The sequence below is a fragment of the Bufo bufo genome, chromosome 3 (assembly GCF_905171765.1).
Source record: "Bufo bufo chromosome 3, aBufBuf1.1, whole genome shotgun sequence".
Classification (NCBI taxonomy): domain Eukaryota; kingdom Metazoa; phylum Chordata; class Amphibia; order Anura; family Bufonidae; genus Bufo; species Bufo bufo.
Genome location: NC_053391.1, coordinates 310,784,639 through 310,913,422, shown reverse-complemented (window position 1 = coordinate 310,913,422; position 128,784 = coordinate 310,784,639). Strand labels below are relative to the sequence as shown.

At 45.0% G+C, this 128,784-nt stretch overlaps 3 protein-coding genes across 4 annotated transcripts; 2 read left to right on the top strand and 1 right to left on the bottom strand.

The window, feature by feature from the left end:
* The first annotated feature begins 37,947 nt into the window (after positions 1-37,947).
* KDF1 (keratinocyte differentiation factor 1) lies at positions 37,948-51,609 on the top strand. Of its 2 annotated transcripts, none has more exons than XM_040424260.1 (4): positions 37,948-38,254; positions 39,065-40,021; positions 41,728-41,805; positions 49,513-51,609. In XM_040424260.1, exons 2-4 carry the CDS (start codon positions 39,082-39,084, stop codon positions 49,593-49,595), a joined length of 1,101 nt encoding a protein of 366 aa, XP_040280194.1. In that variant the 5' UTR covers positions 37,948-38,254; positions 39,065-39,081; the 3' UTR covers positions 49,596-51,609. The 2 variants fall into 2 exon arrangements, with proteins under 2 accessions (XP_040280194.1, XP_040280195.1); XM_040424261.1 differs by having other exon boundaries at positions 37,949-38,254; positions 41,731-41,805.
* A 1,216-nt stretch (positions 51,610-52,825) lies between these two features.
* NUDC (nuclear distribution C, dynein complex regulator) lies at positions 52,826-74,344 on the bottom strand. Its single transcript, XM_040424259.1, has 9 exons — positions 74,175-74,344; positions 66,376-66,453; positions 66,092-66,292; positions 65,918-65,974; positions 63,405-63,533; positions 58,645-58,839; positions 57,165-57,248; positions 56,963-57,081; positions 52,826-52,957 (listed from the first exon to the last, which is right to left on the bottom strand). The coding sequence occupies exons 1-9, from the start codon at positions 74,256-74,258 to the stop codon at positions 52,906-52,908; spliced, it is 999 nt and encodes a 332-aa protein (XP_040280193.1). The 5' UTR covers positions 74,259-74,344; the 3' UTR covers positions 52,826-52,905.
* A 250-nt stretch (positions 74,345-74,594) lies between these two features.
* On the top strand, positions 74,595-82,463 carry GPATCH3 (G-patch domain containing 3). Its single transcript, XM_040424257.1, has 7 exons — positions 74,595-75,070; positions 77,241-77,659; positions 78,887-79,061; positions 79,317-79,495; positions 81,003-81,130; positions 81,284-81,646; positions 82,176-82,463. The coding sequence occupies exons 1-6, from the start codon at positions 74,662-74,664 to the stop codon at positions 81,453-81,455; spliced, it is 1,482 nt and encodes a 493-aa protein (XP_040280191.1). The 5' UTR covers positions 74,595-74,661; the 3' UTR covers positions 81,456-81,646; positions 82,176-82,463.
* Positions 82,464-128,784: the final 46,321 nt, after the last annotated feature.

Below are 128,784 nucleotides of genomic sequence, written 5' to 3'. Positions count from 1 at the left end.
ATCTGTCATCTTGTAAAGCAGTGTTCCTCAACGCCAGTCCTCAGGCCCCACCTGCCTGTCAAGATTTTAGAATATCCCACAGAATGATTACCTGAGGTAAGTAAGTCCTGATGCACTGACACTAATGATATCACCTGCTGAATACCAAGGAAATCCTTGATAACATGACCGGCAGGTAGGCCCTGAGAGCTGGGGTTGAGGAGCAGTGTTGTAAGGCATGCTTTAAAGTTGACATGTTGCCAGGTACTGCCAGCAATAGTGTCTGTTCTGTATCAGAAAAACAGAGCTCCGAACCCTATGAAAGTATATTATGAAATTAATCATCACAGAATTTTGGCCCGTTTAACATTTTCTTTTTAACTGTATTGCTTTAACCCCTTAAAGAGGTATTCCCATCTCAGACAATGGGGGCATATTGCTAGAATATGCCCCCCATTGTCTGATAGGTGCGGGTCCCACCTACAACGAGAATGGAGCGGGGAGAGCTGTGGCTGGAGGACTCCGGATTTCCCAGGGTCCGCCCACCACCAAGCGCTGCTCCCATAGAAGTGAATGGTAGCGCACCGCGCTCGCGCGGCCCCTGCTGTCATACATTTCTATGGGGCAGACTGAAATAGTCAAGCCAGCGCTCAGCTATTTTCGGCGGCCCCATACAAATGAATGGAGGGTGGCTGCACATGCGCAGTGCGCCCTCCGTTCATTCCCCGCTCCATTCTCATTGTAGGTGTGGGTCCCAGAGGTGGGACCCGCAGCTATCAGACAATGGGGGCATATCCTAGCGATATGCCCTAGGGTGTTTCATTTTTCCAAAGATGTGATTTTCATATGACTTTGCTTACGCCCTGAGTCTCAGTGATGTAAAAGATATGCCAAATTTCAAGAAGATTGGATAATATTTAGGGGTTGCACACACTGATCACTTTTATTACTACTCTCACTCCTGTACCTAGGAGGTTGGTCTAAAAACGACTTCAGTTTCAGGATCTCAGGGGCTTTGCATCAAGCAAGGTGGATGGCAAAGGCAATATATGCACTTAAAATTGTCCTCTTCACTAAACAGTTGAATATTCCTCAACGAGAATTGAAAGGAATGAAACAGGTTGCACATTTTGTCAGCCTCACATATGTTCGCTTTTTGCACGAGGCAATTGTAAGTCGATGGGCTCCAAAGAATGATTTGGATATGGTACAGCTTCTGAGCACTTACCCAGATGCAGACATCAAAAAAAGTGCTCTCACAGTTGCTAAGAGACACCTTTGGTATCTGTCAGAAACAAACGTAGGATTGGCTTTTTTGGACGAACGTACTACTCAGACTGTTAAGGAAAATATGACTAAAAATTTTGAAACCAAACCTGCAAAGAAATAGGAAAAGAAACGATTGTAGGGTAAAAACCTAGTTTTTGAAGGAAAAGACCTGAGCCATTTCGTTACTAATAAAACAAAGACGTTCTTTGAATTGTTTAGGATCCACGACGTGACAGAATACTGCAGTGATTCTCTAAGAAGCCATGTGAACGCTCTTAAGGTGGTCAATGATAACGCAGAAAGAGGAATTGCTCTGATAAAAAAAGTTTAATGAATCGGTCAGGGACGAACAACAAAAACAATTCTTGTTAAGGGTAGTCGAGCATCATAGAAAAGTCGTCACCAAGCTAACAAAAGAAGGGATTGCATCGTTCAAAGTTGATTAATATAACACGTTTTGCCTATTAATCTTAGTGTCTAGTTTTAATATTATTTTAAGTTTGTGATTTCTAGTTTTCCCAATAAAAGTAGGTAACCCCTTCCCGGCTGCCATACGGCTATATACAGTCTTGTGAAAAAATTAGGACACCCTTTGAAAGCATGTGGTTTTTTGTAACATTTTTAATAAATGGTTATTTCATCTCCGTTTCAACAATACAGAGAGATTAAAGTAATCCGACTAAACAAAGAAAACTGAAGAAAAGTCTTTTCAAGATCTTCTGTAAATGTCATTCTACAAAAATGCCTATTCTAACTGAGGAAAAAGATAGGACACCCTTGCCCCTAATAGCGAGTGTTACCTCCTTTGGCTGAAATAACTGCAGTGAGACGGTTCTTGTAGCCATCTACCAGTCTTCGACATCGGTCTGAGGAAATTTTACCCCACTCCTCAATGCAGAACTTTTTCAGCTGTGAGATGTTTGAGGGGTTTCTTGCACGTACAGCCTTTTCAAGTCACCCCACAGCATCTCAATGGGATTCAAATCTGGACTTTGACTTGGCCATTCCAGGACTCTCCATTTCTTCTTTTTCAGCCAATCTTTGGTTGATTTACTAGTATGTTTTGGGTCATTGTCATGTTGCATGGTCCAGTTCCGCTTCAGCTTTAATTTTCTAACTGATGGTCTCACATGTTCTTCAAGCACCTTCTGATACACAGTAGAATTCATCGTGGATTCTATGATGGTGAGCTGACCAGGTCCTGCTGCAGCAAAGCAGCCCCAAACCATGACACTTCCACCTCCATGCTTCACAGTTGGTATGAGGTTCTTTTCTTGGAATGCTGTGTTTGGTTTACGCCAAACATGTCCTCTGCTGTTGTGTCCAAATAATTCAATTTTTGACTCATCTGTCCAAAGAACATTATTCCAGAAGTCCTGGTCTTTGTCAACTTTATCGCTGGCAAATGTCAGTCTGGCCTCGATGTTTCTCTTGGAAAGCAAAGGTTTCCTCCTTGCACACCTCCCATGCAAGTTAAACTTGTACAGTCTCTTTCTGATTGTAGAGGCATGTACTTCTACATCAACAGTAGCCAGAGCCTGCTGTAGTTCTCGAGATGACACTTTAGGGTTTTTGGATACCTCTTTTAGCATCTTGCGGTCTGCTCTTGGGGTGAACTTGCTGGGGCGACCAGTCCTGGGCATGTTGGCAGTTGTTTTGAAAGCCCTCCACTTGTAGACTATCTTCCGGACAGTGGAATGGCTGATTTCAAAATCTTTTGAGATCTTTTTAAATCCCTTCCCAGACTCATAGGCTGCTACAATCTTTTTTCTGAAGTCCTCTGACAGCTCTTTTGCTCTCACCATGGTGCTCACTCTCACTTCAACAGTCAGGAGCACACCAAACTAAATGTCTGAGGTTTAAATAGGGCAAGCCTCATTCAACATGCAGAGTAACGATCTACTAATTATGTGCACCTGGTGTGATATACCTGTGTGAGATCTGAGCCAATTTAAGAGGGAATACATGTGAGGGTGTCCTATCTTTTTCCTCAGTTAGAATAGGCATTTTTGTAGAATGACATTTACAGAAGATCTTGAAAAGACTTTTCTTCAGTTTTCTTTGTTTAGTTGGATTACTTTAATCTCTCTGTATTGTTGAAACGGAGATGAAATAACCATTTATTAAAAATGTTACAAAAAACCACATGCTTTCAAAGGGTGTCCTAATTTTTTCACATGACTGTACGTGCTAGCTGCACATACCCCGTGCAGCTAGCACGTGTATAGATGTCATGGCAGCTCTTAATCCCAGCGCTGCAAAACGCTTGGATTAAAGCTTCTGCCCCTGCACTGCTGCTGTCACCGACAGCATACAGTCTAGTAATGCCGGCAAGGGACCAATCAGAGTGGTCCCTTGCCGGTAATTGATCCGATTGGTTAGTCTGTGCAGACTAACCAATTGGATCGCGGCAGTGTAAAAGTGCCTGTTTCAGGCTCTCATCTGCACTCTGCAGAGCAAAGCCGGAAATCAGGTAATGTGTCCTGGTGCCCCCCGATCTGTGCGCCTCCAACACCCGTCCCCCCTGTGAGCCCTGCCTCCGCCATCTGTCCCCGCCTGCCCCTGATGCGGCCCCCCCAGCCATGTATTCTTCCCCCAACTGTGCCCCTGATGCGTTCCCCCCCATCCATGCATCCTGCCCCCATCTGTGCCCCCTGCCCCCGATGCGGTCCCTCTGCTGTATTTGATGGCGGCAGCTCCGTTCCTGAGCGACCGCCATCAGCAGCGACACTCTTCTGTAACCCCTTAGATGCCGCGGCATCCATGGGGTTAATAGAGGGAGGGGGCTCCCTCTCTCAACCATCGAGGCTGCCGCGCTGTGATGGCAGTGTCCGATGGTTGCCATGGCAACCGGAAGCTTTGCAAAGGCGTCCGGTGTTGCCATCTACAGGAAATCTGATAGTATTATACTTTGCAATGCAAGATCTTCAAGATCCAAGTGAGACTTGATAAAAAAAAGTGAAAATAATAAAAGTAAAGTAAAAATAAATAAATAAAAATGTCAATTAAAAAAAATGTATTGCATTTTCCTATAAAAAATAAAATAAAAAAATACACATATTAGGTATCACCGTGTCCGTAACGACTGTTTCTATAAATATATCATATGATCGACCGCATCGATAAATACCCCAAAAAAATAATATTAAAACTGTAAAAAAAATAAATGCCTTTTTTGTCACCTTACATCACAAAAGGTGCAACACCAAGCGATCAAAAAGGTTTATGTCAAACAAAATGGTACCAATAAAACAGTCACCTCATCCCGCAAAAAATAAGACCCAACATAAGAAAATCGCTCAAAAAAAAAAAAAAAAAACTATAGCTCTCAGAACATGGAGACGCTAAAACATAATTTTTTTATTTCAAATCTGCTATTATTGTGTTAAAGCGAAATAAAATTAAAAAAAATAGAAGTGTACTTATTAGGTATCGCCACGTCCGTGCTCGATAAAATTATTACATGACCTAACCCCTCAGATGAACACCGTAAAAAAATAAAAATAAAAACAGTGCCAAAAAGGCCACAAAGAGTGCAACACCAAGCGATCAATAAGGCGTATGCCCCCAAAATAGTACTAATCAAACAGTCACCTCATCCCGCAGCAGACCTCTTCTAGTCTGTGCCCTGAGCTCTATGCAGCCCGGCTCAGGCAGCGCAATAATGATGACATACAGCTTCTGATAGACTACACGAACTAGGAATAAAGCCTATTAGATGAAACGGTGGGCCAGGAAGACATCACTCCCGTGCCCCGTTGCGGCATTCAACTGTATGGCTGTTCTGAGTACAGCGATGCAGTTGAATATGTAGAGTTGAGCGTTTGCACAATGGAAGTGCTCATTGCCCATGTCCCTTCAGCTGTCCCCCTCTTGCCCCTACACGGTGCTGGCTGAGGCCTGATTAAGTAGTAAAAAAAAAATATGTGTTAAACCAGAATGTTCATATTTAGATTCTTCAAAGTAGCTCCCTTTTGCTTTGATGACAGCTTTTGCACACTCACGGCATTCTCTAAATCACCTTAATAACGTAGTTGCTTGGAATGGTTTTCAATTAACTTATCATCAGTTTATCTGTGGACTTTCTTGTGTTCATAATGTGTGTGAGACCATCAGTTGTGTTGTGCAGTGGTAGGATTGGTACCATATAGTATTTAGTTCTGTTCTACTACTGTTCAAATCCACATTATGGCAGGAACCACTAAAATAAGTAGAGAAACAAGAGTCCATGAAGGTAGGTCAGTTAATCTGGAAAATGTCAAGAACTTTGAAGGTATTACCAAGTGCCGTTATGATCACCATCAAATGCTGTGATGAAACTGTCTCTCATGAGGACTGCCCCAGTAAAGGAAGACCAAAAGTTACCTCTGCTGCAGAGGGAACGTTCATTAGAGTTACCAACCTCAGAAACCACAAATTAACAGAACCTCAAATTACAGCCTACATAAATACTTTACAGAGAACAAGTACCAGACACCTCAGCATCAACTGTTCAGAGGAGACGAGCCGGGTGACACATAGCTGAACTAACAGTGGGCCCCCATGGTGTCACTGAGCATAGGTATGCTTGATATTTCTCTCCCTGTCTTATAGTTTGCCCAGGTAAAGGTCAGTCAGTGGGCCTTATTGGTTAATTCTGTTGTCTATTTGTTGCTGACGTTGAAGGCAGAAATGGAGGTATTTATTCCTCCACTTATGGTCCAGAAGCTCATCTGGTGTGGAGAAAAGCAAGCTACAAGACGTTGCATAAAGAGCTCCTGGTCAGCAGAATGGAAGCAGGGCAGTCGGAGCGGCATAAAAGAGCTGGGACAGTGGAAGAGGCAGGACCTCGGGAGCTATCTAGGCTGGAAGTGTCATGTGCAACTGACCCGGAAGTGAAGCATCAAGTTCAACGTTAGGTGCAGGAAGGAGTGATGCGTTCTTCCAAGAGGCCGAAGAGAAGCAAGGTTGCCTATTCACCACCAGCGGAGACTCATAGGAGGAGTGGAATACGACGTTCAACTCCTGGCTGGGCTGGCCAGCAGTTCTGGGTTCAGATGACCAAGAGACTTCTGATCCATGAGGTGACAGAGCAAGAGTTAGGTGAGACTTTCTGTGGGCTGAGCGCTGCATGACCTGCCACCTGCGATTATAATAGTAATGCTAATATACCTAATGCCCAGATGTTGAGTGGTTTAGCAGTTTTTAGACTGGTCATTCCTTCACAGTATGCCCTGCAGGCAGGAGTATGGTTTGATGTTGTTCTTTCTGGTCCTGTTGATCCTGCTGGTTCAGTGTGTCCGTTGTTGGCTAACACTATTATAGTAACTTAGACTTGCCTTAAGGAGGCCATCACGTGTGAGGTTTCTCCTTTAGGTTTTAATCCCACCAGAGCTATTAAAGAGAAGATTTGGTGTAAAGACTATGTGGATATTTTGTCCTTATTACCTTTAGCTAAAGAGTCATTTAAAACTGATAAAAAGGGTAATGATAAAAGGTGATGAGGACAGAGAAAGAGACACTCCTAAGACTTTTATTAATTTGTTGGTTATTTTGTATTTATGCCTCAGTTATTGGTTCTAAATATCCACAGGTTTGTTCTTGGTTGTTCCATCATATTGACTCATGGAGGCGTATAGGAATTTTGGTGGCCTCCCTTGGTTCCAATATGATGACATTTTTAGGCAAAAATGTAGGCAGTGAATGCATACACAAGTGGGGTGTGAAAGATGTGTTTGTGGGTGTTGCTGCATCAGAGATCTAGATTTTCTTTCAGGCAGTAGGTGCAGAATACTGACAGGAAAGGCCTGTGTTTTGCCTTTAATGAGTCTAATTTTAAGTTTCTGAATTGTTGCAGGTGTAGACATGAATGCTCATTTTGTTCAGGTCCCCACCCATGGTTTCATTGCTTTAAAAAAAAAGCCAATCAGAATCCACAGAAAGTTACTCTGAACATAGATATTCCAAAAAGCTCAGACTCCAGTGAAGCTGAAAGAATGATGTTGCATTCACTAGAGGTTTATCCAGATCGTCTGAAGACAGAATTAATTTAGGAAAGATGGTTAGATGGATAAGGGTGGATAGTGTAAAAATTGGCAAATAAGTGGCTGAAGGTTGTGTTCCTGGTCCGTTTAGTCCTCCCCCGCTCCTTCAGGACTACCGTTTTTCTTCTTTTGATTTGGTACCCAAGAAAGAGCCTAATAAGTATTGTCTTATTCACTATTTATCCTTTCCAAAAAATGCTTTATTGAATGACCAATTAGACAAGGATATTGTGTCAGTTGTTTATAGTTTGATGATGCAGTGTCTTTGTTGAATTCTTTTGGTAAAAATAGTTTGATAGCTATCAGACTCAGAGTAGGCAGGAACACACAGACAGTTAGCCGTAACTGGAACCCAGCCTACTTTCCCTGCCAACTTGCAGTATAAGCCCTATCTAGCAAGTCCGCAACTGGTCGATATCCCCTACTGTGCTAGGTGGAGGACTAACACACAAAGAAGAAACTACACAAAGACGAAGTGTCGTAAAGGACTGGGTCGGAACTGGGTGGACAATGCAGTACCAAATCAGACGACAGAGGGTAATCAGAATAGCCAAGCCGAAAGTCAGAACCAGACGGGAAACACAGTACTAAATCACAAGACAGAGAGTGGTCAAAGGCAAGCCAAGGTCAATCCAATAAGCAATCCGAACGCGCACAGAACAGAACTGGGAGCACAGCTTGGCCATGAAAACCTATTACTGGCAATAGTATCTTGTCAGGAAGGGGTTTGAATAGAGAACAGAGTCCCAGGATCAGAACCTGATACATCATGACTCAGCGCTCCATTAGTCAGAACACAGTACACATGAATAGAACAGCTGAGCAATCAACCCACTGCTAGTTTCCTCCAGCACACACACTCGCTGTGGGGAGAAACAGAGCATTGAACACTGTTGCTAAGGATGCTGTTGTCTCACCAGGAGGACTGTGTAGAGATAGAAATACACGGATTTAGACCTAATATCATGTTATCACTCAGTGATGTTTTTGTCCAATACCCTGTGTATTTTAAGACACGTAAAGTATAAATTACTCTTACCGGTAATTGGATTTTCCAATAACCTCCACAACGGCACTGACAGGAGAGTGTCCCCGCCCCCAGGACAGGAAACAACGTAGGAGCAACAATTCAAAAAGGCCTCCTCCCCCTTACCTCACCAGTCAGTAAGAGAGTACTCGAAGAAGATGCAAAAGAATATTGTATTAAATATCAAATTACATCATTTGACAATATAAGAAGCATAATACTTGCAGAAATCAATAAACATACATTTCAATTTGAGAGGGAAAAACTCAGTGCCGTTGTGGAGGTTATTGGAAAATCCAATTACCAGTAAGAGTAATTTATACTTTTCCCCGGCACCTCCACAACGGCACTGACAGGAGGATTAGTAGAGTAATCTACTAGGGCGGGATAACAGCGGCAAGAACTCTACACACAAAGAATAAGTCCAGATTCTTTTGGACATCTAGTTTATATTGATTGTAGAAAGTCATGGGACTCGCCCAGGTGGCCGCTTTACAAATCTGGTCTAAAGAGACCGAGGCTGATTCTGCCCAGGAGGATGAAACTGCCCTATTGGAGTGGGCTCTTATTCCTACAGGAGGTAAAAGGTCTTTCTTGATGTAAGCAGTGGAGATGACATCCTGAATCCACCTGGCTATGGTAGACTTGCTGGCGGCTTTTCCTTTATTGGCCCCCTGGTGTTGAAGGAAAAGTTGGTCCGATCGTCTAAACGCCTCCGTGGCTTTTAGATAGGCCAAGACAGATCTTCTTACATCCAGGTTACGAAATTTCTTCTCTTTTTCAGCGGAAGGATGTGGGCAAAAGGATGGCAGCGAGATTTCTTGACCAAAATGGAAGGAGGAGATCACTTTAGGAAGAAATGAGGGACAGTGCCTTAGAATTATACGATCGTCTAGAATAGACAAATAGGGCGTCTTACAGGAGAAGGCCTGTATCTCCCCAATTCTTCTGGCGGTGGTTATTGCCACTAAGAATACCATCTTGTAAGTTAATAGTTTTAGAGAGCTTTCCTCCACCGGTTCAAATGGAGGCTCCATTAATACCGAGAGGACTAGACTGAGATCCCAAGGTGGAACCATGGAACGAACAGTCGGAATCTTTCTGGTAGCCCCTCTTGATAAAGCGTTTAATAAGAGGGGAATCGGCCAGTCTTAAATCCAGAAAGGCACTGAGGGCAGATATCTGAACCTTTAGAGTGGTAGGACGAAGACCTTTGTTTAGACCTGCTTGCAGGAACTCTAGAAATTTGAGGGATGTCAGGATAAAGAGAATTTTTTGAAAAGGTCTGGAAGGCTTAGGTCCTTAGGTATATTTTCGAGGTAATTGGTTTGCGGCTCAGCATGAGAGTAGCAACCACTTCATCTGACAGACCTTTCTATTTTAGCGCTGACCGTTCAATTTCCAGGCCGTCAGGTTCAGTTGTTTTAAGTTTGGATGCCACATGGGACCCTGATGAAGAAGGTCCGTGTTCTGTGGTAATGTCCAGTAAATCCCCTCGGACAGTTTCAGCAGTAGAGGAAACCAAGCCCTCCTTGGCCAGTAAGGTGCGATGAGAATCACACAAGCTCGTTCTTCCTCTATTTTCATCAGCGTTCTCGGTATTAGGCTGAAGGGGGGGGGGGGAGGCATACAATAGAGTGCTCGGCCAAGGTTGGGCTAGGGCATCTAACCAAAGCGGCTGGCCCTGCCCGGAGAGGGAGCAAAACTTTTTGGTTTGTTTGTTTTCCCTTGTGGCGAATAAGTCTATTTCTGGACAGCCCCATTTTTCGCAGATCTTTTTGAATATTTGGGGATCTAAGGACCATTCTCCTTCTTTGACTGTTGTCCGGCTCAAAAAAATAAAAATAAAATCGGCCACGAGATTTTGATCTACTTTCACATGCCGAAAGGGACGATAGGTTTCTTTCTGCCCAGAAAAAAATGTTGCGAGCTACGGCTGCTAAAGAGCGACTCTTTGTCCCCCCTTGCCTGTTGAGGTAGGCGACCGCTGTAGTATTGTCGGACAATACTTTTACATGCTTTGAGCAAGAGGGCGTGTGAAGAGACGTAACGACCTTGAAGATGGCCATGAGCTCTTTTACATTTGACGAGGCATCTATCATATCTGGGCCCCATTCGCCCTGTATGTACCTTCCGTTCGCATGGCCTCCACATCCTGAACCAATGGTGTCTGTGGTAATTAGCATCACGTCCTTCTGTCTCCAATAGACCCCCGTGTCTAGGTGTTTCTGTGCTTGCCACCACCTTAAAGATGCTTTTACCGCACTCGGGAGGTAAACCTTCTCCAGGGCAGAGATCGTTCCATTCCATGAGGAAAGGAGAAAAGACTGGATTACCCGAGTATGGCTCGGAGCCCATCTGACGGATGGAATCGTAGAGATGAGAAGGCCCAGGATCATCATTATGTTCCTGAGGGTGGCCGTCCTTTGGGAGCAGAATTTGGAGACTTCCAGCATTATTTTCGCCTTCTTGTCTGCCGGTAAAAAGGACATCAGAAGATGAGAGTCCAGAAAAACCCAGAGAAAGATTTTCCTTCTTTCTGGGGACAGATCCGACTTCTTGAAGTTTATGATCCACCCTAGAGTGGTTAAGCAGTCTTGGACCCGGGAGAGATGGAGTTCGAACATCTCTTTGGAGCTTGCTGCTGCCCAAAAAATCGTCCAGGTAACGTATTATTAATATCTTTTGGAGATGTAGGTAAACCCGAACGAAAGCGCCTTGAATTGGAAATGGCGCAATTAGTCTCCTATAAAGACTGCGATTCTTAGATATTTTTGATGGGGTGGATATATTGGGACATGATAGTAAGCATCTTGTAAATCTAATGTAACCATCAGACAGTCTTGAGGAAGGAGGTTTATTGTTTATTTTATGGTTTCCATTTTAGTACCATAGTAACATAGTACATAAGACAATTGTCCATCCAGTTCGGCCTGTCATCCTGCACGTTGATCCAGAGAAAAAAAAAAAACTGAGGTAACAGCCAATTTTCCCCACTTTAGGGAAATAAAAAATTCCTTCCCGACTTCAATCAGTCAATCAGAATAACTCCCTGGATCAACAACCCCTCTCTAGTAGCTATAGCCTGTAATATTATTACGCTCCAGAAATGCCTTTATTGTACTCACCATCACCACCTCCTCAGGCAGAGAGTTCCATAGTCTCACTGCTCTTACCGTAAAGAATCCTCTTCTATGTTTGTGTACAAACCTTCTTTCCTCCAGACGCAGAGGATGTCCCCTTGTCACAGTCACAGTCCTGGGGATAAATAGATGATGGGATAGATCTCTGTACTGACCCCTGATATATTTATACATATTAATTAGATCTCCCCTCAGTCGTCTTTTTTCTAAAGTGAATACCCCTAATTTTGATAATCTTTCAGGGTACTGTAGTTGCCCCATTCCAGTTATTACTTTAGTTGCCCTCTGTAACGGACCGTTTCAGCAGACAAGGGGTTAAAATCCGTTCAGGCGATAAGCCCCTTTCTGAGAGACAGGCACAGCTACTGCAGAACACCAACTCCCGAACTGGATACAAAGTAGCACTCCAAACTGGAACCTCACGAATAGCTGCTAGCAGACGAACAGGAATCAGCTTACACCTCTGGCAATCGGTCTTCTAACAGCATACAGTGAATCCCCCCAATAACGAGACAAGGCTCAGTGTTGAGGGTCAAGCAGTGGTCTGACTGTACTTCACGTACAGCCTCTTTTATTCATAAACCACAAACATAGTACTGCCCACAGGGGTTTGAAATACAACCAATCAGTAATTTACAACACATACAATGTAACTACAGCAACCAATCATTCACGCCCCCAGAGGACCAGAATGAAGACTGTGACATAGGACAAATACAACATATCCCCACAATGCATCATGGTCTCCTCCTCTCGGTCCCGGAGACAACCTGAGGAGCAATCCAATTATCTCTGAGGACAAAGGGAGATCGCCAATACACATGTGAGGACAACAGAACAGACATCACCATTTAAACACACAATGGGACAATGGCACAATAGAAACACACCCAGCATTTTCCTCCCAAGCTGACAAGTTACACTTATTATAAATTGTTACAACTTTGTGAGTTTACATTGGCCATACATATAACTTACATCAATTTAAACAGTATAACTTGGGGACAAACCTATCCAAAATTCACCTGAATAGGTTCAGGGGGTTTAAAAGTTAGTATATGGCCCATAATCCAGGGGCAAGAGGCCAGCAGCCAGTCCTCTCCAAAACCCAGTGGCGAGGTTGGTTTCGCCACACATCTCCCCGCCCCAGGGAAGACTAACCAGATACCTGACCTCACGCCGGTCGGTACCTGAGTTAGTCTGGCAGCCCACCCACAACCAAATACTGGACCTGTTGACTTTAGTAGCCTGTCTCTGTCCAGTGAGTCCACCAAGGTTATGTTGGAAGCTGGTACTCCCGGTCTCTGTGTTGCTCCCGGGCTTGGAGTGGAGGTTGCTTTGTGGGCAGGGATCAGCGGTACTCTGCCCTGGTGCCAGCGCTACCACGGAAGAAGCCTGGTTGGAGCCTGGTTGTTGGAGGGGGAGACCGACTGTCCCTACCCCCTGTGCTGTAAGTGCAGAGACAACGGTCCCATCTGCACTGTTGTGGGGCTTACTGTCTCCCCCTGGTGCGTTAAGCTGCCGCTGGGGAGAGGGGGTAACGAGCTCCTCTTTCATACATACTTCCAGCCGCTGGGGAGGGCGACCGACCGTCTCCACTCCCAATACAGTGTCCTGCTGCTGGGGAAAGGAGACTGGGCTCTCTATTCCCTGCTGGACACTCTGCCGCTGGGGGACAGGACCGACTGTCTCTGCCCCCTGTAACTCCGCCTGCCGCTGGGGAATGGAGACTGGGCTCCCAATTCCCAAAAAATCATGCTGCTGCTGGGGGGCAGGAACAACTACCTCTGCCCCCTGTAACTCAGCCTGCCGCTGTGGAGGGAGGACGCTGCTCTCCTCTCCCTGCACTTCTCACTGCCGCTGGGGAATGGAGACTGGGCTCCCAATTCCCTGCAGGACCGGTGGAGAGACCTCGGTCCCATCTCTACCGGCCACCTGGGGTCCTTCCCAGTAACACTCTACAATATCTGCCCAGCTGAATGGGTCTGGATCTGGGTCTGTCACCTTACCGTCCTGCTGAGCCTTCTCAATGGAGTGGAAGAGATCTCGGTAGTCCTGCTCCAGTTCCCACTCCAGGGTTGCTAGGTGAGCCAGGTCTTGCTCTACCTCATGGGGGTCATCCCACTCATGCCTAGCCTCCCTCTCATAGAAAATGTCCTGAAGTCTGGACTGTGCAGGGCTCCCGAAGTCAGGCTCTGCAAAGGACTCCCATAACAAGCCAGGACCATAAAACTCCTCTCCTTCTGGCTTATCATGTTCGGCTGTCCAGGGTATATACTGTGCCATATACCACCAAAGCGCCTGGTAGGCATCCTCCAGCCATAGCTCCTGCCATACCCGGTGCTCTAGTTCCTTCACCCATTCCTCCAGGGGCTGCTCTCCCAGGAAGGGCATCCACAGGGCCACTTGCTTCTGCAACCGCTGCTCTTCACTGGGGAGACTCTCACCCCGCTGGTATTGTAGATTATCCAGGGCCTGGTACCAGATGCCTTTCCTTAATGCATCCCGGCCATCCAGGTCCTCCTCCTCGTATAACACTGCTGGTTCCATCCTGCTGCTGTCAGGGACGCTGTACTGGGACATGCGTTGTCCTTAAATTGTAGAATCCACAGAAATGGTGTCTCCTGTAGCAGTCCTTCTGGCTGTAGGAACGATCCCGCTGCTTGCCACCAATGTAACGGACCGTTTCAGCAGACAAGGGGTTAAAATCCGTTCAGGCGATAAGCCCCTTTCTGAGAGACAGGCACAGCTACTGCAAAACACCAACCCCCAAACTGGATACAAAGTAGCACTCCAAACTGGAACCTCACGAATAGCTGCTAGCAGATGAACAGGAATCAGCTTACACCTCTGGCAATCGGTCTTCTAACAGCATACAGTGAATCCCCCCAATAACGAGACAAGGCTCCGTGTTGAGGGTCAAGCAGTGGTCTGACTGTACTGCACGTACAGCCTCTTTTATTCATAAACCACAAACATAGTACTGCCCACAGGGGTTTGAAATACAACCAATCAGTAATTTACAACAGATACAATGTAACTACAGCAACCAATCATTCACACCTCCAGAGGACCAGAATGAAGACTGTGACATAGGACAAATACAACATATCCCCACAATGCATCATGGTCTCCTCCTCTCGGTCCCGGAGACAACCTGAGGAGCAATCCAATTATCTCTGAGGACAAAGGGAGATCGCCAATACACATGTGAGGACAACAGAACAGACATCACCATTTAAACACACAATGGGACAATGGCACAATAGAAAACACACCCAGCATTTTCCTCCCAAGCTGACAAGTTACACTTATTATAAATTGTTACAACTTTGTGCGTTTACATTGGCTATACATATAACTTACATCAATTTAAACAGTATAACTTGGGGACAAACCTATCCAAAATTCACTTGAATAGGTTCAGGGGTTTAAAAGTTAGTATATGGCCCATAATCCAGGGGCAAGAGGCCAGCAGCCAGTCCTCTCCAAAACCCAGTGGTGAGGTTGGTTTCGCCACACCCTCCTCTGGACCATCTCTAGCTCTGCTATGTCTGCCTTGTTTACAGGAGCCCAGAACTGTACACAGTACACCATGTGTGGTCTGACTGGCGATTTGTAAAGTGGTAGGACTATGTGCTTATCACGGGCATCTATGCCCCTTTTGATGCAACCTATTATCTTATTGGCCTTGGCAGCAGCTGCCTGACACTGGTTTTTGCAGCTTAGTTTGCGGTTTATTAAAATTACTAGATCCTTTTCCATGTCAGTGTTACCCAGTGTTTTACCATTTAGTATGTACGGGGGACTTGCATTATTCTTTCCCATGTGCATAACTTTACATTTGTCAGTGTTAAACCTCATCTGCCACTTATCTGCCCAAGCCTCCAATCTATCTAGATCCATCTGTAGTAGTATACTGTCCTCTTCGGTGTTAATTACTTTACACAGTTTAGTGTCATCTGCGAAAATTGATACTTTACTATGCAAGCCTTTTACAAGATCATTAATAAATATATTGAAGAGAATAGGGCCCAATACTGACCCCTGAGGTACCCCAAGTGACAGTGACCCAATCTGAGTGTGTAGCATTAATAACCACCCTCTGTTTTCTATCACTGAGCCAGTTACTTACCCACATGCAGACGTTTTCTCCCAGTCCGGGCATTCTCATTTTATATACTAACCTTTTATGTGGTGCAGTGTCAAATGCTTTGGAGAAGTCCAGATATACGACATCCATTGACTCGCCGCTGTCAAGTCTAGAACTTACCTCCTCATAGAAACTGATTAAATTAGTTTGGCATGACCGATCCCTCATGAAGCCATGCTGATATGGCGTTATTTGCTTATTTCCGTTGAGATGCTCTAAGATAGCATCTCTTAGAAAACCTTCAAACAGTTTACCCACAACAGATGTTAAACTTACCGGCCTATAGTTTCCAGGCTCTGTTGGACCCTTTTTGAATATTGGCACCACATTTGCTATGCGCCAATCCTGTGGGACATTCCCTGTCAGTATAGAGTCCGCAAATATCAGAAATAAGGGTCTGGCTATGACATTACTTAATTCCCTTAGGATACGGGGGTGTATGCCACACGGTCCTGGCGATTTGTCCATTTCAATCTTTTTAAGTCGCTGATGTACTTCTTCCTGGGTCAGACAGGACACTTTTAATGGGGAATTTATTTTTACATTCTGCATGTCATCTGACAGTTTATTTTCCTCAGTGAATACATTGGAGAAAAAAATATTTAACAGCTTTGCTTTCTCCTCGTCGCTCTCTGCGACTCCCCCCTCATTACTCTTTAAAGGGCCGACACCTTCAGATTTATGCTTTTCAACATTTATATAATTGAAGAACATTTTAGGGTTAGTTTTACTCTCGTTGGCAATTAATCTCTCAGTCTCTAGTTTGGCCGCTTTTATTAGTTTTTTTACATGTTCTATTGTTTTCCTTATAGTTTCTCAGTGCTTTCGTGCTACCCTACTGTTTTAGTGATTTATATGCTTTCTTTTTGTCATTTATTGCTTTCTTTACAGTTCTATTTATCCACATTGGTTTATTTTTGTTCCTTAACCTTTTATTCCCATACTGTATGCACCTCTCACAATGAGATTTTAGGATGCTTTTAAAGATATCCCATTTTGTGGCTGTATTTTTATTTTTGAGGACTTTGTCCCAGTTAGTTAGGTCTATGGCCTCTCTTAGTTGGCTAAATTTAGCTTTTTTCAAGTTTGGTATTTTTGTTCCTCCCTGTAGAAACGCTCTTTTGAATGATAATTGGAAGGTTATTACTTTATGGTCACTATTTCCCAGGTGTCCCGCAACCTGCACGTCTGTTCTGTCAGGCCTATTGATTAAGGCCTCATGCACATGACCGTATTTCCGTGTCCATTCTGTTTTTTTGAGGATTGGATGTGGACCCATTCATTTCAATGGGTCCGCAAAAAACGCGGACAGCACACCGTGTGCTGTCCGCATCAGTATGTCCGTTCCGTTGCTCCGCAAAAAAAAAATAGTGCATGTCCTATTTTTTTCTAGTTTGCGGACAAGGATAGGCATTATTACAATGGATCAGCAAAAAAAATGCCATACGGAACGTCATCCGTTTTCTTGGCGGATCCGCAATTTGCGGACCGCAAAACACATATGGTCGTGTGCATGAGGCCTAATACTAAGTCCAGTATGGCCATCCCTCTAGTCGGGTCCTGAACTAGTTGGGAGAGGTAATTTTCTTTGGTTATTGCCAAGAACCTGTTTCCTTTATGAGATATACAAGTTTCAGTTTCCAAGTCTATATCTGGCTAGTTTAAGTCCCCCATAATAACCACCTCATTATTATTTGCCGCCTTGTCCATCTCAATTAGTAGTAGATTTTCTGTGGACTCTGGTATATTAGGTGGTTTATAGTAAACTCCTATTAGTAATTTATTATTGTTTTTAGCTCCATGTATCTCTACCCGCAGTGACTCCACATGTTCATGTCCCTCACTTATATCTTCACTGAGTGTGGGCTTTAGACAAGACTTTACATAAAGGCAAACCCCTCCCCCTCTCCGGTTTTGACGATCCTTTCTAAACAGACTGTAACCTTGTACATTAACTGCCCAGTCATAGCCATTATCCAGCCATGTCAGTCATTCCCACTATGTCATAGTTCTCCTCACACATCACTAATTCCAGCTCCACAGTTTTATTAGTCAGGCTTCTGGCATTAGTATACATACATTTGAGAGCTTTATGTATATTTTTGTACCCTACACCTTTCCTTCTGAACTGTTCTAGTCCCTGCTTTCATTCCTCCCCCAGTCCCACTACCTTGCCCCTGGTCTCTATCTGCACTATCTTTCTCTCCTATAATGTAATTTCCCTCCAGTCCCTAGTTTAAACACTCCTCCAACCTTCTAGCCATCTTTCTCCCCAACACAGCTGCCCCTTCCCCATTGAGGTGCAGCCCGTCCCTACGATAGAGCCTGTAGCCGATAGAGAAGTCAGCCCAGTTCTCCAGGAACCCAAACCCCTCCTTCCTACTCCAGTTCTTGAGCCACTTGTTAATCTCCCGCTGCCTTTCTTGTGTTGCCCATGGTACAAGCAGTATTTCGGAAAACACTACCTTTGAGGTCCTTGCCCTAAGCTTTTGACCTAAATTCCTGAAATCATTTTTAAGGACTCTCCACCTACCTCTTTGTCATTGGTTCCAATATGGACGATGATCGCTGGATCTTCTCCAGCCCCTCCCAGTAATCTGTCAACCCATTTTGAATCTTTTGTAAACAATTGATCTGTTTAGGAATTTTAAGTTTATTATTAGTCGGAAGGACCCATTTGGCTTCGGCACTAGGAAGACCGGAGAATAGAACCCCTTCCCGTGAGGATCTTTTGGAACAGGAAGGAGTACTTCCTTTTCTATTAGGGAGGATATCTCTGACTCTAGACAAAGTTGTTTTCCCTTTGGGGAGAGTCTCTTGTTTATTATAAATCCATCTGGGGGAAGGGAGGTAAATTCAAGTTTTAGACCCTCCTTTAGAGTATTTAAAACCCACGGGGAGGTATAGATGTTTTCCCAGGCTGGAAAAAAAGCCCTCAATCTGCCCCCTACAGGACATCTGGTGTCATTGGGTGGAGCGAGAAGTACTCTTGGGGTTAAGTAGGAAACCCCTACCCCAACCTTTGGAAGGTTGCCATTTCCTGGAACCCTCTTTCTTTTTAGGATCTATTCTGGTCTTTCTTTGATTCTGAAAGGATCGCCTTTGATGGTAGTATTTATTTTCTAGAGGGAACCCCTTCTTTTTAGCAGATGCCTTCTCAAGGATATCGTCTAACCCTGAACCAAACAGTCTGTCTCCCTCACAGGGGATGGAACACAGTCAACTCTTAGAGCCTGCGTCTCCCGACCATGAGCGAAGTCAGACTGTCCTCCTAGCCGCATTGGAGAGTGCGGCAGACCTGGCTGAGAGTCTGACGAGGTCAGCCGAGGCATCTGCTAAAAAGAATTTCTTCTCTAGGGGTACCTGCTGCAATGTGTTCCTCTAACTGATCTAGCCAGACCAAGAGAGTTCTGGCTGTACAGGTAGAGGCAATGCTAGGACGTAACATTGCCGTATTTGTTTCCCAGGATTTTTTTTTTAACATGCTCTCTGATTTCTTATCCATGGGATTCCCTCAAAAGTCCCATGTCCTCAAACGGGATGGAAGATTTTTTCGAAATACTGGCAACTGGAGTGTCCACCTTAGGTGTTTTGTTCCATAAATTTGTTTCTGATTCTTCAAAAGGATATTTCCTTTTGAAGGAATTGGGGACCGTGGTCTTTTTTCAGGGTCTTTCCATTCTCTCGATATTAAAGCTTTAATATTATTATGGATCGGGAAGACCCTTCTACATTTTTCTCCCAGCCCCTGAAACATGTGATCCTGTATGGAGTGGACCTCTTTAACATCCTCAATATGAATGGTCGCACGGATAGATTTTAATAGAGACAGTCAGTCTCTTCTGGAAGAAATAGGGGTCTGCCAGAGCCGTCATCCGAAGAGGCTGATTCAGAGTCAAAAGCCATTTTAAAATCAACAGCGGAATTAACTTCCTCCTTTATAATTGCTCTCATAGACTCCAGGAGAGATGGCGATTCCTCAGACACTATCTTTTCTGTGCACTTTTGACCTAAATCTTTCTTGCTCTTTGAAGCTAAGGACTTTTTACAAATGGCGCATTTTCTGCGACCCACTTCGCTGGCTGGCTTGTGTGTCATGGTCTCAGTGACCTAAAAGGGAGACATAGGGGTAATAAGACCATGAGACACCATAATAAAACTAGGGCCACCACCTCACCAGATGTGAAAATAAGTACTCAATATAAAGGTGATTGTTCTAAAAACATCTGTGCACAAATAAAAAAATATAAATAATTCTCCCTTGGAGGAGGAGGCTTACCAGGCTATGGGCAGAGGCAGGATGACCAGGCTTCCTGGCGGTATCTTTTCCTGAGGCAGGCATGCTGAACGCCAGGTGAGCAAGAGCTGGATGGCCGGCTGCGGTCCCAAAACGCCGGCATCTCAGCTCCTCACCTTTAACCCGGAAGTGACACGCCCGAAATCTCACAAGATTCTCTTGCCTGGTGATCTTAAATCCCGTGCGATTTTCACATGCGCACGGGACTTGTGAAGCCCGGGGATGCCTGCCAGCAGGGCTTACTCCAGAGACGGGAAAGGGCCACCTCGGGGGACCCGTCTCCTGCACCAGCCCTCCCAACACGTGGGGAATAGATCCAGGCTGGGCGCAATAGATCTTCCTGGCACTGCAGGAGCGCTCCTATGACCTGAGGACAGGAAACAACGACTGGTGATGTAAGGGGGAGGAGGCCTTTTTGAATTGTTGCTCCTACGTTGTTTCCTGTCCTGGGGGCGGGGACACCCTCCTGTCAGTGCCATTGTGGAGGTGCCGGGGAAAATGCTGGTTTCTAATACTTAAAGGGAGTCTGTCATCACAGTTTCACCTTTTTAACCCTTACCATAGCTTTCTAGCAGCATTACAGTTGATAAAAACGTTACCTTTATAAGCAATCATGGACTTATAAAACTGGCAAAAATCATCTTAGTAGGATATGCAAATGAGGGCTCGCAAGTACCCAGGGGCGGTGTCAACCTCGTAGGTGCCCAGGCAGCTCTGCCTTATCGTCGCTTCCCCCCGCCCGCCCATCTTCTTACTACTTCTCTCGCCGAGATCACGCACCTGCGCGTTGAGTCCGTTGGCCGGCGCATGCGCACTGCGATGTCCATTCCTGGTACGGCATCACAGTAATTAATGCGCATGTGCCGGCTAACTGTGATGACAGACTCCCTTTAAAGGGGTTGTCCGGGTTCAGAGCTGAACCCAGACATATCCCCATTTTCACCCAGGCAGCCCCCATCACTTGAGCATAGGAGCATTTTATGTAAAACGGCTAGGGTAGCGCTAAGGCCCGCCCATCAGAGCCGGTGACTTCACCGAACACACTGCTGGGCGGAAGCCTCTGCCTGGCAGTGTGTTATTGTAAATAAAAGTGCCCTTGCCCTGCGCGATCCAGCGCAGGGCAAGGGAGAGCAGTTTTAATAAATGACCCCCTTAATTCTTCAGTGTTTATCTTTGAACATTTGGCTGAAAGCTAGTTATACTACAAGTAAGGATGCATTCACATGACCATCTGTATTTTGGGGTCCGCAAAAAATACAGATGGCGTCCTTGTTGCATCCATTTTTTATTTTGTGTTTCAATTGTAACAATGCCTATTCTTCTGCACAAAACAGACAAGAATAGAACATGTCCTATCTTTTTTGCAGGGCTGCGGAACAGACATATGGATGTGCATTTGAAATGAATGGGTCTGCATCCGATCCACATTTACGGTTGTATGAATGGGGATAAAGATTACAAAGTGGATGACTCTCTCACAGTGGGATCTCTTCTTCTTGTTGGTTCTGCATGCAGAAAGGGCAGGTGCCTCATATCCAGGTCATCTGTGGAGAGTAATCTGACACTAATAAGTAAGCAAATTCAACATCCTAAGGGCTCATGCACACAAACGTATTTTCTCTCTGCTTTTCATCTGCCGACACATTCTATGTTAGCAAATGCCAGAGACTTTTGTAAGTCTTTAGCAGACCCTCTAGGATTCTTCTTCACCTCATGGAGCAGTCTGTGCTGTGCTCTTGCAGTCATCTTTACAGAGAACGGCCACTCCTAGGGAGAGTAGCAGCAGTGCTGAACTTACTCCATTTATAGACAATTTGTCTTATCGTGGACTGATGAATAGTGGTGAGCGGGAGGTGCCATATTCGATTTCGCGATATTTCGCGAATATTCGATTGAATATTCGTATTATATATTCGTCGAAATCGAATATTCGTAATTATTTCATTTATCACGAATAATATGCGATTAAATTAATCATACGATTTATTTTTATTTTTTTTCTGTATAAGGCAAAGTTCCTATGACTATGGCTAGGCTAATATGTGTATTTTACGAATATTCTTAATATTGCTCTAACTTAGTCTTTTAGAATATTCGTAATATTCTAAAAGACGAAGTTAGAGCAATATTAAGAATATTCGTAAAATACACATATAGATTGTAATTTAGCTAATATACTGCTAAAGTAATTTTTTTGTAATAGTGTACATATTTTCCAAAACTGAAGTTCAGAAGAGGCAAAAAAAATTAGACAAAAAAAATAAAAAAATTATAGCACTATATTAGGGCTCTTTCAGACTTGCGTTGTTGGGTTCCGGCATAGGGTTCCGTCATCGGGGCTCCTAGCCGGAAGAATCCTGATCAGGATTATCCCCATGCATTCTGAATGGAGAGAAATCCGTTCAGGATGCATCAGGATGCCTTCAGTTCAGGACCGGAACGTTTTTTGGCCGGAGAAAATACCGCAGCATGCTCCGCTTTTTGCTCCGGCCAAAAATCCTGAACACTTGCCGCAAGGCCAGATCCGGAATTAATGCCCATTGAAAGGCATTAATCCGGATCCGGCCTTAAGCTAAACGTCGTTTCGGCGCATTACCGGATCCGACGTTTAGCTTTTTCTGAATGGTTACCATGGCTGCCAGGACGCTAAAGTCCTGTTTGCCATGGTAAAGTGTAGTGGGGAGCTGGGAAGCAGTATACTTACCGTCCGTGCGTCTCCCGGGGCGCTTCAGAGTGACGTCAGGGCGCCCTACGCGCATGGGTGACGTGTCGCATGGATCACGTCATCCATGCGCATGGGGCGCTCTGACGTCATTCTGGAGCACCCCGGGAGCCGCACGGACGGCAAGTATACTGCTCCCCCGCTCCCCACTACTACTATGGCAGCCAGGACTTTAATAACGTCCTGGGTGCCATAGTAACACTGAACGCATTTTGAAGACGGATCAGTCTTCAAATGCTTTCAGTTCACTTGCGTTGTTCCGGATCCGGCGTGCACCTCCGGCAAATGGAGTGCACGACGGATCCGGACAACGCAAGTGTGAAAGAGGCCTTAGCTAAATTACAATCTATGTGTATTTTATGAATATTCTTAATATTGCTCTAACTTCGTCTTTTAGAATATTCGTAATATTGGTCTAACTCCGTCTTTTAGAATATTACAAATATTCTAAAAGACGAAGTTAGAGCAATATTAAGAATATTCTAAAATACGAAGTTAGAGCAATAATATTCCACTTTGGCATACTGCTCCCCGACAAGCGTCCCCGTCACCATGGGAACGCCTGTGGGTTAGAATATACCATCGGATCTGAGGTTTTACGATCTCAGGGAAAACTCAAATCCGATGGTATTTTCTAACCCACAGGCGTTCCCATGGTGACGGGGACGCTTGTCGTGGTGTTTGTTGTAGGCTGAAGTTGATTAAATAACGATTTTGTCATGCGCTCGGGCACACATTAACCATTACGATTTTTCTGTTGTAATATTCGTGAACTCGAATATTATAACCGAGATTATTGGTTTCGATAAGAATAGGACGAATATTCTAAAATTGAATATACAGCAATATATTCTTTATTTTGAATATTCCGGTCCATCTGAAAGAGTGATTCCTTCCAGCTTCAATTCAGTTGCTTGTGGGCCAATGGCTCATTGACCCACAAGCAAGAAGCAGGGAGGAATCATATATTTTCAGATGAAAAAAAATAATAAATACGAATATTCGATTTCGCGAATAAATAGAACTATATTCTAAATATTCGTGAAATCTCGATATTCGAGATAAAAATTCGAATATTCGCACTCAACACTACTGATGAACAGCAAGGCTTTTGGAGATACTTTTATAACCCTTTCCAGCTTTATGCAAGTCAACAATTCTTAATCGTAGGTCTTCTGAGAGCTCTTTTGTGCAAAGCATCATTCACATAAGGCAATGCTTCTTGTGAAAAGCAAACCCAGAATTGGCGTGTGTTTTTTATAGGGCCGGGCAGCTGTAACCAACACCTCCAATCTCATCTCATTGATTGGAGTCCAGTTGGCTGACACCTCACTCCAATTAGCTCTTGGAGATTTCATTAGTCTAGGGGTTCACATACTTTTTCCACCTGCACTGTGAATGTTTACATGGTGTGTTCAATAAAAACATGGTAACATTTAATTATTTGTGTGTTATTAGTTTAAGCAGACTAATTGTCTATTGTTGTGACTTAGATGAAGATCAGATCACATTTTATGAACAATTTGTGCAGAAATCCATATCATTCCAAAGGGTTCACATACTTTTTCTTGCAACTGTAGCTGAGATGCTCTAGTAGCTACCTGTGGGTTTTCTCTGATGGGCTCCTTATCTCTGACCTTACAAACACTTATTATAACTCAGCCCTAGTAATTTAGAAATAAGAGTTATTAGATGACCAGCACAAAGTGAAAGTGAAAGTACCAGCCACACAGCTAGAGAAACTGTCAAAGGGTTTCTACCACCAGAAATACTGTTATGTAGCTGACTGACATTAGTGATGCGCTAATGTCAGCACTACATAACAGTATGTTTTTTACCTTTCTCCCTGCAGCCGTTCTGATAAAATAAGCACTTTTTAATATGCTAATGAGGGGCTACTTTAAAGCATCTAAAACATATTCTGGATTAACACTTTGTTTATTACTTAAAGGGAACCTGTCACCTGGATTTTGTGTATAGAGCTGAGCACATGGGTTGCTAGTGGGCCGCTAGCACATCTGCAATACCCAGTCCCCATAGCTCTGTGTGCTTTTATGGTGTAAAAAAAACTATTTGATACATATGCAAATTAACCTGAGATGAGTCAGAGCTTGAAAATATGACTCTTCTCTGGTCACACAAGTAAGATATGACTCTTTTATATTCATTTGCATAAAAGGCGGGAAGTACAAAAATGCATAATACTTATTGAATTCGTCTGCAAATTAAATTAAAAGTGTAATATATATGTTTAGGGTAACACAATGAACATTTAGAAACGCTCCGTGAGAGTAGCATAGTAGAGGTGACAGGTTCCCTTTAAAGGGGTTGTCTCATCTCAGAAATTGATGGCATATCACTAGGATATGCCACCAATGTCAGATAGAAGTGGGTCTCAGAGGTGGAAATCACACCTATTTCAGAACAGGCTCCAAAGTGAAGGAAAGCGCACCACAAAAGGGCAGGCAACCCTCCATTCACTTCTATGGGGGTTCTGAAAACAGCCGAGCGCTGGTTCAGTTATTTCTGGCAGTCCCATAAAGGTGAATAGAGAGATCTGGGAACGTGGGAACTATGACTAGTCAGTGGCTATGCAGAAAACGGAGATACACTGTGTGTTCTAACACTTTTCTATCAAATACAGCATTAACTTTTTCAGCAATTTGTGCTAGAGGAGCTGTTCTGTGGGATCAGACCAGATGAACTTTAGTAGCACTTTTGGCAGGTGCTGAGAACACCACACAACACCTGCCGTTTTGGACATGCTCTGACCCAGTGGGCTAGCCATCAAAATTTGGCCTTTGTCATAGTTGCTCATATCCTTATTTTTGTCCATTTCTCGTATTTACAACACATTAACTTCATGAACGGATTGTTCACTCGCTGCCTGGTATATCTCATCCTTTGGCAGATGCCACTGTCACAAGATAATAAAGGTTATTCACTTTACCCGGTGGTCTTAGGGTTATGGCTAACAGGTGTATATCTTCTGTAGTAATTCAAGATTCACCATCTCCTAAAACTTTTGTCTCCAGTATTAATTGTTTTTTTTCCTACCAGATCTCATTGCATTAGTAAGATCTACAGGAATTGATTTTCTCTAAAGCGCTTCAATATATGCATGTATAAGCATTTTTTTTTCTATTTTTAGTTTATAAATGGGGAGGTCACTTGGCTCTTACTCTTCCTGCTACAGTATTGAAGAGTGGTAATACAAAATGCAAATGATAGCAGCAATAAAGCATTATATTAGGAAATCAGGCAAAAGCATACATTGGATCTATTAAGATTACTGGACAAAAGGCCAGAGCTGTCTAACAGTCTAACATATATGGGGAGCTCCCAACTATCCCCCGATAGATAACGCTATGTCAGGGAGTGAAAGATGGGTGCATGGATTTCCCACAACCAATCCTTTTGTTCTCCCAAACAGTAAGCAGCTGCCAGAGGCTTATTCCTCTGTCCTCTTGAAAACACATACACGCTCAGCCGACTTGAGTGTATGAGGGAGTCAAGAGACAAAGTTCACATGGCCGAGAGCTATTGAAGGTATATGGGCACCCTTAAAGGTCTATTCAGAAGGTCTGTAGTGAAGCAGGGAACTGCTGGCACCTGTGCTGTAGACATCTCATCACCAACAGTGTCTAAGCATGGGGCAACAGTTCCCTGCTTCATTAGATAATGTAGAGGGCTGGAGGAACCCACCTATTCCCTGCCCAAGTGGCAGAGAGAGCAGTGGACAGATGACTGGATTCAGGAGTCGGAGGCGATAACACAATATATTAGTGAGAGATTACTGCACATTACAATACATATGAGGTGGTTGCTAGATGGAAGAAACCCCTTTAAGGCAAATGATGTACAAATTAATTAAGAAGAAACACTTGTGAATAGCAAAATAAAACTTTATTGGACAGAATACTGATTTCCAATGTGTGCAAATAATCTCTGTACATACATTCATACTACAGTTTTTTTTTAAGTTCATTGACATGGTCAGTAAATATATACGTCTCAAAATGTAGCAAATGTCTCAAAATGTAGCCAACTGACTTGGGATTGCTTAATGTAAAACGCAAGTGGTTTACTATGACCAAGCTGGTAATAACCCAATGCAAAAAGCACATGTGGTTTACAGTGTCCCATCCCACCGGCATGAATGGCTTAGGACAGAGATGCCCAACCTGAAACCTTCCAGCTGTTGCAAAACTACAACTCCCAGCATGTTCGGACAACCTACAACAGGGCATGGTGGGAGTTGTAGTTTTACAACAGCTGGAGGGCCGCAGGTTGGCCCTCACTGGTTTAGGATATATTCACAGGTGATAAATTTGTTGCAAAATTTTCTGTAACTGACTAATTCATATAAATGGGGTGTGCATACTTCCATGTGTGTGCCTACTGAAACTACCCCATTTTAAAGACTGGAACTGATTTTCAGTTCTAGAAATTTCTGCAACAAATCTTTCACTACACAATACACCTTTTATACATAGTACCCATAGAAGACAATGAAAATAACTTTGGTTTTCATGAAAAAGTGCACAGACAAACTTGGACCACGCACTCTGTATTACATGGTTGGGGGGGTCACAGTCACATATAAAGTAGAGAATATAATCCACAGCACTCCTGTGGGCTCAATGTGCCTGACGTTTCGGTAAGTTAGACCTTCCCTTCAGCGGACAGTGAGCTGGGCCATAAGAAAGAATGTGTGTCCCACATTGTTCTTTCTTATCGGTAACCTCACATTCAGCTGAAGAAGGTTTAACTGACAGAAACATCTAGCACATTGAGCCCCCTATACATACATACATACATACATTTTACACATTTATATATTGAGCCTGCTTTAAATAAATGAATCTAAGTTTTTGCAACACTTCAAGGGAGTGCTGTGCATTATCGTCTCTATTCATTGAAAAGTAGGCAGAAAAACCGCCCAAAGCAGATGTTCAGGAACCTGCATCTAATTATGCATCTCAGACTCCTCTTCTGATGTCTCCCAGAATTCTCTGAATGCCACCAGCAGACTGGTTTTGGTTAGGTAGCAGTATTATTAGTGGAGACCAACAGTTATTGGCAATAAACAGCAGTATAAAGCAATATATAATGGACATTTGGATTTATCTGATTTCAAAGAGGTTTAGGACAACTCGCGCGGTGGAAGCCACTGGAATAAAATGCAATGGTTTCTCTTATGGAGAATAACTAACACATTTTATAATGTGCTTTATACTAAATAAATGAGAAGAGCAGCACTGTCTCTTCTTCAGACACACTCATGGCTAAATGGGTTATGAAAGTAGGCCTTCACACATGAAAAGAAGCCATATCCTTCTTCTGGATGTAATGGCTTTTCCATATGCTATAATGATTGCTTTTACATCTGACAACTTTGAGACCCTGTTCCTACAGAAGTGATCAAATACTTTTTTATGTTGAATTAGCTAAAAAGATGAGTCCCCCCCTTTCCTTTCTGAAATGATCCTGTTTCCTCATTCAAACAGTGGTCCCCGAGGTTATCATACTAGATGAAGATGTTTTAGTTTTATGGACCTCAGCATACACATAATAATACATATTACAATACTCTCAACGAACAGCAAATGCATTTACAGGTTGTAGGCCAAGTTCACCCTTGTGCGTCTGCTGTACAGCTTCATTTTCTTAATAAGAACACGTCAGCCCCTTCACGTCTATTAAACTAACTACAGCACTGGATAGTGGACTAAAGCAGTAAGCATGCCTTTGTGTCCTAGATAGAGGTCCCACCTCTGGGAAAATAAAGTTTGATCCATAAAGTTTGATCCAGCATGCAAATTTGTTTGTAAGTGTCCAGTGGGCGGTCCCAAGCTCATGCACGCCTCACTCTGTCCTGACTGGCACCTCAATGACATATATTGCATCAGACTTAATTTTCTCAGCGATTGGACTTCTGCCCAGGGGCACATGGGTAAACTTACATTGCTGTTTTAGTGCACTACCCAGCGCTGGAATTAGTTTAATAGGCAGAAATGAGGTCAGGGTGCATAACCAGACACAGTATATGTATGATGGTGGTACTTAGCCTGATAAAAGCTGCCTTCCCATTAAAGGGGTTTTCCAAGTTATATTTATTGATGACCTATCCTCAGGATAGGTCATCAATATCAGATCGGCGGGGGTCCGACACCCGTCACCCCAGCCGATCAGCTGTGGGGACGGCTTGGGTGTAATTACACCTGCTCACCACTGCAGATGCAACGGCTAGAGGGTAAACAGTGAAGGGGAGGAAGCGCTGGCATGGCGCACAGCTTCTCTTCAAACAGCTGATCGGCTGGGGTGCCGGGTGTCAGACCCCCGCCGATCTGATATTGATGACCTATCCTGAGGATAGGTCATCAATAAATATAACTTGGACAACCCCTTTAAGCAAAGTAGTCCCTCACTTATCGAAGGTCCAAGCAATTAGACATGATTTTACATTCATGGCATATTCTAAGCAATATAGCATTTATTACTAGTAGTGCAGTAGTAATAGTACAGCTTAATTGATTTACCATGGCCAATGCAGATAGTCGAGTACAATGCCCCACGCCATAATGGAAAATAATTTATATTTGTGGCAATTTTTGTAATTTGCATGACAATAAAAAGTATTTTTGGGAGAGTTGAAGGTTTAGATGTCATTTAAGGATACATTCACCCCATATGTACAAAATGAAGAAACAACCTTAATTTAATTGTAGGGGAGGGATTTTCAGGTGAAATTTCTGCAACAAATCTGTGGAATTTGCCCTTACAATCTCCACCTGCAGAGTACACTTTCATCACGAAATGTAGGAATATTTTTATCCATATTATTTCAGGTCAAAGAATAAAAGTAAAAAAATCTGTCAGCAGATCTGCAGAGCAGTGGAGTACATTGGCGGAACATAGACACTTCTACTGGGCGGACAACTACAAGGATATGAAATTCTATGTAAATTATTATAGGATCACACCCTGCTTGTAGAAGGGAGAACTCCAATAATAACATTCTGATAAGGAACTAATACTCATGTCATTTCGTCTTCCAAACTAGAGGTTGTAAAGCCAAACACTGTCCATGTAAAGTTTTATTTATCAGGAACTGTTAGTGCTTAGCATATGAACACTTAAAGGCGTTGTGCAAGAATGAGGAGGTTTTTGGAACCCTTCACTGGCTGGACTTGTAAAGGAAAGGTTATTTACCTGGCTCCCAGGGCTGGCTCTCCACTCCTTCTCTCACCCTGGGCTGTTCCATGGGGCTCCATCACTGAAAACATCCAGCTTGACGTTGTCACAGCCAATCACTGGGTGCGGTGGAGACTGGATTCCCTTGCATGACCATTTGTCACAACGTAAGGAGAGCCGGTAACCGCTCTGGCCAGTGATTTGCTGCAAGAAATTTTAAACCGGATGTTTACATCGAGGAAGCCCAGCAGAGTAGTTCAGGCCAGTGCCAGGAAGCAGGTAAGTAAGCTTCCCTTTACAGGTCTGGCCAAGTAGGGGGGTCTGCCCAACCCCCACCCCATTCTTATATAATCTGTTTAATTAGAGATCTGCAAATTTTGAAAAATTTGATTTGAATGACTGTCACAAATCGCTTTCCACTGTATAGAGCTGGCGCAATGATGGGGAATGGCGATTACAACATCCCATTATTTAACCCCTCAGATGCCTCGTTCAACGCTGATTGCGGCATCTGTGACTCACATTCAGCTGCTCAGGGGTAAAAAAAAAATATAGATATATTGTGACACAGTGAGAGGTTTGGTCTGGGAAAACAGGTATTTTCCTCCCAGCATGTGCTGCTGGGCTGATTTACAGCCAGGTGAGGTCAAATACCGGACCGGATTTTAAGTGCCAGTCCGGGTTTTGGCAGCACCTTGCTGTCCTTAAATAGGCAGCTGGGCTCAGAAGCCAGGTCTCTGTGTTGGGATCTGGGAGCCTTGTGTCTGAATGAAGGCTTGCTACCTGTTTGGCGTGAAAACAGGTTAGTGCTGCTATGGTCAAGGACTCTGAGGCAGAATTGCAGCATGGTGTGAATTACCACCAACACCACAAGGTGACTTTTTGCTTGATTATGACCGCTTGTTTTGTCACTTGCCTTTGCAGACAGCAGGAGCAACCCCGAGCGTCCACGATGCTCGGAAAGCAGTCTGTGCTGCGATTCCTAAGATGACCCCTGCAGACGACATCGAAACCTACCTGGCGATGTACGAGAAAGTGGCCATCAGGGAAAAGCTACCCCGTGACCAGTGGGTTAAGGTCGTTGCTCCGTCCCTGGCATCCGATTTCCAGTGTGTGTATTTCGACTTACCGGACGACTACCAGAAAGTCAAGGGTGAGATTCTGGCAAGACTGGGGGTGAATATGTTGGTCCGGGCCCAGCGGGTGCATCAGTGGGGGTTCAACCCAGCTGAGCCTGCAAGACCCCAGTATTATAACTTACTTTACCTCTTGCAAAAATGGCTACAGCCTGACATGCATATGTTCTGGAGTGCTTTGCCATACCCTCTCCAGCATTGGATCGGTCAGGTGTCTCCTGCAATGCCCTTGAGATGGTGGAACGCTATGAAGCTACCAGGAATCTAAAAGGAGGGTTCTGTCGGGAGGGGGGTAGGCAAACCCCAGAAATCTCCACCCCAGGCCCGGAGATTTGAGCTGATAAAACCAGACCAGGATGTACCCACGGCAGACCTGGCTCCGATAGTCTGCTGGCAGTGTCAGGAGCCTAGCCATGTAAGGGCTGACTGTCCCCATCGGGTTGAGCCCATGGACACCAACTATGGCTACCGTCAGTCGTTATATGCAACAGGTACCCCAGAGTCTCTAGATCACTTGTGTCAGGTGGAAGTGGGAGACACTCCGGCGGAGGCTCTGCTGGACTCAGGGAGCCTGGTGACCATAGTAAGGGCTACCCTGGTGCGGTCCACTGGCCGGAAAGTCGGTGTGATGTGCATCCACGGAGACTTAAAAGACTACCCGACCACGCTGGTGTCTCTAACTACGGTGGCCGGTAGATGGACCCACATTGTGAACTCATAATAGGGAGAGACTTCCCGGCACTGTGGCCTGCTATGAGAGTGACTGATACCCATGAGATCGGGGTAACCCTAGCAGAGTGGCCCGGCTCGGGGGCACCAGAACCCTGGGAACCTGAGACCGAAGGGCCAGTGGTAGGGGTGACCGCCACTTCAGTGGAAGACAATCCTGCTAAGTGTGATGGTGGGAGATGTGGAGGACTTGCCGCGAGGTCCTGAATTGGCAGACCTCAATGTCTCCAGGGATAATTTTGGTACCACCCAATGTCGGGACCCAACCCTATCCCACGCCTGGGAAAATGTGTTAGTAGTATATGGTGAACCACAACAACCTGGGGCAGAGTCAGTGTTTCCCCGTTTTGTGGTTCATCAGGATATGTTGTATCGGGTAAACCAACCACGATGTGAGCCTATTGAACAGTTGGTGGTCCCTAAGGTTTATCGCAAGCTTGTGTTAGATCTAGCCCACCAACACGTTCTCAGGGGTCACCTGGGGCTGCAGAAAACTCAGGATCGTATTCTACAGCGGTTTTACTGGCCCAGAATATTCAAAGAAGTGGAAGAATTTTGTAAGTCTTGCCCAACCTGCCAGATAACTAGCCCCCAGCCACATATCCATAGTCCTCTAGTACCTCTCCCGATTATCGAAGTACCGTTTGACCGAATAGCTATGAACCTCACAGGCCCAGTACCGAAGTCCGCCAAAGGGCATCAACACATCTTAGTCATTCTAGACTACGCCACTCGGTACCCGGAGGCGGTGCCACTGCGACATACCTTGGGCAAACTCAGAGCTAAGGAGTTAAAGGAGATTTTTTCCTCGAGTAGGACTACCTAAAGAGGTTCTGAATGACCAAAGGACCCTTTCTATGTCCAAGCCTGGCTATGAGCTGAGCGCTGCGATTGGCCAGCACTACAGCATAGGAGAAAGAGACGCCGGCAGGTTCCCCTGGGTGGAGCCTAACTATGAACATACCGGAGGCTATAACCGGAGCGGCGCCCGGGGATAATAGTAAGTGCAGGGGGATCCCTGGGCGCCGCTCTACACGTCTGTATAGTCAGTTTAGATACTTTATTCTGGTGAAAGGTCCTCTTTAATTATATTAGATTGAAGGTGAGCAGGATCCGATGACCATAAAAACAAATTGCCCTCTGTACAAATACACCTTATTTCCCATATGTTCTAAATAAACTAGAACCCTTTGGTTTGATGGCAGACTTCCTATGTATGATTACAAGCGAATGAGTAACAATGTAAGATATCGCAATCAAGAATTCATTGAAAGCAAATCATTTTCATGCGATGGATAAACATTCAAAGTACATTTAATGGTTATATAACCCTGAAATGTGTGAGCATTCGCCTGATTCTGTCAGGTGGACAGTTAGATGGAACGATCAAAAAAGTGTGTAAACACTAAACCGAGCCCACGTGTACAAGGTATATAGATTTCACATCCTTCAGAAGTCCTTGCTCTTGAAAGTGCTTAATACAGTGTAGAAGAAAGCTCAGGAGCCTTGTAAATGCCTCTTTCTGCAGTCCATTCCATTAAGATCCATAATGTTCCGTTAGTCCTGTTAGCTACCAGACATGACTTTTGCATTACAAGTCTCTACATAACTTTGGCCATAGCAAAGGCAAAATTTGCAACTGCAAAATACATTCAGATTCACTGTGCCAGAGTAATGCTTCCACCGCATAAATATATCACTACTCAGACTACGACTGAATACTCACAACAGAATAGATAATTAATGTATTGTAATGGTTATCCTTGTATTAGAAAAAAAATTGAAATAAAACCGAATATATCATAAGTCATAGCAGCTAGGTAAAAAAGTAGATATATCTGACTCAGGTGCAATATATAGAATCTTAAATTCACTAAATATATATAGAGAGATCAATAAACCACTTTCCACATTTGTTTTTGCTTGCGTAGCTGCTAGGAAGTGTAGTTGCTAATATCATAGTTTTGAGTACTATGAAAAACCCTCTCATCTTTATATTTCCTGTTTAACTAACACTTTACATACATGAAATCTGATAAAGCAGCCACACGTAGTTTACCATTTTTGAATTGTCAACATCTATTGAAAGGATATCCCGGTTAAGCAAAGTTATTCGCTATCCACAGGATAACTATAAAGATCCATTCACTCATTCGTATTTCTCGGTCCGCACCCATTCTGCAATTTTGCGGAACGGGTGCGGACCCATTCATTTCAATGGGGCCACCAAAGATGTCCGTGTGCTGTCCGCATGTCTATTTCCGTTCCACGGCCCAGCAAAAAAGATAGAGCATGTTCTGCAGACTGTAAAACACTTAGGGATGTGTGAATGGACCCTAGGATCGGTGGGAGCACTGGGATCCCATAACCCGTGGAGCCCACCAAAATGAACAGAGTGTCTGGGTGGGCATACACATGGCCACTGCATTTTTTTCTATGGGAGTTTCAGAGACAGCCGAGCACTGTACTCTGTTATCTCCGGAACTCCTGTAGTGATGAATGAAGCAGCTGTGCGCAAGCCCAACCGGCTACTCTGTTTATTTTGGGGGCTCCATCGGGTATAGGGTTCCCGTGCTTGTGAACTTGAGCTGTCTCTGTACATGAAGCACTGATAAGAAGGGAACAATGTGACTGACATTTTCGCATTCAGTTTTTACCCGCAGATCCACTATTTGTTTAAATGAACATGCTGTGCAAAACTGATACTCTGCAGGGCCGTAAGGGTGGCTTATGTTAATCTGTAATGCTCTACCTCCAGTGCTGGACTGGGGTTGCTAATGCCCACCAGTAAAATTCACTTTGGAGCCAATGTACAAATTTCACATGGTAGATTATGGGGGTCTCTGCAGTGACTTCGAAATGGGGGATCCCCGATTGACCTGCCTCTGTATTTAGAAGTCATCTCCGCCACCTGATGCATCTATAATAATATACTGGATAGTCTCTTATAATATATCTAGTTTCTTATATGAACATAGGCTAGTTGTGATGCTGTAATCTGCCTATTTGTATGTGGTGCAGTCAGTCTACTGTGCCATGTGCCACTTGTGCAAAAGGCGAGGGACTGGGAAGCCATGCTTACTCAGGGCCCACCGTGGGATTCACCTGTACCCCTGCAGGTCGGTCTAAACCAGTGGTGCACAACCTTTTCTGGTTGGGGGCCACATTGTCAGACTGAAGGAATCCCATGGGCCGAAAATAAAAGTTAAAGGGGTATTACCAACTGATATGCTGTATTTATTACATATTGTACATACAGTATACACCATAAATGTCTGGTTACACCTCCAGAACTCCCATCTAATGGGAGAATACATGAAAAATGTATGTGAGCAGCCACAAGACATAGACATACATGTCTGTCACAAAATGGTTGAGGGCCGCACAGAATGATATTGAGGGCCGCATGTGGCCCCCGGGCCGCAGGTTGTGCACCCCTGGTCTAAACCCATCTACCCCCTCACGTCCTTCAGGGAGCATAACACAGTGGGCCAGATTTAATAATATATTGTGTCTGTGCAAAATATCTGTCTAAAAAGTGGTGCAAACTGGCGAGATGTGCTACAATTGCGCCACAATTCCCTGCACGAGATTTATCATCCAGCCTGAGCCACAGTTAGAATTCTGGTGCAAGTCTATACAGCAGCAAATACAGGAATGGATCCAGTGGACTTGATATAACATCAGCTTTATTGCAGGATTCACATTAGAAACCACACCATCAGAACAGTCTTAAAGTGCACTTTTTTTTTTATGTGAATACTGCAATAAAGCTGATGTTTTATCAAGTCCACTGGATCCGTTCCTGTAACTGCTGCTGTTTTGGGCTTGGACTGGCCAAGGATCCGTGATAGGACTTACTGATTTCCTCCACATCTGAGTGCTGGATTTTCCCTGCCTTCACTCACCTGCAGGTCTAGACAGCTTGTCTAAGCTTATGCCATCTTTAGGATTCTTAAACCTCAGACAGTGGGTCAGTTTTGCTTTAACTGTTCTTCTTTCCTCCATATCACAAGAGCATTCACACAGTATTAGAATCCTGCCAAACATCTCATATCATTGTTTCCAGGATCCTTGTGAGAGCGACTTGGAGTTAACGGTCGGCTCTGTTAGTGGCATATGTGAGACATCAACAAAGTACAATGTGCATGCAAATATCCAGAGTAGAATTTTTCTAGTGAAAAAAATATATATATACCGGTATAGTGCCCCAAGTCACCACTTCACAGAAGATTTGTGCAACCACACAATTCTGAGTAAAGGAGTTGTGTTATAAATTAGCCAACTAATCCAAGTAGTAGAGAAGTAATATTGGAATGGACAACCACTCCTACAAGGAAGATTCCAAGGAGAAGTCTGTTCTAGTCTATAGGTGATAAGAAATGAGATGCACCAGTAGTCAAGAAGCTGAATCTGAATATTGTCTCGTGCTATGTGAAACATCTCTCTTAATCCCTTGTCCCCAATTCGTCTCCACCAACACATGCTCTAAGAACTTGACTTCTACCCTGAAAAAGAGCACAACGGGGGTGTCTGGGATGTTGTCCACCACGCCGCTCCTGTTTACTAGGCCATGGAACACACAGTGCACAGGCTAGGAGTCGTGGTCTGTGGCGTCGGAGGGCTCTTCTAATTCTCTGCCCATGAACTGCAGCCTGCACCTCTGCCCGACCAGCAGCCTCTACTAATCTTGCCAAGCCTTCTCTTTGTCTTGCCACTCGCAGCTCAGCTTGTAGGAATACACAATGAAACTGTTGAACCCGCATCTCTAATGCACAGAGTGCCCTTCTACGGCCTTCTACTGCCAGTAACCTGCGGCGAGCCTCTAAAAGTTCTGACCAGGAGGGGCTTGGGGTTACTGGAAGCTGTTCACCTTGAGTAGAGGCTCTTCTGGATTGGGGTGGTGAAGGAGATTTCAGTGGGGACTGAGCAGGAGATGAGTTATGTGAGGAGCATGACAAACGTTTTAAAGTGGTGGTTTGAGATCCATTAGATTTTATGGATGATGATTTGGGAGGAAATGACTTGCTCACAGCATTACAGAGATTATCATCAGATGATGGATTAACAGACTGGCTCTTACAGCTTAGTTGTGGGGAGGGCAATTTTGGAGGCAATAATTTTAGGTCAAAAACATCTTGCAAATCAAAAAGGGTTGGGAAAGGCTCTTCTGGTTTTAGAAAGGGTTCTCCAGCAGATGATAATGGTGCAGGTATAACTGAAGTGAAAGGACTGGGAGGAGACTTAGAGAGGGAAATGTCACTCTGAGAAGAAGCAAGCGTGCTGCTAGAAACTGCATCATGGAAGGACTTATTACTGGTCTCATGTAATTGAAGGGTATTAGGCTTCAAAGTAAATGTGTGGGGAACGGAAACAGACTTACTGACACTCTTTTCGCGAGTACAATCCTCTCTCCTTGAAGTGGAAGGCTTAGGGGAAGTATCACCGCTTGGTTTAGCAGAAGGCTTTGAAGGTATATCAGGAATACCATTGGGGGCAGAAGCTGACCGTTTGGGGGAAGCACACGGTGCTGAAGAAAGTCTTCTAAGGAAACCACTGGGACCACTAGGTGACTTCCAGAAGGAAGAAGCTTGAGAAGGCACAGATTTGGCTTCTTTTGTCTGAGGTTCTTTGGAAGACCTAGGATGGTTGAAAACCCTCTGCAGATTCCACAGAGCACTGCCCTGCACTAAAGGCATTGCAAGAAAGAAACAAGTATGGGAAGGCAGGAATGAGAAGAGCTAAGGAATTAAAGGAGGGCAAGTTCAGTTAGGATGCATGCTTCCTCAGTGATGTCAGCTTCATTATCCCAGAACCATACTCTACCGGTAAAGGATGCCCGGACCAGTCAGGCTTAGCAGTCCTCACAGGCTTGGAGTGATGCTCTCCCTGCAGTCATGCAGGTGCCGCTGACAATTTCTTGCAGGCTTTTGTCTCCTTGAGGCCTCTTTGCCAGTTGCAGACTTTGTGACTGCAGTCTGTATCTCGTTATTCATGCATCAGCACGAACAGAACGTCACATCTCATTCACCATCTTCCTTCTTCTCTGCACATCTGCGGCTCTGCAGACCTGCATTAGCAATGTGTGACGTCACCGCCCGACTAGAAGGGGCGGGGGGATGGCGAGATGTCGAATCCAGCCACTAGAGGTCGTACTGCGCCACAGCTAACTCAGCTAACAGGTGCAGAGGGCGGCCATTTTTGTGGAGACTACTGTATTTACACTACATTGTAAAGGCAATTTATATGTAGACCTTTACATGCACATTCTTGTATATAAGGGGCTGTATCTGAAAGGAATGTTTCCAGCTTTTCTAGTGATTCGCCAATCCCTGCAGTTTTCATCTATTTGACAAGCAGACAAGTAACTAGAGGGTTTTCCATCGGCCTCATATAGAGGAGGCAGGGGGCGTACACGCCTGGAAGATGCGTGACGTAGGTATGCAGGTAGAGGTGTGGCCGGGACGCTCACCTGGCCGACAGGTAGAGGCGGTGGTGACCGGAAACGGAAGCTGGCGGCTGCGGGGAACCCGGAAAATACCGGAACCGACCCCCTGACTCTTTGTGAAGTTGATCAATGTAAGTATTGCGAGAGTATAATGGTGAAGAGTGCAGAGAAAGCGGAGGACGGGGGCGCACAGGAGTGAAGTGAGCGGACCTGGGAAATGTTGAGGACGGGTGGGGAGCAGCAGAGGTAGGCACTGCCAGGTGACTGCCCCGTGGAGACCCATAGCTCCTTCAGGAGCCCATACCTGGGGATGGAGATCGGGCGAAGGGATTGAGAAGCTTTCATGGGCAGACGTTTTGGAGAGAGGTCGGAAGTCTACAGTGGGAGGATCAGCTTGTAGGGTCTCCACTTACTGTTCGGGGGTCATCCAGGTGAAAGCAGTGACCAGGAGCCCAATTGGAAGCAAGGGCTTGAGTATATAAAACAGACAAACTGAAGGAATGGGGAATATTGGAGAGATAGAAGAGCTGGATTGGCCAGGTTCACACACAGCATTTGTCCGGTGCAGTATTTTACTCATAAAAGAACAGAAAATTCCATATTTAAATGGGGTGGTGGTATACTATGAGTTTTTAGTCCCTGCATGCCCTGATCCTTGTTTCTTTTTTCTCTTTTTTACTTGAAGCTTTCCTCATTTCCACTGCTTTTGCAATTTTACATGTATGACCACTGGCGTCTTTGTAGAAAGCAGTTTGTTAGAGTCTATTTGCACTGCTTTTACGACATATGCGCTGGGGAATGCTCCTGGCGTGCGGCGGTATAGGGCAGAAGTGGTGAAGTATACTTCATATAAATCCAGTATAGAGGGGGATTGATTGTGTGTCATGTATTACAATGCGGGAGTCTATAGATCTGATTATATTATTTTGACCTTTCCTTAGGACTTGTTCATGAAGCAATGCCCCGACCCCATCCTGTGGCTGTTCCTCAGGGCCGAGTATCCCCCCCTGCCCATCTTCCTTCTCCACGTCGCAGTTCCCCCCATGAGACAACAGCTCACCCAAGCTCTCGGCGTAGAAGCCCTCCAGAAGACATTACTTTTATTTCAGGGTCTGCTGAGACGCCACCAGAGGAGCCACCATGCTGTCCCACTCTCTCCCGGGCCTGGACAACCTACAAAACTGTACTCTGCTATGTGGTGTCCTGCAGCTGCTGTCCCCAGAAAGATCCTGAAGAATACCTTCCCTGTCCTATAGAGAGCTCAGTTGGTCCACCAGCGAATGGTTTTCCTGCTAGTAGCCCCCGTCCTACACGTGTTGCTGATAGAGGCAAAAAAACAGCACTTGGTAATAGTTTTAGTTACCCGGATCTTAAATTAATGGGTGTGCCTGTGTATAATAGGCAGACTGGTGCCATAGACACGGAACCCATCAAAGAGCCTCCTGCTCCCCTACAGCCCCCAGTGTCCCGCAGTTCTGCCAAGGACTACTATTCTTTGCAGGAGTCCGATCCAGAATTGCCTCGGCTTAGCGGCTCCATGTCCAGTGCAGAGATTGATGAACTTATCTGGCACAAGCTAACAGAATTGTTTAGCCTCCATCAGATTGATGAACTGGCAAGATGCACGTCTGAGACGGTTTTCCTGGAAAAGAGCAGCAAAATTACAGAATTAATCAGCAGCCTGACACAGAACTACCAATTGGAAGAGCAAGATGCAGAGTGTCGGCTCGTGCGGGGGATTATACGTATCAGCACTCGCAAGGAACGAAAACGTGGACAAGCCGGCCGCGGTGGCGAAAAAGGAGGCAATGGGCAACAGCATAACAGCCAGAATGGTGGCAAAACCCCCGACAGTGGCAATGAAAGCATGCAGGAATCTGGACTGACCAGCCAGGATGGTGCGAATCACTGGGGCAAGGGTGGGATGTGTCTTTCAGTGTGCAAAGAATGGAAAGCTCCACCTCATTCCATTCCTCCTTTCATCTGCATGTTTCCTGCCAAAACAGGAACAGATTCCAATAGGGAAAAACGAAATAAAATGTGCCTGTTTCTGGAAACATGTGGAATGAAAACTTGCCATATGATGATACCCTTAAAGGGAACCTGTCACCTGGATTTTGTGTATAGAGCTGAGGTCATGGGTTGCTAGATGGCTGCTAGCACATCCGCAATATCCAGTCCCCATAGCTCTGTGTGCTTTTATTGTGTTAAAAAAAAAACAACGATTTGATACATATGCAAATTACCCTGAGATGAGTTCTGTCCCCGACTCATCTCACATACAGGACTCATCTCAGGTTAATTTGCATATATATCAAATCATTTTTTTTTACACAATAAAAGCACACAGAGCTATGGGGACTGGGTATTGCGGATGTGCTAGCGGCCATCTAGCAGCCCATGTCCTCAGCTGTATACCCAAAATCCCGGTGACAGGTTCAATGCAGCCCAGAATGATCTATTTCATAGGTAACTGTTAGAAGATCACATTGTAAACGCCACTGATTTCCAAAACACCAATATTAGTAAATGTGTGTTATGCCTAAAGGTTGCAGATGGTATCTAGCATTCTAGATGATTTAGTATCTAAAAGAACCAGAATGGGCAGGGGCAAAAAATATTATTCCAGGATAGTGCTGGGCTATCTCTGTCAGTCCCATAGTCGATGGGGAGGTGGTCACGCATGTGCACTACTGCTCCATTCGCTTAGGGATCCCTGATGTTGTGCTTGGTAGGGGTCGCAGTGATTGGACCCCCTGATCATACACGAATCACCAGGCCTGTGAATAGATAAGTTTTACTTTCCATTACGCCCCATGACAGCACCTGTGAGAGATCCTCCCCCTTCCGGACCTCTCACAGGTGCTGTCATGGGCTCAGGGAAAACATATTACCGGTAAGAGTAATTGAAGTATTTTGGGGACAATTCCATTTACAATTACAGTGTGTATGCAAGGAACACTCCCAATGAGGACACTAAGGGGGAGAGTTATCAAAATCAATGTAACAGAAAACTGTTTTAGTTGCCCACAGCAACCAATCGGATTCCACCTTTCATTTTTCAGACCTTCCTTGGAAAATGAAAGGTGGAAACTTATTGGTTGCCATGGGCAAATAAGATAGTTTACTCCACATTTATTAAATCTCTCTCTAAATGTGTCCATAGGTTTATGTTGGCTAGATGGAGGTCAAGAGTGTCCTTTTGGCCTCCATCTTGTCGTTTTAGCATAGAACTAGCACATCAGACTGCTATTCCATGCAACAGTTAAAGGTGTATATATTTTTTATGATGGGTCCCCTTTGGGTGGCGGGTTCCACTGTGTGTCATCCGTTTCATGTATATGTATAGTAGCCCATAAATGTGATGTGACAGACCCAGAGTCACTGTGGTCCTTGTGGACTGCAGTGTTCGCATGTGACCATGGGTCTTCAGCGAGGACTTCACAGGGGTACGAGAAGGAAGTGTTTAACTACTCCAAAATGGTGTAAACACAGAAAGCGGTATGGCCCTCTTCACAGTTCTTGCCCGTTTTCTCATTTAATGAAGTCTCTGTTTAATCTTTATCGTTTTTGTCTGTTGTAATTTTTTTTTCTTTCATCTCAGCAGATCTAGATGTAAAGATTTCACAAGAGACAACTGCAGATCTCATAGCACGAAACATGAGGAGATACAGCGCACCAGGTATATAACAGTGTGTACATTTAATAGAACCGCCATTCACCTTGTTTTGTGGCTGAAACGAGATCAGATCTATGGTGAAATTGCTGAATTAGAATGCTTTAGTTTAGACGCTCCGATCTACAACAGATTGTTGGGAAGGAAGTGTTCCTTCCCGACAGTCGGCTGCTTGTTCAGTGATCTCCTCCACAGTATGAGGACGAGGGGTGGCTACTGCTCGTCCCCATACAGCAGGGATCAGCAACCTCCGGCACTCCAAGTGTTGTGAAACGACATCTCCCAGCATGCACACTTGCTTGGCTGTTCTCTGAACTCCCACAGAAGTGAAAGGAGCATGCTGGGAGTTGTAGTTTCACAACAGCAGAGGTTGCTGATACCTGCCATACAGAATCATGGTTTCTGGGCAGCAGATGACTGTTTAGACAGCACAATCTGCTGCCCAGGAACGATGATTTAGGTGCCTGCCCAAACAGGATCATCTGATAAACGGGTGTTTCGCTCGTTAATCGGGTGATTGGCTGCACATTTAGAAGGGAAGATTGTCGGGAACGAGTGTGCACAGGAATGTTAGTTCCTGATAATTTGCCCGGTTATCGGGCCGTGAAAATCCACCTTTACTCTTTGGATTTCTAAATTATCTGATGTCGATTGTGGTCTATGGTGGGAGGCCAATTGCAATCTGTCAGACGGCTTAAAGAGGACCTTTCATGGGTCCAGACATTATAAACAAAGTATCAGGCTACGTAGGGGATAGTGCAGGGATCTAACTGCTCTTACTATTTTTCCTGGGCACCGCTCCGTTTGCCGCAGCGGAGAGCGTCACAGCCAGGGAAAGAAAAAAAAATCACCTTCGCCCACAGAGAAAGACTCGGTCTCCTCCTTATTGCTCCGATGCTATTAATTAGCATACCAGGCGGGAGAATACAACAGGGGCCACAGCAGGTAAACGGAGCGGTGCCCAGGAAAAATAGTAAGAGCAGTTAGATCCCTGCACTATCCCCTACGTATCCTGATACTCGGTTTATAATGTCTGGACCCATGAAAGATCCTCTTTAAGGCTGGGTTCAGACCTGAGCGTCTTTGATATGCGCGTTTAACGCGCGTTTTTGACGCGCGTTTTTTGCAATAGTAAACGTTTGTGCGATTGACTGCAATGTCCTATGGCCACAAACGTGCATCAAAACGCCCCAAAGAAGCTCAAGTACTTGTTTGAGCGTAGGGCGTTTTACAGCGCGTTTTTCAGCGCTGTAAAACGCTCAAGTGAGAACCAGGGCCATAGGGAAGCATTGGTTTTCATGTGTTGAGCGTTTTACAGCGCGTTTGAACGCGCTGTAAAACGCTCAAGTGTGAACCCAGCCTCAGGGTATGGCCACAAGTGGCAGGTTCGGTGTGGGTTTTGGGTTGTAAATACTGCGGATTTGCATTGCATTGCACAGGGATAAATCCACATGCTGTGGATTCCATATCTGTTCTGCATGTCATTTTCTGCTGCATATTTCTTGAGGGGCTTGTGGATAAGATTTGCTTTAGGCCGAATGCACATGGCCGTGGAACACGGATGTGAGCGGTCCGTGGTATCCCGGCCTGGCATCCTGCTGAGAGCAGGAGCGCACGGCGTCATTGGTTGCCATGACGCCGTGCGCTTCATGCCGCTGCTGCACTACAGTAATACACTTGTATAGATCATAAGAGTGTATTACTGTACTGCAGCGGCGGCATGAAGCGCACGGCGTCATGGCAACCAATGACGCCGTGCACTCCTGCTCCTTCTTAAAGGTAATGTGTCATCAGCAAATGACCTTCTGTTTAAATCACTTTTTTTTTTATGTTTAACCTATTTTTAAATAATTTTTGATGTTATTTTTAATTTTCCATGTCATGTTTTATATTTAAACTAAAACCAAAAATCCTGCAGTTTCTGCATTGGCTACTATGTCTAATAAATTGGTGCCACTTTTTGGTTTATACAGATTACTTTTACTGTAGGTAACTCATTCTAATCCTGCCTGTAAGATCATCATCTCTGTGTATAGGTAAGAAAGGATCCGCCATTCACAATAAGAGATAGTGAAATCTTATCTCTTCTTCCCTTGCACAGATCACAGAGCATGCAGAGAAAACTCTCCCACAGTCAATAGGGTCCCCTCCTGACCATTGTCTATGGTCCATGGGGCTGCCGTAAAGCAATTTTCTTAATGCTGTGTAAATGCTGTTAAGAACAGCTCAGGCAAGATGACCACCCCCATAATTATGTTCCCAAAATAGAATAAAAAAATCTGTAATCAGAAAATAAAAACAGATCTAGTTTTAACTGGCAGATAAGATTTTTTTTTTGTGACACTTCCTTTTAACATCATTTAGAGAGCATAAAAAAAATAGCTTTATGGCAGCCCCATGGACCATAGACACAGTGGTCAGGAGGGGACCTCATTGACTTCTATGGGAGAGTTTTCTAGGCATGCTCTGTGACCTGTGCAGAGGACATTATCAAATATTATCTATTCTTTCCTTGTACAATTGCCTATTGTGAATGGTGGATCCTGTCTTATCTGTACACCGAGGTGATATCATTACAGGCAGGATTAGGATGACTGGTAAATGCAGTAAAGTGATCTGTACAGCCTATTATTAGGCTTAGTGGCCAGTGTAAAAACTGCAGGATTTTTGTAATTTAGATGACATGGAAAATTAAAAATAACATCATCGACAATTCTTTAAACATAAGAATGTAATTTAACGAATAGGTCATTTTCTGAGGACACATTTTCTTTAATCTCATCCACTTTGCTGCTAGAGTATAAGGCCTCATGCACACGACTGTGTGTCGGCCGTGGCTCTGCTGCGGTTCGCAATGCATGGGGGCCGACCGTATACCTACGCAGACCCATTCACTTGAATGGGGTCCACGATCCGCATCCGAAGTCCTCACCGCAAAGAAGTAGTGCATGCACTACTTTTTTGCGTTGCAGAGGCATGGACAGAAAACCCAGTGAGACACTCCGTAGTGCTTCCGTGGGCTTCCCATCCGTGCCTTTGTTCCACACTGTGTCCTCCGGATTGATACAGTGATATGTTGTGCACATGGCCGGTGCCCGTATATTGCGTACCTTCTGTTTGTAGGCCGCAATCTGGGCACGGTCATGTGCATGAGGCCTAATGCTGTGGATTCCACGTGCAATTTTGCTGCAGAAAACCTGTAGTATTTAGGCCACATGTGGCCTTCCCGTAATAGCACCCCTTTCTGTTCATTGATGTTTACTTAGATTTTACTCTTACTTTAGTTCTTCTGGTATTAGTTCTTTTGGGAACAAGTTGAGGTTTTATACAGGAGCTTTTTTTCTTTATTAAATTATTATTAGCGGGTAACTGAGTTCTCAAAAAACTTTTGATATGTCATAGAGACACATCAAAAGTTTTGATCAGTGGGGTCTGAATGCAGTGCATGTGCATTGGTTGTCTCCTGCACAGTGCACTGAAGTGAAAGGGATTTTCCAGGTGTTTAATATTGATGGTCTATCCTTAGGATCCTGGCACCCCAGGGATCAGCTGTTTGAAGATGCCGCGGCGCACCAGTGTGTACCACAGCCTCTTCCTAGGCCACTGATGTCTGGTTCAGTGGTCACTTGGCCAAGGGGCAGCTCGTTCCCATTTGGAATACCAAGCACAGCTGCTATCCAATAGACGACATTGTGCTTGGTAAGCTACGAGCAGGCTGTGTCTCTCTTTAAACAGTTGATCGGCGGGGGTGCCATGTTCGGACTACCACCAATAGGTCATCAATGTTGAACACATTGAAACCTCCTTGTGAGTGCCAGGATTTTGTATCACAAACCCAAGGCAAGTGACCTCCATATATTGGGCAAGGAATCACTTTCTTTAATTCTAAGTGAAATTGTGAACTTTTTATTTTTTCCCCCTCAAGAGATGATCGGGTCTATGTCCCATGTGTCTTCTCTATGATGTTAGCACTCTAGGAAAAAGAAAGGTGATCTAAAGCTTTGTTTTTGAACACATCTGTCACGTGGTGTTGGTTTGTGGTTAGGGGGCACATGTCTGAGGCACTGGGTGAGGCGACACTGCCATGTTCTAGTCATAGGAGATCTATTGTGTATGGTCTTGTGGTATGTTAATGGCTCTTAAAGTGTTAAGTACCCTATCTAATCAGTCTTAAAGACAGTAGCCAGACTATATCATTAGCAGCCTTAACTTCATTTAATTACATGGAAAATCCAGTTAAAGTGATATTGTCATTGGTCTGTGATCTCAGATCACCACTCTTTTCTAGAATTAAAGGCTATGGAGCCCCATATACTTATTAAAGGCTTTTTCTATCTCATCAGTATCAGATCGGCGGGAGTCCGATACCTGGGACCCCCACGATCAGCTGTATGAGGAGACTGTGCGAGCAGTGCGCCCATGCCGTCTCCCTTCTCTCTTCCTGTCCGCTGTTGTTCCATAGACATACAGCAGCAACCAGGAAGAGAGAAGGGAGACAGCTTGTGTGCACGCAGTCTCCCCATATAGCTGATTGGCGGGGGTGCCGGACCCCCGCCAATCTGTTATTGATCACCTATCCTGAGAACAGGTCATCAATAGAAAAAGCCCAGACAACCCCTTTAAAGTATCTGTCCCCTACTAGAGGGTCCAATCCATATAAACTCGTAGCTACTAAAGAACTGAAGCCTGAGGAAAGGCTGCTGCTGATACATTCAAAAGTAGGCAACAGGATTTATTTCTAGGGGTGCATAGCTTTTTTGGTCTTGTCCACATTGTCACATTGCTCTATTTCGAGGGCTGCAAAAATTGTCAATCAGCACTCGTTTGCATTGGCCTGTTACATAGACCTATGCAAAGTGAATGGGGAGGAATGATTGCTACCAAGGTATTCCTCCTTCATTCAGTTCTATTGATTATTGGCATGAGTACAGAGGGAGATAGGCTGCCGATAATTGTGCCTCTTTCATCCTAACGAAAGATGCAAATCGGCGACAAATGAGTGTTTGCTCATTTATTGGCGGCACGATTATTCAGGCCAGCTACTAGGAATGAGCGTTCCTGTGAACACTTGTTTCCAACAATTGGCCTGAGAATCGTGTCGTTTAATGGGGCCTTCCATCATACCTCCTGGTCATAAATGATCGTTTCCTTCACTGGCAGAGGGTGGTGCTCATTGGTTATTACTGCCTCTTGGGGGGAAACTGATAAATGACGACCTTCTTAAATTTTTGCAAATTACAGCTCTAAATATGCAAACTGATGCTAAAATGGGTTCTCTATTCAAGGTTCCAGTTGGCGTGGGAGTTTTTTTATTTTATGTTAAATATATTATGTTTTTTTTAATATGCCCCTCCAAAGGACATTTAGACCTCTAATCAACATTTACATTCTTTTTTTTTGTGCATTTTTTTTTTTTTTCCCACTGTAACTGGGTCATCCAAAGGAGCCCCAGTTACAGGAGAAAACAGCCCCTGCATAGCGCTTACTAAGAGCTATGTACAGAAGAAGGGGTAATAAACTGTCTTCTCTTCGGGGTCCCCAGCTGTACCGGACGATCAGCTGTGTTTCTGTCCAGCAGGACGGGGGCCGTAAACCATGGCTGCGTGGGCCTCGGGTTGTGCACCGCTGCTCCAAAAGTGGCTCTACTTTTCTGCATAGCATCTCCATGAGATTAGTAAAAAGTGTCTGTTTTTCCAGAAACGGCACCCCCTTTTCCACACATTGCTTGTGTTATTGCAGCCAGAAGCACATTGTGGAAGGTTAGATGAGTTTTACAGTTCACGTGCAGCCATGTTTATGAATGAAGGAGGGGAAAAAAAAAAAAAGTACAAAAACAGTGAGGTATTTGCAAGTAAAGCTGTGGTCACACTGGCATTAGTCTGTTAGCCTCCTCTGTTCGGCCCCTTTTACGCGAGCAATATGAAAAGCTATCTTCCATTTTTGCAGTTTGCCAGCTGTCTATCAGTTTTTCATTTCGATGAGAATAAAAAACTTAAAAAATACCTCACCAGCCCGTCCTAGCAGTCATCCTGGAAAAACAGGCCGCACAAGGATGAGATCTGTGGGCTGTCCGTTCTTTTTCACAGTTGAATGGGCATGTGAAAGATGGACAAAATGGTAAATGGTGCCATTTTCTTGCAGGGGACTTGAGCCTCCCTGATCAGTAATGTTTAGCTGCTGCTGATTACTAGGCAGTGGGCAAATACATTTTGGGTGCTGCAAGGGAGCATTAGCTGTGCCCTGTGGGAATGGTTGTGAAGATCTGCATGTATCATCCTTTTACTGCAGCTTCCCTGACACCGCACATAGTTATGGAGGAAGCTAGCGGTGATCTTGCTGGTAACTTCATGTCTCCCTGCAGTTTAGTTCTCACTAGCAAGGTGATGATTGGCTGAGCCTTTGCCGTTTTTTGATCCATTCGAACAGAAGCTCGCTGCTTCTGTTTGCGTCTTTGAGATTTTAGCTGAGCAGCCTATAATTTGCTTTCGCTATATGTTTTTCCCTTACCAGTCAACTTGTTTTTTTTTTATCAGAAAACATGTATTTCAGAAGGAAATGCACTATACCCAACATGTGCAACATTTGGCACCCTCTTACCTTAAAGGCCAAAATCAACACCTGTTATTCCACCGAATCCTCATCGCAAAAGTTTTTGAGCACGCCCCTGTCAATGACTGAGTGGCATGCAAGTCCTTATTTTTTTTTATTTCTATTGTAATAAAGTGGATTATTTTCTATGTAAAAAATACCAAAACCAGTGATCTATCAGGTTAATGATCATTTTTCTCCCCCTGAACACTAACCGCACAGGCCTGGTTGGACATTTTGGCGTGTACCTAGGATTTACATTTGCCAACTTTAGCAAGTTGAGTCAGAATGTTTGAATCATGGATCACCATGCTGGCATGCAAATGAACAATTATTTAATGCTGATATTTTTATAGAAGCATAGGCTGTCATTATACTTAGGCGGAGGCCCTCCCTAAAGATTAATTGGCCTCAATGAACAAAATGTTTATAAACTATTCTGTATTGTGGATTAATGAGCTTGGTCTACAATATAGAAAAGCTATCTGTCCACCACATTGAGTGTATGCACAGAGAAAGCTGTCAGCCTGTTCACGCTGCACGCAGGATAACGTATGGACATAATGATTTCAGCAGTCTTGCCACTGATCTATTAAGATGCTTTAGTTTTGCAGAAATTACAATAGTTGCGATTGCCAGTGCTTTGAGGCAGGAATTCAGTGTATTCATGACATGCACCCTATCCATACTGCTGATTGACAGATTTCTCCCAATGCACAGTAATAGGAAGAGAGTTGTTAATCAGCAGTTAGAAGGGGCTGGCGATTCATAAACACATGAGACCGCTGAAATCTGCATGTCCGTCACTACTTTATGCTGCCTAAGGCTACATTCACATGACCGTATGTATTTTGCGGTCCGCATAAAATACAGACGCTGGATCCATTGTAATAATGCCTGTTCTTGTCCACAAAATGGACAAGAATAGGACATGCTCTATATTTTTGGCGGAAACATTGAAATGAATGGGTCCTCATCCAATCCGCAAAAAAACAACTCACCAGACACTGGGGAAAAAAAGTGCGTTTGTGTGAATGTAATGTTTCCTTTAATGCTCAAGCTTTACCCTTAGTATATTTAACATGCGATTTGTTAACACAAATACACATTTCCTATTCTTTTCAGGATCTACCTCCCAGAAAGATGATTCTTTACCAGACACAGAAACAGACTCTTCAGGCACCCCACTATTGAAGGTTTACTGTTAATGGAAGGCCAAAGCCTATGAGACAAGCTTGTGTCGAGGTGCGCTAGTGCCGAAAGCTGGCCATGCACATTCACCAGCTGTTAACCGAACAATCTTTCCCAGCTCCCCCATACATAGGATTTTGGTTTCAATGGGGAGAGTGGAGAAAGTGGCTGCTTATCTCCTGGGAGAACAAAAGGATCAGGCAAAAGTATTCACTTCCCCTGATCCTTCTCTCGCTGTTGGCAGAGTCAAACAACAATACACTGTGTATGGGGGCCTTTTTAAGACCTTTTACTTAATATAGACCAGGAATGCCCAACCTGTGTCCCTCCAGCTGTTGCAAAACTACAACTCCCAGCATGGCATGGTGGGAGTTGTAGTTTTACAACAGCTGGAGGGCTACATGTGGAGCATCCCTTATATAGACCACTAAAGTGAACATGGAATTCTCAGCTATCGCGTTTCTATGCTCCATGAATTCCCAGATGATTTTTTTTTTCCTCCCAATGATTCCTTTGGTCAATTTTGTGCGAGGTTATGTAAATGTTGAAACTTTTTTTTTGTATATGTTCTATGTAGGTGTTCATGTAATGCTTTGTGTTGCTTTCTATTTCTGAAACGTTACATGAAAACAACATAAGGTCAAGCTGTGAATTGTCTACATATGTATATAACTGTATAAAATATGTAAGTAAGATGTCGAGTTAGATGTGCAGCTCTATGTACAGTCCTGTCAGTAAGTTGTTGACTGAACTATTTTATATCAAATTCTCCAAAACTGCTGAAAGACTCCCCTTTAAGTTAGTTATGCACAAAGACAAGTAAAACCTCTTATTAGCTTAAGCCATACTATCAAAATTGCCAAAACATGAGTAATTAATACCATTACTGTAGCAGTTATTCTCAATTTTAGCCCTCAATGACCACAAAGCTTTACAAGTGCTTTAAGTTTCTGCAACTGAATGGGTTCATTTGAACGGAGCCGTTTTGGCAGCAAGCCTGTTCAGGTGAAGGCATAGACTTTCTGGATTTGGAATATTGATGGGCTGTCTGGCATCCCTGCCAATCAGCCGTTTGTGCGAGTGCTGTGTACCTGTATGCTCTACCTAGCGGGGGAATGTAGCTTCATGTGAACAGGAAGAAGCTGCAGTCCCCTGCGCCACCTGGTGAACGATGCAGGTCCTGGTGGCTGCTTTCTCCGAGAAGCATCACTCTTGTCTTTGTGGTATTGCAGCTTAGCACCATTTATTTGAATAGGGAATTTCTAACATGTACATTGAGAGTGCCTTGGGGACTGGAATGGAGAAATACTGCTGTTTAGAATACTCTTCTATAAAAGAGAATGTGAGGGGAAAGTTCAGGGTACCTGTTTTTAGTTTAACTTCTCGCTGTGTTCATGTTACTGTTAATATGTAAATGTAGCCATGAAGTAGTTCACACAATAAAATGTCAGTCATATACACAGTCTGGTGTGTTTTCCAACTGAATAAGCCCTCCAAGCCAAGGGTTCATTCACACTTGAATATTTTGCATCAGTATTGGTAAACCTAAACCAGGAGTTGTGCCAAAACCAGGAAGATCTAGAAATATTTTCCATATATATTTATTTTCTTTGTTTCTGTTCCATTCCTGGTTTGGCTACCAAATACTGATTCAAAATACAAATGTTTGAAAGTGGCCGCCTAACAAAAACTTGGAGTACTCCCAGCTTAGACATTTATGAAATACCCACAGGATATACCATAGATCAGCAACCTTCAGCACTCTAGCTGCTGTGAAACTACAACTTCCACAGAAGTGAATGAAGCATTCTGGGAGTTGAACTTTCTGAACAGCTGGAGTGCCAGAGGTTGCTGATCTCTGCCATAGATGTATGACTGATGCAGGTCCCACCACAGGAACCGATGCCCGAGTAAAGACTGTTGGTGAATCCAGTCAGAGAGCATATGGCTGTCTCCACTTAGGCTGAGTTCACACATTTTTTTTCCCCACGAGTGCAAAGCGTTTTAATGCGTTTTGCACGCGCGTGAGAAAAATTGGCATGTTTGGTACCCAGACCCGAACTTCTTCACAGAAGTTCGGGTTTGGGTTCAGTATTCTGTAAATTTGATTATTTTACCTTTATAACATGGTTATAAGGGAAAATAATAGCATTCTTTAATACAGAATGCTTAGTAAAAGGTCAATTGAGGGTTAAAAAAAATATATAACTCGCCTCCAATTTATCGTGTAGCTGCCGGTCTCCTGTTATCTTCAGGACCTGTGGTGATGTCACTGAGCTCATCACATGGTCCAACACCATGGTGATGGATCATGTGATGAGCACAGTGATGTCACCACAGATCCTGAAGATAACAGGAGACCAGCAGCTACGCGATCAATTGGAGGAGGCGAGTTAATATTTTATTTTGTAACCCTCAATTGACCTTCTACTAAGTATTCTGTATTAAAGAATGCTATACAAAAAAAATACAGTGAATAGACTTTCATCTTAGCAACCATGCGTGAAAATCACACCGCAGCCGCACTTGCTTGCAATTTTCACGCAGCCCCATTCACTTCTATGGGGCCTGCGTTGCGTGAAAAACGCACAACATGGAGCATGCTGCGATTTTCACGCAACGCACAAGTGATGCGTGAAAATCACTGCTCATGTGCACAGCCCTATAGAAATGAATGGGTCCGGATTCAGTGCGGGTGCAATGCGTTCACCTCTCGCATTGCACCCGTGAGGAAATCTCGCCCGTGTGAACCCAGCCTTACTGTCATGCAGCTACTTCCCTGACTAGAGGCAGAGGCCAGCTCATCAGTGGTGGCAATACTCTAATAATACCTTAATAGAAAGTAGTGAATATACATGTCTTCTTTCCAGATTCATCCATTTAAGAATATACTTCTTTTTCAAGTCTATGCTTGTATGTTGTATTTTACAAAAGGAAAAAAATAAAATTACAAAAAGAAAAGTGAAACACGACAGTGAATAATAATGAAATGCGTACACGTTCTTTATTGACAGCATCATGCCTTCATGTTCCATCCGTGGTGCTGTGATGTTACACGGAGAAGCACAAGCCAGTGTCCTAGTCAATCACCTTCCCGAAAACAGTGCTTACACTTGGGATTTCTTAAGGGCTTGTTCAGACAGTAAAGGCAGCACATGGATACAGTGTTCCTCATGAAACGCTGCTTCAATGTGTTGCTGGAGATATTGTACAGGCAGAGATTAAGGATTGCTGCTGTTGGCAAGAAATAGAGCTGGAAGATTGCTTGCATACAGACAGCCAAAGCAATCGCCTGATGAACAATAAGGATTTTATAGTACATAAGGGTTAGCTAAATTTGGCTTTGGAGAAATCCATTTCTGGGTGCTGTTCCATGAACCTTAAGGGAGAAAAGAAATAAATCTTTAGAGAATTTGGTTATTGATGAAATGTATAACTTGGCTATTCTTGTCTGACTAGGGATAACTAAAATATGTATTCCAACTAGGGGTGGGCGATATGGCCTAAAATCTATATTGCGATATAATATTAAGCATGTGCGATATATTCTCAGGTCCTGAGGGGTTAATTGCAGTGGATCACTGCGTGCAGTAATAGAGGCCAGGTATGGGATATAGCCGGCACATGCAGGCTAAGTTTGTATTCAGGCATATTAAACTATATTCATTGGTGGCGCAGTGGCCACAGTCCCCCTCTCTGTTCTCATTGGTGGCCACAGTCCCTCCCCTCCTCCTAGTCTGTGCTCACTGGTGGTCTGCGGCAGCCGCACACAGTGGGGAGGGACTCTCTCCTTCTCCACTGTGCCGGCTCAGGAGAACATGGTGAGTGCCGAGAGCGGCGCATGCCATGTTCTACTGTGATATGGCGATAAACAAAATCTCTATCATTGGCCAAATTTATATTGCATATCATCTATATCACTCACCCCTAATTCCAACTACTAACATTAGAGATGTATGCCCAGTAGCTCAGTCTGACCATAGAAGGCAGTGTAACTTCTGCTATTATACAGGCGGCATAGAAGCTTGATTTGAATACAAAAATGGTACTCCATGCTAAATATTCTTTATATGAAATATGGATTATGAACATGACAAAAATACCACCTGAGAGGTTAGTAAGGGTTGATGCACACGTTCATTGGAAGTTTTGTGGTCTGCAAAATACGGATACAGTTGCAGTGTGCTCTCCTTCACTTTCAGGGCTCCGCTCTCGATATAGGTGCGGGTCCAGTGGTGGGATCCGCACCTATAAGACAATGGGGGCATATTGTAGCGATATGCCCCCATTGTCTGAGATGAGAAAACCCCTTTAGGCGATTATCATGGGGGGGGGGGGGGGGGGGGGGGGGCGGGCGGTCTGTCCTGAAGATAGGTCATCAATATCATTTGATTGGAAAACCTCTAATCATGGGACAACCCTTTCTCCTACACAGTACTGCAATAAGCCTTAGTTCTGTGATGGTCCCAATTATTGTCGTCAACATAATAAGAAAAAGAACAGTGACAGGAACATAAAGCTTATGATCTCTTCTTGCTGTCAAAGAATAAAAAATCCAGCTGATCCCTATTGTGTCAACCAACAAAGATCCCTGACAGAGAAACTTGGTTCATACAGACTTTCTACATCTGTGAACGGGGGTTTTACTGAGGTTTTCCCACAAAAGCCATTTATCACTTCTCCACAGGATTGCTCCACTACCACTCCATTCAAACTGATCCTAAGGAGGAACAGACTTGGAGCTCTCATTCTAGTGAATGCATAGGTGAAAAGTGTCATTTGAGGGAGACCCCCTTTAAAAGGGAATCTGTTACCTGGAAATTCACTGGTAAACCATGCTCAATATAGTGTGGTGCTAGCTCAGTAAATGTAATAAAACCTTTCACTTAGGCTGGGTTCACACTTGAGCGTTTTACAGCGCGTTCAAACGCTCAACACATGAAAACCAATGCTTCCCTATGGCCCTGGTTCTCACTTGAGCGTTTTACAGCGCTGAAAAACACGCTGTAAAACGCCCTACGCTCAAACAAGTACTTGAGCTTCTTTGGGGCGTTTTGACGCGCGTTTGTGGCCATAGGACATTGCAGTCAAACGCGCGTTTACTATTGCAAAAAACGCGCGACTTAAACGCGCATATCAAATACGCTCAGGTCTGAACCCAGCCTTAGTGATCTGTTCTTCACTCCGGAGGAAAAAAGTACTTTGAATCCATGTGCAATGAGCACTTCAGAGGGCGGACACAAGCCACTATGTGCAGCCCCTGATTGACAGGGCCAGGTAGAATGATGCAGTAATCTGACCACATCAACGAGGGTGGGTGCACAGTGTCCCAGGGTGCCCTCGCTGCACACGGATTAAAAGTATTTTTTTTCTCCAGAACGAAAAGCAAATTAAGTTTAATGTATCATTATATTCAGCTGAGCTAGTCCTACAAGGCACCATGCGTGGTTTAAGGGCAGGTTCAGACAGTTTTTTTTGTTCAGAGGAGGTTTTGAGGCAGATTTTCCTGTAGGCTTTTCAGCTAAAGTCAGCAAGTCCATTGTGGAAATCACACTCCGTGTGTTAGCCTGATCCTCCATTCTGGACACTGCTCGTCTTGCAGGACCTGCTATGCGCCTCTGCATTACCTTATTCCTACAGGATCATAGTGACATAAAGCTGTCAGCATGATCCTGTAGAAATAAGGTCACACGAAGGCACATGGCATTATAAATCAGTATAATGCCGTGCGCTCCTACAAGTCCAGAACGTAGGATCACACATGGAGCGCGATTCCCACAATGGACTCGCTCATGTGAAAGAGCCCTAAGTCATTCCTTTATTTCTCAGTTGATGGTGCTGTATTAGGGCTTGGTTTTTGCGGAACAAGTTATAGTTCTTACTTATTTACATTTATTAAAGAGGACCTTTCAAGGGTCACAGCCAGGGAGAAGGTGAGCATTTTTTTCTCCCTGGCTGTGACACATAAATCTGGAGTAAAACTCATTAAAGGGAATCTGTTACCAGTGACCTCCATAGCATTTGGCACAATCAGGGCATCACCATTGCTCTTGTTGCACCCAAGCTCTGCTCCTTTCAGTGACCAGCTCCTCCTTGGCTGCTTTGCCTCTGCCTGGTCCCGTCAGTCAAAGCAGCAAGGGGGAGGGGGAGGGAAGAGATAGAAATGATGGAGCTTGGGTGCAACAGCAATGGTGACGCCCTCATTGCACCAGAGGCCTAATATGCATATTAAGAAACTGAGCCTTGGATCAACAAAAGAAAAACTATTTGATAGGGTGGTTGCTAACCATGTCCCCACCTACTTTTCAAGACTAGAGCAAGGGTGTAAAAATGCAAAAGGTAGCAAAAAAGTGTGTGCAAGTGACCCCAAAAGCCCTGCTTTGAGACTTTTTAAAGACAGAATTCTGGAGTGCAGAGCATGATAAATTCCACCCATAGTACTTTTCCTTTTACTAGGCCAATAACGACACGTTCATTAGTCATGTGGCCTCAGCCCCATAGACGTGAATGGGGCAGTGTGTGACACCAAGCACAGCCGCTATACAATGTACGGCACTGTGCTTGGCAAGCTGTGAGAAGGCAGAGGCTCTTACAGGAGTGCCAATGCCTTCTCAAACAGCTAATTTGCAGGAGTCCCGGATATCGGGAGGATAGGTCATTAGTTATAGAATCTTGGAAAACCCTTTTAAGCATGAAAGGGAACAAGTTATGTATGCTAGGACAGAGTTGGCTCTGAAGTATGATTTTTTTTTTATACACACATTAAAGGGGTGCACCAAACACTCTGCTATATCCAGCGGTCCCATAAAGAATGAATGGAGTAGCGGTGTGCATGCTTAACCGCCACTCCATTCATTCGGGGGACTCTTGTTCTTATCAGTTCCAGTGGTCAGACCCCCACTGACCAGATGCTTATCTCCTTGTTCTGTGGATGGGGGAGGGGGGGTGTGTAAGTTTTTTCTTGGCACATCCCCTTTAAAGGGTTTGTCTGCTTTGGACAACCTTTTTGTTAAATGGGACCCTGATCAGCTGTAATTTGCACGGTAACCTGGCAGCATCACCACAGGTAAAATAAAGCATTACGCACTGAAAGTAAAGGGGGTCCTTGTAGTACACAAACATGCCCTCTTTAGCAAGAGACACTCATTGTAGAGAAACTCCGCCCAGACCAACAGATGAGCATCCTTTAATATGTTGTTGGAAAATGGCTTTTCTTGAACTTTTTGCCTGTTCTAGACTAGCAGTTTTAGCCAAAAGACCACAACATTCGAAAGAGAAATATTTAAAACTATTTCAAAATGTAGCTACTTTTACAGTGTCTAAAAAATTGCAAAAAAGTACAATCCTTGGTAAATCATTTACTTTAAAGTACAAGATAACTCACTTTTTCAAGATGTCCTGCTTTTTCTGTTCATCCGACGTCGGAAGGCCCATTGATTTCTGCCTCTGATCATACATCATTTTTTCTACCATACTGCGAGTTTCTCCATCTAAATCAGAAAGCTGGAACATACACGCATCTGGTAAATTGAGATCTGTGATGCTACAAAGGGTATACTATATGTGTGGGTATTATCTGATTTTACCTTAGAGTTTTCAGGATTAATTTTCTTGGTATTAATTTCAGGCTCGGTCTTGATAACCTGATTCCACCATTCCATAGTGTTTATCTACAAGAGACTTGGGGTCAGCAAGTGAACAAAAAATGCCCAAACATCTAAAAATACACTGCCTTAGGGAAAGTAACATGTTTATGCTGAGCATGCAGTGGCTCCACCTTCTGAATAAGAAGGGTTTCCTGAGCATGGGTCCTCCTCTATGAAGTTCACATGTCACATTAGGGCACGCAGACAGTGGTTGTCCTTATAGGGAGAGAGTACAGTCCTGTAATAAACAGCAAGGCCTCTTTCATACAAGTGCGTCCTGTGTGAAAAATCACACTCCACATGCATGATTTGCCGTTATGGACACTGTTTCATAGGAGCACACGGCATTATAATGCTGTGTGTCTCTGCATGACCTTAATGCTGGCAGTATAATTCTGTAGAAGTAAGGTCATGTGGAGATACACAGCATTATAAATCATTATAATACTGTGCGTTCCTGCAAAACGAGTAGTCCATAACGGGAAATCACAGTTACACACGTAGCTCGATTTCCACAGAGGACACCCTTGTCTGAAACCTGCTCCTTACTACTATATATGAAATTAATTCTTCATCAATTGCCTTTTACCATCTAATGACAATTACTAACATTTCTCAAAGTGATTGTATAGCTAATAGAAACTTCTAAAAGACAGTATATACACCATTCAGATCCATTTCATTGTTACATCTTCAAAGGGAATCGGTCACCTACGATAAGCACAAATAAAAGGGTTGTCTGATAAAATCAGACATGCCCTCAATTACCTAAAAAAAAAAAAATAAGTGTTAAACTCCCCATTTTCGCCTGGTCCGCTTACCGATACTTGTTTACAAATGACAGTGGTGACAGGCCGATGTACAGCATGTTACAGCAGTCTTCTAATGAGGACAGTGTTTGGCTGCAGTAGTCACATGCTGTACTCCTGCAGGCGGACCAGACTGGCAGCACAGAAGAAATGGGCGAGTTTAACATGATTTTTATATTTTATTTTAGGTAACTGGGGGTATGTCCAAGAATATTACTTCTCAGACAACCCCTTTGAATACAGCAATACATGAATACTACTGCTGCCACTGACCCCATATTGCTAATTTGTATGCCAATTCTTATCTACCATTCAACCACATTGAGAGGACTGCCAAGCGTGCACAGTTCTAGAAGTCCTCTCTGTGTTATATGGTCGGTTTGTGGCACACAGCGGGGGAACAGAGAAGTGTGGCCATTTAAATTAGTGATCTGAGGTCTGGGGCAGCAGCAATGTGTGTGTAGTACTCCACTTAATAGGGATTGCAGGGCCTGACAGATTATCTTTAATCTGCAAACATACATTATTGAGTGCTAAGACCTATGCCAGGAAGACACATAAGTGCTGCATGCATTCAGTGAATTCACTTTCACAGGTACAAGCATCCTCACCTTCTCCAGATGAACAGTCACCACCTTGCCATCTTCTATTAACCACGAGCACTCTTCCACCTTGATGTCATTGTAAAGCTCGCCATCCAGCACAGGCTTTTGACCTTTAAGGCCAATACTAAGTTTTCTCCTCCGAATATCCACCACCACATCCTTACTTTTCAGACGGAAGGAAATGGAAAATGGGATAATCAACTGTCGGAGAAAGAGGACAAAAAAAAGAAAATATATAATAAAAAAAATAAAAGGTAAATGATTAAAAAGAACCATACAGATGTGCTGGGAGGTAGTACCGGTGGTGGGAACTCCAGCTAATGGACTATTACAAGAAGGGGGCCTCCAGTTCTACAAGTTTTAAGCAGGGCTGTGGAGTCGGAATTGGTTTTGGTTGGAGTCGCTAGAAATGTACCAACTCCAGCTTTAAGAAAAATCTATTATTAATATTTCATAACTGAACTTTCATATGAATTTTATAAATGTTACTCAATTATATTCTATTCTGCTGGTGATAGAGACTCATGTCTCTCCTCTCGTGTTTTCTCCCCTGTCCAAGTATACTAGTTAACTTCATGTTGTCCCAAAGCCTCTACTTACAATGTCTGAAACTAGAGGTTCACTACGCAACTAGAAGATCATTATTCTGGGTTCAGAGAAATAGAAATGTGTGAAATAGAGGAACACTGTATTGTAATGGAGCAAACTGAAGTTGCTACAGAGCAACAGCAACATGACCGCTTAGATGGATCTTGTTGAAGCCAGGGCCGCAGTTTGAGCATGCCTGATCTAGATGATCAATAGCTGACTAAAGGAAAAGAAGCTCTGTTTGTAGTAGCAGTAAGGATGAATGGGTTGCAGAACTGTCAGGAACAAGAAGAATTCGGTCTTGCTACCACATCTTCACCCTCATCAACTGATGATGAATTTGATTTTTTTCCCACATAGAAAAAGAGTCATCCACATCAGAGAACACAGAGAGTAGATTTCAGCTCAATTTTTTACGTGCCCTAAAAGTATTGGCGCAATTTGACTGTTCATCATAACTAACAGTGCAGCAAGCGATTGCCAAATATCCTGAAATTGTCGGAGATGTTGCCCAAGTTGTTACTGCTTTGCCACCAACCCAAGTTAGTGTAGAGATTGTTCTCTGCCCTCAAAATAATTAGATTAGATTTGAGGGCATCGATGGAGGAAAAATTCACACAGACTTCTTATTAACTACGTAACAGTGTTACTGTATATTTACTTACAAGAGTTTAGAAAAGTTATTTGTTCAGAAACTGTATTCCAATAAAATGGTTTATCCACTAAATGGTCTCATTACTTATATAAATGGTGAGAAAAAGCCTGATAATATTTTACTACAGTAAACTTGTTACTAATACTTATGCCAGCCTGTCACTATGCTACTGACAGGTAGTCTATTTGACTCTGCCTCCAGGGCCTAATAGGTTTCCGTACTTGGCAGACCCAGAGCCCACTGTTAGACCTCTGACTGCACAGGGCCAATGGAGTGACAGAGGGAGCCTCCTTCCTCTGTCTAAAAGTTACAGCAACAGAAGAGAAGCAGCACTCCAATGGATATAAACGACAGGAGCCTTGAAGTCATACCCCCTGGAGCTTGCATCCACTATCTTTTTGAAGCTTTTTATCACAGTGTGGCTTCATTTGCTGTCTAACCACTTAGATGCCATCTTTGGTATCGCCCATGGCATCGAATATGGTTTTTTTATTTTTAATAATCAAAAGTAATTTTTATTGAAATAAAGTTTTTCTTAAAATACAGCCATTGAAGAGTGTACAATTCCTTATGTTAGCAGTCATACTCCATATAGAAGTGTTAATATCACAGTATTTTATCAGCATTATACAGCAGTAAATACAGAAACTGAGAAGTCCAAAAATCAGAATTACAAAGTACATCCTCTAAGACAAATAAACCCCCCGCCCTCCCCCATAACCATACGGAGAGACCACAACACTACTACACCCCCCCCCCCCCCCCCCCCCCCCCCCCGGCACCAAGAGACAGTAGGTTATGATAGGCATCTCAGAAGGGCAACACTGTATGTAAGTTTCTGTGGCGGAAATCACAATGTGCTATGTCAGCTGCCCTGTCAGGGTCAATTGTCCCTTCAGACAATCCCTCGTTTGAGCCACACAGACACCAGACCAGGGACTGCGAACCAACCCTGCCATACTGACATGAATTTACCTGGGCATCTTTTTATGTATACCCCTCTTTCAAATCGTAGAACAGTATTTAGCCGGTTTATATACTCCTGTCTAACGGGGGGGGGGGGGGGGGGGGGAAATTCTCCTGTATCCAGTGCTTGGCAAGTAAGACCCTAGCCTGGAAGAGCATTCTTTGGATACTCACGGATTTCCTATCATCCATTCCCAATGAGTATAATATGCCCAGTAGAAATACAACACAATAGAAGCTCTAAGCGTGTATAGGCTTCACCAGCACTCCAGTATCAAATCAGCAAATAGGCCCCCAGAGGGGGAGGAGTATCGTTAATTAAAATATAACTTTTAATTCAATGTGCAACTAAAACACACCACTTTGATGCAATATCTTAAAAAACATGTGGGGTCCAAGCCTGGTACCCCAGTGCTGGTAGGGAAGTAATAAACCTGCTCCACCTGGTGAAAGGTGCGAGCAGTCTTACCAGACCAATGGAAATACTGGGATCAGCGAAAGTTTCCAGGTGGGTCTGTCCAAGGACATCAGATGTAGGCCGGATACGAGGTCACTCTGTGGGGTGGTGTCTGTAAAGGCGATGCAGAACTGTGCCCTAAATGACCCTATGAAAGGGGAAGGGGACTAGTTTCATTCTGCTCATCTATACAGAGCACCCGCCCCAATAGGGGTGACCCCGTCCGGATACCTGTCCCTGCCCCGGACCTGATCCCCAATTCTAAAAATGAACGTGGCCAGTTAATAATTCCTAGTGACCTCCCTGGGAGGAATTATAAACCGGCCACGTTCATTTGTAGAATTGGGGATCAGGTCCGGGGTAGGGACAGGTATCTGGACGGGGTCGCCCCTATCGAGGCAGGTGCTCTGTATAGATAGGCAGAATGAAACTAGTCCCCTTCCCCTTTCATAGGGTCATTTAGGGCACAGTTCTGCATCGCCTTTACAGACACCACCCCACAGAGTGACCTCGTATCCGGCCTACATCAATATCATTTTGATTAAAGGATAACTGTCATTTTAACTCAAAATTAAAATTTTCACATATGTAGTTACTACTGAGGTGATCATACATAATCACAATTTTTTTTCCTCACATACCCCATATTTAAGAAGATTCCGTCCATCGCAACCGTTTTTCACCAGACTTCATTCTGCCTCTCCTCTCAAGATGGCCCGCTGAGCCCTCACCCTAAGGGCTCATTCAGACGGCCGTATGCTATCCGCAAAAATACTGAATGCTATCCGTTTTTTTGCGGATCCGCAAAAAAACGGGTCCGCAAAAAAACGGATAGCATTCAGTATTTTTGCGGACCCATAGACTTCAATGGGGCCATGTCCTGATTTTCACGGACAAGTATAGGACATGTTTCATTTTTTTTGCGGATCCGCAAAAAAACGGATAGCATTCAGTATTTTTGCGGACAGCATACGGCCGTCTGAATGAGCCCTAAGGCTAAGCCTGCCTTCCCTCACTACCCAGAATGCATTGTGCTAATCTCGGGAACGCGCTGCCTAAGTTGTCCACACTTCACGCCCTCTTCCTCCTGAGAGCCCATACATTTTAGCAAGTGGCTGTTCAGTCTGGATACATAGGGCACCCAGCAGAGGAGCAATCACAGCGGTCCCTGCCTTTGGACTCCGATCCCCTGTGAGTGTTTTGGAGATCGGGCTGTGTTTCTCTGCCCTGATCTCCCGTTCAGGATGGCCAAGCCAGAGAAAATGGTTAAGACAGGGAGGCAGTCCATCCCCCCCACCCCTCCTCTCCCCTGCAATTGAACAGGATGGCCGAGTGGTTCAGAAGATTGTCAGCTGTAACTCTACTGTAACTGCGGACTTCAGTGGATGTCTGCCATTTAACCCCTACCTTGCTGCGGTCCGTAGGGACAGCTGTATGTAAGGGGTTAACTGTGAGGAAGCTTCCCCGTCCCCCCCCCTCCCAGCGCTTCTCTGCTGTGGTAGGCTCCGGATTCCACATAACAGAAGGAGGGAGCTCCCTCCTTCCCCCTCCCATCAGAGGCTGCTCTGCTGGGGCAGCGTGTGATCGTTACCATGGCAACTGGACGCCATACACAGGACGCAACTGGCTCTCTGTGTCTGCAGTGACAGCTGTTCGCTTGGCTTTCCTCCTCTTCTCCTGCGCCGATGGACCGCCTCCTTCTGCAGTAGCTTATGCGCCGTTAGCATGCGCATAAGCAACTGCGATGCCGTGCCAGCAATGGGCATCGCAGTGCGCATGCCCCGGCCAAGGAAGTCAGCGCGTAGGCGCGGGATCTCGCTGAGGGGGAGAGAAAACAGATGGGCGGGCAGAGGAAGAGGCTGGGCGCGGATAAGAGCCGAAGAGGCAGAGCTGCCTGGGCACCAACGCGGTGGACTCCGCCCCTGGGCACTTGCGAGCCCTCATTTACATATGCATCAAAGTTCGTTTTTGGCAGTTTTACAAGTCCACAAAAGCATATAAAAGGTACCGTTTTAATCATCTGTGTTGCGGCTACAGCGCTATGGGAACTGTTAAAGGGGTAAATGTGCTGACAGACTGATACAAAACCCTCATACTTACATCCACTTCAGAAAGGGTCTGTGTCCAACGATAGTTTGGAAGGTCTGCTCCATTGCCTGAATTGGGCTTGAGCTTCCCTTTGTCTTTTTCATCTTCCTCTTCCTCCTCATTGTCCCCATCATCACCACCCTGTACAATAAGATATAGGGAGTAAGAGTCAGACAAGAACAGAAGTTCCAGAATTTACTGTCAAACTATGGGGAGGAAGCCCTTTCCCACCTGTTCACAGGTCACAAATAAAACAAGACATGTTGTAGGGGATTCAGATAAAGGAGCACTGAACAGAAGACACAAGAAATCCCAATTCTCTCTCTCAATCTCCCCCTTTCTTCCGACCCAATTATTACAATTAAATTACATGCAGGACTTCTCTACAAAGACACGTGGAATATCCTGCATGCAGTGTGGGCAAGTTTGTCTTCGATCTGATTTTGACCAATTATTTCTAGGTTTGGTGTATCGTTATGACAGGATGCTCATGCTAGTGTACTTCCAGACATGCCTGTAGGACATAAGAATTTGCGTGCTTAGACTTTTCACATAGTTTGTCAGTACCATACCCAGACAAGTTAAAGAGCCCGTCCTGCCATTTATATTGATGGGCTGTCAATACTTTGGGCACCCCTGCCAATCAGCTATTTCTATTTGAAGAGGGGGTGGTGTTTCCTGGTCATTATACTAAGCGTAGTGCAATTACAAGTACTCACTCCATTCAAGGGATACTTGTTATTAAACTGCACCACCCAAACTTCCGAGATGATGGGCAGTGTAATGAACAGGAAGCAGCATTCGCAGACAGCGAACTTCCTCTTCAAATGCTGGACCCCCACCAATCTGATATTGATGACCTATCCAGTCGTAAGGTTATAAATGTAACTGGCAGGATAACCCCTTTAACCCCTCCACGTCACAGTGGCTGAGGGCTTGTATGGAGCGGATTGCTGTGATGAGTCTGGTCTATAAGCGGCGGGTGCTGGCTGTATAATACAGCAGGCATCCAGCTGCAATGACGGGAAACAGCAATCACGCTGAACCCTGTAATCTAATCCCTCAGATGCCACTTTCATCAATGATCGTGGCATCTGTGAGGTAAGACAGAGGGATGCAGTTGCCAAGACAGCCTGGGCTCTGCTGAAGCTTCCCAGACCTATCATGGTAAGCTTCCCGCTAAGCTGTGCACAAGGCTCCATTTATTTCTTTGGGGCTGACGTAGACAGCTCTTTGTCAACCCCAGGGATGAACTGACATGGTCGCAGAGGGGTGTGTTTGGAAAGAACTCCAATCCTGGCCATTTAAGCCAACAGTAAACACAGCATCTGAACGGTTTAAAAAGAGTGAGGGGATCGATCTGTTCTGCAATCGTGGAGTTCTAAGCAGTTGTCACAGCAGCCCCACACGATTAAAAATTCATATCACTTTCCTCATTTAGGCTACTTTCACACTCGCGTTTTGTGCGGATACATCATGGACGGATCCGTTCAGATAATACAACCGTCTGCATCCATTCAGAACGGATACGTTTGTATTATCTTTAACATAGCCAAAACAGATCCGTCGTAAACACCATTAAAAGTCAATGGAGGACGGATCAGTTTTCTATTGTGCCAGATTGTGTCAGTGAAAACGGATCTGTCCCCATTGACTTACATTGTGTGCCAGGACCAGTTTGGCTCAGTTTCATCAGACGGACACCAAAACGCTGCAGGCAGCATTTTGGTTTCCGCCTCCAGAGCGGAATGGAGACTGAACGGACCTTGTAATACACTGTCCCTAAATAGTGCAGTGGTATAAAAGGGGAGTCATTGCACTGATTAGCTGCAGTTATACAAACCCCTCAGCAATTTGGGCACATATGAACATGGGACCAACACAGATGCCTTCAGCTGCCAAGTGCTCATGTAACAGGTCCGTTTCATAGGTACAAATCTGCTGACAGATGCCCTTTAAAGGGGTTGTGCAAAAACTGGGGAGGGGGAATTACTTACCTGCTTCCTGGTGCTGGCTCCCAGCTCCTTTTCCTAGTCAGTGATGCTCTGCTGGGCTTCCTCGCTGTACACATGCTTTGTGATGCCTCCTGCAGTCAATTAATAGCCATGGCAGTGACTGGATACCCTTGCGTTATCTGACCATTTATCATGACGAAAGGTCATGTGGCCAGCGATTGGCTGCGGTAATGTCAAACTGGATGTTTACAGCGTGGGAGCCCTATTGAGCTTCACAGGACAGGAAAATTTAAATAAGCTTCCTTTTACAGGAGTCTCCATTCTTGCACAGCCCTTTAAGGCCAAAATAGTGATTGCTTAAGGAGTCACAATCACTATACTGAGATGTTTCAGGCCTTTGGGTTATACCCTATACTGCCCCATCAACGTTACCAGTACAGGCGCATGTGCAGTGGCTGCAAGGAAACGGTAACATTGAATCAGCTTCCCAAATCACAGCAGACGGGGGCCTGATAGTCTCACTGGACGATTTCTCCCTTTTCACAAGTCGTACATAGTCCTCCTCTTTACCTTCTTCTTATCATTTTGAACTTGCATTTTCTCTTGTTCTTTCTCTCGAGCTTTATTCTAGAAAAACAGAAAAACACAGATATAAGAAATTTAGAAATCAAACAGAACAGGAATCATTTCCCATGTTTCTGAAACTGTCTGCAGTCATGCTCCGCAGCCCCCTAGTCACACTACCTGGTCAATCTCTTTCTGAAGTTTGTCTGCCTCTTCTTCGGTGAGCTCGGTGATTCGCGGCTCGCCTGGCTCCATTGCCTTCTGTTTAGCCGCTTGCTCATGTTCCCGCTTTGAAGCATCCCGCTCCTGCTGCTCGGCTGCCCTCTGTTCCCTGGCTGCACAGGCTAGTTTGTTGTGGTGGCTGAAAGCTTCATTCATTAGCTGCAACGACATCAGATCATTTTTCACTGATTATGTGTGAATGACTGAAAGCTGTTTGTGCCCACTACACAAAGCTTTCTTACCTTTTCAGCTGCTCCAGATTCTCCACCTACAAAGAAATCCGTTTTTCTTCTTAGAAAACTGAAGAAGGTATTTACCAACTGCAAAAAGGTAAAAAAGTAAATCTGCTTAATTCCAATTACACTCTAGTTACCCGTTACCCAACAGACATTTCTCAACTCCATTAAAGAGGTTCTCTGGGAATTAAGAAAATGAAAATACCTAAAAATATTACTTTATTATAAATATAATCCCAAATACCTTTCATTAGTTATAATGGTGCATTTTTGTCTGGGGAGCAATTAGGAGAAATAAAATGGCCGCTGTCCTAGTCGTACACATAAAACCTGTCCTAAATCACACAGGAGGACAAGTTACTTCACAACACTGAGCTAAAGAACTGCCTTATCCTCCTCTCCTACTTGTCGGGGATTATGATCCTGAATATACAGTAGGTGATAAGATCCTCAGTTAAATCTCTGTAGGAATGGATTCCATGAAGAAACGCAAATTGGGGCTGTAGTAATGGAGACTGCATACAAGTGCTGCTGCTCATTGTCCTCATCTCCTCATGAACTCCATTCCTACAGAGATTCAGCTGAAGATCTTAACAGCTGTATTCAGGACTATAATCCCTGACAAGCAGAGCAGAGCAGAGAGGAGGACGAGGCAGCTCTTTAGCTCAGTTGTGTGAAGTCAGGACAGGTTTTGTGTGTACTAATATGATGACTGCCATTTTGTTTCTCCTAATGATTGCGCCCCAGACAAAAAAAAAAAAAAAAAAATCTGCCAATATAACTAATGAAAGGTATTTGAGAATATATTTATAATAAAGTAATATTTAAGCATTTTCATTTTTTTAAAGGGAACCTGTCATCAACTTTATGCTGCCCATACTAACGGCAGTATAAAGTGGAGACAGGTGAGCTGATTTAAGCGGTCTGTCATTTTATAAGTTAAAAGTAAGTGGTTGCAGAGAACAAACATTACAAACTGGGCCTGGAAAAGAGTCCCGGCCACCTGAGAAGAGTCATGGTTATTCATGAATTCCTGCTCTCCCTGCTGATGGACAGGCTTCTACCTAGTTTTCTCCCTTTCTCTCTAGGAGAGAACTGCTAATCAGCAGATGGGTGGAGAGCAGGAGATTATGAATAACCATGACTCTTCTCAAGTGGATTTGACTCTTTTCCAGGCCTGGGCTGTAATGATTATGATGCTGGTTCTCAGAACCACTTACTTTTAGCTCATGAGTGACACACCACTGACATCTGCATTTCTGTCACTATTTTATCCTGCCCTCAGTGAGGTCAGCATAAAGTTGATGACAGGTTTCCTTTTATTCCCGGAGAACCCCTTTAAGGTGTTTTCGGGAAATTAAATACTGATCAGCTATGCTCAATATCTGATTGGAGGAGGAGTCACACTCCTGCACCCCCTGCTGATCAGCTGTTTGAAAAAGCAGCAGCACTCGGGCAATCATCATGGCCCCTTCAAAACAGATGATGGGCAGGGATGCTGGGAGTGGGTCCTTCAACGATGACACCGATGACCTATCTGCAGGATGGGTGTACAATATTTAATTCCCAGAAAATTCCTTTAAGGGCTCAAGCAGACGACTGTGTGCCAGCCGAGCCCGCAAACAGCGGGTACGCAATATACGGGCACCGGCCATTTTTGTACCGCATAACGGATGCGGACCCATTCACTTGAATGGGTCCACAATCCAGAAGGTCTGGTTGCGGAACGGAGGCACGGAACCCCATGTAAGCACTACGGAGTGCTTCCGTGGGGTTTATTTCCGGGCCTCCGCACCACAAAAAAATACAACATGTTCTATTTTTTGCGGTGCAGACGGATCACATACCCATTTAAGCTGAATGTATCTGGATCCGTCTGCAGCAGCCACACGGATGTTGCCCAAGCATTGGGGACCGGATATTGCAGGCCCCAATGCATGGAACGGCTGTGTGCATGAGCCCCAACATGCATGCTCAGCTAAGTGTGTATGCTCCCGATAGGAGAGAGGAACAGGCAACAGCCAGAAGACTTTCACAATAGCTTATCTCCTATGGGAACAAGGGGTTATCCAATACCATAAACAGCACCCCCCCCCCTTCATGTGCCGGGCCCCTCAGAGGGAATATACTTACCCTGCTCACTGTGGCGCTCCTGGCCCCCACACCGCAACTGCTGCTTCACCTTGTACAAGGGTTAAAGGGGTATTCCCATCTCAGACAATTGGGGCATATCGATAGGATATGCACCCATTGTCTAATAGGTGCGGGTCCCACCTATCTAGTAAACCCAGCTGAAAATGAAGCGGTGCCGGGTCCAGCCACCACCAAGCGTTCTTATTGGCTCGCTTGGCTATTTTTGGAATCCCCACAGAAATGAGTGGGAGCGCACTGCGCTTGCGCAGCCACTGTTTTCATTCACTTCTATGAGGCCAACGAAAATAGCCGAGCCAGCGCTCGGGTATTTTTTGTGGCCCCATAGAAATAAACAGAGGGCGGCTGAGCAAGCGCAGTGCGCCCTCCTTCACTTTGCATGCTGCATTTACGAGATGGGTGCGGGTCCCAGAGGTGGGATCCGCACCCATCAGACAATGGGGACATATCCTAGCAATATGCCCCCATTGTATGATATGGGAAAAACCCTTTAAGTTTTAGTTTCACAGTGAGCTGTAAGGGTACTACTAAAACTGCATTTATGGTACTTTCACACTAGTGTTATTCTTTTCCAGCACTGAGTTCCGTCCTAGGGGCTCAATACCGGAAAATAACAGATTTATCCTAATGCATTCTGAATAGAGAGTAATCCGTTCAGGATGCATCAGGATGTCTTCAGTTTAGTCTTTTTGCCTTTTCAGGACTGAGAATACCGCAGCATGCTGTGGTTTTAGCTCCGTCCAAAATACCGGATCCGGCATTGCGGCCTGCGCATGCTCAGACCGCAAAATATGTGAAAAGTACCCTTAAAGGGGTTGGCCCATTTAGGAATTGATGGCATATCACTAGAATATGCCACAAATGTCAGATATATCCAAAACAGGCTGCCCGTGGTGAAGGTAGAGCACACCTTAGGCTACTTTCACACTAGCGTTCGGAGCGGATCCGTCTGATGTTTCATCAGACGGATCCGCTCCGATAATGCAGACGTTCGCATCCGTTCAGAACAGATCCGTCTGCATTAAAACTTAGAAAATTTTCTAAGTGTGAAAGTAGCCTGAGCGGATCCGTTCAGACTTTACATTGAAAGTCAATGGGGAACGGATCCGCTTGAAGATTGAGCCATATTGTGTCATCTTCAAGCGGATCCGTCCCCATTGACTTACATTGTAAGTGTGGACGGATCCGCTCGCCTCCGAACGGCCAGGCGGACACCCGAACGCTGCAAGCAGCGTTCAGCTGTCCGCCTGGCCGTGCGGAGGCGAGCGGAGGCTGAACGCCGCCAGACTGATGCAGTCTGAGCGGATCCGCATCCATTCAGACTGCATCAGGGCTGGACGGAAGCGTTCTGCTCCGCTCGTGAGCCCCTTCAAACGGAGCTCACGAGCGGACAGCAGAACGCTAGTGTGAAAGTAGCCTTACATGCACGGCCACTCTCCATTCATGGGAGTTCCAAAAAAATAGTTGAGTAAACACCCTCAGCTGTTTTTTGAAGTCCTATAGCTTTGAATGGAGACAGCACTGCGCAGGAATGGCCAACTGTCCATTCGCCGCTATGGGACTGTTGGAAATAGCTGAGCCTGCGCTCAGCTATTTTCAGACCACCCATAGCGGTGAATTTAGGGAGCTCTCTGTTCACGTCAGGGGCCCCAGTCTGGATACAGGAGTGGGACCCGCACCTATCCTAGCGGTATGCCATCAATGGCCCAGATAGACGAACCCCTTTAAATGGAATCCTTTTTCTGCTGACTCTGCAGAATGGGAACATGTAGTGTACTGCTCTTTTGAATCCCCTAATGTACAAGTTGAAGGTGGGACAAAAACATGAAGGGAAGGCCTAAGGGAGTGGTAAGCTAGCAGGTATATAGCATGCACCTAAGGAAGCAGCTGTGCCTCCTCACATTAGGTGATCCCTCTTTGTAACTTGGACTGGTCAGGTTTAGGTTCTTCCTCCCCAATCTTCCTGATGCCCTAGTGCAGCGGTGGCAAACCTGTGGCATGCAGCTCTGTGTGGTCCGTGCATAGGGTTGCCACCTGTGCACTATTACTAACGAGCACTTCCACTGTGGGGCGCTCATTAGTACAGCTTTTACCCTTCCCCCTCTTCTGCCTGTGTTAAAATAGATAACTAAATAAAAGTCACCTCATCCATTTGATCGCACCGCGGTGAACACTCGCTTCTCACTGGATGCGCAAGACAAGACCTGCAAAACGTCATCATGCTGGAGCGCAGGTCTTGTCCTGCGCATCCAGTGAGCAGCGAGTGTTCACCGCGGTGCGATCAAATGGATGAGGCGAGTTATTTATTTTTTTGCACAAGACGAGTGGAGAAGGGGGCATTAATAATCCTCTGGCCTCTAATGGGAGCATTATTAATACTGGGAGCCACTGATGGAGGAAAAATAAAACTATGGGGCATTATAAATACTGGGGGCCACTAATGGGATATTTGTATTACTAGGGAGCACCATTCATTTTACTGGGACCTGTGTTAGGGCTCTTTCACACTTGCGTTCTTGTCTTCCGGCATAGAGTTCCGTCGTCGGGGCTCTATGCCGGAAGAATCCTGATCAGGATTATCCTAATGCATTCTGAATGGAGGGAAATCCGTTCAGGATGCATCAGGATGTCTTCAGTTCCGGAACGGAACGTTTTTTGGCCGGAGAAAATACCGCAGCATGCTGCGCTTTTTGCTCCGGCCAAAAATCCGGAACACTTGCCGCAAGGCCGGATCCGGAATTAATGCCCATTGAAAGGCATTGATCCGGATCCGGCCTTAAGCTAAACGTCGTTTCGGCGCATTGCCGGAGCCGACATTTAGCTTTTTCAGAGTGGTTACCATGGCTGCCGGGACGCTAAAGTCCTGGCAGCCATGGTAAAGTGTAGCGGGGAGCGGGGGAGCAGTGTACTTACCGTCCGTGCGGCTCCCCGGGCGCTCCAGAGTGACGTCAGGGCGCCCCAAGCGCATGGATCATGTGATCACATGGACACGTCATCCATGCGCATGGGGCGCTCTGACGTCATTCTGGAGCGCCCGGGGAGCCGCACGGACTGTAAGTATACCGCTTCCCCGCTCCTACTATGGCAACCAGGACTTTAATAGCGTCCTGGGTGCCATAGTAACACTGAAAGCATTTGGAAGACGGTTCCGTCTTCAAATGCTTTCAGTACACTTGCGTTTTTCCGGATCCAGAGTGTAATTCCGGCAAGTGGAGTACACGCCGGATCCGGACAACGCAAGTGTGAAAGAGGCCTTAACTAGTGTTGAGCAAACTTGTGATTTCAAGTTCGGCGTACATGGTTCGAGTTATCTGAGAATTCAGTTATGGATTCCGCTACCACATAACTTTCTAGGGGGCATACTAAAAGGAATGACAGAGTGGAATGCCCATAGAGAATAATGGAAATGTAATATTTGAATGAGAGACAAAACCATTTCACATAATTAATAATTATTTAGCAGACATACTCTCCAAATTCAGTGGGATTATTTAATGTTCAGATTAAGTGGAATTATCACTGTTTTCTGCAGAATGACGAGGGTGAATGACACAATAGAATGCCCATAGACTATAATGGGTAGTAAAATTTGATTTGAACCATTTAACATATCAAGTCAATCTTTAGCAGGCCTACTCTTCAAGTTCAGTGTGATTATTAAAATTGAGATTAAGTGGGATTATCATTGGTGTCAATGGAGTGCCCATAGACTATAATGGGAAGTAAACTAGGAGCTCATTTGCAGGTAAATCTGTTATGTAGGAAATTACTGCAAGTGTTCCCCGAGGGGGAGGGAGGGGGGTCTGCCCCCTGCTGCCTGGCAGCACCTGCCAGGCAGCAGGGGGCAGTCATGTACACAGTTCTTTTAGTATATTCTAACTTGAAGCGTCCCCATCACCATGGGAATGCCTCTGTGTTAGAATATACTGTCGGATCAGAGTTTCACGATCTAACTCAAATCCGATGGTATATTCTAACAGAGGCGTTCCCATGGTGATGGGGACGCTTCAAGTTAAAATATACCATCGGATTGGAGAAAACTCACGATCTGATGGTATATTAATAGGGACTCCTGACTTTACATTGAAAGTCAATGGGGGACGGATCCGTTTGCAATTGCACCATATTGTGTCAACGTCAAACGGATCCGTCCCCATTGACTTGCATTGTAAGTCTGGACGGATCCGTTTGGCTCTGCACAGCCAGGCGGACACGAAAACGCTGCAAACTGCGTTCGGGTGTCCGCCTGATGAGCGGAACGGAGGCCAAACGGTGCCAAACTGATGCATTCTGAGCGGATCAGCATCCACTCAGAATGCATTGGGGCTGTACGGATCCGTTCGGGGCCGCTTGTGAGAGCCTTCAAACGGAACTCACAAGCGGAACCCCGAACGCAAGTGTGAAAGTAGCCTAAGCCTGCTAAAGATTTACTTGATATGTTGAATGGTTCAGATACCAAGTCACGTTTTACTTCCCATTATAGTCTATGGGCATAATATTGCTAAATAACACAGATTAACCTACAAATAAACTCATATTTTACTTCCCATTATAGTCTATGGTCATTCTTGGTGTCATTCACACTTGTCATGCCATAGAAAATAATGATAATCCCACCTAATCTCAATTTAGATCAATACTACTGTGCCTGGAGACAGGGCCGGTGCAAGGATTTTTGCCGCCCTAGGCAAAGATCCATTTTGCCGCCCCCTCATGACAGGCAGGCAGGCACTGACAGACAGACACCTACCCACTGAAACATACACAGAAACTCACTGACAGACACACACCTACCCACAGAAACACACACACACACACACTCAATGACAGACACACATACTTTTACTGACAGAAAGACAGACATACACTCACTCACTGACATAAATACACAGGCAGACACTCACTCAGTCAAACACTTAAACACTCACCTCCCTGGGGTCCAGTGTGGTGCAGCTCCTCAGTCCTCCAGCGCGCCGTTTAGTATGCCGGGCCGGAATGACATCATATTCCGGCATCACAGAGGGCGCACGAGGGAGGAGTGGGGAGCTGCTAGAACAGCCTGCCCTGCCGCCCGCCTCATCTCCTGCGGTAATTTACTGGCAGAGCAGGCACCTGCCATCAGGGTAAGCAGATGCCTGCTCTGCCATATTTAAGAAGGACCTCCACCTCCTGGCCCCCCTGTAACGGCGCTGGGGGCGGCTCAAGAGCCGCTCGCCCAGGGCTGCAGCCCCAGTCAGGGGGAGCCCACCAGGGAGCCTCCAACAGGCCGGCGCCCTCGGCGAACGCCTAGTTCACCTATATGGTTGCACCGGCCCTGCTTGGAGAGTATGCCTGCTAAAGATGTATTTGGCTTCATTATAGTCTATGGGCATTCTCTTCCCCTGTCAAAGTCTATGGGCATTCCCTTCTGTCATTCCTTTTAGTATGGCCCACTTATAGTCCATGGTAGCGGAATCCCATACTTTCCTTTTATGATCCACTCCTGATTTCGGTCTCTAAAGCTGCATCCAGAATCCTGACGTGTGGCATTTCCATACACCGAGGACTGTAGGTGACTGGGAAGGATGTCTGGTGTGGGGCCGACCTCAGCAGAGATTCCGCACACCTTATGCGTTCCTGACGGTGCACCGGCGGCAATGAATGAAGTCGCTCACCTCCTGGACACCCCCCTCATGCTGCTGAGCCATCGCCAGCAACATCCCGTCAAACCGCTCATCATCCGCCGCCGCCGCCGCCATACTGCTCAGCTCAGCACACGCTGCACGGTTTCCGTGTAACCTGAAAGCTTCGTCTCAGTGCCCAGCCAATCAGCGCAGACCTGACCTCATTGCTATAGCGACGCAAACTGAAGCTGACGACGCTCTGTACCAGGGTCTAGAAGAGTTCTAGGTAGCGCTCTATGGTTTTAGGCTAGACAGGATTGGCTAGCTGGGAACTGTGCTGCCCAATGAGAAAGCAGCTCTGGAAAGTTCTATGGGCGCAGTCTATGTATTTAGAGGCGCTTGTAAGGATGACTAACTGTGTCACGTATTCGCGGCCAGTGATTGGCGGAGTGGTCATGTGAATAACAGATGTGACATCATTACTTTAGAAGGCTAGTCAGTGAGATGGCGGGTTATAACGTGATCGCATTTCATTAAAATGGTTAAACGTGCTAGTCTTCCCCAACCAACATGGCGACAATTTTCTACCACCACCAAGATGGCGGATAGTCACATGACTCTAAACGGGAAAATGGAGGAAGCCTGTTCTCCGGTACTTTTTGTAGTCAGTGGAATACCCCACACGTTCCGTTCCTCTCATATGCGACATTATTTCAGTCAGTTTACAGAAAGCGATGGCTTCGTGTGTTTTCACTATCGTCACCGACCGGAGCGGAGGGGACCGGAGGCTGAGAAATGTACCACCTGCTGCTGTCCGGTTACAGTCAGGCCGGAGAGGGCAGAGAGCTTCATGAGGATGTATCATGGGATGCCATGGGTGGACCCAGCGGGAAATCAAGTACCCGGGAGGTGCCTTATCCACAGAGTGCGGGATACTCCAGACGAGGGTATGTGAGGAGGCTGCACACTGCACTGACGTCATTGGGTTGTGAGATGACATCATTGGAGCCATTGATTCACAAGGAGCCAGTGCAAACAGATGGAACAGTGTGCATGGTTGTATTCCTGTAATGTAATTCACCACAGACAATGACCATACAAGAAGTCATTTCTAGGGCATTCGTTTATTGAGGCATGCTTATCAAATACATACAGCTTTTCAAGTTCAGCGTACAAGGTTCGGGTTATCTAAGAATTCCGTCATGGATTCCGCTACCACGGACCATAACTTATAGTCCGTGGTAGCGGAATCCATAACAAAATTCTTAGATAACCCGAACCTTGTACGCCGAATTTGAAAACACAATCTCGCTCATTCTAACATATAGCCTTTTACAAAAAGTTATAGCAGATTTCGCCTGTTGCAATGCATAGGGTGAAATCCCCCCCCAGAATGTGCGTGAGCTCAAAGGTACGAATCCTCAGCAGCCTCAGGATCAGGTCAAAAATTGGGGGTGCCATAAATCCCCCTAGAGATTCTACAGAGCTCCTAGAGTCCACACATCACTCCATGTTGGTCACTGTAGTGCTACTGTATACCGGTATATGCCCCCTATTTACCGTATACATCATTCTTTCAAGTTTTGCGCTGTCTTTTGTAAATCTAGTGAAGCCACTCTCCCATGCACAAGATGGCTGCAGATGACTAAACTCGGCATCGTGGGAATTAGTGATTTCTCTAATTTAGAAAACTGCACTGCAGGTTGAAATGAATGTGTTAAAAGAGGCATGTAATCCTCCAGAGGAAGGCTAAAAACCATCATGAGGTCAAAACCAATTTTCTTCATTTTAGGGGGTAACAAATTCCTTCCCGACTTCAATCAGGGTTGTCCGAGTTGAAATGGTGGTGATGTTAAACTAATAAAAGAACTTAGACGTGCCAGTCCAATCCCCTCTGCTGCTTCAGCACTGCCGCACCGTTTCTCATGAAATTACCTTCTTGGCTGCAGTGATGACGTGCCCAGGTACCACACAAGATGGCTGCAGACAACCTCTAGCCTCAGTGGTGTACAGCATGAGAACCCTGACATCAGTGAAAGGCAGCAGCCGTCACATGTGGTTAAGGGGCACGTAAATAAAGCCCAGCTGGGAGGATCAGAAAAGCGGTGCTCGGTTTGAACCGGTGCGTTATTTATTTATTTTTTAACATCATTCCTGCCTGTTTTCATTGTATTTTTTTTTTTACATGCACATTACACTTTGTAAAATTTATAGGGGAGTAGGCAGGCCTTAAAGAGGACCTGTCACCGTTCCTGACACGCCTGTATTAATAGCTTCATGCATTCCCCATGTAACAATTCTGGAGCATCTATTCTTATGGCTTTATGTTGTGCCGTTCCTTTATTATTTCTACTAGAAGTTATGAATGAATTGCCAGCAGTCTGCAGTAAGGGTACAGAGGGAAGGTAACAAGTTGGGGGGGTGTACCTGCACAGACTGAAATGGCAGCACTGATTGGATAGAGTCAGTTTGTGCAGGCACACACCCCCAACTTGTTACCTCCCCTCTGTACCCTTACTGTAGACTGCTAGCAATTCATTCATAACTTCTAGTAGAAATAATAAAGGAATGGCACAACATAGAGACATAAGAATAGATGCTCCAGAATTGTTATTACATGGGGAATGCATGAAGCTTTTAAAGCAGGTGTGTCAGGCTTACAAATGCATTACCAGCAGTCTGCAGTAAAGGTACTGTTGGGTTTTACCATTAGCGGATGTGTCTGACTCTGTCCAATCAGTGCTGCTGGTTTCAGACTGTGCAGAGACACACTCCCAACTGGTAACACCCATCTGTACCTTTACTGCAAGCTGGTACTTCTGGTAGAAATAACAGAGGAATGGCACAACATAGAGTCAAGAATAGATGCTCCAGAATTATTACAAGGAGAATTCAAGTGGTTACTACAAAAGACATGGCAGTAAAAACAAAGAATGACGTTGTAGTCACTAGTGCTTGAATGGTGGTCATGTGAACAACAGATGTGACATCATTACTTCTGGTCTGACAGGGACCAGACCCACAACGCTGGATCGGAAAGACCGTTAGCAGGTGAGTTTAGCCTCCTCCTGTGGACTGCTGTGTTGGACAACCCCTTTAATTGTCTTTTTTCTTCAGACCCCCAGGACTTCCCCTACAAGACTCGACGTGAATTGTTGGGACCCCGATGTTCTGTGGACGCAGAGAAGCATGTAACATCGGCAGAGCTGCTCAGAATGCCAGAGCTTAATCCTCCTGCGCTCATGCCACAAGGAAATGTTGGTACCCCCGTAGGTGTATTCTTGCAGCTAATTCGATCGTGCCGCTTGCCACCTAAGCTCATAACGCGACTGGGTCTGAAGTTTCGTCGTTCAGTGCGGCGTTACAGCAGTGTTCCCTATGTTTATACTGGAACAGAGACCTCTGAAAAAGAGGAGGGTGTCTACACTGCTAATGGACATGAGATCAGTGAAGGAGGCAGACTTGGATCAAATGTGTCTGAATCGGACCTTCCTCAAGAAGAGAATGACACTGAGGAGAAGTCCCACTCTGAAGATGTAAGTCCTGGATGGCTGGGGCAGGTCCCGCATGTGGCATATTCATTTTTCCATTTGTTTTAATAAGAGATAGACACTCATGTATCTTTGATCTTTCGGTGCCATGCTAGAGACAGGGCTTGGCTTTGCAGTTTAAAAATCATCTTTTTTAATTATCATATTTTACTCATTTTGGGATAAAACCATGTTTTTCTTTTCAATAATTCTCCTGTTTAAAGGTGCGGCCGATCACTTTCTTGTTTAGTAGCTGCCCCTTCATTGTGCTGATTGTGAAGGTCCCAGAGCTCAAACTCTTAAGAGAACCTGTCACCAGCGACCTCCCTGTTAGACTGTTTGCTCAGACACAAAGCTGTGGTTCATCAGATTAAAACAGTTTTTCTTTCGTTAGGCCCCATTCACATTGCGGTCTGCAAAACACTGATACCGGCTGCATTTTTCAGTCCCGCAATTTCTGCTGTATGTTATAAATGCCTATTCTTGTCTGCAAAACAAATCTGTGGGGCCGCAGAACAGATGACATATGGATGAATGGGTCTGCAACATATGCAGATCGGATGGGGACAGAAAATACGGTTGGGTGAATGGAATGAATGAATCCGAGGCTCCATTCCAGAGTCCTACTTTTTCTTAATATGCAAATTAGTCCTTTGGTGCAATGAGGGCATCACCATTGCTCTTGTTTCACCCAAGCTCTGCTCTTCCCTGGCTACTTTCCTACTGCCTGGCCCTGTCCATCAAAGCAGGATAGGATTGGCTGGCCACAGTAAGGAGAGGAGCTTGGTTGTAACAGAGCAGTGGTGACACCCTCAATATGCCATTGGCCTGATGTGCATATTAGGAAAAGTATCATAACTTGGGGACGGAGCTTCAAATGAACAAAAGACAAACAACGCGGAGGTATGTGTCTATGCAAACAGTTGGATAGGGAGGTGACAGATTCCCTTTAAGGTTCATATATGAGAACTAGATTATTATTTTTTATTTTTTTTGTTCAGCCATAAATTTCCCATACAGCCGTCCCTGCAGGGAAATGTGGTACATGGATAGGCTAGGTCTGTCAGGACGTCACTTACTCCTCCTCAGTTACTGGTATTTAGAATTAACAGGAGTTTCAAAGGTTGTAGCATTCGATAGGTCCCTTCTGAAAATCAGTAGAGGTCAGAGACTTGACATCTCTCTGTCACATGAGAAGATCTTTTGTAAACTTTTTGTTTTTGTCTTTTGAAGGATAACGATACTTGCGAAGAGTGGGAGCGACATGAAGCCTTACATGAAGATGTCACTTCACAAGAGCGGTCAAAAGAACGGCTGTATGAGGAAGAAATTGAGCTAAAATGGGAGAAGGGTGGATCAGGACTGGTGTTCTACACAGATGCCCAGCTATGGCAGGAGCAGGAGGGTGGTAAGTCGTGTGCCCTGAACTACATACATTTTCTTTATATATATATATATATATATATCTACCTCGTGGCCTCCTAAATCCGGTCTACATATACTATTAAAATGATTCCATACAGACCTTCCATTGCCAACCTAAAAAAGAGCAGCAAAGGTTGGTGTTACAGTTTGGCCTTCAGCAAATTGGGGCAGATTTATTAGACGTGTCCTTGTTGCCAGTAGTAACCCCCTTCGATTTTCTTTTTGTTCATCTTTCCAGATTTTGATGAACAGACGGCTGATGATTGGGATGTGGACATGAGTGAGTATTATGAGCCTGGTACTGGAGATAAGGATGCCAAAGATTTTATGAAGATGCGAGTTGAGACAAGAAGGCGAGAAGGACTGGACACAGCTGGGCAGAGACTTGATCTGGGTGGCTTTGAACGGTATACAAAGGTGGGAATTAGCTTCCCCATGTGATGAATAATGCTGGAATGATCCACTCTAAAAACTGCATGTGTGATCGGCCCATATAAACAGGCCCTAAGGGCTCTTTTACACAAGAGTCAAGCCACGTTCCGGACAGCATAGACACGGAGCAGTAACGTGATTGATAACGCTCCGTGCCTCTCTGATCGTTTTACTACAAAATCACGATGACAACTTTATCACACTGTGATTTTGTAGTAAAAAGATCAGAGAGGCAAAGAGCATTATCAATCATGTTACTGCTCCGTTTCTCTGCTGTCCAGAGCGGGGCTTGGCTCTCTTTCACGCAGCGGATTACCCGCACGGCATCCACTCATGTGAAAGAGCCCTAAGGCTCCTTTCACATCTACGTTGGAAGCTCCGTTCGGTGTTTCCGTCACAAACATGGCATAGATAAAAGTTCTCCACGCAGGACTTTTTTTCTCTGCTAAAAAAAAATGTTCTCCAGAACAAAAACCGAACGGATTCCATTATGGTCAATGGGATCTGTTAGGTTTTGTTCCTGTCAGTTATGTGCACGACCCAGCACTTCTGTTATTTTCGTTCTTCTGCTCCTATATACAAAGTAGAAGAACGTAAATAAGTTCTGATGTAAAAGCAGCTTAAAGGATAACTGTCACACTTAGACCCTAATTTCAATTTTCATATATGTAGTTACTAATAACATGATATTCCAGTATCAGTTACTATTAGACTGACTTACCCCATATTTAATAAGATTCAGCCTTTAGCAACCAGTCTGCATAAAAATGCAATCTCACTATTCAGTTAAGATGGCCGCCACTGCCCTCACCCTGAGGCTAATCCCGCCTGCCCTCACTAGCCAGTAACAATAGCCCCCCAAAAGTGTCAGTAACCAGAGCCCTCCCCCTAAAGAGTTAATCTTCTGCAGCACAAAGGGGTCCTCTTACCACATGTTGCTTTCATTTATACACTGAGCAGATGGCAGATCTCCCTTCCCTGGTCTGCGCTGATTCGACTCTGCATTCTCCAGCTCTGCTGAGTGAGGGAGCGTCTGCCAAGCGCAGGGACAGGGAGAAGTGCACACAGCCCAGGCACTGTTATCAGCTGCTGGGGAGGACCTGGCTTTAATCATTTACTTACAGTCCCTGGCTGTCAGTAATCTGACCTTGCACGCAGCGTGCTTCTGCGTCCTCCGTCGGGACCATGCCTAGCAAACTTATTTTAAGCACAGGTAAAAGTAGGCTTTACAGGGAACAAAAATTTGGAATTAAGGGGTAATTGAATACACAGTGAAAAGTTGAACTAGGGCCACCAAGGTGATATTCACCACAATCCAATACTCCAAAAAAGAGTTATACCCATTTTATTTTTTTATTTAGCATGCAGTGGGGCACTAAGAAATGGTTTATGCAGGTGAACATGGTCCTGAGACACCTATAAATCCTTACTCCAGCACTGTTTGATTGGTGAACAGCAGATATAAATTGGCTTACTTACGTTCTATTTTCAGGGAGTTGGGCGAAAGTTAATGGAGCGTCAAGGCTGGACTGATGGAGAAGGACTCGGTTCAAGTGGAGCAGGAATGCCAGAGGCATTGGAGAATGAAGGACAGCATCCAAAATGCAAATATGGCTTTGGGTAAGAGTCTAGTTTAGTAAACTAATAATTGATATGTCCATTAACCCCCCCTCCCCTTTACTTCCCCCTCTCCCTAATGCACTTTAATCAAATATTTAATTGAGAACGGATTGCTGATTTTTAGCTTGTAATTTTTGGTTACTGTTTTGATAGGTATCACGGGGAAAAACTGTCAACTTTCTGTCCAAAACAGAAGAAACCAAGGCATTACATCTCCACAGTGTATGATGAGCCACAAGAAGAAGACATGGGGGACACATTATTGCGTCGCCAACCTTCTGCAACCCTGAAACACCGGAACAATCGGATGAGTGCTGGACAATGAGTGCTATTTGGTTAACAGCAGCTATATAAATTGCTCACCACCAAAGTTCTGATGTCCTCAGAACAATCCATGTAGATCGTGGGAGGTTGGCAGCGCTCACCTTATGAATACAAGGGACTCATATTGTCATGAGTTCGCTGTTCTCTATCTTTGCTGCTATTTTAAAGAGGATCTATGAACTCTCCTGACATGTCTGTTTTAGTAACTAACTAAGGCTTCTTTCACACTAGCGTTCTGCTGTCCGCTCGTGAGCTCCGTTTGAAGGGGCTCACGAGCGGAGCAGAACGCTTCCGTCCAGCCCTGATGCAGTCTGAATGGATGCGGATCCGCTCAGACTGCATCAGTCTGGCGGCGTTCAGCCTCCGCTCCGCTCGCCTCCGCACGGCCAGGCGGACAGCTGAACGCTGCTTGCAGCGTTCGGGTGTCCGCCTGGCCGTGCGGAGGCGAGCGGATCCGTCCACACTTACAATGTAAGTCAATGGGGACGGATCCGATGGAAGATGACACAATATGGCTCAATCTTCAAGCGGATCCGTTCCCCATTGACTTTCAATGTAAAGTCTGAACGGATCCGCTCAGGCTACTTTCACACTTAGAAAATTTTCTAAGTTTTAATGCAGACGGATCCGTTCTGAACGGATGCGAACGTCTGCATTATCGGAGCGGATCCGTCTGATGAAACATCAGACGGATCCGCTCCGAACGCTAGTGTGAAAGTAGCCTTACAATTCTGGACCATCTACTGTATTCCTACAGGAAGTGTGCATTCTAGAGTTCTGTTACTCCGTGAGACCTATGAAGACATTGACAACTACATGTTACCATGTGTATGGACACACCCCTTTGACTAGGCAAATGGGAACACCCTGTCAATTCATTTCTAGTTTTCTAGGAGGGATAACAGAGGACTGAAACAACACCGAGTTATTGGAAAAGATGCCCAGGATTTTTGCTTAAAGTGGACCTTTCATGGGTCCAGACTTTATTAACGAAGTGTCAGAGTATGTAGGACATACAGCGGGGATCTAATAGCACTTACTATTTTTTCTGGGCGCCGCTCCGTTCGCCCGCTGTGGCCCCCATTAAATTCTCCCGCCCTGTATGCTAATTTTCGCATCGGTACAGGGAGGAGGAGACTGCCCTGTTTCTCAATGGGCATCTCCTTCTCTCTGGCTGTGAGCTGTCAAATCACAACGGAGAGCGTCACAGCCAGGGAGAAGGAGACGCCCACGGAGCGGTGCCCCTAAAAAATTGTAAGTGCTATTAGATCCCTGCTGTGTGCCCTACATACCCTGATACTTAGTTTATAAAGTCTGGACTCATGAAAGGTCCTCTTTAAACAGAAGACAGAGGAATATAAGTGTTAACTAGAAGAAACAAGTCAGAAGTGGTAACAGGTTATTAGGCCATTATTTATGCCATTTGGTCTAATAGTATAGCGGACCTGTCCTTATGCCGACAGATACACTTTAAAGATTATGTTTCAGCAGGATCAACTCTATTTAAACCAGGCATCATGTGTAGGTAGGGTTGATCCTGTTTATTAAAATAATACCTATTTTGTGAAAATTGGATGGGGCATTCCTGAGACGAAAGACTTATATTGCTTTTGCAAAATAGGGCTTCAATACACGGGCCTAGTCCCATGGTTCACCTCAGCATTCAAGTGCTGGCCATGCCAATTGGTGCACTGAAGCCCTCGTTATATTTTTATGACTGTACTCTCAGGTCATTTTATACTGTTTTATCATTGTAATTTATTTTTGCAGATTTGCATAACCTATTTTACTTTATTAAATGTGTAAAATGTACAACATTTTATGTTCTTATTATTAACATGTAGTTTAAAGATGAGCAAATTTCATGACATTCCATATGAAGAAAAACTGTATTAGGGAGTGAATCGTTCCTTCTGAAATTTCCCGAAAAGTTTGGAACCCAGCTCTTTTTGGGTAACTACCCTTTAACAGAGCTGAGCAAAGGAAATTTTCTTGGCTGGCTGAGAGGCCTTGGTTGGGGTGCTATTTCTCCTTATGGAGGGAGCCAAGCATACATGAGGAGTATCGTAAGCCAGTCAACACTCTCTGGGAAAAATGTATGAAAATTAGCACAAAATGAGAGCATACCCCCCCCCCCCCCCCCCCCTCACCCCAGACAATGCATATATTTTGCCCAGAATAGCATACTAGTTCTCTCTCTCCCTTTTTTTTTTGGGGGGGGGGGGTTGTCATTAGTCTTCACTGTATGTCAAAATTGACAGAACAACCCTTATTCTATGAGTCTGTATAATTACAGCAATACCAAATTTATATAGTTTATTTTCGATTGCCAGGGAGAATGAGACTCCCCTTGAGAAACAATGCCCTCTCCTCCTCTCTAGTATACAGGGCACTAACATCTACTGATCATGCCCCACACTGCCAGGTACTAACATTGTAATATCAGAACCAGTGAAAGGTCCTCTTTAAAGAAGTGGTATGTTCAATCTAAGGGAGCAGGACAACAGAGAAGGAAAGTCACATGATGGGCAGACAAGACGTCTTGCCGCAGCGTCGAAAGCTGGAATGTTCATGTAATGTGACCGCCACTCAGAAAGGGGGTCACAGCCAAAGAGTATTTTGTGAATTACTTGTATTATGAGCTTTGGCAGGGTACTGGTTCCATTAAACACTTTTTAGCAGTGCTCCATGGTATGGAGACTTATTGGCAGTGCTCTGTGGGAAAATAATACGCAAAGAGACCCATCTCGCTAGCGCCACCTTTTGTAAGTGGCTCCCTAAGTCGAAGTTTGATATTTTTTTTTATTTGCTCTGGTATATGACGAGGCAAATATTCAAGATAGTTATATGGCTTGGCTATTTTTCCCTTCTCACGTACCAAGGCTTGTTAAAAAAAAGAAGTGGGACTTTGACTCATAAGCAGACTCCTTTGGGTCTGGGCTCTCCAAGGTTGCATTTTCTGATGTCACATTGTTCTTTAATAAACCTCATTACTTTCTGACCACTCTAGTTCCTGCAAGAAAAAAAGGGAAAAAAATAATTACGATGCCCGTAGCAAAGATGCTCAATGCTTGCTGGATGACCCTTTAGAGTGAAATGTGCTGGGCGCACTACAAAACAGGATTATTAAAAGACGAACAAGAGAGGTGGTTCAGGGAGACTGAAAAAACTAACACGGCAGGCTAAACCAGAGAATTACAAGGCCTGTAGCAAAGATCCTCAAAAGGACTGCAAAAATGAATGGAGAATACTGTAGCCCCCTTCCACACCCTGCAGACCTATACATGGGATAAAGAGAGATGTATGGTTCATGAGAAGGAAGGAGCTGCAAACTCGGGAGGATGCCCGATGGCACCAAAGGGGATCCTGCTAGTCCAGAGTTTGAGGAAGAAAGAAAATATTGAAGCAGTCTCCGAGAAGGGAATCGGGCAGATAGACTGTTGAATGTGTCCTGGAGGAGGAGATCTACGAAGGCACACACAGATTATGCTCTGACCGATTCAGAGCTAACCAGTGTGAGTAGTCCAACTCTAGAAAGGAGAGATGAGGCTGCCTCAGATACATCAGAACTGCTGAGCATAGTAGCAAACAAAACTGCAATCCACTCGACTGACCAGGGGTGTAATGCGGCTGTGTGGAGCACAGCTGGATAGTCAACAGGTATGGCAAGGCGCTATAGTGCGATTACTCCACCTGCTGAAAGGGGTAATGTGCCCAGAGGATATCTGAACTGGATACAGTCAGCAGTTACCTTGAAAGGAGTAAAACTATTATCTGGAGCACCGTCGAACTACGTAGGCTTGTCAAGTGTAGGGACTAGCAACAGCACAATTACTCCACCATTAGAGAGGGTAATGCGGATTTCCCCTCACCCATGACGGCACCCCATGCGACCAGGGACCTCCCATCCGGGACAGGAAACCTGAGAAGATAAAAGGTTCACACCCCCACCAAGCACCAGTTCAGGTTTCCTGTCCTCCGGATGGGAAGTCTCTGGGAAGCTCACGTTGGATTTCACGTTGGTTCTCACCTACAGCCGGGGGGAGGCCCAGGTTCTTATCCGGTGGGTGGCCTCCTCCAGGTGGCGTCAGGCTCTCCGGGGCTGCTGCCTACAGTCTGGGCCTCTTCCCCCACATTCCGGCGCTGGCCTGAGGGAGCCGCTGTGGCCGTGTTCAGGCGGCTTCCCTCCTTGCTCCCGGGTTGCCCGTCTTCCTGTCGGCGTCGGAAGGGGCGTCTGCGCATGCGCACGCCCCGACGCGAGGGGGCGGGGCTTGACCCGGAAGTTGGGTTGAGCGCCGATGTGTGCCCTGGCGCGTCTTTTAAAATATAAATGGGGCAGAGGGGGGAACCCAGCCGGCTGATGTGGCACACAGTGTGGTGCTGAAGAGGCTCTTTGCGGTCAGCAAGATGTCAGAGCCTGCAGACGGACGCGCCGAACCCCTGGAACCCTCAAGGCCCGCGAGTCCGGTACCAGTCCTGAGGAGTGGGGGCTAAAGAAGGTGGTGAGATATATCCTTTTTTATTAATGGGGTGTTATCTGCTTGATTTGTGTAGGTGGCAAAGCCCCCCAAAAAAGCGGCCTCAAAGACGAAGCATAAGGAGTGTGCAGGATGTAAGGTCCCCCTAGCTTCCTCCTATTCTAAGCCGTTATGCTCCCCATGTATTGATAAGTTGGTGGCAGAGGAGTCACGGAGCCTTTCCAGGAATATGCGATCTTTAATAAGATCTGAAGTGAAAGCATCCCTAAAATCCTTAATGCTGCCATACTTGTTGATGCTCCGGTGGCAAAGATTGCCAAGAAGTCTGCTCTTCCGTTCGATGACCTGGGTAACCTATCTGATCCTCTGGATAAAAAAGCGGATTTTTATTTGAAGAAGGCCTGGGAATCATCCTCTACCTGCTTGAGGCCGGCGGTTGCAGCGTCATGGGTCTCTAGGTCACTACATATCTGGCTGGAACAGCTGGAACAGCATCTCAGTGAAAAGAAACCAAGAGAAGAAGTTTTGGCCTCTCTTCCCACCTTTTTTAAGGCTGTTGATTTTTTGGCCGATGCCTCCACAGATATAGTTAGGTTCTCAGCCAGATCATCCGCCTTATCCAATGCAGCTAGAAGAGCTATCTGGCTGAAGGAAGGCGGATCAGGGTTCTAAGGCTAGGTTATGCGCTATCCCCTGTGAGGGTGACAGGCTCTTTGGGTCTTCCCTTGATGATATACTTGAAAAGGCCTCGGATAGGAAGAAGGGTTTTCCAGCTCCTCAACGCCCCCCCTTTTTTCGTAGATACCAAGGCAAAAGGCAAAGGGGTAGGCAGTATGATAAAAGGGAAAAGGATAGATTTCCTAAGAAATCCGGAGGTTTCCTCTTTAAACCCCAAGATCAAAGGCCCAAAGATAAGCAATGACGCCGAATCCCAGGTAGGGGGAAGGTTATCTCTCTTTCTCCCAGCCTGGAAAAACATAACCAAGAACGGCTGGATCCTGGGGGGGATTGGAGAGGGGTTCCGGCTGGAGCTTCTGACCCGTCCCCGGGACTCGTTCAGGCTAACAGATTACCCCAAGGATCTAGTCAAGAGACAGGCCTTAGAGTCAGAGGTCCTGCTACTTCTGCGAAAAGTGGTGGTTGTCCCGGTTCCGCAGGCAGAGAGGGGCAGGGGTTTTTACTCTCCTCTTTTTTTTGTAAAAAAACCCAATGGATCCTTTCGGGTAATCCTGAACCTGAAGAAATTAAACAAATTCCTCAGCTACAAAAAATTCCGCATGGAGACCATAAGGTCGGCCATAGATCTACTATCAAAGAATTGCTGGATGGCGACTCTGGACTTAGAGGACGCGTACTACCACGTGCCAATACATGTGTCCTCCCAAAAATATTTGAGGACAGCAGTCTGGGTTCAGGGGGAATGTCTACACCTGCAATACAGAGCCCTCCCCTTTGGGGTTTCTCAAGCCCCCAGAATCTTCACAAAGGTGATTGCGGAAGTAGCCTCCTTCCTAAGATTGTCAGGGGTTCCGTTGCTGCCATACTTGGACGACTTCCTGTTTATTTCCCAGACCAAAGAGGGCTTGATTCAAAACATCGAGGTTTCCTGCGCCCTGTTAAAGAGCCTGGGCTGGAAAATAAATTGGAAGAAGTCTTGCCTAACTCCATCCCAGAGTTGTGTATTTTTAGGCATCCTTTTAGACTCCCGAGTAGAAAAGTCCTTCCTCCCGTCCGCCAAGATATTCTCCATCAGAGAGCATGTTTTGGATCTTTTCAGATCCTACCTCTGCTCGTTCAGGAGGGCAATGGCAGTGCTGGGCCACCTGATAGCAACCTTTCCAGCGGTCCTATATGCACAGGCTCATACAAGGAAGCTACAGTCATGCATCCTGCGCCAATGGGACGGCTGCAAGCAGTCGTTGGACCGGCTTTTCCACTTATCCGCAGAGGCGAGAGTGTCTCTTCTTTGGTGGACTGTGACAGAAAATCTCTCAGCAGGAGTACCATGGGCCTTTCGGGATCCCATTGGCCGAAAAGGTCCTGGTATTCCTGCCTCCTAGGCGGCTTCCCTCCTTGCTCCCGGGTTGCCCGTCTTCCTGTCGGCGTCGGAAGGGGCGTCTGCGCATGCGCACGCCCCGACGCGAGGGGGCGGGGCTTGACCCGGAAGTTGGGTTGAGCGCCGATGTGTGCCCTGGCGCGTCTTTTAAAATATAAATGGGGCAGAGGGGGGAACCCAGCCGGCTGATGTGGCACACAGTGTGGTGCTGAAGAGGCTCTTTGCGGTCAGCAAGATGTCAGAGCCTGCAGACGGACGCGCCGAACCCCTGGAACCCTCAAGGCCCGCGAGTCCGGTACCAGTCCTGAGGAGTGGGGGCTAAAGAAGGTGGTGAGATATATCCTTTTTTATTAATGGGGTGTTATCTGCTTGATTTGTGTAGGTGGCAAAGCCCCCCAAAAAAGCGGCCTCAAAGACGAAGCATAAGGAGTGTGCAGGATGTAAGGTCCCCCTAGCTTCCTCCTATTCTAAGCCGTTATGCTCCCCATGTATTGATAAGTTGGTGGCAGAGGAGTCACGGAGCCTTTCCAGGAATATGCGATCTTTAATAAGATCTGAAGTGAAAGCATCCCTAAAATCCTTAACTACGAATCGCCCGCAGTCTCCGGGAAGATCTCCGGATATGAGGGATTCGGATATAGACCGTTCGGACGCGGAGGAAAGAGAAGCAGGCCAGTTACTCTCCGATGATAATACTTCGTCAGCAGAAGAAGAAACAGGGGGATCCCTTTTCTCGCCTGAAGATACCCAAAACCTCCTTAAAGCGGTCAGAGCGACGATGCAATTAGAAGAGGTGAAACAGCCTAAATCAACAGCAGACGTTGCCTTTCAGGGGTTAGGTCCCAGAAAGCAGAGAGTTTTTTCCATTCATGAGAATGTGCAGGCATTAATTAAAAAGGAATGGAAGAATCCTGATAGGAAGTTTTTTATTCCAAGCTCTGTCAAAAGGAAATATCCCTTTGATGAAAAGGTAGCAGCCTGTTGGGACAAGGCCCCTATTGTTGATGCTCCGGTGGCAAAGATTGCCAAGAAGTCTGCTCTTCCGTTCGATGACCTGGGTAACCTATCTGATCCTCTGGATAAAAAAGCGGATTTTTATTTGAAGAAGGCCTGGGAATCATCCTCTACCTGCTTGAGGCCGGCGGTTGCAGCGTCATGGGTCTCTAGGTCACTACATATCTGGCTGGAACAGCTGGAACAGCATCTCAGTGAAAAGAAACCAAGAGAAGAAGTTTTGGCCTCTCTTCCCACCTTTTTTAAGGCTGTTGATTTTTTGGCCGATGCCTCCACAGATATAGTTAGGTTCTCAGCCAGATCATCCGCCTTATCCAATGCAGCTAGAAGAGCTATCTGGCTGAAGGAAGGCGGATCAGGGTTCTAAGGCTAGGTTATGCGCTATCCCCTGTGAGGGTGACAGGCTCTTTGGGTCTTCCCTTGATGATATACTTGAAAAGGCCTCGGATAGGAAGAAGGGTTTTCCAGCTCCTCAACGCCCCCCCCTTTTTTCGTAGATACCAAGGCAAAAGGCAAAGGGGTAGGCAGTATGATAAAAGGGAAAAGGATAGATTTCCTAAGAAATCCGGAGGTTTCCTCTTTAAACCCCAAGATCAAAGGCCCAAAGATAAGCAATGACGCCGAATCCCAGGTAGGGGGAAGGTTATCTCTCTTTCTCCCAGCCTGGAAAAACATAACCAAGAACGGCTGGATCCTGGGGGGGATTGGAGAGGGGTTCCGGTTGGAGCTTCTGACCCGTCCCCGGGACTCGTTCAGGCTAACAGATTACCCCAAGGATCTAGTCAAGAGACAGGCCTTAGAGTCAGAGGTCCTGCTACTTCTGCGAAAAGTGGTGGTTGTCCCGGTTCCGCAGGCAGAGAGGGGCAGGGGTTTTTACTCTCCTCTTTTTTTTGTAAAAAAACCCAATGGATCCTTTCGGGTAATCCTGAACCTGAAGAAATTAAACAAATTCCTCAGCTACAAAAAATTCCGCATGGAGACCATAAGGTCGGCCATAGATCTACTATCAAAGAATTGCTGGATGGCGACTCTGGACTTAGAGGACGCGTACTACCACGTGCCAATACATGTGTCCTCCCAAAAATATTTGAGGACAGCAGTCTGGGTTCAGGGGGAATGTCTACACCTGCAATACAGAGCCCTCCCCTTTGGGGTTTCTCAAGCCCCCAGAATCTTCACAAAGGTGATTGCGGAAGTAGCCTCCTTCCTAAGATTGTCAGGGGTTCCGTTGCTGCCATACTTGGACGACTTCCTGTTTATTTCCCAGACCAAAGAGGGCTTGATTCAAAACATCGAGGTTTCCTGCGCCCTGTTAAAGAGCCTGGGCTGGAAAATAAATTGGAAGAAGTCTTGCCTAACTCCATCCCAGAGTTGTGTATTTTTAGGCATCCTTTTAGACTCCCGAGTAGAAAAGTCCTTCCTCCCGTCCGCCAAGATATTCTCCATCAGAGAGCATGTTTTGGATCTTTTCAGATCCTACCTCTGCTCGTTCAGGAGGGCAATGGCAGTGCTGGGCCACCTGATAGCAACCTTTCCAGCGGTCCTATATGCACAGGCTCATACAAGGAAGCTACAGTCATGCATCCTGCGCCAATGGGACGGCTGCAAGCAGTCGTTGGACCGGCTTTTCCACTTATCCGCAGAGGCGAGAGTGTCTCTTCTTTGGTGGACTGTGACAGAAAATCTCTCAGCAGGAGTACCATGGGCCTTTCGGGATCCCATTGTAATAACAACGGACGCCAGCCCGTGGGGTTGGGGGGCCCACTCGGAGAACAAGGGTTGGCAAGGGAGGTGGGATTTAAACACCAGGAAAGCCACCTCGAACCTCAAAGAACTGAAAGCAGTAGAGATGGCCTTAAAAGCAATAGCTCCAGACATATCCTTCAGAAACATAGTTCTATACTCAGACAACTTGACTACAGTGGCATACATCAACCATCAAGGCGGAACAAGAGTATCTTCTCTGGCAATACTCTGTCACCAGATCTTTCAGCTGGCAGAGCAGAGACATCTATCTCTGTCGGCAGTCCACATAAAAGGGAAAGAAAACATAGTAGCCGATTTTCTGAGTCGCACCCAGCTAAAGCAGGGGGACTGGTGCCTAAACTCAGAAGTCTTCTCCCAGTTAACACAGAAGTTCGGCCTCCCTACGATCGACCTATTTGCCTCCAGAAAGAACAGGAAAGTGGAAAGGTTCTTCTCCATAAATCGTCTGGACGATCCAACAGCTTTAGACGGATTAGCACAGGACTGGACTCAGGAGGAGGGTTATGCCTTCCCTCCGTTTTCCCTAATCCCGCAGGTCCTGAAAAAAGTCCAGAGGGAGAAAGCAACGATTACCCTAGTGGCCCCAGTGTGGCCGAAAAGGTCCTGGTATTCCTGCCTCCTAGGCCTAGCAATAACCCCCCCTTGTATTCTCCCCCCTCGGGAGGATCTATTATATCAAGGCCCGATCCTGCATCCCAGTCCAGGAATTCTGCATCTGGCAGCATGGAGGCTGAGAGGGAGATTTGGTTAGGTCGGGGTCTGTCCCAATCTGTAGTTTCCACCATTTTGGGAAGTAGGAAAGACACCACGGCCAGAAAATATAATAAGATCTGGGAAGTCTTTTCCTCCTTTTTAGGGATCAATCCTGACCCCTTTTCTCCTCCAGATGTCTCTAGGGTTCTAGATTTTTTACAAGCTGGCTTGGATAAGGGGCTTAGGGCTTCCACCCTAAGAGTACATGTGGCAGCCTTGAGTTACTTCTTCGATTCCCTGCATCCTTGGGTTAAAAGGTTTCTGTCGGCAGCCTCCAGGATCCGCCCTTCGATAAAACCCTTGTCCCCTCCTTGGGATCTAAACACGGTCTTGACGGCCCTGTCACAGAAACCTTTTGAGCCCCTGTCAGATTTGCCAATAGATATGCTCTCTTTTAAGATGTCCTTTTTACTGGCCATTACTTCAGCTAGGAGGATCTCAGAGATTCAGGCTTTCTCGGCTTTTCCTCCTTATACCCAGGTCTTGGATGACAAAGTTATCATTAGGCCTCTCCCGTCCTTCCAGCCAAAGGTGGTTTCGGACTTCCATAGAAGTCAGGATGTTGTCCTTCCATCTTTTTGCCCTAATCCCTCTAATAGTTTAGAAAGGGAGTATCATTGCCTGGACGTCAAAAGATGTCTACTTGCTTATTTAGAGTCTACCTCGACCTGGAGGTTGGATGAAAACCTCCTTATTCAGTTTTGGGGTAGAAATAAGGGGCGGAAAGTGTCCACGGAGGTTATTGCTAGATGGGTTAAAAGGGCCATTTCCGAAGCCTATTTAGCGCAGGGTCTCTCGCCCCCTTCAGGGTTTGGAGCCCACTCCACTCGAACGGTAGCTACGTCCTGGGCCGAGAAGGCGGATGCCTCCCTGGCCCAAATTTGTAGAGCAGCAACTTGGAGCTCTCAACATACCTTTTTAAAACATTACAGGCTCCAACTTCACGCGGATTCCGCCTTTGGTAGGAAGGTGCTTCAGGCGGTTGTCCCCCCCTAATTTCTCATTAATAGTCTATCTCGCATGGGGTGCCGTCATGGGTGAGGGGAAAACAACATTGCTTACCGGTAATTGTTTTTCTCGATACCCATGACGGCACCCCCGAAATTTTCCCTTCCCTATAATAGAAGTATATTTAAAAAAAAAAACTAAAAAGCCTTTAGTTGTCCTTTATTAGGTTATATGCGGGGTAGCCCGCTACTTCCTTATTGGTTTCTGAGAGTTTTCTCTCTTAAGTATTGAAGAGATATAATGTACCGTATTGGATCTCTCTCTCTCTATTTTTCTTACGTGTATTCACCTCCGGAGTACTGTTTATTACTATCACTGGTGCTTGGTGGGGGTGTGAACCTTTTATCTTCTCAGGTTTCCTGTCCCGGATGGGAGGTCCCTGGTCGCATGGGGTGCCGTCATGGGTATCGAGAAAAACAATTACCGGTAAGCAATGTTGTTATCTGGTGCATTCCAGTACTAAGTAGGCCTCTCAGACACAGCATCTAGAGAGAGCGCAATTACTCTGCCAACTGGTGGGAGTAATGTATCTGTGTCTAGCGACGGCACAATTGCTCCGATATTGAAGGAGGTAAAACTAAAGTGTAGTGCACGGCAACAGAGGCGGGCTGTAATTGCCTGGTAGTCTAGTGATCGGCGGCATCAAGAGTTTGCACCAATACTCCCCCATTAGGGGACTGCGCAGGTTTATTGGATACTTATAGTGCATATAGCGTCAGCGCAATAAATCTGCCAGGCATATGCAAATTGAAGAGTGCTGGCCAAAGCTTACAACAGCTGAAGACAATGCCACTGACTGAATGGATAAGTCAAGCATACAGGTGGAAGACAGGTAGCCAGCGCCACAGCAAAAATGACATGATATGTGAACCTCAGCGTAGAGCCCCCTTGCAAAGAAAGGCAGATAATCTGAAGCACACAAAGACAGTCGTAGCAAATGTGTACTGCCCAGCACACCTCATTTTACACAGCCACCGTAGCCAGTGCATACTGTTCATGGCATCCACTGCACCCAGCCCCAGAGACACAACCTACCTTGCTAGGTCACACTGAGTATGTGGAGGGATCACCAAAATGTGTCCTTTTAGGCTGCAAAAACGTCAACCTCAATTAGGTACGGAGGCTGAGTCGAGGTCCAAAGGGGACAGAGCGACAAGGGACCAGCACGCTGGCGCCGGTCCTGCCAGACAAAAATGTAAGCTAGGAGGTAAGAAAGATCCTCCGTTCCTTCAGTACGTTTTGCAACTTTGCTGTGACTGTCTCGGATCCTTCAGAAGGACTGAGGCTGCCATAGCAACCGAACGGCTGCCTCGATTTTAGCATAGGGGAACCATTTGGTCCCCGGGAGGGCAGCTGGTAAAAAAACCATCAGATCATACATGTACGGCACAAGTCATGAAGGGGTTACCTATGGCACTAAAATGGTGACATACTAGCTGTATTATACAGATGGCTCTCTGCTCACTGCTGCAATCTGAGTTAACTCCAATCCTGGAGGTTTAACTCCTTAGATGCTGCTGTCACTGCTAACCGCACCATGTAAGTGGTTAGGGAGGAGCTTACTTAACAGACTTAACATAGGAATCAGTTTCCTGTACTTGATAAAGATGGGATGAACATATATTCAACAAACACAGGTGTACACTGAATTTCCTGTGCTTCCTAGAGGTGTTTTGTGGTTTATAGTAATAACAACACATATTCCATATTGTGACACAGTGCAGGGTGTGGTCTGGGAAAACAGGTATTTTCCTCCCAGCATGTGCTGCTGGGCTGATTTGCAACCAGGTGGGGTCAAACACTGGACTGGATTTTAAGTGCCGGTCTGGGTTTTGGCAGCACCTAGCTGTCCTTAAATAGGCAGCTGGGCTCAGCAGCAAAGTGTGTGTGTGTGCTGGTACCTGAGACCCCCTAAAAGCCTGCTATGGACCGCTGGAAGTAGAACTGCCAACAAGGTGATTTTTGCTATGTGGACTTTCCATTGTGTGTGAACTAACACCAAGACTGCAAAGTGATGTTTTGTTTTTGCCTTATGTGTGAATAAACACGGAAGTTTGATTTAACAACTGGTAATTTGCCTCTGTACTGTGTCCGCACACCCTGTCTACCAGAGCGAATCCCCACAATATATACAGGTGTATAGTAAATGAACGGGATATATGTGGTTTATAGTAATACGAACACATATTCCATATATACAGGTGTATAGTGAGTTCCCTGTGCTTCCTAGATGGGGAATGAACAGAATATACAGTATGTGTAGTTTATAATGGAATGAACAAATATTCCACAAGTATAGTGAATTCCCTGTGCTTATTATACAGTGAATACACAGGATATATGTGTAGGCTACATTGGAATGAACAAGTTTGTGCTCATTCCACTATAACTATGCACACTGCTCAACAACAAAAAAGAGAACACTTAACCCCTTACGGCGCTGGTGGATTTAACCACCTCAGCCCCTATAGCTTAAACACCCTTAATGACCAGGCCACTTTTTACACTTCTGACCTACACTACTTTAACCGTTTATTGCTCGGTCATGCAACTTACCACCCAAATGAATTTTACCTCCTTTTCTTCTCACTAATAGAGCTTTCATTTGGTGATATTTCATTGCTGCTGACATTTTAACTTTTTTTGTTATTAATCGAAATCTAACGATTTTTTTTGCAAAAAAAATGTCATTTTTCACTTTCAGTTGTAAAATTTTGCAAAAAAAAACGACATCCATATATAAATTTTGCTCTAAATGTATTGTTCTACATGTCTTTGATAAAAAAAAAAATGTTTGGGTAAAAAAAAAAATGGTTTGGGTAAAAGTTATAGCGTTTACAAACTATGGTACAAAAATGTGAATTTCCGCTTTTAGAAGCAGCTCTGACTTTCTGAGCACCTGTCATGTTTCCTGAGGTTCTACAATGCCCAGGGCAGTACAAACACCCCACAAATGACCCCATTTTGGAAAGTACACACCCTAAGGTATTCGCTGATGGACATAGTGAGTTCATAGAACTTTTTATTTTTTGTCACAAGTTAGCGGAAAATGATGATTTTAAAAAAAAATTTTTTTTTTCTTACAAAGTCTCATATTCCACTAACTTGTGACAAAAAATAAAAACTTCCATGAACTCACTATGCCCATCAGCGAATACCTTGGGGTGTCTTCTTTCCAAAATGGGGTCACTTGTGGGGTAGTTATACTGCCCTGGCATTCTAGGGGCCCAAATGTGTGCTAAGTAGTTTGAAATCTAAATCTGTAAAAAATGGCCGGTGAAATCCGAAAGGTGCTCTTTGGAATGTGGGCCCCTTTGCCCACCTAGGCTGCAATAAAGTGTCACACATGTGGTATCTCCGTACTCAGGAGAACTTGGGCAATGTGCTTTGGGGTGTCATTTTACATATACCCATGCTGGGTGAGATAAATATCTTGGCAAAAGACAACTTTTCCAATTGTTTTATACAAAGTTGGCATTTGACCAAGATATTTATCTCACCCAGCATGGGTATATGTAAAATGACACCCCAAAACACATTGCCCAACTTCTCCTGAGTACGGAGATACCACATGTGTGACACTTTTTTGCAGCCTAGATGGGCAAAGGGGCCCACATTCCAAAGAGCACCTTTCGGATTTCACCGGCCATTTTTTACACATTTTGATTTTAAAATACTTCCCACACATTTGGGCCCCTAGAATGCCAGGGCAGTATAACTACTCCACAAGTGACCCCATTTTGGAAAGAAGACACCCCAAGGTATTCCGTGAGGGGCATGGCGAGTTCCTAGAATTTTTTATTTTTTGTCACAAGTTAGCGGAAAATGATATATTTTTTTTTTTTTTCTTACAAAGTCTCATATTCCACTAACTTGTGGCAAAAAATAAAAACTTCCATGAACTCACTATGCCCATCAGCGAATACCTTGGGGTGTCTTCTTTCCAAAATGGGGTCACTTGTGGGGTAGTTATACTGCCCTGGGATTCTAGGGGCCCTAATGTGTGGTAAGTAGTTTGAAATCAAAATCTGTAAAAAATGGCCGGTGAAATCCAAAAGGTGCTCTTTGGAATGTGGGCCCCTTTGCCCACCTAGGCTGCAAAAAAGTGTCACACATCTGGTATCCCCGTACTCAGGAGAAGTTGGGCAATGTGTTTTGGGGGGTCATTTTACATATACCCATGCTGGGTGAGATAAATATCTCGGTCAAATGCCAACTTTGTATAAAAAAATGGGAAAAGTTGTCTTTTGCCAAGATATTTCTCTCACCCAGCATGGGTATATGTAAAAAGACTTCTCCTGAGTACGGGGATACCAGATGTGTACGGAGATACCAGATGTGTGACACTTTTTTGCAGCCTAGGTGGGCAAAGGGGCCCACATTCCAAAGAGCACCTTTCGGATTTCACCGGCCATTTTTTACAGATTTTGATTTCAAACCACTTCTCACGCATTCGGCCCCTAAAATGCCAGGGCAGTATAACTACCCCACAAGTGACCCCATTTTGGAAAGAAGACACCCCAAGGTATTCCGTGATGGGCATAGTGAGTTCATGGAAGTTTTTATTTTTTGTCACAAGTTAGTGGAATATGAGACTTTGTAAGGAAAAAAAATAAAATAAAAAAAAATCATCATTTTCCGCTAACTTGTGACAAAAAATTAAAAATTCTAGGAACTCGCCATGCCCCTCACGGAATACCTTGGGGTGTCTTCTTTCCAAAATGGGGTAACTTGTGGGGTAGTTATACTGCCCTGGCATTCTAGGGGCCCTAATGTGTGGTAAGTAGGTAAATGACCTGTGAAATCCGAAAGGTGCTCATTGGAATGTGGGCCCCTTTGCCCACCTAGGCTGCAAAAAAGTGTCACACATGTGGTATCGCCGTATTCAGGAGAAGTTGGGCAATGTGTTTTGGGGTGTCTTTTTACATATTGTCACTACCAGAGCTTTGGGACGTTCTCACAGCTCTGTTTCTCCACCCCTGTGATGATGTCACTACTAGAGCTGGGAGGAGTTCTCACTGCTCTGTTTACTTTTGGTTTCCTTCCTCCCAGCTGTTCCTCATGCGTTTGATTTCCCGCTCTTTATATCACCCCTCCTCCTATTGTAGGGCGTGGATTATAGTTCTCATTTCAGTTGTAGCTCTTGCTTTAGTATCTTCACTTGTAGCTATCAGTTCACTGGACCTGTGTTCTGCTGCAGCAAGCACTCCGGATATTGCCAGCTGTCCTTGGATCGGTCTTCTCTGCGGCTGCAACACCTTCAGCTAAGTGTACCGACATTGTTGTGTACCTGATTATTTTCTGACTGGATCTGAGGTGGCCACGGTTCCCTCCATATACTGAGTAGGGCACCGGTGGCCGTGCCCCTTCCACTATTGTAGGGGTTACAGTGGTCATCAGTCTTAGGCACGTGGACATGCCTCGTTCCGCCATTTTGATCCGGGCATGTGCTTTAGCAGAATAGGGAGAGCTTTGAGGGTCTGACAGGGGTCACCCTTTATCCTCCCTAGTTTGGGTCCGGTCAGTAGCTCTTTTACTGTGTATACTATTGTTGCTCACATACAGCCGTGACATTATAATCCAGCAAAACCGTCCTTTTTTTACATGGATCCGCTTTCTGGCCTGGTTGACTGCATGCAGGGTCTTTCTTTGGAAGTAGCGGATCTCCGTCAATCTATGACTCAGCTTCAAGCATTGGGCTCTGCTCCGGCTCATGGAGTCTGTTGCGAGCCAAAGGTCTCACTTCCGGAAACGTTCTCCGGGGGCAGTGAGAATTTTGTTCGCTTCAGAGAGGCATGCAAACTCCATTTTTGCTTGTGTCCCCACTCCTCTGGTAAGGAGGAGCAGAGGGTGAGGATTGTCATCTCCCTGCTCAGGGGTAATGCTCAGACTTGGGCTTTTTCGCTGCCATCAGGGGATCCCTCCCTTCGATCCGTGGAAAGATTTTTTGTGGCCCTGGGGCAGATTTATGATGACCCGGATCGTGTTGCTCTGGCCGAATCTAACTTACGTGTTTTATGCCAGAACAAACTGTCTGCGGAGCTTTATTGTTCTGAATTTCGGAGATGGGCAGCTGATTCAGGTTGGAATGATGCTGCACTCCGGAGTCAGTTCTGTCATGGTCTCTCAGAGAGATTGAAAGATGCGTTTGCTTTCCATGAGAGACCAACGTCCTTAGAGTCTGCCATGTCATTGGCGGTACGCCTTGACAGGCGTCTAAGAGAAAGAAACGAGACCTCTCTGTCCAGCCATTGTCAGTCTAGGGGCAGTGGTGCGGACTCATTCAGTGTGCAGGGGCCTCATCCTGTCTCGCTCCCCTCTGAGGATGAGCCCATGCAGCTAGGTCGACTTGCCCCTGATAAAAGAGGATTTAGTCCTCAGAGTATGGTGTGTTTTTGTTGTGGGGGCATAGGTCATTTGGCAAATGTTTGTCCCTCTAGGAGATTCTTGAACTGTACTAAGAGCGATAATAAGAGAAAAACCTCAAAAGGTAAATCATCAAGTTCTGCTTCATCTGCTACTTTGGGCAAAGTTGATGTAGGAATGGATGCTTTTCCTCTGACCTGCAGTTCCCGTTTTCTCCTGTCTGCCAGGGTGGCGCTAGAGAGCAAAGTCATTTCTTGTGAGATTTTTGTCGATAGTGGAGCGGCCGTCAATCTTATTGACACTCAATTTGTAGCCATGCATGGTTTTCAGGTTTGCACATTAGAAAAGGATATACCTGTTTTGCTATTGACTCTGCTCCACTCTCACAGAGATCTCTGAAGGGCATTGTTCACAATATCCGGCTAGCTGTAGGTGACACTCATGTGGAGGATATATCTTGTTTTGTCCTTAACGGATTGCCTTCTCCTCTAGTTTTGGGGTTACCCTGGCTCACTAGACATAACCCCACTATTGATTGGCAAGGAAGGCAAATAAATGAGTGGAGTGACTTTTGTAGAGAGAATTGTCTCACAGCGACTTTTGCAGAGGTGTCTACTAAAACTGTGCCATCATTTCTCTCTGATTTCTCGGACGTGTTTTCCGAGAGCGGTGTTCAGGAGCTACCTCCTCACCGGGAGTTTGACTGTCCCATTAACCTCATTCCCGGCGCCAAGCTGCCAAAAGCACGCCTCTACAGTCTCTCACAACCGGAAAGAATCGCAATGCGAACTTATATCTCCGAGAGTCTCGAGAAGGGGCATATTCGTCCCTCAAAGTCACCTGTGGCCGCGGGTTTTTTTTTTGTTAAAAAAAAAGATGGCTCTCTGAGACCTTGCCTAGATTTTAGGGAGCTGAACCGTATCACGATTCGCGATCCCTATCCCCTTCCTCTGATCCCGGACCTCTTCAACCAAATTGTTGGTACCAATGTGTTTTCCAAATTGGATTTGAGAGGCGCGTACAACCTGGTCAGGGTCAGAGAGGGGGATGAATGGAAAACGGCCTTTAATACCCCTAACGGGCATTTCGAGAATCTCGTTATGCCTTTCGGCCTGATGAATGCTCCGGCCGTCTTTCAGCATTTTGTTAATAGTATTTTCTACCATTTAATGGGGAAATTTGTATTGGTGTATCTTGATGATATTTTGATTTTTTCCCCTGATGTTCAGACCCATCAGGATCATCTTTTTCAGGTTCTGCAGATTCTGCGGGAAAATAAATTGTACGCCAAGCTGGAGAAATGTCTTTTTATGGTATCGGAGATTCAATTTCTGGGTTTTCTCCTCTCTGCTTCTGGTTTTCGCATGGATCCGGAGAAGGTCCGTGCTGTACTTGAGTGGGAGCTTCCTGTGAATCAGAAGGCATTGATGCGCTTTCTGGGTTTTGCGAACTATTACAGAAAGTTCATTTTGAATTATTCCTCTGTTGTCAAACCCCTTACTGACATGACAAAAAAGGGGGCGGATTTTTTCTCTTGGTCGGAGGAGGCGCTTGCAGCCTTTTCTAAGATTAAAGAGAGTTTTGCGTCTGCTCCCGTCTTGGTGCATCCCGATGTTTCCTTACCTTTTATTGTTGAGGTGGATGCTTCCGAGGTGGGTGTGGGTGCGATTTTGTCCCAGGGCCCTTCTCCTGCCAAATGGCGACCCTGTGCCTTTTTCTCTAAAAAACTCTCCCCGGCAGAGAGAAACTATGATGTGGGAGATAGGGAGTTGTTGGCCATCAAGTTGGCTTTCGAGGAATGGCGCCATTGGTTGGAGGGGGCCAGGCACCCTATCACCGTTTTTACCGACCATAAGAATCTGGCATACTTGGAGTCGGCCAGGCGTATGAATCCGAGACAGGCCAGATGGTCTCTGTTCTTCTCCAGATTCAATTTTGTTGTTACATTCCGACCTGGGATAAAAAATGTGAAGGCTGATGCTCTCTCTCGCTGTTTTCCGGGAGGAGGAAACTCCGAGGACCCGGGTCCCATTTTGGCAGGGGGGGTAGTTGTTTCTGCTCTATATTCCGATTTGGAGGCCGAGGTCCAGGCTGCCCAGACTGAGGCACCTGCCCGTTGTCCTTCTGGGAAGTTGTTCGTGCCTCCTGAGCTACGTCACAAACTCTTTAAGGAGCATCATGATACGGTTCTTGCTGGTCACCCCGGGAGTAGAGCCACGGTAGATCTCATTGCTCTGAGATTTTGGTGGCCGGCTCTTCGTAAGTCGGTGGAGGGTTTTGTGGCTGCTTGTGAGACGTGCGCTCGCGCTAAGGTCCCTCGTTCACGGCCTTCAGGTTCCCTTCTCCCGTTACCCATACCTTCCCGTCCTTGGACACACCTGTCCATGGACTTTATCACGGATCTTCCTCGTTCCTCGGGGAAGTCAGTGATCCTGGTGGTGGTGGACCGTTTTAGCAAGATGGCTCATTTCGTACCTTTCCCTGGTTTACCCAATGCTAAAACGTTGGTGCAAGCTTTTGTCGACCATATTGTTAAATTGCACGGCATTCCCTCTGATATTGTTTCCGATAGAGGCACGCAGTTTGTGTCCAGGTTCTGGAAGGCTTTCTGTTCTCGCCTGGGGGTTCGGCTGTCCTTCTCTTCTGCTTTTCACCCGCAGTCGAATGGTCAGACTGAGCGCCTCAATCAGAATCTGGAGACATATTTGCGCTGTTTTGTGGCAGAGAACCAGGAGGATTGGTGTTCATTTCTCCCTCTTGCTGAGTTTGCTCTGAACAACTGTCGTCAGGAATCTTCTGATAAGTCACCATTCTTTGGTGCATATGGGTTCCATCCGCAGTTTGGGACATTCTCGGGAGGGGCTCTTTCTGGTGTACCTGAGGAGGAGAGATTTTCCTCGTCTTTGTCTACCATTTGGCAAAAGATTCAGAGTAATCTTAAAAAGATGAGTGAGAGGTATAGGCGTGTGGCTGATAAGAGACGTGTGCCTGGTCCGGACCTGAATGTGGGTGATCTGGTGTGGTTGTCTACAAGAAATATTAAACTGAAGGTTCCCTCCTGGAAATTGGGTCCCAAGTTTATTGGGCCTAATAAAATCTTGTCAGTCATCAATCCTGTTGCCTTCCGTCTTGATCTTCCACGGGTTTGGAAGATACATAATGTATTTCACAGATCTCTCTTAAAACCATATGTCCAGCCCACGGTACCCTCCTCTTTGCCTCCTCCTCCGATTTTGGTTGATGGCAATCTGGAGTTTGAGGTTTCCAGAATTGTGGACTCTCGCATTGTCCGCGGTTCTCTTCAGTACCTCGTTCATTGGAAGGGTTATGGTCCTGAGGAGAGGATGTGGGTTCCGGTGTCGGACATTAAAGCCACTCGCCTCATCAGGGCATTTCATAGGGCTCATCCTGAGAAGGTGGGTCCTGGGTGTCCGGAGTCCACCCGTAGAGGGGGGGTACTGTCACTACCAGAGCTTTGGGACGTTCTCACAGCTCTGTTTCTCCCCCCCTGTGATGATGTCACTACTAGAGCTGGGAGGAGTTCTCACTGCTCTGTTTACTTTTGGTTTCCTTCCTCCCAGCTGTTCCTCATGCGTTTGATTTCCCGCTCTTTATATCACCCCTCCTCCTATTGTAGGGCGTGGATTATAGTTCTCATTTCAGTTGTAGCTCTTGCTTTAGTATCTTCACTTGTAGCTATCAGTTCACTGGACCTGTGTTCTGCTGCAGCAAGCACTCCGGATATTGCCAGCTGTCCTTGGATTCGTCTTCTCTGCGGCTGCAACACCTTCAGCTAAGTGTACCGACATTGTTGTGTACCTGATTATTTTCTGACTGGATCTGAGGTGGCCAAGGTTCCCTCCATATACTGAGTAGGGCACCGGTGGCCGTGCCCCTTCCACTATTGTAGGGGTTACAGTGGTCATCAGTCTTAGGCACGTGGGCATGCCTCGTTCCGCCATTTGGATCCGGGCATGTGCTTTAGCAGAATAGGAAGAGCTTTGAGGGTCTGACAGGGGTCACCCTTTATCCTCCCTAGTTTGGGTCCGGTCAGTAGCTCTTTTACTGTGTATACTATTGTTGCTCACATACAGCCGTGACACATATACTCATGCTGGGTGAGAGAAATATCTCGGCAAAAGACAACTTTTCCCATTTTTTATACAAAGTTGGCATTTGACCAAGATATTTATCTCACCCAGCATGGGTATATGTAAAATGACACCCCAAAACACATTGCCCAACTTCTCCTGAGTACGGCGATACCAGATGTGTGACACTTTTTTGCAGCCTAGATGCGCAAAGGGGCCCACATTCCTTTTATGAGGGCATTTTTAGACATTTGGATCCCAGACTTCTTCTCACGCTTTAGGGCCCCTAGAATGCCAGGGCAGTATAAATACCCCACATGTGACCCCATTTTGGAAAGAAGACACCCCAAGGTATTCAATGAGGGGCATGGCGAGTTCATAGAAATGTATTTTTTCTTGGCACAAGTTAGCGGAAATTGATATTTATTTTTCTCACAAAGTCTCCCTTTCCGCTAACTTGGGACAAAAATTTCAATCTTTCATGGACTCAATATGCCCCTCACGGAATACCTTGGGGTGTCTTCTTTCCGAAATGGGGTCACATGTGGGGTATTTATACTGCCCTGGCATTCTAGGGGCCCTAAAGCGTGAGAAGAAGTCTGGAATATAAATGTCAAAATATTTTTACGCATTTGGATTCCGTGAGGGGTATGGGGAGTTCATGTGAGATTTTATTTTTTGACACAAGTTAGTGGAATATGAGACTTTGTAAGAAAAAAAATATATATTTCCGCTAACTTGGGCCAAAAAAATGTCTGAATGGAGCCTTACAGGGGGGTGATCAATGACAGGGGGGTGATCAATGACAGGGGGGTGATCAGGGAGTCTATATGGGGTGATCACCCCCCTGTCATTGATCACCCCCCTATAAGGCTCCATTCAGATGTCCGTATGTGTTTTGCGGATCCGAACCATGTATCAGTGGATCCGTAAAAATCATACGGACATCTGAATGCAGCCTTACAGGGGAGTGATCAATGACAGGGGGGTGATCAATGACAGGGGGGTGATCAGGGAGTCTATATGGGGTGATCACCCCCTGTCATTGATCACCCCCCTGTAAGGTTGCATTCAGATGTCCGTATGTGTTTTGCGGATCCGATCCATGTATCAGTGGATCCGTAAAAATCATACGGACATCTGAATGCAGCCTTACAGGGGGGTGATCAATGACAGGGGGGTGATCAATGACAGGGGGGTGATCAGGGAGTCTATATGGGGTGATCACCCCCTGTCATTGATCACCCCCCTGTAAGGCTGCATTCAGATGTCCGTATGCGTTTTGCGGATCCGATCCATGTATCAGTGGATCCGTAAAAATCATACGGACATCTAAATGCAGCCTTACAGGGGGGTGATCAATGACAGGGGGGTGATCAGGGAGTCTATATGGGGTGATCACCTCCGTCATTGATCACTCCCCTGTTAGTTAGTTAGTGGAATATGAGACTTTGTAAGAAAAAATATATATATTTCCGCTAACTTGGGCCAAAAAAATGTCTGAATGGAGCCTTACAGGGGGGTGATCAATGACAGGGGGTGATCAATGACAGGGGGGTGATCAATGACAGGGGGGTGATCAATGACAGGGGGGTGATCAGGGAGTCTATATGGGGTGATCACCCCCCTGTCATTGATCACCCCCCTATAAGGCTCCATTCAGATGTCCGTATGTGTTTTGCGGATCCGAACCATGTATCAGTGGATCCGTAAAAATCATACGGACATCTGAATGCAGAATGACAGGGGGGTGATCAATGACAGGGGGGTGATCAGGGAGTCTATATGGGGTGATCACCCCCTGTCATTGATCACCCCCCTGTAAGGTTGCATTCAGATGTCCGTATGTGTTTTGCGGATCCGATCCATGTATCAGTGGATCCGTAAAAATCATACGGACATCTGAATGCAGAATGACAGGGGGGTGATCAATGACAGGGGGGTGATCAGGGAGTCTATTTGGGGTGATCACCCCCTGTCATTGATCACCCCCCTGTAAGGCTGCATTCAGATGTCCGTATGCGTTTTGCGGATCCGATCCATGTATCAGTGGATCCGTAAAAATCATACGGACATCTAAATGCAGCCTTACAGGGGGGTGATCAATGACAGGGGGGTGATCAGGGAGTCTATATGGGGGGATATCCCCGGTAATTGATCACTCCCCTGTAAGGCTCCATTCAGACGTCCGTATGTGTTTTGCGGATCCGATCCATCTATCAGTGGATCCGTAAAAATCATACGGATGTCTGAATGGAGCCTTACAGGGGTTATCAATGACAGGGGGGTGATCAGGGAGTCTATATGGGGTGATCTGGGGTGAATAAGGGGTTAATAAGTGACGGGGGGGGGGGGTGTAGTGTAGTGTGGTGCTTGGTGCTACATATTACTGAGCTACCTGTGTCCTCTGGTGGTCGATCCAAACAAAGGGGACCACCAGAGGACCAGGTAGCAGGTATATTAGACGCTGTTATCAAAACAGCGTCTAATATACCTGTTAGGGGTTAAAAAAAACACATCTCCAGCCTGCCAGCGAACGATCGCCGCTGGCAGGCTGGAGATCCACTCGCTTACCTTCCGTTCCTGTGAACGCGCGCGCCTGTGTGCGCGCGTTCACAGGAAATCTCGCGTCTCGCGAGAGGACGTGCCGGCGCGTCCAGGCGGAATCAATCAACCACCTCCAGGACGCGTCGCTGTGTTCGGCGGTCCGGAGGTGGTTAAAGGGGTTCTGCAGTTTGTTTAAACTGATAATCTATCCTCTGGATAGATCATCAGCATCTGATCGGCGGGGGTCCGACACCCGGGACCCCCACAGATCAGCTGTTTGAAAAGGCAGCGGCTCTCCAGGAGCGCTGCGGCCTTTTTACTGTTTATCGCCGGCCCAGTGACGGGGCTAAGCTCTGTTCACTTGAATGGAGCTTAGCCGCGCCCAGGCCAGTTGATACTAGTCGTGACGTCACTTGGCCTGTGATAAACAGTGAGAAGGCCGCGGCGCTACTGCCTGCTCCGCTGCCTTCTCAAACAGCTGATTGGCAGGGGCCCCGGGTGTTGGACCCCCGCCGATCAGATGCTGATCTATCCAGAGGATAGAACATCAGTTTAAACAAACTGCAGAACCCCTTTAAGGACCAGCGCCGTACATGTACGGCGGGCTGATCGGGTGGGTGCAGGAGCTGCGTCCGCCCGATCAGCAACATGGACCTGGCAGTCACTGACAGCCGGGCCCCTGCTGCATACGCCAGCATTGGTGAAAACACTGATGCCGGCGTATTAACCCCTTGTATGCCGCGGTCAAAGCTGAAAGCGGCATGCAGAGGGTTCACGGAGAGTACTGGTGCGCGATGCCTTCTACGGAAGCCTGTGAGATCCAGCCCTTAGGCTGGGTCTCACAGGCAGGCTGTCAGCATAAAAGCTGACAGCCAATGTATTACAATACAGGTTGTATTGTAATGCATTGCAGAGGGGATCAGACCCCAGAAGTTGAAGTTCCAGAGTGGGACAAAAATAAAAAGTTTAAAAAAAAAAGTTTAAAAAATGTATTTTTCATAATTAAAAAAAAGAAAGTTTAAAAAAAATAATCACAAAATAAAAAAATAAAACCAGACATATTGGGTATTGCCACATTTGTAACGACCGGCTCTACAAATATATATCACATGATCCACCCCCTTACCTGAACGGCGTAGAAAAAATAAAATAAAAACTGTGCTAAAACAATCATATTTTTGTCACCTTACATCACAAAAAGTGGAATACCAAGCGATCAAAAAGTCATATGCACCCTAAAATAGTACCAATCAAACTGTCATCTCATACCGAAAAAATGAGCGCCTACATAAGACAGTCGCCTAAAACATAAAAAAAACTATGGCTTTCAGAATTTGGAGACACTAAAAAAAATGTTTTTTCCAAAATGCTTTATTATGTAAAACTGAAACAAACAACCCAAAAAAGTTGTCATATTTGGTATTGTCACATCTGTAACAACCTGCTCTATGAAAATAGCACATGATCCAACCTGTCAGATGAATATTGTAAAAAAATAAAAATAAAAACGGTGCCAAAACAGCTATTTTTTGTTGCCTTGCCTCACAAAAAGTGTAATATAGAGAAACCAAAAATCATATGTACCCTAAAATAGTACCAACAAAACTGCCACCTTATCCCGTAGTTTCCAAAATAGGGATACTTTTTTGGGGAGTTTTTACTATAGGGGTGTATAAGGGGGTCTTCAAATGTGACATGCCAACTTAAAATTATCCCAATGAAATCTGCCTTCCAAAAACCATATGGCGTTCCTTTCCTTCTGAGCCCTGCCATGTGGCCATACAGTAGTTTACGACCACATATGGGGTGTTTCTGTGAACTACAGAATTAGGCTACATGCACACGACCGTATGTGTTTTGCGGTCCATAAAATAAACTGATGACGTTCCGTATGGCATCCTTTTTTTTTGCGGATGCGTTTTTTTTGCGGATCCATTGTAATAATGCCTATCCTTGTCCGCAAACTAGAAAAAAATAGGACAAGCACTATTTTTTTTGCGGGGCAACGGAACAGACATACTGATGCGGACAGCACACTGTGTGCTGTCCACGTTTTTTGCGGACCCATTGACATGAATGGGTCCGCATCCTATCTGCAATTTGCACAACTGCAGGAGAAATTGAGTCACAATCAATGTTGCTTCATAACTGGACAGGTTGATTTCACAGCAGTGTGATTGACTTGGAGTTACATTGTGTTGTTTAACCCCTTCAGGACCCTGCCATTTTTCACTTTAAAGTGAACCTGTCACCTCCCAAAACCATCCCATGCCGCCAGCAGTACCTGCGCGTAGCCAGCAGTGTGTTTCTGATGATTCCTTTCTTCCTAAAGGCAGATGCAGCAAAAGTACTGAAAACGTTGTTTTATCCCCTGCCCGGCGCACTTCTCTAGTCAGGCTTGAAGTCACGGAGGCAGCGGCCTCCTTGCTTCAAGTCACGGTAAACTTTGCTGTGACTGAAAGCCGGCTGTTCGGCAAAGGCAGCCGAACTCTCTGCATAAGCGCTGTCAGTCACAGCGAAGGGGCAGGGAAGGGGGCGCGGTTACCATGACTTGAAGCAAGGAGGCCGCTGCCTCCGTGACTTTAAGCATGTGTGGAGAAGCGCGTCGGGCAGGGGATACAACAACGTTTTCAGTACTTTTGCTGCATCTGCCTTCAGGAAGAAAGGCATCATCAGAAACACACTGCTGGCTACGCGCAGGTACTGCTGCCTGCCTGGGATGGTTTTGAAAGGTGACAGGTTCACTTTAAAGTGAAAAATGGAAGGGTCCTGAAGGGATTAAACAACACAATGTAACTCCAAGTCAATCACACTGCTGTGAAATCAACCTGTCCCGTTATGAAGCAACACTGATTGTGAATGAATTTCTCCTGCTGTTGTGCAAATTGAACAGACAACAGGTAGAAATGATAGACAATTAGTAAGACAACCCCTGTAAAGGAGTGGTTCTGCAGGTGGTGACCACAGACCATGTCTCTGTTTTCATCCTTTTTGCATTTTGTCATTGCTCTCACCCCTAGAGGTAGCATGAGGTGGTGTCTACAACCCACAGAAGTTGCTCAGGTAGTGCCGCTCATCCATATACAGGTCCTTCTCAAAAAATTAGCATATTGTGATAAAGTTCATTATTTTCTCTAATGTACTGATAAACATTAGACTTTCATATATTTTAGATTCATTACACACAACTGAAGTAGTTCAAGCCTTTTCTTGTTTTAATATTGATGATTTTGGCATACAGCTCATGAAAACCCCAAATTCCTATCTCAAAAAATTTGCATATTTCATCCGACCAATAAAAGAAAAGTGTTTTTAATACAAAAAAAGTCAACCTTCAAATAATTAAGTTCAGTTATGCACTCAATACTTGGTCGGGAATCCTTTTGCAGAAATGACTGCTTCAATGCGGCGTGGCATGGAGGCAATCAGCCTGTGGCACTGCTGAGGTGTTATGGAGGCCCAGGATGCTTCGATAGCGGCCTTAAGCTCATGCAGAGTGATGGGTCTTGCGTCTCTCAACTTTTTCTTCCCAATATCCCAGAGATTCTCTATGGGGTTCAGGTCAGGAGAGTTGGCAGGCCAATTGAGCACAGTAATACCATGGTCAGTAAACCATTTACCAGTGGTTTTGGCACTGTGAGCAGGTGCCAGGTCGTGCTGAAAAATGAAATCTTCGTCTCCATAAAGATTTTCAGCAGATGGAAGCATGAAGTGCTCCAAAATCTCCTGATAGCTAGCTGCATTGACCCTGCCCTTGATAAAACACAGTGGACCAACACCAGCAGCTGACATGGCACCCCAGACCATCACTGACTGTGGGTACTTGACACTGGACTTCAGGCATTTTGGCATTTCCCTCTCCCCAGTCTTCCTCCAGACTCTGGCACCTTGATTTCCGAATGACATGCAAAATTTGCTTTCATCCGAAAAAAGTACTTTGGACCACTGAGCAACAGTCCAGTGCTGCTTCTCTGTAGCCCAGGTCAGGCGCTTCTGCCGCTGTTTCTGGTTCAAAAGTGGCTTGACCTGGGGAATGCGGCACCTGTAGCCCATTTTTCATTTTTCAGCACGACCTGGCACCTGCTCACAGTGCCAAAACCACTGGTAAATGGTTTACTGACCATGGTATTACTGTGCTCAATTGGCCTGCCAACTCTCCTGACCTGAACCCCATATTGAATCTGTGGGATATTGGGAAGAGAAAGTTGAGAGACGCAAGACCCAACACTCTGGATGAGCTTAAGGCCGCTATCGAAGCATCCTGGGCCTCCATAACACCTCAGCAGTGCCACAGGCTGATTGCCTCCATGCCACGCCGCATTGAAGCAGTCATTTCTGCAAAAGGATTCCCGACCAAGTATTGAGTGCATAACTGAACTTAATTATTTGAAGGTTGACTTTTTTTGTATTAAAAACACTTTTCTTTTATTGGTCAGATGAAATATGCTAATTTTTTGAGATAGGAATTTTGGGTTTTCATGAGCTGAATGCCGAAATCATCAATATTAAAACAAGAAAAGGCTTGAACTACTTCAGTTGTGTGTAATGAATCTAAAATATATGAAAGTCTAATGTTTATCAGTACATTACAGAAAATAATGAACTTTATCACAATATGCTAATTTTTTGAGAAGGACCTGTATTGCACATAATGTGAGCTGTGGCAAGAAGGTTAGCTGTGTCTGTCAGCACAGTGTCCAGAGTATGGAACAGATACCAGAAGACAGGCCAGTACACGTGAAGGGGACCGTAAGAGGGCAACAACCCAGCAGCAGGACCACTACCTCCTCCTTTGTGCAAGGAGGAACAGGAGGAGCAAAGGTGCCAGAGCCCTGCAAAATGACCTCCAGCAGGCCACTAATATCCATGTTTCTGCTCAAACGGTCAGAAACAGACTCTATGAGGGCCCGACGTCCACAAGTCAGTGTTGTGCTTACAGCCCAGCACCGTACAGGGTGTTTGGCATTTGCCAGAGAACACCAAGATTGGCAGATTTGACATTGGCGCCCTGTCCTCTTCACAGATGAGAGCAGGTGCCGACTGAACACATGTGACAGACGTGACAGAGTCAGGAGACGCCGTGGAGAACGTTCTGCTGCCTGCAAAATCCTCCAGCATGACCGGTTTGGCAGTGGGTCAGTAATGGTGTGGGGAGGCATTTTTTTGGAGGGCCGGACAGCCTTCCATGTGCTAGCCAGAGGTACCCTGACTGCCATTATGTACCGGGATGAGATCCTCAGACCCATTGTGAGAACATATGCAGGTGCAGTGGGATCTGGGTTCCTTCTGATGCATGACAATGCTAGGCCTTATGTGGCTGAAGTGTGTCAGCAGTTCCTGCATGATGAAGGCTTTGATGCTGTGGACTGGCCTGCCCGTTCCCCAGACCTGTCTCGTTCCATCCACCAATGCCACGTTGCACCACAGACTGTCCAGGAGTTGACTGATGCTTTAATCCAGATCTGGGAGGAGATCATTCAGGAGAACATCTGCCGCCTCATCAGGAGCATGCCCAGGCATTATAGGGAGGTCATACAGGCACGTGGAGGCCACACACACTACTAAGCCTCATTTCCTTGTCTTGAGGCATTTCCACTGAGGTTTGATCAGCCTGAAATTTGATTTTCCACTTTGATTTTGAGTATCATTACAAATCCAGACCTCCATGGGATATTAATTTTGATTTGCATTGATCATTTTTATGTTTTATTGTTCTCAACGCATTCCACTATGTAATAAATAAAGATTTACAACGGGAACATTTCATTCATTAAGATCTAGGATGTGGTATTTTAGTGTTCCCTTTATTTTTTTTGTAAAGTTTATATATGCTGTTCATCCTCCTCAAGCACCGGGAATTCTCTATACACCTGTATATGTGGAGTATGTGTTCATTCCACAATACACTACACACTATCCAGAGAGCACCGGGAATTCTCTATACACCTGTATATGTGGAGTATGTGTTCATTCCACTATACACTACACACTATCCAGAAAGCACCGGGAATTCTCTATAGACCTGTATATGCGGAGTATGTGTTTATTCCACTATACACTACACACTACCCAGAGAGTACAGGGAATTCTCTATACACCTGTATATGCGGAGTATGTGTTCATTCCACTATACACTATCCAGAGAGCACCGGGAATTCTCTATACACCTGTATATGCGGAGTATGTGTTCATTCCACTATATAGTACACACTATCCAGAGAGCACCGGGAATTCTCTATACACCTGTATATGCAGAGTATGTGTTCATTCCACTACACACTACACACTATCCAGAGAGCACGGGAATTCTCTATACACCTGTATATGCGGAGTATGTGTTCATTCCACTATAAACTACACCCTATCCAGAGAGCACCGGGAATTCACTATACACCTGTATATGTGGAGTATGTGTTCATTCCACTATACACTACACACTATCCAGAGAGCACTGGGAATTCTCTATACACCTGTATATGCGGAGTATGTGTTCATTCCACTATACACTACACACTATCCAGAGAGCACCTGGAATTCTCTATACACCTGTATATGCGGAGTATGTGTTCATTCCACTACACACTACACACTATCCAGAGAGCACCGGGAATTCTCTATACACCTGTATATGCGGAGTATGTGTTCATTCCACTATACACTACACACTATCCAAAGAGCACCGGGAATTCTCTATACACCTGTATATGTGGAGTATGTGTTCATTCCACTATACACTATCCAGAGAGCACCGGGAATTCTCTATACACCTGTATATGCGGAGTATGTGTTCATTCCACTATACACTACACACTATCCAGAGAGGACCAGGAATTCTCTATACACCTGTATATGCGGAGTATGTGTTCATTCCACTATACACTACACACTATCCAGGGAGGACCAGGAATTCTCTATACACCTGTATATGCAGAGTATGTGTTCATTCGACTATACACTACACACTATCCAGAGAGGACCAGGAATTCTCTATACACCTGTATATGCGGAGTATGTGTTCATTCCACTATACACTACACACTATCCAGGGAGGACCAGGAATTCTCTATACACCTGTATATGCGGAGTATGTGTTCATTCCACTATACACTACACACTATCCAGAGAGCACCGGGAATTCTCTATACACCTGTATATGTGGAGTATGTGTTCATTCCACTACACACTACACACTATCCAGAGAGGACCAGGAATTCTCTATACACCTGTATATGCAGAGTATGTGTTGATTCCACTATACACTACACACTATCCAGAGAGCACCGGGAATTCTCTATACACCTGTATATGTGGAGTATGTGTTCATTCCACTATACACTACACACTATCCAGAGAGCACCGGGAATTCTCTATACACCTGTATATGCGGAGTATGTGTTCATTCCACTATACACTACACCCTATCCAGAGAGCACCGGGAATTCTCTATACACCTGTATATGCGAAATATGTGTTCATTCCACTATACAGTACACACTATCCAAAGAGCACCGGGAATTCTCTATACACCTGTATATGTGGAGTATGTGTTCATTCCACTATACACTACACACTATCCAGAGAGCACCGGGAATTCTCTATACACCTGTATATGCGGAGTATGTGTTCATTCCACTATACACTACACCCTATCCAGAGAGAACCGGGAATTCTCTATACACCTGTATATACAGAGTATGTGTTCATTCCACTATACACTACACACTATCCAGAGAGCACCGGGAATTTTCTATACACCTGTATATGCCGAGTATGTGTTCATTCCACTATAAACTACACACTATCCAGAGAGCAGCGGGAATTCTCTATACACCTGTATATGTGGAGTATGTGTTCATTCCACTATACACTACACCCTATCCAGAGAGGACCGGGAATTCTCTATACACCTGTATATGCGGAGTATGTGTTCATTCTACTATACACTACACACTATCCAGAGAGCACCGGGAATTCTCTATACACCTGTATATACGGAGTATGTGTTCATTCCACTACACACTACACACTATCCAGAGAGGACCGGGAATTCTCTATACAACTGTATATGCCGAGTATGTGTTCATTCCACTATACACTACACCCTATCCAGAGAGGACCGGGAATTCTCTATACACCTGTATATGCCGAGTATGTGTTCATTCCACTACACCCTATCCAGAGAGCACGGGAATTCTCTATACACCTGTATATGCGGAGTATGTGTTCATTCCACTATAAACTACACCCTATCCAGAGAGCACTGGGAATTCTCTATACACCTGTATATGCAGAGTATGTGTTCATTCTACTATACACTACACACTATCCAGAGAGCACCGGGAATTCTCTATACACCTGTATATGCCGAGTATGTGTTCATTCCACTATACAGTACACACTATCCAGAGAGCACCGGGAATTCTCTATACACCTGTATATGCCGAGTATGTGTTCATTCCACTATACACTACACACTATCCAGAGAGGACCGGGAATTCTCTATACAACTGTATATGCCGAGTATGTGTTCATTCCACTACACCCTATCCAGAGAGCACGGGAATTTTCTATAGACCTGTATATGCGGAGTATGTGTTCATTCCACTATAAACTACACCCTATCCAGAAAGGACCGGTAATTCTCTATACACCTGTATATGCCGAGTATGTGTTTATTCCACTATAAACTACACCCTATCCAGAGAGCACGGGAATTCTCTATAGACCTGTACATGCCGAGTATGTGTTCATTCCACTATAAACTACACCCTATCCAGAGAGCACCGGGAATTCTCTATACACCTATATACGGAGTATGTGTTCATTCCACTATACACTATCCAGAGAGCACCGGGAATTCTCTATACACCTGTATATACGGAGTATGTGTTCATTCCACTACACACTATCCAGAGAGCACCGGGAATTCTCTATACACTTGTATATGCGGAGTATGTGTTCATTCCACTATACAGTACACACTATCCAAATAGCACCGGGAATTCTCTATAGACCTGTATATGCCGAGTATGTGTTCATTCCACTATACACTACACACTATCCAGAGAGGACCGGGAATTCGCTATACACCTTTATATGCCGAGTATGTGTTCATTCCACTACACCCTATCCAGAGAGCACGGGAATTCTCTATAGACCTGTATATGCGGAGTATGGGCCAGATTTATCATTAGCTCAAGTCAGAATAATGGAGTGAAAAAGTCCCAAAAAAGTCCCAAACGCTAAAACTGCGCACAAATTTGCGACTTTTTTCTGCTCTGCACTATGCTCGCCAGTTTTCTGAAAGTGGGCGTGTTTTCTTATGTAAATGAATCTCTAGACAAATTTACTATTGGGACTATTTAAAAAAGTCGCAAAAAAGTCCCAATTTCACTCCAGTGAGGACCATGCTTATCTTATGAGACTTTTTAATAGAACATGCGACTTTTTCATAAAAAATATACACTACACACTATCCAGAGAGGACCGGGAATTCTCTATACAACTGTATATGCCGAGTATGTGTTCATTCCACTACACCCTATCCAGAGAGCACGGGAATTTTCTATAGACCTGTATATGCGGAGTATGTGTTCATTCCACTATAAACTACACCCTATCCAGAAAGGACCGGTAATTCTCTATACACCTGTATATGCCGAGTATGTGTTTATTCCACTATAAACTACACCCTATCCAGAGAGCACGGGAATTCTCTATAGACCTGTATATGCCGAGTATGTGTTCATTCCACTATACACTACACCCTATCCAGAGAGCACCGGGAATTCTCTATACACCTAAATATACGGAGTATGTGTTCATTCCACTATACACTATCCAGAGAGCACCGGGAATTCTCTATACACCTGTATATACGGAGTATGTGTTCATTCCACTACACACTATCCAGAGAGCACCGGGAATTCTCTATACACTTGTATATGCGGAGTATGTGTTCATTCCACTATACAGTACACACTATCCAAAGAGCACCGGGAATTCTCTATACACCTGTATATGTGGAGTATGTGTTCATTCCACTATACACTACACACTATCCAGAGAGCACCGGGAATTCTCTATACACCTGTATATGCGGAGTATGTGTTCATTCCACTATACACTACACCCTATCCAGAGAGCACCGGGAATTCTCTATACACCTGTATATACGGAGTATGTGTTCATTCCACTATACACTATCCAGAGAGCACCGGGAATTCTCTATGCACCTGTAAATGTGGAGTATGTGTTCATTCCACTATACACTACACCCTATCCAGAGAGCACTGGGAATTCACTATACACCTGTATATGCGGAGTATGTGTTCATTCCACTATACACTACACCCTATCCAGAGAGGACCGGGAATTCTCTATACACCTGTATATGCGGAGTATGTGTTCATTCTACTATACACTACACACTACACACTATCCAGAGAGCACCGGGAATTCTCTATACACCTGTATATGTGGAGTATGTGTTCATTCCACTATACACTACACACTATCCAGAGAGCACCGGGAATTCTCTATACACCTGTATATGTGGAGTATGTGTTCATTCCACTATACACTACACACTATCCAGAGAGCACCGGGAATTCTCTATACACCTGTATATGCGGAGTATGTGTTCATTCCACTATACACTACACCCTATCCAGAGAGAACCGGGAATTCTCTATACACCTGTATATACAGAGTATGTGTTCACTCCACTATACACTACACACTATCCAAAGAGCACCGGGAATTCTCTATACACCTGTATATGTGGAGTATGTGTTCATTCCACTATACACTACACACTATCCAGAGAGCACCGGGAATTCTCTATACACCTGTATATGCGGAGTATGTGTTCATTCCACTATACACTACACCCTATCCAGAGAGAACCGGGAATTCTCTATACACCTGTATATACAGAGTATGTGTTCATTCCACTATACACTACACACTATCCAGAGAGCACCGGGAATTTTCTATACACCTGTATATGCCGAGTATGTGTTCATTCCACTATAAACTACACACTATCCAGAGAGCAGCGGGAATTCTCTATACACCTGTATATGTGGAGTATGTGTTCATTCCACTATACACTACACCCTATCCAGAGAGGACCGGGAATTCTCTATACACCTGTATATGCGGAGTATGTGTTCATTCTACTATACACTACACACTATCCAGAGAGCACCGGGAATTCTCTATACACCTGTATATACGGAGTATGTGTTCATTCCACTACACACTACACACTATCCAGAGAGGACCGGGAATTCTCTATACAACTGTATATGCCGAGTATGTGTTCATTCCACTATACACTACACCCTATCCAGAGAGGACCGGGAATTCTCTATACACCTGTATATGCCGAGTATGTGTTCATTCCACTACACCCTATCCAGAGAGCACGGGAATTCTCTATACACCTGTATATGCGGAGTATGTGTTCATTCCACTATAAACTACACCCTATCCAGAGAGCACTGGGAATTCTCTATACACCTGTATATGCAGAGTATGTGTTCATTCTACTATACACTACACACTATCCAGAGAGCACCGGGAATTCTCTATACACCTGTATATGCCGAGTATGTGTTCATTCCACTATACAGTACACACTATCCAGAGAGCACCGGGAATTCTCTATACACCTGTATATGCCGAGTATGTGTTCATTCCACTATACACTACACACTATCCAGAGAGGACCGGGAATTCTCTATACAACTGTATATGCCGAGTATGTGTTCATTCCACTACACCCTATCCAGAGAGCACGGGAATTTTCTATAGACCTGTATATGCGGAGTATGTGTTCATTCCACTATAAACTACACCCTATCCAGAAAGGACCGGTAATTCTCTATACACCTGTATATGCCGAGTATGTGTTTATTCCACTATAAACTACAATCTATCCAGAGAGCACGGGAATTCTCTATAGACCTGTACATGCCGAGTATGTGTTCATTCCACTATAAACTACACCCTATCCAGAGAGCACCGGGAATTCTCTATACACCTATATACGGAGTATGTGTTCATTCCACTATACACTATCCAGAGAGCACCGGGAATTCTCTATACACCTGTATATACGGAGTATGTGTTCATTCCACTACACACTATCCAGAGAGCACCGGGAATTCTCTATACACTTGTATATGCGGAGTATGTGTTCATTCCACTATACAGTACACACTATCCAAATAGCACCGGGAATTCTCTATAGACCTGTATATGCCGAGTATGTGTTCATTCCACTATACACTACACACTATCCAGAGAGGACCGGGAATTCGCTATACACCTTTATATGCCGAGTATGTGTTCATTCCACTACACCCTATCCAGAGAGCACGGGAATTCTCTATAGACCTGTATATGCGGAGTATGGGCCAGATTTATCATTAGCTCAAGTCAGAATAATGGAGTGAAAAAGTCCCAAAAAAGTCCCAAACGCTAAAACTGCGCACAAATTTGCGACTTTTTTCTGCTCTGCACTATGCTCGCCAGTTTTCTGAAAGTGGGCGTGTTTTCTTATGTAAATGAATCTCTAGACAAATTTACTATTGGGACTATTTAAAAAAGTCGCAAAAAAGTCCCAATTTCACTCCAGTGAGGACCATGCTTATCTTATGAGACTTTTTAATAGAACATGCGACTTTTTCATAAAAAATATACACTACACACTATCCAGAGAGGACCGGGAATTCTCTATACAACTGTATATGCCGAGTATGTGTTCATTCCACTACACCCTATCCAGAGAGCACGGGAATTTTCTATAGACCTGTATATGCGGAGTATGTGTTCATTCCACTATAAACTACACCCTATCCAGAAAGGACCGGTAATTCTCTATACACCTGTATATGCCGAGTATGTGTTTATTCCACTATAAACTACACCCTATCCAGAGAGCACGGGAATTCTCTATAGACCTGTATATGCCGAGTATGTGTTCATTCCACTATACACTACACCCTATCCAGAGAGCACCGGGAATTCTCTATACACCTAAATATACGGAGTATGTGTTCATTCCACTATACACTATCCAGAGAGCACCGGGAATTCTCTATACACCTGTATATACGGAGTATGTGTTCATTCCACTACACACTATCCAGAGAGCACCGGGAATTCTCTATACACTTGTATATGCGGAGTATGTGTTCATTCCACTATACAGTACACACTATCCAAAGAGCACCGGGAATTCTCTATACACCTGTATATGTGGAGTATGTGTTCATTCCACTATACACTACACACTATCCAGAGAGCACCGGGAATTCTCTATACACCTGTATATGCGGAGTATGTGTTCATTCCACTATACACTACACCCTATCCAGAGAGCACCGGGAATTCTCTATACACCTGTATATACGGAGTATGTGTTCATTCCACTATACACTATCCAGAGAGCACCGGGAATTCTCTATGCACCTGTAAATGTGGAGTATGTGTTCATTCCACTATACACTACACCCTATCCAGAGAGCACTGGGAATTCACTATACACCTGTATATGCGGAGTATGTGTTCATTCCACTATACACTACACCCTATCCAGAGAGGACCGGGAATTCTCTATACACCTGTATATGCGGAGTATGTGTTCATTCCACTACACACTACACACTATCCAGAGAGCACCGGGAATTCTCTATACACCTGTATATGCAGAGTATGTGTTCATTCCACTATACACTACACACTATCCAGAGAGCACCGGGAATTCTCTATACACCTGTATATGCCGAGTATGTGTTCATTCCACTATACACTACACACTATCTAGAGAGGACCGGGAATTCTCTATACAACTGTATATGCCGAGTATGTGTTCATTCCACTACACACTATCCAGAGAGCACCGGGAATTTACTATACACCTGTATATGCGGAGTATGTGTTCATTCCACTATAAACTACACCCTATCCAGAGAGGACCGGGAATTCTCAATACACCTGTATATGCCGAGTATGTGTTCATTCCACTACACACTATCCAGAGAGCACCGGGAATTCACTATACACCTGTATATGCCGAGTATGTGTTCATTCCACTACACACTATCCAGAGAGGACCGGGAATTCTCAATACACCTGTATATGCGGAGTACGTGTTCATTCCACTACACCCTATCCAGAGAGCACGGGAATTCTCTATAGACCTGTATATGCGGAGTATGTGTTCATTCCACTATAAACTACACCCTATCCAGAGAGGACCGGGAATTCTCTATATACCTGTATATGCCGAGTATGTGTTCATTCCACTACACACTATCCAGAGAGCACCGGGAATTTACTATACACCTGTATATGCGGAGTATGTGTTCATTCCACTATAAACTACACCCTATCCAGAGAGGACCGGGAATTCTCAATACACCTGTATATGCCGAGTATGTGTTCATTCCACTACACACTATCCAGAGAGCACCGGGAATTCACTATACACCTGTATATGCGGAGTATGTGTTCATTCCACTATACACTACACCCTATCCAGAGAGCACCGGGAATTCTCTATACACCTGTATATGCGGAGTATGTGTTCATTCCACTATACACTACACACTATCCAGAGAGCACCGGGAATTCTCTATACACCTGTATATGCGGAGTATGTGTTCATTCCACTACACACTATCCAGAGAGCACCGGTAATTCTCTATACACCTGTATATGCCGAGTATGTGTTCATTCCACTATACACTACACACTATCCAGAGAGGACCGGGAATTCTCTATACAACTGTATATGCCGAGTATGTGTTCATTCCACTACACCCTATCCAGAGAGCACGGGAATTTTCTATAGACCTGTATATGCCGAGTATGTGTTCATTCCACTATAAACTACACCCTATCCAGAAAGGACCGGGAATTCTCTATACACCTGTATATGCCGAGTATGTGTTCATTCCACTATGAACTACACCCTATCCAGAGAGCACGGGAATTCTCTATAGACCTGTATATGCCGAGTATGTGTTCATTCCACTATACACTACACACTATCCAGAGAGGACCGGGAATTCTCTATACACCTGTATATGCGGAGTATGTGTTCATTCCACTATACACTACACACTATCCAGAGAGCACCGGGAATTCTCTATACACCTTTATATGCCGAGTATGTGTTCATTCCACTACACCCTATCCAGAGAGCACAGGAATTCTCTATAGACCTGTATATGCGGAGTATGGGCCAGATTTATCATTAGCTCAAGTCAGAATAATGGAGTGAAAAAGTCCCAAAAAAGTCCCAAACGCTAAAACTGCGCACAAATTTGCGACTTTTTTCTGCTCTGCACTATGCTCGCCAGTTTTCTGAAAGTGGGCGTGTTTTCTTATGTAAATGAATCTCTAGACAAATTTACTATTGGGACTATTTAAAAAAGTCGCAAAAAAGTCCCAATTTCACTCCAGTGAGGACCATGCTTATCTTATGAGACTTTTTAATAGAACATGCGACTTTTTCATAAAAAACGTGCGACTTTCGTAAAGATGTGCGACTTTTGTAAAGCTTCTTACTGACGGATAAACTGCTACCGTCAAACCACATTTATTACAGTCTTAAAGGGCCGATCATAAATCTGACTTGGCTAAAACTGACTTTAGCCATATGTTAAAGTGGAGTGAGCTGTCAGAGGAATGATAAATCTGGCCCTATGTGTTCATTCCACTATACACTACACACTATCCAGAGAGGACCGGGAATTCTCTATACACCTGTATATGTGGAGTATGTGTTCATTCCACTATGCACTACACCCTATCCAGAGAGCACCGGGAATTCTCTATACACCTGTATATGCGGAGTATGTGTTCATTCCACTATACACTACACACTATCCAGAGAGCACTGGGAATTCTCTATACACCTGTATATGCGGAGTATGTGTTCATTCCACTATACACTATCCAGAGAGCACCGGGAATTCTCTATACACCTGTATATGCGGAGTATGTGTTCATTCCACTACACACTACACACTATCCAGAGAGCACTGGAAATTCTCTATACACCTGTATATGCAGAGTATGTGTTCATTCCACTATAAAATACACCCTATCCAGAGAGGACCGGGAATTCTCTATACACCTGTATATGCCGAGTATGTGTTCATTCCACTACACACTACACACTATCCAGAGAGCACCGGGAATTCTCTATACACCTGTATATGCGGAGTATGTGTTCATTCCACTATAAACTACACCCTATCCAGAGAGCACGGGAATTCTCTATACACCTGTATATGTGGAGTATGTGTTCATTCCACTATACACTACACCCTATCCAGAGAGCACTGGGAATTCTCTATACACCTGTATATGCCGAGTATGTGTTCATTCCACTATAAACTACACACTATCCAGAGAGGACCGGGAATTCTCTATACAACTGTATATGCGGAGTATGTGTTCATTCCACTATACACTACACACTATCCAGAGAGCACCGGGAATTCTCTATACACCTGTATATGCGGAGTATGTGTTCATTCCACTATAAACTACACACTATCCAGAGAGCCCCGGGAATTCTCTATACAACTGTATATGCCGAGTATGTGTTCATTCCACTATAAACTACACCCTATCCAGAGAGGACCGGGAATTCTCTATACAACTGTATATGCGGAGTATGTGTTCATTCCACTACACCCTATCCAGAGAGCACCGGGAATTCTCTATACACCTGTATATGCGGAGTATGTGTTCATTCCACTATAAACTACACCCTATCCAGAGAGGACCGGGAATTCTCTATACAACTGTATATGCCGAGTATGTGTTCATTCCACTACACCCTATCCAGAGAGCACCGGGAATTCTCTATACAACTGTATATGCCGAGTATGTGTTCATTCCACTATAAACTACACCCTATCCAGAGAGGACCGGGAATTCTCTATACAACTGTATATGCCGAGTATGTGTTCATTCCACTACACCCTATCCAGAGAGCGTGGGAATTCTCTATACAACTGTATATGCCGAGTATGTGTTCATTCCACTATAAACTACACCCTATCCAGAGAGGACCGGGAATTCTCTATACACCTGTATATGCCGAGTATGTGTTCATTCCACTATACACTACACACTATCCAGAGAGCACCGGGAATTCACTATACACCTATATATGCGGAGTATGTGTTCATTCCACTACACACTATCCAGAGAGCACCGGGAATTCTCTATACACCTGTATATGCGGAGTATGTGTTCATTCCACTATACACTACACACTATCCAGAGAGAAACGGAAATTCTCTATACACCTGTATATGCAGAGTATGTGTTCATTCCACTATACACTATCCAGACAGCACAGGGAATTCTCTATTCATCTGTATATGCGGAGTATGTGTTCATTCTACTATACACTACACCCTATCCAGAGAGCACCGGGAATTCTCTATTCATCTGTATATGCGGAGTATGTGTTCATTTCACTATACACTACACCCTATCCAGAGAGCACCGGGTATTCTCTATACACCTGTATATGCGGAGTATGTGTTCATTCCACTATACACTACACACTATCCAGAGAGCACCGGGAATTCTCTATACACCTGTATATGCAGAGTATGTGTTCATTCCACTATAAACTACACCCTATCCAGAGAGCACCGGGAATTCACTATACACCTGTATTTGCGGAGTATGTGTTCATTCCACTATAAACTACACTGTATCCAGAGAGCACCGGGAATTCTCTATACACCTGTATATGCGGAGTATGTGTTCATTCCACTATACACTACACACTATCCAGAGAGCACCAGGAATTCACTATACACCTGTATATGCAGAGTATGTGTTCATTCTACTATACACTACACACTATCCAGAGAGGACCGGGAATTCACTATACACCTGTATTTGCGGAGTATGTGTTTATTCCACTATAAACTATCCAGAGAGGACCGTGAATTCTCTATACACCTGTATATGCGGAGTATGTGTTCATTCCACTATAAACTACACCCTATCCAGGGAGCACCGGGAATTCTCTAAACACCTGTATATGCGGAGTATGTGTTCATTCCACTATACACTACACACTATCCAGAGAGCACCGAGAATTCTCTATACACCTGTATATGCAGAGTATGTGTTCATTCCACTATACACTACACACTATCCAGAGAGCACCGGGAATTCTCTATACACCTGTATATGCGGAGTATGTGTTCATTCCACTATACACTACACACTATCCAGAGAGCACCGGGAATTCTCTATACACCTGTATATGCGGAGTATGTGTTCATTCCACTACAAACTACACACTATCCAGAGAGCACCGGGAATTCTCTATACACCTGTATATGCGGAGTATGTGTTCATTCCACTATACACTACACCCTATCCAGAGAGCATCGGGAATTCTCAATACACCTGTATATGCGGAGTACGTGTTCATTCCACTATAAACTACACTCTATCCAGAGAGCACCGGGAATTCTCTATACACCTGTATATGCCGAGTATGTGTTCATTCCACTATAAAACTACACCCTATCCAGTGAGCACCGGGAATTCTCTATACACCTGTATATGCGGAGTATGTGTTCATTCCACTACACACTATCCAGAGAGCACCGGGAATTCTCTATACACCTGTATATGCGGAGTATATGTTCATTCCACTATACACTACACACTATCCAGAGAGCACTGGAAATTCTCTATACACCTGTATATGCGGAGTATGTGTTCATTCCACTATACACTACACCCTATCCAGAGAGCACTGGAAATTCTCTATACACCTGTATATGCGGAGTATGTGTTCATTCCACTATACACTACACACTATCCAGAGAGGACCGGGAATTCTCTATACACCTGTATATGCGGAGTATGCGTTCATTCCACTATACACTACACACTATCCAGAGAGCACCGTGAATTCTCTATACACCTGTATATGCGGACTATGGGCCAGATTTATCATTAGCTCAGGTCAGAATAATGGAGTGAAAAAGTCCCAAAAAAAGTCCCAAACGCTAAAACTGCGCACAAATTTGCGACTTTTTTCTGCTCTGCACTATGCTCGCCAGTTTTCTGAAAGTGGGCGTGTTTTCTTATGTAAATGAATCTCTAGACAGATTTACTATTGGGATTATTTAAAAAGTCGCAAAAAAGTCGCAAAAAAGTCGCAATTTCACTCCAGTGAGGACCATGCTTATCTTATGAGACTTTTTAATAGAACATGCGACTTTTTCATAAAAACGTGCGACTTTTTCATAAAAACGTGCGACTTTTGTAAAGCTGCTTACTGACGGATAAACCGCTACCGTCAAACCACATTTATTACAGTCTTAAAGGGCCGATCATAAATCTGACTTGGCTAAAACTGACTTTAGCCATATGTGAAAGTGGAGTGAGCTGTCAGAGTCATGATAAATCTGGCCCTATGTGTTCATTCCACTATACACTATCCAGAGAGCACCGGGAATTCTCTATACACCTGTATATGCGGAGTATGTGTTCATTCCACTACACACTATCCAGAGAGCCCCGGGAATTCTCTATACAACTGTATATGCCGAGTATGTGTTCATTCCACTATAAACTACACCCTATCCAGAGAGGACCGGGAATTCTCTATACAACTGTATATGCCGAGTATGTGTTCATTCCACTACACCCTATCCAGAGAGCACCGGGAATTCTCTATACACCTGTATATGCGGAGTATGTGTTCATTCCACTATAAACTACACCCTATCCAGAGAGGACCGGGAATTCTCTATACAACTGTATATGCCGAGTATGTGTTCATTCCACTACACCCTATCCAGAGAGCACCGGGAATTCTCTATACAACTGTATATGCCGAGTATGTGTTCATTCCACTATAAACTACACCCTATCCAGAGAGGACCGGGAATTCTCTATACACCTGTATATGCGGAGTATGTGTTCATTCCACTACACACTACACCATATCCAGAGAGGACCGGGAATTCTCTATACACCTGTATATGTGGAGTATGTGTTCATTCCACTATACACTACACCCTATCCAGAGAGCACCGGGAATTCTCTATACACCTGTATATGCGGAGTATGTGTTTATTCCACTATAAACTATCCAGAGAGCACCGGGAATTCTCTATACACCTGTATATGCAGAGTATGTGTTCATTCCACTACACACTACACACTATCCAGAGAGCACCGGGAATTCTCTATACACCTGTATATGCAGAGTATGTGTTCATTCCACTACACACTACACCATATCCAGAGAGGACCGGGAATTCTCTATACACCTGTATATGCGGAGTATGTGTTCATTCCACTACACACTACACACTATCCAGAGAGCACTGGAAATTCTCTATACACCTGTATATGCAGAGTATGTGTTCATTCCACTATAAAATACACCCTATCCAGAGAGGACCGGGAATTCTCTATACACCTGTATATGCCGAGTATGTGTTCATTCCACTACACACTACACACTATCCAGAGAGCACCGGGAATTCTCTATACAACTGTATATGCGGAGTATGTGTTCATTCCACTATAAACTACACCCTATCCAGAGAGCACGGGAATTCTCTATACACCTGTATATGCGGAGTATGTGTTCATTCCACTATACACTACACCCTATCCAGAGAGCACTGGGAATTCTCTATACACCTGTATATGCCGAGTATGTGTTCATTCCACTATAAAATACACCCTATCCAGAGAGGACCGGGAATTCTCTATACACCTGTATATGCGGAGTATGTGTTCATTCCACTACACACTACACACTATCCAGAGAGCACTGGAAATTCTCTATACACCTGTATATGCAGAGTATGTGTTCATTCCACTATAAAATACACCCTATCCAGAGAGGACCGGGAATTCTCTATACACCTGTATATGCGGAGTATGTGTTCATTCCACTATACACTACACACTATCCAGAGAGCACCGGGAATTCTCTATACAACTGTATATGCCGAGTATGTGTTCATTCCACTATAAACTACACCCTATCCAGAGAGCACCGGGAATTCTCTATACACCTGTATATGCGGAGTATGTGTTCATTCCACTACACTACACCTATCCAGAGAGCACCGGGAATTCTCTATACACCTGTATATGCGGAGTATGTGTTCATTCCACTATAAACTACACCCTATCCAGAGAGGACCGGGAATTCTCTATACAACTGTATATGCCGAGTATGTGTTCATTCCACTACACCCTATCCAGAGAGCACCGGGAATTCTCTATACAACTGTATATGCCGAGTATGTGTTCATTCCACTATAAACTACACCCTATCCAGAGAGGACCGGGAATTCTCTATACAACTGTATATGCCGAGCATGTGTTCATTCCACTACACCCTATCCAGAGAGCGTGGGAATTCTCTATACAACTGTATATGCCGAGTATGTGTTCATTCCACTATAAACTACACCCTATCCAGAGAGGACCGGGAATTCTCTATACAACTGTATATGCCGAGTATGTGTTCATTCCACTACACCCTATCCAGAGAGCACCGGGAATTCACTATACACCTATATATGCGGAGTATGTGTTCATTCCACTACACACTATCCAGAGAGCACCGGGAATTCTCTATAGACCTGTATATGCGGAGTATGTGTTCATTCCACTATACACTACACACTATCCAGAGAGCAACGGAAATTCTCTATACACCTGTATATGCAGAGTATGTGTTCATTCCACTATACACTACACACTATCCAGACAGCACAGGGAATTCTCTATTCATCTGTATATGCGGAGTATGTGTTCATTCCACTATACACTACACCCTATCCAGAGAGCACCGGGAATTCTCTATACACCTGTATATGCGGAGTATGTGTTCATTCCACTATACACTACACACTATCCAGAGAGGACCGGGAATTCTCTATACACCTGTATATGCAGAGTATGTGTTCATTCCACTATACACTACACACTATCCAGACAGCACAGGGAATTCTCTATTCATCTGTATATGCGGAGTATGTGTTCATTCCACTATACACTACACCCTATCCAGAGAGCACCGGGTATTCTCTATACACCTGTATATGCGGAGTATGTGTTCATTCCACTATACACTACACACTATCCAGAGAGCACCGGGAATTCTCTATACACCTGTATATGCAGAGTATGTGTTCATTCCACTATAAACTACACCCTATCCAGAGAGCACCGGGAATTCTCTATACACCTGTATTTGCGGAGTATGTGTTCATTCCACTATAAACTACACTGTATCCAGAGAGCACCGGGAATTCTCTATACACCTGTATATGTGGAGTATGTGTTCATTCCACTATACACTACACACTATCCAGAGAGCACCGGGAATTCTCTATACACCTGTATATGCAGAGTATGTGTTCATTCCACTATACACTACACACTATCCAGAGAGCACCAGGAATTCACTATACACCTGTATATGCAGAGTATGTGTTCATTCTACTATACACTACACACTATCCAGAGAGGACCGGGAATTCTCTATACACCTGTATTTGCGGAGTATGTGTTTATTCCACTATAAACTATCCAGAGAGGACCGGGAATTCTCTATACACCTGTATATGTGGAGTATGTGTTCATTCCACTATACACTACACATTATCCAGAGAGCACCGGGAATTCACTATACACCTGTATATGCGAAGTATGTGTTCATTCCACTACACACTACACACTATCCAGAGAGCAGAGGGAATTCTCTATACACCTGTATATGCGGAGTATGTGTTCATTCCACTATAAACTACACCCTATCCAGAGAGCACTGGGAATTCTCTATACACCTGTATATGCGGAGTATGTGTTCATTCCACTACACACTACACCCTATCCAGAGAGCAGAGGGAATTCTCTATACACCTGTATATGCGGAGTATGTGTTCATTCCACTATAAACTACACCCTATCCAGAGAGCACAGGAAATTCACTATACACCTGTATATGCCGAGTATGTGTTCATTCCACTATAAACTACACACTATCCAGAGAGCACCGGGAATTCTCTATACACCTGTATATGCGGAGTATGTGTTCATTCCACTATATACTACACACTATCCAGAGAGCACCGGGAATTCTCTATACACCTGCATATGCCGAGTATGTGTTCATTCCACTATACACTACACACTATCCAG

What these genes read in the sequence shown, in the direction of transcription:
- KDF1 (XM_040424260.1), top strand. Translation starts at nt 39,082, where the DNA reads ATGCCCCGACCCCATCCTGTGGCTGTTCCTCAGGGCCGAGTATCCCCC. An exon ending in TGGACTGACCAGCCAGGATG is followed by an intron (nt 40,022 to 41,727) that starts GTGCGAATCACT and finishes CTTTCATCTCAG; the next exon opens with CAGATCTAGATGTAAAGATT. An exon ending in GAGGAGATACAGCGCACCAG is followed by an intron (nt 41,806 to 49,512) that starts GTATATAACAGT and finishes TATTCTTTTCAG; the next exon opens with GATCTACCTCCCAGAAAGAT.
- NUDC (XM_040424259.1), bottom strand. Translation starts at nt 74,258, where the DNA reads ATGGCGGCGGCGGCGGCGGATGATGAGCGGTTTGACGGGATGTTGCTG. An exon ending in TTCAGAAAGAGATTGACCAG is followed by an intron (nt 65,975 to 66,091) that starts GTAGTGTGACTA and finishes CTGTTTTTCTAG; the next exon opens with AATAAAGCTCGAGAGAAAGA. An exon ending in AAGCAGGACATCTTGAAAAA is followed by an intron (nt 52,958 to 56,962) that starts GTGAGTTATCTT and finishes TTCTCCCTTAAG; the next exon opens with GTTCATGGAACAGCACCCAG.
- GPATCH3 (XM_040424257.1), top strand. Translation starts at nt 74,662, where the DNA reads ATGGTTAAACGTGCTAGTCTTCCCCAACCAACATGGCGACAATTTTCT. An exon ending in GCGGGATACTCCAGACGAGG is followed by an intron (nt 75,071 to 77,240) that starts GTATGTGAGGAG and finishes TTTTTTCTTCAG; the next exon opens with ACCCCCAGGACTTCCCCTAC. An exon ending in AGAAGTCCCACTCTGAAGAT is followed by an intron (nt 77,660 to 78,886) that starts GTAAGTCCTGGA and finishes TGTCTTTTGAAG; the next exon opens with GATAACGATACTTGCGAAGA.